The sequence below is a fragment of the Patella vulgata genome, chromosome 5 (assembly GCF_932274485.2).
Source record: "Patella vulgata chromosome 5, xgPatVulg1.2, whole genome shotgun sequence".
NCBI lineage: Eukaryota > Metazoa > Mollusca > Gastropoda > Patellidae > Patella > Patella vulgata.
The window spans coordinates 65,125,621-65,269,799 of NC_065883.2; the positions used below are offsets into that span (position 1 = coordinate 65,125,621).

At 38.5% G+C, this 144,179-nt stretch overlaps 1 protein-coding gene across 1 annotated transcript; it reads right to left on the minus strand.

Annotated features, from left to right (window-relative positions):
• Positions 1-21,387: 21,387 nt before the first annotated feature.
• LOC126820438 (mesotocin receptor) lies at positions 21,388-87,185 on the minus strand. The gene is made up of 2 exons (XM_050548420.2): positions 86,746-87,185; positions 21,388-23,184 (listed from the first exon to the last, which is right to left on the minus strand). Exon 2 carries the CDS (start codon positions 22,905-22,907, stop codon positions 21,525-21,527), a length of 1,383 nt encoding a protein of 460 aa, XP_050404377.1. The 5' UTR covers positions 22,908-23,184; positions 86,746-87,185; the 3' UTR covers positions 21,388-21,524.
• Positions 87,186-144,179: the final 56,994 nt, after the last annotated feature.

Here is a 144,179-nt window from a genome sequence, read left to right on the forward strand (position 1 = left end):
AAATTGCTAGTGATTGTTATCCATTTATTTGTTTTTGTGTTATTTCTATGTTTTCTATCACTATATGCCTTACAAACAAGAGATGGATACATGCTGAAACGTTGCACCATTTAAATTGCTAGTGATTGTTATCCATTTATTTGTTTTTGTGTTATTTCAATGTTTTCTATTACTATATGCCTTATAAACAAAACATCATCGATATTTTCTCAGGTTTCTGTTAATCTAACAAAGTGCTAGTGCACGAAATAATACAAAAGGTTTATTTATGTATGGTTCTTTGGTTCTTAGCTTGCCCTAAGATTTCCAATCATCAGATAAGCTTAAGCTTGAAAGTATTAGAATCCATAGAGGCATTATGGGTTTGAAATTAGTTTCATATGTTTTCAATATGTAATTAGGGTTTTGAATCGATATGTCTGGAGTGTCAATCAGGAAACAGGCGTGTTAGCCCAGGATCATGATAGGAATGGTAAATGTCTGATTTACTTAATACCACTTCAGACATATGATATAATTTCATGATACTGAAGATTAAATCTGTACATTTCCCGCATAATATGAACATTTCACACGGGCAAATTAACGTACTTTAAATTTTCCAGTGGTAAAATTCACATAATTTTCTCATGGATTTGTGATTTTGGATTTATGGACTTGGAATTTACCCTTTAGGATGGATAGGATTGGAGCCGCGGGGGCTCAGTGGGTAAGACGGTGTTCATCAGGATTTCTGGCGTGGCCCTATACTTGTAAGTGGTGTAGGAAGAAGGACCTGGCAAGGGACAACGTATGATGGTTCGAAAGGGACATAAAACAGCGGTCCCGTGTATACATACATTGGCGTGGGCACTAAACAGTAAGAGGTGAAACACCATTTCATTTCGCCTGTTCGGGATTAATGTCTACCCTAGGTCTGAAATTTTGTGTATAAGGCAAGATCAAGCTGAGAGTGACCCAATAATTCCGGTTTCACGAAACTCCCATAAGGAAGCGTCGCAAGCCTCTACCATATTATTGTGTCCTGTATAAATCAAATTGTTTGTCGCCTTATAATATATAATTATCTTAGTGGATAGTGGAACACAAGAGGTTGGAATTCGAAATAAGAGTAGGCCGTAGCGTTCACAACATACTGCAGGGTTTATGTCGTAAGCCCGTCGTCATTAGCCCAGGGCGTTGAACCAACCACATTTTATTTCATTTTAATTATTGGTTATAGCGTATTTCGGGAGCCACGGTGGCTAGGTGGTTAAGACTCTGGCTCGCTAGTCTGGAGGTCGGGTGTTCGATCCCTGCATTGGCCGAGAAAGTTCATCTGGATTTTCCGACTTGGTTTCCCCTTGTCAGTGGTGCAGAACGGAGGGCCTGACAAGGACAGCTGTCTAGTCCTTCGGATGCGACGAAAAAATTGTTGTCCTGTGTATACATTGGAATGCACGTAAAAGATCCCTTGGCAGTTGGAATTCGATATAAGAGTAGGCGATAGTGCTGCTGCCCGGGCAAAAATTCCTCTCGTAGCACACTGTATGGCGTATGCCCGTCTCCATTAGCCCATTATAGGAGCAGAACAGTAGGACGTTAAACCCCATTTTTGTTATAGCGTATTTCGACGTAAATGACATAAACTTCCCTATTTCAGGGTTGAGTTTCATTAAAATTGCAACCAAATGAATGAAATATCATTCTTTGTGGTAACCTATATTTAGCCCATCTGAAGATATAGTTGCTTCTGCGCATGTTTAAAGCAGGTCCGCAGTTTTAAATGTGTTTTAAAGTTAAGAAAATTGTTGTTTTGGAGCTGCAGACAATATAAATTTTATTGCTAATACAGTGCGGTCTTTATGAGAACATATGCCATAAAACACCGCCCGAAAAAATATCTGGATCCAAATTTCCATGACGGGTTTCAAATTTATAATAGATTAAATTATCTATACATCTTAGCTGGCTTATATTAGTAATAAATTCAACAAGCCTTTATAGACATATTAAGAAACAACCACGGTTCAAGAAATCGCGACCAAAAATCGATGATGCCTTATACATGAATGTTTCTTAGAGAATCAAAACTGATGCAGATTCTTTATATTTATTCTTTATTTTTTATTCACTATGTGATATTAACATAGTTTCAAAGAAGTCCAACCCCTAGTACACAAACAGTCTCGACCAAAGAAGAATCGATGATGCATTATACATACATGTTCCTTTGAGAATGGAAACTGTTGCATATTTTTTATTCACTATGTGATATTAACATAGTTTCAAAGAAGTCCAACCCCTAGTACACAAACAGTCTCGACCAAAGAAGAATCGATGATGCATTATACATACATGTTCCTTTGAGAATGGAAACTGTTGCATATTCTTTATATTTCTTTCATTATGTATAGTACTGAGACTGTTTCGACGATGCTTGATCCGTAGTGCACAAAGGTTTCTCTTTACAAATTAACATGGTTGTGACGTTATGGAGACAATTGTCATCCTCAGTGTACACAAATAAAGCAGTACACGTGCTTAGAATGGTTTGTTTTCGATCCAATGACTTTCTTAGGTCTATTCACTCGATCTATTATAGCTTATCAGCAGTGACTGAAAATTACCATAAGAATTACAGATTTTGCGTTGAGGGAAAAAAGCACAAACAAATAAGAGCGTACTGAATGAACCGGAAAACGACCATGACGTCGTTACCACCATTTTAAAACATCGAAGTTCGGCCATATGCCAGGATTGGTGCCGATCGTACACGAATTGAGAGAGAGAGAGCGAGATGGAAGGACCTGGAGAAAACCCACGGGGTTGGACAGGCGATTGTCACGTACCAGCAGTGTTGGGTGGAATTCGAAACAAACTCACTTGTTTTACAGACCTTGTGATCTATATGGCACTCGTTAGACAATGCCCCCCACCCTCCCCCGCCACGTGGTATATTGACATGGACCTTTGAGAGAACATCTTAAACACTTAATACTCCGATGATTCGTAATTAGATTTTATTTATTTATTGTATATCATCATTACTGTTGATTGAACTAATGTAAACTAGTCACGCCATCGTAAACAACTGTTGAGAGCTCTGATACAACAACATATTATTAGGGGAATTTATCAGATATGGATAGGTCACTTGTTGTTCGATTTTGTCAAATTACATGAATTTATTTATTATTTGGCCAACCAATTGATTGTGCTTGCCTGTCACATCAATGTGTTGCGGAAGCGGACTTTAAAAGGCCAGACTAATTGAGTTCGTGTTTCGAACCAGAATATCAGCTCTATTAATCGACACTAATTACCTTCAATGTTTCAACTTGACAAGAAATCGTCTCTACAACCTCATGGGTTTTCTGTCGGTCCTCCCACTGCTAAAAAACACAACCCTACGCGCAAGCAAAGTATTGAAATAAAATAATAAATTGAACCATATGTTAGTCCCGAAATTACCTAGTCTGTATCGAGCATACGTTAAACTCCCTCTCTCTGTCTCACACCGTCTCCCTCTCTCTCTCTGTAACTCAGTGATTCACAACCAGTGTGCCGCGAAATTTTGAACGGCACACCAAGAAAATGCGAAAAGCCACTTGATCCCATTTGAGTATTCACTGGTACGTTCATAGCTGTGTTTTTCATTATTTAGTTTGAGTCATTCTATGTTTCTATGACTAGTCTGTGTCTACGGTTGTATGCCGTCTATGACTTGCCATGTTTTTATTTTGCAAAATTCAAAGATTTTTCATTATTATTTAGCCAGGTGTGCCGCTAATTTTTTTTATGTGTTCCATGGTGCCGTTGCCAAAAAAGGTTGAAAACCATTGCTGTAACATCAACCAAACCCTGAAAGTACCCAGAAACTAATCAACTCCTTCTTGGTGGAATGTTCAAAAGATGAGTTTTATTTGATAAATTATAAGCATTTACTCAAAGAGTTCAGAGCACTCGTGTTGTAATATCGATTCAAATTGATCCCAGTTTGGTGTTTAGATGCAGTAAATCAAAACTATGTTTCTTTTCAGATAAGGTCCTCTAATTTCTCGTGTGCTGAAAATAGCCTGAACTTTTTCTGTTCTGGAATGACATTTTACTTGAGAAAAGACATCTGTATCACCCTTACCCAATCTCTTGATATTCAATTCAAGAGTCCTTCGTAGATTGCTGTATTGTAGCTAGTAAAAAGAAGGAAAGTCGGGTCACATACTGTCTGCCGATTTAATTTTATTTACTTAAAGGCTTCAGTCCACATAAATAGACTCATTCATGGTTTGACATTTGCTCTTCGGTCACCAGTACAGCTTGTTAAGACCAAGATTCACCAACCTTACATGGTTTGTCACTTCTCATTCTACCTAGAGCGAGTCTACAAACAGCTTACGACTTTCACAGACAGCTAATGTTCCTTTCAAGGACAGTGCCACAGAATATCTACTGTAAGGACTGGATCTCCGCCGACAGCTATTATATAGCTTATTTTGTATCTACCATTATGAAGAAAGATATTTAGCTCTTATTATTGTCACTGTTTAATGATAAGAACAGCTGTCTAGTCGTTCGGGTGGGGCGAAAATCGAGGTGACGTGTACGCATTGGCGTGCAGGTAAAAGATCCCTTGGCATTTTGGATTCGATATTGTATAGCGTTTGCCAGTCTTCATTAGCCCAGTCGGAGCAGAACAGCAGGACGTTAAACCCCATTTCATTTCCTTTTCACCATTTAATGAACATATAAATCTAAAACTACACCATGTTGAAACAAACATCTTATTTGAGGTTTGGGGATCAGATAATACACCAAACTATTGTCTAATGAATGGGAACTGACCCCGCCCCATTTATGGCTAATGCATATTTATAATGAATTCTGCTTTCAGGAACACAAAAGAAACACCAATTATAAAGTAGCCAAAAGTCTAAACTATACCTTCCGACACACTGCTGACATAAAACCTATCAATGATAAGGGAAGTATCAACAAAAATAAAACTGAAATTTATCCCCCTGAATTAATATTAAATAAAGAATATTCTGGCACAATAGCTGCATCTGTTCTTGACATGGATATTAGTATAAATAACAGTAAATTTAATGTCGGTATTTTCGACAAAACTGACAAATTTGGCTTTGAAGTTGTAAAATACCCGTTACTTTATTTTACTCACGCTACCTTTTATAATGTGTTGACACTGTGTAACGATAAAGAAATATTTCTTTCTAGAATATACACAATTACGCATTTTAAAAGAAATTTCAAAAGTTCCATTTCTGCCTAAGTATATAGTTGATTACATTCTGTGCAATGATATAATTAAAAAAATAATTATCTGTTCCTTGATTGTAACAAATTCAAGCGGTTTCCGGATTTATATCTGGATTATCGCCCTTATTATACACTTTTCTATAGTTCCATTTCTTCAATATACCCAGTTTGCATTTCTTATAGGTGTATTACTTATTGTATATTGTGCAACTACACAGTTGAAGAATACCTAACTGTCCTGAATTATCAGTTTTAACCCTTTTAGCGGATCTATTCATTTCATCTGAGGTGGGTGGGGGCGAATGGTTAGCACGTGCGCGCTGTATCATAAAGTCTGTCATGGAGTCAACAGGCGTGGTTTCAAATCCCCGATAGTACGTGGCAAGGAGTAGGGTCGCCTGTCCAACCTCCGGTTTCCTCCCACTGCTAAAGACCCCTACGCGCAAGCGAATTGTTGAAATAAAATTGAACCGTGTGTTAGTCTCGAAATGACCTAGTTTGTGTCGAGTGGACGTTAAACCCCATCTCTCTCTCTCTCTCTCTTATCTGATGTGTACGTACCTTTGTTGTTTGTGATGTCTGTATCTTGTCCAGGGATTTGTCTTGTATATTTCTTTGTGTGTTGTGCACCCCCTGCACTTATAAATTAATTACTACTGGTTTGGGTCCAAATCGAGGGAGGTGAGGTTCTTCCTTGTAGGCCAATCTATTTTGTCTTCGTGTGACAAGGCGTCACGGATAGGTTATTCGAAACCTGGAGATTCTTTCAAGGAATCCAAATAATCTGTTCGTTTTCCAAAAACAATCTAAAGAATAATCGTATAAATCAGTTTGTGAAATATGACGATTTTCTGTAAACCTTCCAGCATAGCCATGGATGGTTTTGTGCTCCCGTGGTCCAAAGTACTCAGATTGTAAATTGATTATATTTATTAAAAGTGTGTACGAATAATAAGCCACAAGAGCCCTTTAAAAGTCAATTCAGGTTTGTTAAATCTGCAGACAGAACGGTAATTATCTTGTATTACGTTTCAAACTGAATCTAACCTATTATTTTCATAAAAAAGGGAGAAATAATTGAAAAAAAATGTCATGATCCAACTCGTGTAAAGAGTACATTAAAGATACATCCTCACGAAACTATTTGTAGTCTACTTATTTCCCATAACTATTTTGGTATACATATATATGGAAAGTAGAGACACCCAATCTTATTAGAACAATACTGGATTCCCTGCAAAAACACCCATAGGGCGTCCACAGGACAAAATTGAACGGGGGTCACTAACTGGTATAGTCTGTCACCCGGAATGACGCGTGGAGCGTTTCTTTTGTGTTGATCTAATAGTTAACGGTTGTGACAATATTACGAGACTTAAACGTCCAATAGACCCTGCAATTAAACAGCGACACCGACATTAGCAGAGGATAACTCAAGAATTTATGTTGGCTTCGATATTTATGGTAAATATATGAACGGCGACTGATGACAAATACGAGCTATAAAATAGGTTCCTCCTCAATCAAGTCGCATGACAAACAATGATTCTTGAAATAGATTCTTCCGACATGGAGCTGGTTTTTTTTTTTTATTTAGGTTCCGATATTTATGGTAAATGCACAACGACTCACGTCAATTACAGCGACTAACGACATACACAATCTAAAAATAGATTCTTGCGGCATGGGGTAGTTTTTGTCGGATTAAAATGTTTTGAGAGGTGTGTGAAGCGAACTTTTGAAAGATAAATCAGTTTTATGTGATTTTTGTCCAAATATATAATCAAACCACACAGTGTGTACGCGCGGAGGAATCTTTAAGATATCTATCTATATGTGCACGTCACCATAACGTACTAAACGTTTATGTAAGATAGCCACTTAAGATCTATAACGTTATTATTCGAAAACCTGTCAAATATCATTATGGATGATTAGCTTTTGATAAGTGGTGGAAATGTCAATATTGTACAGAATAAATCTTGAGGGGTAATCGAGTACAATGACTCCATTAAACGGAAGCTAAAATCAAGACAATAAGCCTCCCGAAATATATCTAAATACCGGATACTATGTGTATATTTATATCAATTAACAAGACTTGATATGCAATGTAGGCTACACTGAGATTTTTTTTTATAAAAACCTACACAATGTCCCCAAAATTACGTCCAGTTTAACGCAATACTGGATTTCATTTATATGCAGACAGTTACAGTTTTCTGGAGCAAATTTCAAAGCTTTTCGGAAAGCTTTTACCTGTTAAATATTCCTCTATCTCGTTTTTAGAGATACCCACGAGTAATTTTCATTGCAAAATTGAAAGATAAAAAGATTGTTAAATTTCTGTCCGATTTGGCATACAATCTACTTTTAACATCCCCCGGGTGATTCCATACTCAAATCACGTCAAATGGAAAGCTGGGGTTTTACCCGCCGGTAAAAAATCCCCTAAGCGTTAATTCTTCTATGACAGTGTTACTGTTCCGCAAAGTCAAGAATTTTTTTTCTCTTCTGAAAATTCAGATTACTACTAGTTACAGGGTGCTATATCTGTTACAGGGTGGCTAAGTAAATGGGCATGCCACATCTAGTTTTTCCTCTCGTGTTCGGTTGAACTGTCCCTGAAAAGTGGGACTTTAAACAAAAATCGGCGAGAACACTGGATCAGACAATAGTATAATACACAACAGTGTCATCTGAATATTAGTGAGAGGGGGATAGAAATGGGGACTAACACATGGTTCAATCCTATTTTGCCTGCGCGTAGGGGTCTTTAGCAGTGGGCGGAAACCACGAGACCCGTGGAAAGCCCACGAGGTTGGACATGCGACCCTTGTCGTTGTTACGCACAGGTGGGGGGGGGATCGAAACTACTTGACTCAATGACATACCTTATGACGCAACGCACACGCGTTAACCATTCGACCACCTACGCCCCCCCCCCCCCCCACATCAGTGATAGATACGTATTAATAAATAAAAAGCCTTACAGGCAACGGAATTAATGAAATGAAAAATTACCATATCGTCTGCGCAACTGCTCATATCCCAAACTATTGAAATATGCTAGCCTTTGGGGTCCTTTCATTATTTAATGTAACTCAATATGTCGGATATCAAGTAATAAAGGTAAAGAAGTCATGTATCGTGATATTAGGCAAATGACATCAAATATATTACCACTTCCATGATTTAGATTTGTTGTCGCCTCTTCCATAGTTGAAAGATGCAACTTGATAAATTGACTTGATTGTATATGATTGGACGCGTATTTCAATATTGGAAGCGTGACTATCTGAATTATTATTTCAAGACAAGATTCATTAAAGGTAACAATGTTTTCAAGTTAAGAGAGAGAGAGATGGGGTTTAACGTCCACTCGACACAAACTAGGTCATTTCGGGACTAACATATGGTTTAATTTTATTTACATAATTCGCTAGCGCGTAGGGGTCTTTAGCAGTGGGAGGAAACCGGAGGACCCGGAAAAAACACACGAGGTTGGACAGGCGACTCTACTCCTTGCCACGTACAACCGGGGATTCGAAACCACGCCAGTGGACTCAATGACAGACTTTATGATACAGCGCGCGCACGCTAACCATTCAGCCATCCACCCCACCCCACCCCACCCCCCTTCAAGTTAAGAGTGTAACAGACTCAATGATAAAAAGATATATTAACATAGGATGATGTTTGTTCACACATTATATCGGTTTTTGTCTTTTCAGAAAACTTTCAACAACTTGGAGATAGGCACCAACGATATGTTAGAAATTACCTTGTTGAGCTAACTTAGTTTGGGTTCGAACGGTGATATGAGAAAAAAAACAAACCATAATATAAATATCGGTACGTGTCATATTCTTCTAATCCTTTGAAGGGTAGTTTGGAATAGTTACTATAGAGCAGAGATGGTCAACCTGTGACGTATTGGATGATTAGAAGATGTCACATTGCATCCCTGAGCAAATACAGTAAAGCCTAGCCTACAACCCGCAGTAGATTTTGGTAGCTCGCAGACCAGCCGCAAGAAACCGGGTGAAAATTGTGTATGTGCAGGACCAAAAGTCTCACCAGCCTGCGATCTTCTACGATGCAGAACACACGCAAGCGGTGCGTAAGCTTCACACTCGGGTTTACGAAAAAATTTCCCCCGTAGCAGCACGTACGGCGGGTTGTAACCTAAGCTTTAGCCTACGGGGAGGGGAGGGGACGGGAGGGGTGGATAAGACGCTGGATCGCTAGCATGGGAGTCGGTTGTTCGATCCCTGCATTGGCCGAGAAAGTTCATCCAGGTTTTCAGGCGTGATTCCCCTTTGTCAGTGATGCAGGACGGTGGGCATGACGAGGACAGCTGTCTAGTCGTTCGGATGGTGCGAAAAATCGAGGTCTCGTGTACACATTGGCGTGCACGTAAAAGATCCCTTGACAGTTGGAATTCGATATAAGAGTGGGTCGTAGTGCCGCTGTCCGGGCAAAATTTCCCTCATAGCACACTGTATGGCGTATGCCCGTCTTCATTAACCCTGTTCGGAGCAGAACAGTAGGACGTTAAACCCCATTTCATTTCATTGCTTTATCCTACCCATTATTCTTAGCGATCTTATTATTTCGTGCACATTTTTTAACAAATGTTATCCTCTTCCACAATAATCTGTTTTCAGTTAAAATAATGGTTAGTGAATCAAACTAGGAAAGTTGGACCTGTGTTCATTGAATTAGTAGACGATGGTGCATCGTATGTTGCATCTGAATTCGTTCGTGTTTTATGGTAATACTTAGTGTTCAAAGTATGTTCTACACGCGCTAATTAATAATTCCCTCGAGCCAATAAACTGAATATTGAAGACGAATCAAAATATCTTTTTTTTAATGACATCATTACTCTTGTGTAACATTGCAAACCTCACAGGCAAAACACGTAGCTATAAAACCACTGTAAAGGTGAATGAGGAAATGTCACAGCTAAATGACATTCTTATTGAATTTCTCAACATTCACATCGATTTCTTGTCGAAGCATAGAAAATCGTTGACACATTGCAACTGGCCTGCATTAGGAAATAATTTTCAGACATGAAATCCACCAAGCGTCGCTAAATTCGACGAGACACGTCACACAGCTTCAATCAAACGCGTTCTTTCATGTTGGACATACTTTTATGCTTTCAATTATTTCGTCTTTCTGTCTCTTGTAAGCCCATCGTCTGTGAGTGTTTTCCCGCCATTCGATATGATACTTCAATCTGTAGCAAACCAAATAATAGGTTGCGTTATAACCAAAAAAGTAACACTAGCCCAACCAAGCGGAATAATCGTCCCAATCATGTAGCATTCTCGTGTCTTAAATTCAAGCCCGGAAATAATTGCGCAAAGAATAATACAAAAAAAAAGGAACTTGGTCAGACATGAAACTAACTTAGTAGAAATGTGATTATTGCAAAATTCTATCTCGTTATATATTTTGATAGGAAACTGTGGGGTGGTAAATGAAAAAGGAAATGTTTTACTATTTAATAAAATGTATTGAGACCAATTTTATTAATCGCCAAATCTCCAATCATTTCCCGTCCCTGTCAAACAAGCCACTTAATGGCACGCAACTTCATGTAAATCAAACACATAGTCGATTTCTCAACAAGCTCTTAAGATGAACGGGGGCTTCTATGAATTGGGATGAAATAATTATTTTATAAGATTTCGCAGTAGTACATAATTACAAATACAGCTAGAAGTCCTATAAATATATAGATCTAACTGTGAAACACCGTGTTGGAGAGATTATATTCAGCATCATGATTCCTGCCCATGAAGACAAGATTTATATCCCCGCACTTTGATGTCAAATATTCAATTTTGAAATAAACTTTAGATTGGGAGCCACGGTAACTAAGTGAGTAAGAAGTTGGTTAGCTAACCTGGAGGTCTCGTGTTCGATCCCTGTGTTGGCCGAAAGAGTTCATATGGATTTTCCGGCGTGTCAGTGGTGCAGAACAGAGGGCATGGCAAGGGACGACGGGTAGTCGTTTGGATTGGACGAACAACGTAAAAGAAAACCCCGACAGTTAGAAGTAAGAGTCTACCATAGCGCCACTGTTCGAAAGCGATTTCCCCCATAGCACACTGTATCGCGTATGTCCAATCGGAGCAGAATGTTAAACCCCATTTCATTTCCTGTCTGGATTCACTCTAAATGTTTGTATTTACACTGTATAGTGTTTGTGGTTTATTGAGCAGTTTTTCTACATGATCTATAAAGTTTAATAATTTTATTTCTAATTTAAGACCAGAGACACCTACGGCACAGTTGTATGTTGTTTTACTACTTCATAGTCTTCGGAGTGTTTCAATTTCAGAAATGTATTCATTGACATCGCAGCATATGTGGTATGCACACACACCCTTCACCCGTTGGAATTGTTCAATTAATGTGTTTTCGATTCTTTTGTGGTGTAGCGTTGAATGAACAACTCTGGTGATGTGTGTCGGATTCTATTGTATCGTTTGTATATCAGGATATACATTGTATTGCAAACCAACAAATTATTCTGAGGTGACCCTTATGATTAAAAAAAAGGCATTACTAATAAAACTAAAAACATTTAAAAAAAACATAACACAAATTTATGGAATATAATCACTAGCAACTTTAATAGTGCAAATTTTCAACAAGTGTCCTCTTGTCGTTATCAAGCACAGGGTAAAAACGATAATATGATACAAAAACCTAGGAGTAAGCATTTAAGTATAAAAATTTAGAAGAAGCCACAAAGACAAGAAATACTATTCTGTTTAAATATAAAAATCAAAGACAAAAAGTTTTGTTGTGTTTTTTCAATGTTAGTCCTATCACTAAATGCCTTATAAACAATATAAAAACATTTATATTTGACTATGCGATTAAATCTGAATTGTTTAAATATGATGTCTACAAAATTTGAAATAAGCCGGGAAAAGCATATTTCGAATTCCGACTATCAAGGGCCGTTTACGTGCAAGCCAACTTGTACACGAGACATCCGTTCTTCATACCATCTGAACAACTAGACAGCGTTCTTTGCCAGTCTCCCCATTCTGTCCCACAGTCAAGGTGAAACCTTCTCGAACCCTGGAACTCGTTGATACTCCGTGACTCCAAAATGGGACAGACTATGTCAATCCAAGCTCTAAGCTTCCTAGTTTTATCAATCGTATGAATTTTGCAGCGGTTTTCAATATTAACGAATGTTACGCTTGGGTTTTCTTTTGGGTTAGTTATTATACAAAATTGATTACATTTATGTTCTTTGCGAATGGTGTACGTCCATTTAAGTAAATAACTTTACTCCAAGATCTTCTAGAATGGTGCACATTCCCTTTTTTGCTCTAAGTGGTATGTCACATTAAAGCCGGACACACACCGATTCACAAAAAAATAAACCAGAAACAAGAGTGATGTAGTCAACGTTTCTTGTTTATCATCTACTATACCTGCAAATTAGCAACAGAAACCCATACTGCCAAAAATGAAACATATGAGAAACATCAAAATAACACCAGGACCGGGAAAAAATCAAAGAAATTTCATAATTGTGAACGTACATCATATTGAAGAAAATTGCACTCGTTCTTTTAATTTGCTTGAAGTAACGTCCTTCGGTCCGTATATCAAAAAAAAAAAAAAAAAAAAAAAAAAAAATCTTCCAACTCAGTATCTTTGATGGGAGTCGTCATTTTGAATGGCACATGATACTTGCGCTCTGCAATATGATTGGTTAAATGCAATTTCGTTTAGGTAAAAGCTAAACAAACAAATAACCATGTTTGTTTACAGCTTATTGTTTTGCTAAACAGTGGTTTACTAATTTTTTCGCCGCAAATTGATACGAAAAACGCCAATTACACGATTTGTTTTCAGTTTTTATTTCTTATTTGAATCAATGTGTGACTTTGGTAAACGCTAAACGATTAACAAACATATTTGTAACATGGAAGGGAAATCTTCCTTTGTTCTTTTCGTTGAATAAGCTGATTGTTTTCCCTCTAGTAGATTGGGTGGAGCTTAACTGTGCAATAACTAGACAGGTTCAATGTTATTGCACGCTTTTCCTGGTTTACACTAGTTTTAGTAGAAATCATATAGAGAAGTGGGGTGGGTTTTCTGTGCAATAACAATAAGCAATGTTGAGCAGTTGTCAATGTAACAAGTCATTTATAGCACGCTTCATTCGTTAACAGGTTCAACACCTCGGCCTTCGTCCTCTGGTTCAACCTGTTAACTCATGAAAGCTGTGCTATAAATATAACATGTTTATTGTTTAGCTAAAGAATTTTACGAAAATCACCATTTTTCTTGTGAAACGCACCATTTACTCGATTTTGTTTCCCGTCTTTATTTTTTGTCCCGACTTTAGGTAAACACTGAATAGAAACAAACATGTTTGTTTAGCGTTTATTGTTTAACTAAACGGTTGTTTACTGTTGTTGTTATTTAATCGCCGCAAATTTTGTTTTTCGTGTTTATTTGAATCAATGTGCGCCCAGCTAAGATACTAAGATCCTATAAAATGGTGTTATCGTGTTTTCAGAATATGGACAATTATATGGGATATAGATGGGCAAATCATATGGAATGGTGTCATGTTTTCAGAATATGGACAATTATATGGGATAAAGTTGGAAAGTCACAAGTTATGCTATTATCTAATCGATGACCGATCTCGTTTAATCATCATACGTTTTCATCTTTAACTAATATCATAATTGACAATAACATGATTATACCGAATCACCTGCGCCTTATACACGAGTACACTTTCCTATTAATGAAGTATGTCTGGGCGGAATACCTCGCAAAACACACGTCAGTTGACGTCGTAATTTAGCTTGGGATTAAAATCGGAAAGCTCCCACACACGCGATACTGCTCTATATCAATTTGTCAACATTACGCTTGGAAAAACAAAGTAGCAATATTCGCGCCATAAACTGCAGCATTCGAGTCGATTCCCAATAGTCAACAAGGGAGCGTACACGTAAAACAAGATCAGATTCTCCAATAATCGTACGTCAAACTATTGTTCTTGTCTAGAGATTATCATTGTCATATTGGAATGTCACCGAGATCAGGTATATTGATGAGGAAGTAAGCCTGGAGCTGCGAAGATTAATATCTTATTATTGACGACAGTATCATGAAGATGTCCTCGAATGAATCAAGATTTGTGAGGACTTCAGTATTTTCAACTGGCGTCGTCTGTTGTTTTAAAACTTAAAATTGGGTATTTTTTAACTTGATATATCACTTCAAAATATCTGACATATTATTATTGTACGACAGTATCTTGGACTTGGAGATGTCCTCGACTTAACCAAGATTTATGAGGACTTCAGTATTTTGTAATTGCTTCGTTCGTTTCTTTTTCAACTTAAAAAATGAATATTGTAAAACTTGATATATTACTTTAAATGTACCTGGGCCCTGTTTCACGAAATTTTAACTAAAGATAAAATCCAAATTTTAGTAGCTACTTCAATTTTGATTGGCTAAGTACTAAAATCAATCTAATATTATCCAATTAAATTACCAAAATTTGGATTTTATCTTAGTTAAAATTTCGTGAAACAGGCCCCTGATATTTTGTTTTCTTTGTTAACTCCAGCGACAGGCTTATGGTTTAATTGAAATAGAAGTCAATATTCTGACAAAAGGGTGTTCTAGCAATGCTGTGGTGATGTCATCTATAAGCCTTGTAACAGGGTTTTTTTATCCCCAAGGATCCCGAAACTGTAAATATAGGCCCTTTTGATTATTTTACCAACCGGAATCCAACGGTCTGTCAATTTCTTCCAAATAACTATATAATAACATCACGCATTACAATCATCAATTTTATTTACTCTTAAATTTCAGATATATAAAAAATGGCCATATTTATCTTTCTGTTTACTTGACACGTTTTAGAAATGAAAATAAATAGGCTTTAATGTCCTACTTTACTGTACCAACCGCGGTAATGTAGTGGGGATCTCGAGATGCTAATTGTAGGCCGGTCGGAGAGGTTCGGAAATTTCCGGAATGAAAATATTTGGGAATACTAACCCTAATCCAAACCCTTTTTAGAAGACTAAACTTGGATCTAATTTAACGTTTACCCCTCTTAAAGTGTTAGGGTTCGGGTTAATATTCCCCAAAACACTCATTTATAAAAAACGGCCATTTTAGGCTCCGGAAATTCCCGAATCCAAAATGGTCGCTTTATATGAATGAGTATTTGGTTGGAATACTAATCCTAACCCTAAGCCTTTTTAGAGGGGTAAAAGTTAAATTGGATCCAAGTTGGATCCAATTTACCTTTTACCCAATTCCCGAACCTCCCCAACCGGCCTACATTTAGCATCTCTCAATGTAGTGGGCTATGGAGAAAATGTTGAATGGACAACGGCGCTAAAACCTACATTAATTTCAAATTCCAAGGCTTCTTTGACATGGGGGAGAGAGAAATGAGGTTTAACGTCCACTCGACACAAACTAGGTCATTTCGGGACTAACATATGGTTTAATTTTATTTCAATAATTCGCTTGCGCGTAGGGGTCTTTAGCAGCGGGAGGAAACCGAAGGACCCGGGGAAAACCCACGAGGTTGGACAGGCGACCCTACTCCTTGTCACGGACAACCGGGGATTCGAAACCACGCCAGTTGACTCAATGACAGGCCATATGATGCAGCGCACACGTGCTAACCATTCGGCCATCCAACCCCCCTCTTTCACATGGGACCTCGGTGTTCCACCTATCCGAAAGGCAGTCTGGACGCTGATCCTTATCATGCCATCCGTCTTAACCACAGGCAAGGGGGAAATCACTCCGAAAATCAAATGCAACTTACTCGGCCAACGTAAGGACCGTCTGGTTAGTGAGTTAGCGCCCTATTCACTGAGTCACACATTGTGCAGAACAGTTGGACGTTAAACCTCAAGATTATAATTCTGTGCTTGATAGGTTAAAGTTATGCAAGTAATTTGTTGCTCATCAAGTGAGCCACGCTGGCTCAGCAGGTAAGACGTTGGCTCACTAACCTGGAGGTCGGGTCTTCGATCCCCGCATTGGCCGAGAAAGTTCATCGGTATTCCCCGGCGTGGTTCCCCCTTGTCAGTGGTGCAGGATAGAGGGAATGGCAATGGACAACGTTTGGTCGTTCGGATGTGACACGTTGGCGTGCACGTAAAAGATCCCTTGGCAGTTGGAATTATACATAAGAGTAGGCCGTAGTGCCACTGTCCTGGAAAATTTCCCTCATAGCACATTGTATGGCTATGCCCGTATTCATTAGCCCAGTCGAAACAGAACAGTAGGACGTTAAATCCCATTTCACTTCATGCTGCTCATCAAAGATTGCAACGACAGTGACAGTGAATTTTTCTGACACTGGTACCGACGTAGACGAGCAATCTTTTAAAAAGCTACTTATACCCTAGAAACAAATATAATGTGATTTTTGAAACGTTCGCGCCAGACTGTTGGAATGCCATCTGAGGATTATTTTGGAATTTTGGTATTATATCCCACTTCAGCTAATTGCTAAAATACCCCATGAGATTCATATCCGTCTGAGCTGTAGAGTGAATTTAAAAAATGGCATTTCGTCCTCTATATTTTATAGAAAATTCAATCACCATTAATGTGACAATAGCTTCGCTATTGAATTTATGCGTCGGTATGGCGTGGGGTCGGTCACTGACCAGGATGTATGAGGTTTGCTCCCAGTATTGGTTGAAATATTTCCTTTGGAGTTTCCATCCTGGTTTTCCGTTGTGCAGGATGCAGGGCATAGACATTCGGTTAGGACGTTTATCATTGGCATCACGTTAACGATCCCCTGAAATTGAAATGAGAGAGGGAGAGAGAGTTTAACGTCCACTCGACACAAACTAGGTCATATCGGGACAAAATGATAGTTCAATTTTATATCAATTATTCTCTTGGTCCTATGCGTCTTTAGCAGTGCAGTGGGAAGAAACCGGAGGACCCGGAGAAAACCCACGAGGTTGGACGGGCGGAAATAAGAGTGGGCCAAATCTCAGCTGTCAGATGACAATAAGTTTTCTCGCATAGCAAATTGCATGGCATATACATGTCATTGCATGGCATATACATGTACAAGTCTTTATCAACATGGTCGGGACAGAAGAATAAGACGGCAAACTCAATTATGTATCTTTTCCTTTTCATACTTTATACAGATATAAGCAAGCGAAATTTCATACTTTTTGTTGATCTTAATCAGATTATAAAAGTAATAACAGAATTTCTTGAATTACCACTAATTGAAATAGAAATTCAAGAAGGTATTTTTAATTTTTTTAATTTGATAGTTATAGAATTACTTACACAACCCGTGTACAATATTTCACTGGTGGTTTTAATCGCCTTAATGCTTTTACGGTTTTCTCGAATTATCAAATTAACAAATTGAGAACAGAATTTCAAGATGTTGGTTTTAAAGATACATTCCCACGTACAAACTTTGTGATTTGATGATATATTTGGACTAAAAACATATTTAAAGTAACCAATCTATCAAAAAGTTGCTTTAATTCCTTCTCAAAACTTTGTATTCGCCGGGGATACCTATAGCTATAAGTAAGCTGTTATTAGACGCAATGTCTGTCAGCTTAGCTTCTTTGTGGAAGGGTCCATTTTTCAGGATGTATTTATCATTACTTACTGTACATTTACCATACATATTGGGGCCTAAGTAAATTCTTAATTATTCCTGTCAACTTCTTTTGTACGTTGACACCCCTCAATGTTCCCCAAACCGCCTAACCATTTGATCAAGAAATAACAACCGTCCCCTCACTTAAGCTGGCAGATAACAGTCGGGTTGCCAGTTAGTGATGCCCTGACAAGTTTGCCCAGTGCTTGCCCCATGGGCGTTTTTTAGGGGGGTAATCCACTATTTTTCTATAGTAAGATTGGGTGTCTGTACTTTCCATATATATCAAATTTGACATACTTTTAATGGAAATAACCACCCGATAAATACTTTTCTGGGAAAGTATCTTTAAATGAGTATTTGATCTGATCATTATCTAACGGTTTACACTAATCGTGCATATAATATTTTGATTTACCTGAACGCTCTTAAGGCTTTGTTTACTTATTACTACGTAAGCTGTATTCTCTCTGCACTCAATTAATGTTTTGTACATCATTTACAGTTAATTTACTCTCTTGTACTGGAAACGGTCGTGTTTAGCTGGCTTGCTTATTAACATATGTTACCTTGTAATAATGTTGATGTTTAAAACAAAATTAGATCGTTGCTATTAAAGGGACAACATGCCAGAATAAAGGAGACTAATTTTTAGTGGTTATAAAATGTCATCAAATTTTGCCAAAAAAACAAAACATATTGGCCCAAAACTAAAGATCGTTGCCATTAAAGTGACAATATGCCAGAATAGACGAGAATCGTTTAAGGTTATACAATCAGGTCCTGGGTTCACTAAGCATTCTCAGACTTAAGTTAAACATACATTATGCAAGAGCTAAATCTGCCTATTGCAGGTCTTTCTTTAGGCCTGAAATGTTATCTTAATTATTAATTAGACATTAATTAACTTATCCAGACCATAATGAAGTCTCGAGGCGTTGAGCTGCGATGTTTATTGGATTAGGTTCCGATTTGCTGTTCGACTTCCATTCATAATTAAATCATGAAATGGATAATCCAGACTATGTTTTTTTTTTTTATCCTACCGACTTTAGTAATGATGATCGAGGCTAGGCCGAAAATTCAATCGCTAAACTCTCGGTTCATATAGTGGATCAATTTGACTGAAATTTTCAGTAAATTCCCTTTACAGTATCCAGTTTTTAACTATTATAGTGAGAACTGCCAGCTCTTTATCTGATCTCCCATAATGTATCTTTAAGAATTTACTCAACATTTAATCACTGTTTATGAGAAAAATCCTTGATCCAGAAAAGCAAAACTTTGCACATGGTTTCTTATTGATTTATTTGATACATTAAAAAAACAAAAGTTTTATAAAGGGCTATCGTTTCGTTAAAATAAGGCGAAAAATTGAGTAAATTCTTAACTTAGGTCTGAGAATGCCTTGTGAACTCGGGGCTAGGTTTTGTTCATATAGAACTTTTACAAAAAGCAAAACAAAACGCATTGGTGCAAATCGTATCCAAATCGATGCCAACTAACGGAAGGTTACATGTTCTATGGATTGTGTTATATATTGATTCTGCATCATTGTTAGTTGTAGTCGGGAATGAGGTAACTTTTAACCCGGAAGTTCGGTTTATTTATTTCTGGAACATGTTTTCAGAACATGTTCGTGTTATATAAAACCCCACTCTTATATACAATAGATTTCAAGCCACCATCTTGTATATTTGGGTTGAACCTGCTAACCTCGATGCCGAATTTGATTAAAATACAGATCTATATTTCGTTCCTTTTTTTCGAATTTTCGATAATCTCCACTACATAATTATAAATATCTGACCGGTTGTTGTGGGAGGTTTCGAAAGTTGCCATATATGAGAGTCTTTTGACCCTATGATGTCAGACATTTGATTAACTCGCTGCAACAGACCGCTCCATTAACTAATCACTCACATCAACCAAACACGGGATTTTACTACTCTCCCAGATGCTAGTTTGGTAAAGAAAAGTAAAACGAAATTTTAAACTTTAATTAAAACGAAACGAAATAGTATCTGTGTTTCAATCAGATTGCTCTAAGTCAATAGCAAACCTTTTTAGTTTTAATCGTCTAAATTACTATCTAAATTACACTTTCAGTTCTTATTTTACCTTTAATGCAAATGTTTTTTTGTATTGGCCTTCTGTTTTGCTTCTTATGTAACGATGAATTCAGTTAGACCAAAAATCGACCAAAGCCAACGGAAGTTATGTTTTGAAGGTTGTGTTCTAATGATATTGTAGCTCGTTTTAAAATATATTTGAGTTGTACCTGCTAACACCGATGGTATTACTTATTATCTCAATCGTCTAAATTACTTTAATTATTTATTTGCTTTGAATGAAGGTGCATTTTTTTCATTTGCTTTCATTCATGTCGTTTTTTTAATAGTGAATTTCTTGGAGTGAGGTTTTCTCAATCTAATTAGGGAAAATCGTACTTAAAAAATTTCATCACTTCAACTAAGAAAATAAATTTAATGAAAATTGAATAATATGTTCGAAACAACTTTAGATTCGCCTAATTTGAGAACAACGAAACACTGATTTACTTAGGACAAGGGGGGGGGGGGCGGGGTTGAATGGTTAGCTCGTGTGCGCTGTATCATAAAGTCTGTCATTGAGTCAACTGGTGTTGTTTTGAATCACCGGTTGTACGTGACAAGAAGTAGGGTCGCCTGTCCAACCTCGTGGGTTTTCTCCGGGCCCTCCGGTTTACTCCCATTGCTAAAGACCCCTACGCGTAAGCGAATTATGGAAATACAATTGAACCATATGTTAGTCCCGAAATGACATAGTTTGTGTCGAGTGGACGTTAAACCCCATTTCCCTCTCCCTCCCTCACTTAGAACAAGGTAATGTTCACGGGCGTTTGTTGAACTTTTGAAAACAACTAAAATAGTTTACAACTCGCAAATTGTTACTCAAAATTATGTCTATTTTGTCGATGTGCCATAAAATGAAATGAAATGAAATGAAATGAAATGAAATGGGGTTTAACGTCCTACTGTTCTGCTCCTAACCTGGGCTATTGAAGACGGGCATACGCCATACAGTGTGCTATGAGGGAAATTTTGCCCGGACAGCGGCACTACGGCCTACTCTTATATCGAATTCCAACTGCCAAGGGATCTTTTACGTGCACGCCAATGTGTACCCGGGATCTCGGTTTTTCGTCCCATCCGAACGACTAGACAGCTTTCCTTGTCAGCCCCTCCGTCCTGCATGATGTGCCATAAAACTTAAATGCAATATAATTCGAAAATACCCAGAAAAAATATGCATACCATGGCTCCTGCAAGACACCCATCACCACATAAAGCTACACGAATCAACAACAACGGTGTTACAGGGCAGAAAGTAACCTCGCGACAAAAGGACATCAGTAGTATCGCGAATGAATAAGACGAATAATCCATATCATTAAATATAAGAATGAGTTTTATTTTTAATCATCCACATTTTTTTTTTTTTTTTTTTTTTTTTGGTTGAAAATTTTGTAGATTAAAGATCCGAGTCAAGAAATTTGTTTTGGTTCTGTACATGTTACATATTATACACTACTAAGACATTGTGTTTGACAGCCATCGTGTCTTCCAAACCACTGTACACAACGCGCAGAACGCCTGTCTCCAGTCCTCAGTGTGATCACATCATGCTCGCTTTCCGCGTTATCGAGAAGCGACAATTCTTGTTGATTACTGTGATTGTTCTGATGGCCCGTTTTAGCACGTTTGCCATGACGATCCAAATAAAAAGGAAAATTTTCATCGGTTGGGCAATTACCTTTCGCATGAGAAACTGTTTTCCGATAGCTACCAGCGCTTCCATTTAATAGGCGATTTTTCTCATAAGTTTTTTTCACTTGTTTATTGCAACACGAAAATCGTTTTACGGCCCTTCTGACGTGACGCCGTCTTAGTGTAAACAAGCCATAAAGAATTGGATTAAGAGCACTGTGGGTCATAAAGATACTCTCCGCTACAGCCAAAGGCTTCTTTAGTTTAACTGCATAATTACTATAAATTCGGATAAGAGTAATGATAAAATAAGGCGTAAGGCAAACTAGATATCCAATTATAACAGTTAAGGTGAGAATAACAGCACGACGTTTGGCTGCCGTCACAAGTCCTCGGCGAACGGAAATTCTCGGTGATTTAGAAGGTTCATCCTCTGAAAGAGTTTCCGACTGGCGATGATGACTCTGTCCGCGCGACCAGACAACGGAAATTATATTGATGTAACAATAAAGCATAACAGATGATGGTATAACAAGGATATACAAGGTCATGTAGGTAAAATAGATTTTTCTTTGCCATTCCGCTGTATACCCATGACTTAAACATGCACGACGTGGAGTTCCATCAAATTTAGTTCCCTTTTCCACTTGAACGAATATTAACAATTGTGGTGACGCAAATATAAAGGCCATTACCCAAGCCAATAACACTTTACGACCAATCCGCGGTCGACTAGCAAGAGCTTGAAGAGGTCGAACTATCACTTGATATCTATCAATGCTCATTGCCATTAGGAGAAATGTAGCACTTGAGAAAGTAACAATTTGTAGATAGACCGACACTTTACATAGAACAGGTCCCAGTATCCATTCATCAAAAGCCAAAAACAATATCTCAGTCGTGTTAGTGAAACAGGCAACGGCTAGATCCCCTATGGCCAAATTAAGGAGGAATATATTGACACGTTTAATCCGACGGGAATGCTTGCACAAGATGGTTAGAATTAAAGTGGTGTTTCCCAGAATGGTGCAGATCATGATGAACGACACCACGGCTACCCGTTCAGCTGTCTCACTGTTCCATACATGACTCGAACTGCTTTTACTGGTATTGTAATGGTCGTCATTTTGCACATAGAAGTCAGATTCAGAAAGATTAAAAATTAAACCCGGCTCTCTTTTGATTTCCATGGCCATGATTGACAAGACTTCGTTGTGAATCTTAGCATGATGTTAGTTCAGCCGCTGTATTGGTGACACAGTCTGGAACAAATACATACTTTAGCTAATCACCTTGTTAACACAGCAAGGCGAATAAATACACACCTATATTTCTTTTGACAAAACATACTCCTATTTAGAATTCTTTATGTTGATAAAATCACTCCAATCTTATTATTTCAAACCGTTCCATTAAAGCTTAGTACTTTATCTTCAATTCATAATGCCAGGTAGAAGAAATGCCTTCAGCAATCTGTAAAATATAATGGACGATTCTTTAAATTAAGAAGTTTACAAAAATAAAAAAAATATAACTATAGTAAAAAGTTTATTTTGTGAGGAAACCTTTTTAGAATGGATTAGTCATACACATAGCTAGTATGTATCGAAACACACTGGCCATTTACATTAAAGGAGTTAAATCGCTAATATTTGGGATTTAGAAATTGACATAAATGGGTCGATACGCATATAATAATGTAATAGGAACGTACATAAACTGATTTACATTCAATCGTTTTCGTTTTTACTCTAATTTCAAATCAGTTATGTTCAATCGAATGGCAATCGCTAACGTCTGGTTATTCCAGTCTACACCGATAGTATTTATTGCACACGCTCTCCAGATAAGAATATGGGGTCACCTTGTGACATGGCTCGTGGAATATGTCTAGCCTCGTTCTTTGCGTCCTTTGTTACAAATGGCGCTGAAACGCATTATGGTACACGATTCGTGCACCAATGGTAAAATGTTTGTCTTAAATATTGGATATCAGAAGCCCATCTTTTCCCAGTAAGACCACAACATCAATGTTGATTTAAATTGGCAAATAATTCCTGTTTTCAATGTCGAAACCTTTGGGTGATATTGAGCTAGAGACTTGGTCACTTTAATAACCAGTATATTTATAATGTGCTCAATAATCGATCCATTTATGCATGCTACATTTACGAAGTCTCTCGTCAATTAAAAAACACATAGAATAATTTTTAATCTTGATATGAGATTAACAGAACTCTCAGGATAAGAGAGTTTAAACAAATGCGTTTTCAGTTGTGACTTACTGGCAACTTCTATCAAAGACCAGTTGCAGCAGCGCTGAAACTTATCATCAAATTCTTTTAGTTTTGTTTTAGGAACAGCACGTACATTTTGGTTATGCGATCTTGGGGTACTTTCAACGCAGAAACTGGTTTCTGTTAATATCACACTAGGTTTGGACAAATATACTCGTATTGTGCTTGAGCATATTTGTTAAAAGGTCGCTCTTATATATGCTAAAATATAACCGAGTGATTGTATTCCTTAAATTCCGACATGGTTTCCCCTTGTCAGTGGTGCAGGACGGAGGGCCACACAAGAACAGCTGTTTAGTCATTCGGATGATACGAAAAACCGAGGTCCCGTGTATACTTTGGCGTCCACGTAAAAGATCCCTTGGCCATTGGAATTCTATATAGTGCCGCTGCCCGGGCAAAATTTCCCTCATAGCACACTGTATGGCGTATGCACGTCTTCATTAGTCCAGTCGTAGCAGAACAGTAGGACGTTAAACCCCATTTCATGTATTCCGTAAAACTGGTGTTTGAATGTAAATATCTCATCGCTGAATGTAAAATAAACCCCGTGATTGTATTCCGTAAAAATGGTGTTTGAATGTTAATATCTCATCGCTGAATGTATAATAAACCCAGTAATTGTATTCCGTAAAAATGGCGTTTGAGTGTTAATATATAGGGATTGTATTCCGTATAAATGGTTTATTACTCATCACTAAATGCCACTCAAAGATAATATTATTTTAGAACATTTTCAAATACAAAATGTTTGTCACGTATAACATCAATATCCGTGTGTTCAGTCGATTTCTTTTCTGATTTATTGCTGAAAGGACTGTCACCTCTCTCAAACCTATAAACATATTAACACAAAATGAGTTTTTTTATTATTATTAACGAGGAAGATCGCTAGCTCACTAAGTTCTAAGAGATTCGACTGTTGGTGCAGACAAAAGGCCCTGATACGGAAAAGCGTCTGCGGAAATGCCGTTATCCGTGCATAATTTCCGTCATAGATCACAGTATGGCGAATGGCAATCTTCATTAGCCCAGTTGGAGTATGACGTTAAACCCCATTTCATTTCTATTTACATCTACGATTTTACGTGGCTAAGCGAGTAAGACGCTGGCTCGCTAGCCTGGAGGCTGCGGGTTCGCTACCGGCGTTGGCCGAGAAAGAACATAGACATTTTCCGGGCCTCCCCTTGTCAGTGGCGCAGGACGGAGATCCTGACAAGGACAGCTGTCTAGTTGTTCAGTTGGGATGAAAACCAGATTTTCCACGTACACATTGGCAGGCACGTAAAAGATCGCTTGGCAGTTATAATTCGATATAAGAATAGGCCGTAGCGCCGCTGTCCGAACAAAATTTCCCTCATAGCACACTGTATGGCCAATGCTCGTCTTCATTAGCCCAGTCTGAGCAGAACAGTAGGACGTTAACTCCATTTCATTTCATTTTGTAATGTCAATGGGGATAAGACCCTAAGTTTATCTGTGAACATATGTTTTAGCATGTAAGAGAAGGAATTCGATGAAAAGTCGGTGGAATCCAGAAAATGTCTCTCCCAGTTCGTAGATACTTAAGTAACGAAAACCCAAGCACTAGCCTACATAAAGTAAAGATATAAATAGATACAAGGAAATTCCTTACTGGGTCTAATTAAAATTCCCGATATTATAACAGAAAACGAACTAGCCAGGTGTCACAGATAACGACAGAAGAATGGCGGTATGTTCTACCCTTTTAACTAAAGGTAGATTTTCTAAATTAAAGGGAGGGGGGAGCTGAATGGTTAGCGCGTGCGCTTTATATCATAAGGTCTGTCATTGAGTCAACTAGTGTGGCTTGGATTTCCATTTTGTACGTGACAAGGAGTATGATCGCCTGTCCAACCTCGTGGGTTTTCTACGGGTGGACGTTACCCCCACCCCCCTCTCTCTGGTGTTACATATATATATATATACAAAGTATTCGATAGCCGCTCATCTAACCCTCCTAGTTAGACCCTCATAGTTATCCGACAACAAGGAAACTACGTTAAGGCCAGGTTCCAATTCTCGCCACAGTGTCGTACGGTGCGTTACGATACGATACGTGCAGATACGTGCAGATACGTGTCGATACGATCAACACGATTGCCACGACTGACCTTAATATATGATACGACCTTACAGGATCACCACGATTACTCTACGACTGAAACTACGATTGCAATCGTAGCACATATCGTGATAGTGGGAACATAGCACAAGGGAGCTAAACTTGTAACTCAATACTTCCACTGCCTTTAATAATGTTATGGCTTACAATTGTTTAATAAGATTTTTGCTGTTGTTGGCCAGGATCAATCTGAATGTGACACTTCTGATATATCTGTGTTTTAATGCCACGTATATTAAGATTTTTATAATATACAGTTTTCATAAACAAATAAACAAATAACTTGTTTTTACGTCTACAGACTCAGTAAAGAAATCCCTAGTGCCAATCTTTAAATTAAATCAGGGAAGGCCTTTTTGTTAGCGGCCATCATTTGTGTGATCAAACTATCTGTAATATCATTTTCTGGTCATTGTTATAAATCTGTTAATAAAAACAAATTGAGTACTTTTTGTGTTAGAGACCAACCCTCGTTTGATCAAACACCAGATTCTATGTGACCACCTCCCACATCAATTGGGGATCACGGTGGGTAAGGCGCTGGCTCGCTAGCCTGGAGGTCGGGTGTTCGATCCCTGCATTGGCCGAGAAAGTTCATCCAGATTTTCACGTAAAAGATCCCTTGACAGTTGGAATTCGATATAAGAGTAGGCCGTAGTGCCGCTGTCCGGGCAAAATTACCCTCATAGCACACTGTATGGCGTATGCCCGTCTTCATTAGCCCAGTTCGGAGCAAAACAGTAGGACGTTAAACCCCATTTCATTTCATTTCCCACATCAATTCCTACTTATTGTAAATCTGTTAACAAAAACGAACAGGGCATTTTCTTGTTAGCGATCAAATCTTGTTTGATCAAACACCAGCTGCTATGACTACCCCTAAATGCAATTCCTGACCATTGTAAATCTGTTAATGAAAGTCGAAGGAGGTATCTCCCCCCCCCCCCTCCTCGTGATTTCTATAATCGATAAAGCACTCTAGATCAATAAAGGAAAATCAAAAACATACTTTATTAAATAAATAAACACGAAATAATAGAAGACTTAGATAACTTGTTCAAAAGGACTGAATAAAAACGTCATATCCTATTTCTTTAGCTTATTTCTAATTTTAGATAGTGATGTTTGTTAAACAGATAACATTAAATTCGTATTAACTGATAAACTTGATCTTGTTGCTATGGGTTTTTTTTATTAACGATAAGCCGATAGTGTAATTAAGTATTTGGTTACTAATATTGAATGTCCTACATAATATTATATTCAGGAAACCATGTTGATAAAATCCTTTATTTTATTTGAATGAGTTTATTACCATAAACAAAGAGTTTCGGTGGGTTCGTTTTACCCAAAAGAGTAGTGTCAAAACGACTAAATGCGTGTTTTTGATCGAGATGGATTGTTACATTGACCAAAGAGTCTCGGGGGGGGGGGGTTCGTTTTACCCAAAAGAATATTGTCAAAACGACCAAATGCTTCTTTTTGATCGAGATAGATTGCTTCGTTAACAATCAGAAATGTACGTCCATTTACTGGCCTACAATGCCTCTTGTTAAATCCGGCCCTGGTGTCTTGTTGCTAACAATCTTACCCCCCCTTGTTCATGAGTTAATAATATCCAGCTTCAACAACATCTCCATAGACCCTACGAGTTGGCAAAGTACCTCTCAGAATAGAATTAAAATGTCAAGAATTAACAATCAAGAGTACTCACACATGTATATTCTGACAGACGTTAATTAACCATTTAATGCCCGTGGCTCGCTGTTTTACGAACAATGGTATATTGCATGGGCAGCTTGATAAAATCGAAGATATTATGAACTGATTTTACAGGCAGAGCCGAATTATGGTTGGATCGGACCTTCTCTCGTAATTCAAACAGAATGATGACCAACCAATTTGATTAAAACACAGATCCTATTTCGTTTCGTTTTTTATAGTTCAAAATTTCGTTTTATTGAGCTTTACTACAAAAGGGTCTGGAGAAGTTGTTATATAACCTGCGTTCTGGTTGATGTGAGGGATTACCTAATGAAATGGTCTGTTGCAGCGAGTTCTTGCCGTGCGATGCACGGAACGGTGGGTATCCCACTAGAAACATCAACGCTGATTGACTAATCTGACGTCATAGGTCAAAAGCCACTCGTATGACCCCTGGTCAGATCTTCGTGTAGTAAAGGCCATCGAAAGTATAAAAATCCGAAACGCAATATAGATTTGTATTTTAATTAGATTGATGACCAACAACCTGGCGTCTTAATTTGGTGACTTTTGTAAAAATATAAAAATTATGAACTTTATCCGTCCAAGCTAAGATGTTATTTTTCATAAATGTATTAATATTAAGATGAATTAAAGAAATAATAGTAAATGTCGATGATTTTCGCGGATTCAGGAAACTGTAGCATTAAATAAGATCCCAATTACAAAGAGGGGGGGGGGGGGTAACGTCCACTCGACACAAGCTAGATCATTTCAGGTCAATTTATTTCATTAATTCGCTTGCGCATATAGGGGTCTATAGCTATAGCTGCAAAACGAAGAACCAAGAGAATAGAAACCACGCCGCTTGACTTAAGAACGGACCCTATGGTTCCATGTGCACGCGTTAACCCAACCTACCAGTACAACATAAAGTTATCCTACACACGGCATTGTTGACAACCGGCATCCCTCTCTCATCTGTTTTATCTAGATACGAAATATGATATCTCGTGTACAGATAGCATTATTTTTTCTGTTAAATAATTACATCCCAGGTATCGCAGACTGAACCGGCTACTCTCGTATATTACATACTATATTATATATGTAATATATTATAGATATCACGACAAAATATTCGATAGCCGCTCATCTTAATCCCCAGGCTAAACAGGAAACGGACCGTGTAAAATATATACAGGGACCTATCCGACACCAAGGAAACTACGTTAAGGCCAGGTTCTAATTCTCGTCACAGTGTCGTGCGATGCGTTACGATAGGATTGTCCCTATTGAGTCCACGATCTGCTACGTGCAGATACGTTCGGATACGTTTCGATACGGTCAACACGATTGCCACGACTGACTTTAATATATGATAAGACCTTATAGGATCACCACGATTACTCCACGACTGAAACCACGATTTCAGCACATATCGCGATAGTGGGAACATAGCACAAGGGAGCTAAACTTCTTACTCAATATCAGGGGCGTGCTGGCAGGGAGTTTAGGAGGACAGTGTCCTCCCAGGCCCCCATTAAACAATAAGTCCACCCGTATAAGCGGGCCCCCCTGAGAGCTCTAATTTTCACGCGGAATCCCCTCCAAAAATTGAGAGTGGAGAGTGCACACGCGAAAAATCATACATACACAACGATTAGTAAAATATATTATGCTGACGTGCAAATGTCTGTCACCTTGAAATGGTCTTTGATACATGTATTCATGCCTCGATATGTATAAGATGCAACTTATTATTTGGATAGAAATATATTGTATTAGCATTATATTAAGCCTCTTCCATACATGCTAGGTATTAGTATCCTACGCATCCTGGCTAAAAATCTGTTTTTTTAGAGCACGGGAACAGTGCCTGCAAAGCTAGCCTAGTTGGGGGCGTGGCATTTTGGGGCGTGTCTGTTAGGGGTAATCCACCGCACAAACTGTCTGGCAGTGGTCATTCATGACTCCTATGGTGGTAATGAACAACTCCAAAGCTGTTTTAGGTGGTACGGATTTCAGCTTATCTAGCCTAGCTTTGGTCTAAATAATTATTAGATAACTCTTGTCAGGGATACTCCACCACTACAAATGTCTGACAATTACATAGCTCTGTCAGGGGTACCCCACCACTAGTAATGCCTGTCAGAGTGTTTTTGTAATACCTGACGATGTACGGTACACTGCAGTAAGATTTTCGTGTGGTACACTTTTGAGCTAATCTAGCCTAGTTGGGGATCATGGCATTTAGGGCGTGGAATACCACACCCACCACCAGAAATTCGGCAGACTTACATTCTGATGATACCAGATATACAAACATTGATACCATATAGGAGAAAATTGGTATACTTTTCAGCTAGGTTGACCCCCTGGGCTCCCGGTCTAGACGTCTAGTCTATGGACACACTGGTTTCGTGTGCCATTTATAATGAACAAAGAAATGTATACCCCAGAAAACAATGTGCAAGTAATTAAAAATGGCCTATTTACATTTGTTGTCAATTTCACCAACATAATCGATTAGAAATTACAATAAAATTTACAAATTGAATGTAAATCGCTTTATATACAATTATATTACATCAACATGCGCTTTTAAATATAGATTGTCGACTATTTTAATGTTCCAAAGAATAAAGAATTATCCCCTTTAAGACTTCTGAGAGTAATTAAAGAGCTTGTTGGATGTATAGCGTACGATAATGTGGTTTTGGCAACAAATTTACATTTCTAGCTATTTTATTTCCAATCTGTGGTTTCTATTTGTAATTCATCAGTAAAGTAAATATAAGTTTATATGATGATATATCCTGATTAGAAATCGAGCTAAAGGTATTTAATAAAATCTTCTTTTTGTGTAGCTACTTAACACTGGGACCAAATCATTTATTACTAACATTCGACATTTTTTCTAGAAAGATACATACAACCGTCTAGTCAAAGCTTGAAGATATTTCAACGTTATCTGTATAAAGCAGATTTATTGTAGATAATCTGGACGAATAAATATCGATCAGCAATGCCAGAAAACCCCCGAAGCTTAAAAATGTCTAATTATGAGAGATCTCGCCTCTAAACATTATTATGTTTCGCGACATCATTCTTTACGGGATCTCTCTGACTGCTATCATATCTTACTCTTTACCATTGTAGAGTAATCAAATTTTGTGGTCAACATAAAAATGTTGCTGCAGGCAACTGAAGTAAAGAACAGACATGCCTTTTATCCCCACGAAGATATATTTGATTAAAACATCCTGATGATCTTTAAGAGTGAGTGCATGGCTAGTTCACCCGTTAAACATCGTATAGCAATATGGAAATGTGAATTAGAGGACTTTCACTTACATTCCATATAGGGCTATGTATTGCAATCCAACACCGTGTTGCAGTATATTGCGACACAACCAGGTGAATTGTGAAACGTATTATAATATATTGTTAAACATGCATTATGCAAGAGCTAAATCTGCCTATTGCAGGTCTTTCTTTAGGCCTGAAATGTTTTCTAAAATATTAATTAGACATTAATTAACTGATCCAGGCCTTAATCAACTCTCGATGGCATCAGATTTATCCGATATTAAATAGATTAGAATGGTTCAGCGATACTTTGATTTAATCAACCAGTACGGTGGTTGAAATTATTGCACACGTCTGTCAAACCTTCAAAGGCTAATATCGTCGCTTGCAATAGAGTAATTTGAATGAAATTTTCAAATTATTCCTTTTACATTTTACATTTCAAACTATTATAGCAAGAATGACTAGTTCTTTATCTAAATTTTACATAATGTATCTTTAAGTTGTTTCCTAATGAAAAAAGCCATCAATGTGCATTTAATTATGGACTTTTTAAACAACATTTTGAATTTCGGATCGTAAGTGTTCTCGTAAAATAAATGCGAGACTAAAATGCCAGTACAGTGGCAAAAAATGTCTAAAATCGTCAATATATTACATAAATAAATTCTACTGGTCCACATTACCAAGGAATTTTTTTTAAATAGATTGTTCAGTTTATTAATAGGAGATGACTACTGATTTCCGGAAATTACTACCCCATATTACTTCCCTTTGTTTACGAGGCCACTGTTATGCCAGTGTAGGACTTGGATTTAGGATTTCAAGTGTTACTCAGCGTGTTTCTAAATGATGCAAGATTTTCAACGATTTTCTATACAATTTATTCCAGTGTTAACATCATAGATTCCCCGTTTATCTGATCCAATATACGATAATCCATTTAATACAAATTAATCCGACATGTTCGTCGATCCAGCACATTTTCTTAGTCAAATCAAAATCAAATAAAAGTATACTCCATACTTTTGTTTCATCATTTATTTGTAACGTTTTTACGGGATACCTGATTGGTCGTGTGAATGAACAAATGTTGCCAATTTGCTACGGTAGTTTTACTGTTAGAGCTATCCCTGGTGTCTAATAAAATATCATTCTGATTAAAATACAGATCTACTACTTGAAGATCTGACCGGTTGTAACGCAAGAACGCGTCAGAAGTCATACGAGCGGCTTTTGGCCCTATGACGTCATATAATTGATTAACCAGTTAGCGTTGCTGTTTCTAGTGGGTTACCCACAGTTCCGTGAACCTCACGCCAAAAACTCGCCGTTTCATTGGCTAATCCTCACGTCATCCAGAAATCGGGTAAATAATAACTCTTCCAGATCGTAGTGTAGTAAAGGCAAGTAAAACGAAATTTTGAACTATAAAAAATGAAACGAAATAGGATCTGTATTTTGATCAGATGGATAAAATACCTAAAAATAACTCAATCATGATCAAACTTCACTTAAATTGGGTCAAAGCGCTTGAACCACTGTCCTCTAAAACTAGAGAATAATAGTGTAATGTTCATATGAGTAATCTGTATTTGAAAAGTGCTATTTTTCACAAATTCGATCCTTCTGCTTAAATTATGCAAATTAAGTAATTGGCATTTTTTTGTGCAAAAATATGCATTTTTGACCGAATTAAGTATTTTGGTGAAGGTTGAAACATGATTGACTTATTTTTAGCTATATTAGACAGCAGGGTTAGGTCTAACAATAATCTATGGTGGCATGTCTTATAATCAACGATATATCTTTGTCGAATTACTTACTTTTAGCATTGTTTGATTTGTAAAGTGCAGAAAGGTAGGATTTCATGATAAAATATAGAGTAATCACATTCAATTTGCCGAAAAGATAATTTGACCACATTAACCAAAAGAACTAGACTAGTACAGATTAATTAAATACGCAGTTCGATTCCAAGAAATTGTATGAAATGAAAATGAAATGGAGTTTAAAGTCCAACTATTCTGTCCCGAACTGGGCTAATGAAGACGGGCATACGCCATACAGTGGGCTGTGAGGGAAATTTTGCCCGGACACCGGCACTATCGAATTCCAACTGTCAAAGGATTTTTTTCATGCACGCGAATGTGTACACGGGACCTCGGTTTTTCTGAACGACTAGACAGCTGTCCTTGTCAGGCCTCCCGTTCTGCATCACTGACAAGGGGGGACCACGCCGGAAAATCTGGATGCACTTTATCGGCCAATCCAGGGATCGAAAACCCCACCTCCAGGCCAGTGAACCAGCGTCTTACCCACTTAGTCACCGTGACCCCCAGAAATGAAAAGAAATTATATTATTAGGTTGAACGTCATACTTTTCTGCACAGACTGGACTAATGATGACAGGCATATGCCATGCAGTTTGGAACGCTAATAGCAGACTTTATGGTGCCGAAAATTAGTTGGTGTTGCTACGTTGTTGTGCAAAATATTTCACGAAATAAGAACAAATTGGTTAGCGTTGGCAGAGTTGTTATTGTTTGGGATAAAGCAGTTTTTCTCTTTATTTTTAGAGCAAAAGACTTATTTTGTCTAATTAGTAAAATAATATGTAAATGATCCAACATAATAATTGTGTAGCAATAATATTTTCAGTAAGCTGATAGTGAAAAACGTCAATCAGTCAGGGAGTAATTGGTAGCTAGTCGGATGTGGACACTGTGCTTGACAAGGCAGATACTGGATGTGGGCGTGGTCTGCCCATCGTTTTGTACGCCGTAAGCAATCGCCATGTTTGTTCTCCAAATTTTTAATGTGAATATTTCTGTAGTTTTGTTATCGGAGTTCAGCTTTAAGGAAAGCGACAAAGTGAAAGAGTTCAACAACAGTTTGACATCACAAACGGTATCTTTTGTTTGATTACCTGATTTGAAATAGCTTTTACCCAACGGTATATTAAATGAATAAATAGTAGTCAATGCCGGCGAGACAGAACATATTTTAATTGCCTGGTAGGTGATGAAAATAGAGTAAAGGAATTGTTAACTCCCTGTTATTAAAAGTCTATCACTATTTCCATACATTTATCTTATATTATGCCTTTAGGCTATATTACCACGGCCACTAGAGAATATAAGATTTATAAAATATTAATTGGAGCTATCTTTATATTTTATAATAGATGAGAGATATTAAAATGCATGACGCAGACCAACAAATTGCTATTGAAGATAATCAATTAAACTTGATGATCCCCATTAGCAAGTATATGCAATCTGATTAAAATCCAGATCTATATTTTGTTTCGTTTTTTTTTTTATACTTTCCATGGCCTACACTACATGAAGATCTGACAAGTTACAGTGATAGGTCACGTCAGGGGTCAAAAGACCGACTTTTGACCTATGACGTCAGACATTTGATTAACCAATCAGCATTGATGTTACTAGTGGATTACCCACAGTTCCGGTCAAACACTCGATTCGACAGACCATTTGATTGGCTGACCCCTCATTTCAAGCAGAACACGAGTTAAATAACAAGTCTTCCAGATCCAAGTGTAGTAAAGACAAGTAAAACGAAATTTTGAACTATAAAAACGAAACGAAATGGGATCTGTGTTTTAACCAGATTGCAAGTATATGCATCTTATATAACGCATGAAGCACGTTCTGGGAGACGTGATGCCACTTCTTCATTTGACCACATTAAAGCCACAAATATTAATTGGGGTTTATGCAGTGTAACTTTGTTATCAGTTGCAAAGTTTATTTTCCTTAATCAAAATATATATTTTGCGTTATTTATGAAATGCAATTGCTAGCCTGTGAAATAGGTGTCGGAGTGGTACGTTAAGTAACTTAGATCTTCTACTTCGGATGTACTACGAATAACGGGACTAACATGTCAAGATCATTTCAATCAATCGCATGCACGTAGAAGTGGGGGGAACCGGAGGACCCGGAAAACCCTCGAGGCTGGACAGGCGACCCTTCTTCTTGTCACGCACAAGCGGGGGATCGAAACCGCGCCACTTGACTCAATGACAGACCCCATGATGTAACGCACACGCGTTAACCATTGCCCCCCCCCTCTGTTTACAAGAACGAACAACATCGGTATTAAAATATAATTCAGAAATTATATGTTATTAATTTTAAGCCACGTTTTCGACGATTTCTCATTTTGGATATAATGTGGCACCTGATGAATTCTTTTCCCATTATAAAACCATAAATCTCAAATCTGAATTAGACTCAACAAGGAAACTCCTGATGTCTATTTGTCAGATAGAAAGAGACTAATTGGTCGAGAAATTGGCATTTCCCGGTCTTCTTATTGTTTTGCGTCCACAACCAACCGCCAAGGGAGTATAGCTATAAGTTAGTCCGATATCTAAGTATAACTATATTGTCAAATAAGACACAGAATTGTTTGCCTTTGTCTTGTTGATTAAATTCTGATATTCTTTATGTCAGAATTTTATCTTTTATTTTAAACTTTGGATGGCCGAATGGTTAGCACGTGCGCGCTGTATCATAAGACCTGTCATTGTTGAGTCAACTGCCGTGGTTTCGAATCCCCGGTTGTACGTGACAAGGAGGAGGGTCGCCTGTCCAACCTCGTGGGTCTTCTCCGGGTCCTCCGGTTTCCTCCCACAGCTAAAGACCCCTACGCGCAAGCGAATTATTGAAATAAAATTAAACCATATGTTAGCCCCGAAATGACCTAGTTTGTGTCGAGTGGACGTTAAACCCCATCTCTCTCTCTCTCTCTCTCTCTCTCTCTCTCTTTTAAACTACCTTTCTTTTATATTCCCAATTGGGCGCCATGGTTGCTCACTGGGTAGGATGTTGGCTTGCTAAAGGCCCGGTCCCACTGCACTTACGGATGCAAAGAGGATGTAAAACGGGGAAAAAACGTACCCTCCGTTTGAAAACGCCATGCATCCGTTGTGTACTCATTGCATACGTGTTTCATACGCTCTATCCATCGAGCATCCGTTCACTTTGATTTCATCCGCGCAAAAAGTTTTGAGCTGCACAAAACTTTTATAACGGATGAACTTTCTGCCGTGTACGATGTAAATGCGCGACATATACGAGCACCAAACGTTCCATGTTCGTTATCATCCGTTAAACGTCCACTGTATCCTCTCTGCATCCTCTGGGCATCCTCGCAACTCACATCCGCTCCAGCTGAAAACGGAAGGAGGAAGGAAAGATAAGGTACAAAGAACGGCTATACATCGTTAGTAGCAAGGAAATAGAAAGGATGTGAGCGTATGCATCTCGTATATAAAGTTTTCAAAACGGACAAAGCGTTTGTATCTGGTATATTGAAGTATGTCTTGAGTTTGCCTAACCCCTTCGAAGCTGTCATCCACTCCCATCCGCTTTCATCCGCTAGGCTTCCGATGGACATCAATTTAACATCCCCGCTACATACTTCCCACGTTCGTTCTTTTCCGTTCTGTTTTCGCAAATTTTCGTCAATTTTGTCCATTTCTGGAGCGGATGAAAACGGATGGAGCCACCCCCGAAAGTTTGCTCGTCCGCTGTGTCCTTTTTGCATACGTTTTGTGTCCATCGGCCACTGGGACCGGGCCTTAACCTGGAGGTCTCGTCATCTATATCTGCGTTGTCTAACAAAGGTCATCGCGATTTTCCTGCGCGGTTCCCACTTGTCAGTGGTGTAGGACGGAGAGCCTGGCAAGGGACAACGTATAGTCGTTCGGATGGGACGAAAAACCGAGGTCCCGTGTACACATTGGACGTAAAAAAACCCTTGGCATTTTCAATTCGATATAAGAGTACGCCATTGTGCCGCTGCCCGGGCAAAATATCCCCCATAGCACACTGTATGTCGTATGCCTGTCGTCATTAGCCGAGTTTTGGAGCAGACCAGTAGGACCTTAAACCCCATTTCATTTCATTTCTTTATATCCAAAGATTTAAGCACATCCATAAGCTTCACTACTTTGTTCCAAGATAACAATAAACGATAAAAGGTATGTGGGTGTTTTCAACACTGGTTTAATGACATTTTAAAGTACCTTTCACTCATCTTGGGAGTTCGTCAGAAATAATGACATTGTCATATACATTGTCATTCTCTCTCTCTCTCCCTCTCTCTCTCTCTCTCTCTTAAAGAATTTAAAGTACAAATATATATGTATATATATATATACATAAATAAATAAAAAAAATCCGTCCAGATAAAAAATTCTCCACTTTACTTCATTCTGACATACATTAAATCATATAAGCTAGCTGTCTGCCTTCTATGGGCGTCTTCAGATATTAATAATGTATATATATATACTTGTACTTTAAATTCTTTAAGAGAGAGAGAGAGAGCGAGTGAGAGAGAGAGAGAGAGAGGCAACATGAGAACCTTAAAGGGGCCAATTCTCCATTCTTTGGAACATTAAAATAATCAACAGTCGATCTAAAAGTATATCTTAAACATACATTATGCAAGAGCTAAATCTGTCTATTACAGGTCTTTCTTTAGGCCTGAAATGTTATCTAAATTATTAATTAGACATTAATTAACTTATCCAGACCATAATCAACTCTAGATGGCATCACTAGCCTGCGATCTTAAGTGGATTGTGAGCCGATTTACTGCATAACTTTCCTTCTCGATTAAACGATTAAATGGATAATCGAGACTATGCTCTTTATCTTACTGACTTTAGTAATGATGAACGAGGCTAGGCAGAAATTTCATTCTCTTAGTTCCCGGTTCATAGTGGATCAATTTGAATGAAATTTTCAGCAAATTGCCTTTACGTTATGTAGTTTTTAATTATTATAGTGAGAACTGCCAACTCTTTAATGTAACATGATTGTATATAAAGCGATTTACATTCAATTTGTAAATTTTATTGTAATTTCCAATCAAGCTGTGTTAGTGAAATTGAACGACATTCGTTTGTGCCTACTAGTCCATTTTTTTTAAATATATTGTTTGTAAATAGGACATTTTTAATTACCTCCGCATTGTTTTCTGGAGTATGCTTTTCTTTGTTCATTACAAATGGCACACGAAACCAGTATGTCCATAGAGTACACGTCGTCATCATTTTAAAATGTTCACTGTGTCTTAAATGTTGGATATTAGGATCCTATCTTTTCACGGTAAGACATCAATATTAATTGAAATAGACTAATACTGAATTTTAATTCCTATTTTAAATTAAGAATATTATGGATAATATTGAGTTAGAGGTTTAGCTCCTTTAAGGTTCGATAAACAAGTAATAAAATAGAAATGGAGGGGGGGGTAACGTCCTACTTTTCTGCACAAAAATAGATTAAAGGGGGACAATGGAGATGCCACTATGATGTCAAATGGAATACGATGGACTGTGATTTATTTATTTATTTATTTGTGTTATATGCTTGAAAACGACTTGTGAAATCTTGTTGAAACGTCGCAGTGAAATAAACCATAGTAATTGTTATCCATAAATAGTGTGTTATTCGGAATGTGATTTAATATAAACAGTATTTATTCAGATTAACTGTATCCAATCATAAATGGAATAATATAAATAAACGGATACAGTATTAAACAATGTCATGATTATATAAAACTGCTTCCAGAATAAGATGAAACGAATATAATATTAATGAGCTGGTAATGCGATTTGGAAAGAAATTTAATAGATTGAAGGAGCCAAGTCTTTAACTCAATATCACCCACAGTCTTCGACATTGCAAACACGACTTATTGGTCAGTTTAAATCAACATTGATGTTGTTCTCTTAACGAGAAAGGTTGGGCTTCTGATATCCAATATTTAAGACTAAATGAAAATTTTAAAATTGGTACACGAATCGTGTTCCAGAATGCTTTCGAGCACCAGTACTATGAAGCAACTCGGTGAAAGAAGCTAAACATTATTATCTCATGTAGGAGAATACTAGCGGTGTAGACTGGAATAACTAGACCCCAAAGACTGCCATTCAATTCAGATTCTTCGCGTAATTCGGCAAAAATAACTTAGTAGAAATTACAGTTTATATACATTCATGTTTCATTATTATATGCGTTTCGATCCATTTGTGTCTATTTATAGGTGCCCAAGAATAGCGATTTATCTCCTTTAAAACCCTTAACATTTAAATGTATAAATATTTATGGGAAATGTAAAAATTTATTAAATATACTGCTTTTAAAGGTTAGAATAAATGTTAAATAGTTTATTACTGTTATCTATTTATTATAAACTGACATTACTGTGTTCTAAATATACACATTATAATGTAGTAGGTAATATAGTCATTATAAAGCAATCTACATACGTTCTTATGCAATGCTATTCATAGTTAAAAAAATATCAAATAAGATATGTCATTGAACCAATAATCACGGTTTCAATCCCCAAGCTTTGTAGTGAAAAGGAGTACAGATGCTTGTCCAACCTCATCGGTTTTTTTCTGGATCCTCCTGTTTCCTCCCACTGCTAACCTCTACGCGCGAACGAACTGTTGAAATAACATTACGTGGTGGCTCATTGAGTACGACGCTGGCCCCTTAACCAGGTCACGGGTTCGTTCCAGGGGTTTCCACTTGTTAGTAGAGCAGGAGGGGGGACCTGGCAGAGAATAGTGTCCAGTCGTTCGGATGATACGAAAACCGAGGTCCTGTGTACACATAGGCGAGTACGTAAAAGAACCCTAAACAGTTGCAATTCGCAATAAGAGTTATCCGTAATTCCGCTGTCCGTTAAAATTCCCTTCCTAGCACACTCTATGGTGCTGAAAAGTGAGACGTTAAAACCCATTTAATTTGGTGATTAAATAAAGCCACCACAGTATGTCAATTACGCTAGCAGACATGGCATACACAGCTGTGACTTAGACGAGTCGCTTTTGTCGTTGCTTATTCAGCTTGGAGATTGTCTGTTCCAGATTTAAATTCGTTCTTGGTCAGCTTGTTCTTGTAAGAACTCTGTCAATTTGTTCTATACTGAGTGCAAGCACTCGATAAATTTAATAAAACATTACAAATTTTGTAGACCAGAAAAACACCTGTAATTCTATTTTCAATTCTACATAATGTAAGTATAGAAAAAACATCCTTTATCTAATAATTATGGGATTCACGGCGGCTCAGTGAGTATGCGCTTGATCAGTAAGAGGTTCGATCCCGGTGTTGGCCGAGAAGGTTCAGTGGCGCCGTTCGGATTGTACGAAAAACTTATGTAGACCAGTGTATAGTGAAAGAGAGAGAGAGATATGGAGTTTAACGTCCACTCGACACAAACTAGGTCATTTCGGGACTAACATATGGTTAAATTTTATTTACATAATTCACTTGCGCGTAGGGGTCTTTAGCAGTGGGAGGAAACCGGAGGACCCGGAAAAAACCCATGAGGTTGGACAGGCGACCCTACTCTTTGTCACGTACAACCGGGGATTCGAAACCACGCCAGTTGACTCAATGACAGGCCGTATGATTCAGCACGCACGTGCTAACCATTCGGCCACCCAACCCCCACACCAGTGTATAAATTCGCGTGAACGTAAAAGAACTCTTGGGGGTTAGAATATGCCGACGAGTAGGCAGAAACACTATTCCGTTACAAGTTTCCATCTTAACCCCCTGCATGGCGTCTGTTCGTCGCTATTGTCCGGTTGATGCAGAGAAGTAAGACGTCAGGCCCCACCTAAGGTCTTGGGCTAGCTCCGAATGTTTGCCGAGAAAGTTCCTTGAGATTTCCCGGCGTGATCTTCCCTTGTCAGTGGTGCAGGACGGAGGATTTTAAGGATAGTGTCTAGTCGTTGGGATGGGATGAAAAACCGAGGTTCAGTATACACATTGGCGTGCACGTAAACGATCCCTTGACACATTGTATGGCGTAAGACCGTCGTCATTATCCTAGTCGGCGCAGAGAAGCAGGGTGTTAAACCCCATTTAATTTTTAAAAATTTATTTGGAGGTCTTGCTGTCTGCAATCTAAAGCTACTTATTTTTTCTTGACGTTGCTCAGTGCCTTTTTTTCTGATTTTATTCATAGCCAAGATTGTTATGCCCCAAACGTAAATTATTTCTTAATTGATTATATCGATTTTCATTATTTGTGCTTGGTCGCACTCCCGTAGCCATAATAGATGTAAAGTTGTATATAAGCCATTTGCTCGTTTTTAATAACCATAAACCATATTACGTCGGTAGGTTTTGTATTAATCTGGACGCCCTCTACACATGGATATCAGATTAAGGAGGTCATGTTTATGAGAGTTCCTAGATTGCTTTACCTCTATTAACTAGAACAAAAAAGAAGATTTGATATACAAAGCTACAGCAAAAAAGATGCTTTGATATACAACGCTACAGAAAAAACGATGCTGTGATATACAAAAATACACCAAAATAGATGCTTTGATATACAAAACTACAGCAAGAAAGATTTTATGATATACAAAACAAGAACAAAATAGATACGACATGGAAATTGTTAACTGTGTTAATTCATCATTGGAAATGAAATGTTCTGCTCCTAACCTGGGCTAATGAAGACGGACATACGCCATACTGTGTGCTATGAGGGAAATTTTGCCCGGGCAGCGGCGTTACGGCCTACTCTTATATCGAATTCCAACTGCCAAGGGATCTTTTACGTGCATTCCAATGTACACACGGGACCTCGGTTTTTCGTATCATCCGAAGGACTAGACAGTTGTCCTTGTCAGGCCCTCCGTCCTGCATCACTGACAAGGGGGAAACCACGCCGGAAAATCTGGATGAACTTTCTCGGCCAATGCAGGGATCGAACACCCGACCTCCAGGCTAGCGAGCCAGCGTCTTACCCACTTAGCCACGTGATCCCCCATCATTGGAAGAAGTGTTATCCGGTGTTCTATGAGACATGTTTGAATCATTCTGAAGCATTTTATTTCGATTGTTAACTAAACAACACCATAAAAATTGTTATGTGTCCGATTCAAAATAGCGTACAGGGTAGGAGCTGTATAAGCTAAATTCCGATTGGCAGTGCATACCTCTTGCGTATCCTTTGTATAACGGTTCCCTGGGGATTGTCGCTTAAGTGAAATTAAATTTCTGTTAACAGGACATTGTTCATACATGAATTCTACTTTATACGACCATATAATACAATATATTATTTACGTTGACGTGAGTCATCGTGTGTTTAGAATTTAAAACAAAGATGGCCTCAATAGTCTCAATCAATAAGAGATTTCGAAATGACCTTAATAGTTTTTTGATCAGGTCTGTAAATGAAATAAAATGGGGTTGAACGCTTTACTTTCCTGCATCAATCAGGGCAGATTTTTTAAAGGAATCTGAATAGTTTGGCAAAGTAAAGTTCGGGGAGCTTGTCTCGACAAACCATAGTGAACGCCATGTTTGTTACAAGTGATATGATTACTATCTCTCAAACAGTGACACAGTTCGCGATTTTCAGTGGACATCATTGGTATTGCCTCACTTTACAGAGCAGTGACGCATGCTTTTTTCAGCTGTGGGGCATTGCTAACTATACTAAAAGAATGCCCTGGTACATATCGGGCTAATGTAGACGATTGTTGTGTGAAATGTGGGTTATTCAGGGCCTTAACTAGCTCAGAGCAACGAGTGGGTGGGGCTGGAAGTGTTCCCAGGGGTGTTGTAAATTTGACGGACAATGGATATCTATGATCGACAATTTTTTCACGGGTGTGTGTGTGTGGGGGGGGGGGGCTGGCGAAACTTGTCCCCCTGCGCCCCCGACCAAAGTTACGGGCCTGGGGTTATTTTGCTCTAACAGAGGAGATTCAACCTACTAATCATCGAATTCCATCTGGAGTTGGGTGGCCGAATGGTTACCATAGGGTCTGTCATTGAGTCAAGTGGCGTGGTTTCGATTACCCGCTTGTACGTGACAAGGAGTAGGGTCGCCTGTCCAACCTTGTGGGGTTTCCCCCACTGCTTAAGACCCTACACACTAAAGAATAATTGAAATAAAGTTGAACCATATGTTAGTCCCGAAATGATCTACTTTGTGTCGAGTGGACATTAAACCCCATCTCTCACTCTCTCTCTCATCTGCCAAGACTTCGTTTATGTGCGCTCCAATATGTACACGGGACCTCGGTATTTTGTCCCATTCGAACGACTAGACTCGCGAAAACCGGGGGACTTTCCTCGACCAACACCTCGATCAAACCCCGGGACCTCCTAATTAGTGAACAACCGCCTTTCACCCACTAAGCCACTGTTCGATTCTCCAGATAAGTCTTCCTGATTGGAGAACTACAAAGAGATTTCTCATTAGCAAAACAAGCATCAATATTGGTAACACAAATTTGTATGACAGAAAAGCAATTTGTGTTACGAATATATTGGCTTTGATGTCGAGACAAATATGAAAACACATCGCGGAAACACTCTACAGAAAAATGTTATTCATAGTCTCATCAATCAAGATAATTGTTGGTCGGTTCGGTACCCTATTTTAGATAAAGGGCGTATAGCTTTATTTTTTGGAACTTTCAAATGGACGAAAATTAGGCTAAAAGCACGTATTTATTTTATATTGTAATTTCTCATTAGTTATGCTCGCTAAAATACGTGAACAATCAAACTTGAACAGCAGTCGTTTACACCTGCTCAGTCCATTCTACGCGTTTTTGTTGTTTGCGAATCAGCTATCACCAATTACTTCTGCGTTGTCTTGTAGATATGTTTTTCTTTGTTCATTACAAATGGCACCGAAACCATGTGGTACACGACACGTGTACCGATTTTTTAAAATGTCCACTGTGTCTTAAATATTGGATATAAGGATCCAATATTTTTACCGGTAAGATAACGTCCATTTTCAATGAAATAAACTAATATTGATGTCTAATTTGTACTTTTCATTTCAAATATTATACAAACAAGACCTACTGGTCAATTTAAATCAACATTGATGTTGTTAACTTACCGTGAAAAGATTGGCTTCTGATATCCAATATTTAATAAGACATAATGAAAAGGTTAAAATTGGCACACGAATCGCGTACCAGAATGCTTTCCAACGCCATTTGTAATGAAGCGACTCGACGAACGAGGCTAAACACATCCCACAGGAGAATACTACTCGTGTAGACTGGAATACCCAGACACCAAAGACTGCCATTCAGTTTGGACACTGATTAGAAATTACAGTAAAAACAGAAAAGATTGAATGTAAATCAGTTTATATACATTCATATTACATTATTATATGTGCCAATTTGTGCCCATTTCTAGATGCCAATGGATAGAGAATTAGTTCCTTTAAGTGTCTTTAACAAAAAAAGACCTAAAGCAATTCTCAACAGACCTGATAAGTAAAACGGAAAAGTGTCAGAACAAATACGAAATACAGCCCCAAATCGAAAGGTTGCACCACTAATAAACAGTTGGCTGTTTGAAAACTTTATTGATAAATTGCTTCTCAGAAAAAGACCAAAATAGGTTACGTAATTGATGCCTTTTCGCTCGAGGTCCACGCACAAATCACAACACTATATATGGATATTTAAAGAAAAAGCGTACGTTTTTATCTTACCGTTTCTGTATTTGGGTATCGCTCGTAATACTTGAATTCTTTTTTCTATGAAAAGCTAACACCCGTCTTGTAAGTTGGGCGTGAGGTCTGGGGAATTACCCGAGAATTCTATAAAACCAGAATCCCCGAGACAACATTTCTGCCCATTTAGACGCAATACATGTATAAGATTACAGGGAAGTGAGGCCAAAGCGGCGATAATGCTTCGCATGTTTGTTTGTTCGATGTTATTTTGACGAGGGGGATCACGTGGCTAAGTGGGTAAGACGCTGGTCGCTAGCCTGGAGGTCGGGTGTTCGATCCCTACCTTGGCCGAGAAAGTTCATCCAGATTTTCCGGCATGGTTCCCCCTTGTCAGGGATGCAGGACGGAGGGCCTGACAAGGGCAGCTGTCTAGTCCTTCGGATGAGACGAAAAACCGAGGTCCCGTGTATACATTGGAATGCACGTAAAAGATCCCTTGACTGTTGGAATTCGATATAAGAGTAGGCGATAGAGTCCAACATAGGAGCAGAACAGTAGGACGTTAAACCCCATTTCATTTCCTTTTTTTTATTTTGACGAGAGTAAGAAATAAAACAATTGATCTGCACGAGCAGGAAATGGCCCAGACCCGCTCTGGACATATAACGTGACAAATTAGTGTAGTAATAAGCGGACTTCATCAGGGAAAGGTACAACAATAAACAGCGTTACTATGTGCTTGGTTAACAATGAAGGGTTTTTAAGCAACCAATCGATTACTGTGTAACAAATCGACACGATATTAACCAGAGCCATAAAGCTGTTTATATTAAAGTACAGGTTAGTGTTTAACGTCCGCTTCCACAGAAGGTGATATCGCAGACATGCGAGTGTCAGGAGTAAACCCACGAGGTTGAGAAGGCGCCCCTTTCTCCAAGCCACATACGCTCGCACCAGGGATCGAACCCACAGCCGCAAGCCAGAGGTGACCGGCCAGCTAGAGGTCAAAACGCGGCACTCTAGACCACCAGGCCATCCAAACCCCCCATATAGGCTATTAAATACAACACCGCTTTTGAACTAATCAGGAATTAAAGGGACAATAACACTCTTGCTGGCTTGACAGCTCCAGAAAATAAAAAATAGCCTTATTCTAAGTACTAGATGTGTTAGTGTCCTACCTGTTGTGTAAATTATCCATTAAATCCTATTTTACTTGTCCAGAGGGTTCACAAATATTTTTAAATCCAAGTCACATTTGAAAAGCTTTATGTCAGGCTTTTCAAATCATTTAGTTGAATTTTTCCAATTTGTTAAACTAAGTGTGTTAAGATGAAATTTGTATCATCAATTAATTGGAATATTGTAAAATAGTACAATTTGTTGACCAGAATAAAGATTGGGACATATTATTCAGTTACAACAAGAGTGGTATTGAGCCTTTAAGACAAAACGAATCAAGCTATTGGACTGGTCAGCAGAGTACAGGCGTACTAGGCATACAGTAGTTATACATGTACTTTACCTTTTATTGACACCTACGTATGAAACCACCCACACAGAAGGTGCCAAGCACAATAATAAAAGACCAAGATACGTTTGTAGCCCGAAGCACAAAATAATATATTTTCATATTATTGCATTAACAAAATTACTAAGATAACATTTATGGCAGCATTACCCGTGTTTTGTCAGTAACGTTTGTTGTTTTTAGATTCTTAACAAAGTACATGTACTTCCTACCTGAAGCAGTATGTATTTTAGTTCTATTTGAACATTTGAGAAACTAATAAAGAAAAGGGAAAAATGTGGTTTAACGTCCCAGGGTGGTGGCGGGGAAGGATGGTTAGCGGGGTCTTAGACAGTGGCGCTTCCTCCTGCGACTCTTTATCGAGTTCCAACTCTCACTGGTTTATTTACTTACACGACCTCGGTTTTCCATCCCTTCCGAACGACTTGACACTGTTATTTTTCAAGGCGGCTGCCCTCTCCCCCGATCTGCACCACTGACAAGGAGAAGCCAAGCTGCGAAACACAGGGACGATTCCCGGACCTTCTGGTTCATGCATTACTCACGTAGCAACCGAGAATAATTAAACCCAAAAGCACCAGTACAAGGGCCCTCATTAGCCATGTCAACGTAAACCACGTGAAATAAAGAAATGAATCTATACGTTTATATTAAGATTTATTTTAACATAACTAACAATTAAATTATCGTTATCGCCATGTTTACCCAATAAAAAGCCATTCTTACTTACTTTAATTGGCGTTGTTCGGTTTTTCTCAGACAAATCCCAACCAATTAACTGGTCTGGTATATTTAAGTTCAGACACAGAGCAACGGGTTGAGAACTTGACAGACCGACTTGATAGTCTATGAATATTGCTTAAAATAATCGTTAATACCTTTCTGAAATAAAGTTTCATTAATTTTTCTAATTGCTCATGACGTTTTTAATTATTTCGAATAAAGAAGAATTATATGAAAAAAGATGATATTTAAATTAAATCTTAAACATTTTTGGTTTCAATCTGTTGTCAAATTATAATCTTAACCAGTCAATGAAAACCTGCACGAACTGAGATCTTATAATTAAACATTCTTCGAGATATTACAGTTAAAAAAACGGTTATGCCATTTAATGAAAAGTTACACGCGTCTAGAAGTGGGCGGGACCGCCCCTGGCTTCCAAAACGTCACACGTGTCTAGACGCGGGCGGGTATACCCCTTACATCTAAAAGGGCATTACGCCGGCGTTACATTCATCACACGGGGCGATCTAGTGGGAGATCTGATTCAGCTCATCCTTAAATGCTACGCATCTTTCATGAAGGCCCTGGGCGTATGTTGTTGTGTCCGCATACGTCTACCAAGAGTGTATCATAGATGTTCTATTGCGCAGAGGTAAGGGAAAACCAGGGACCTAGGAATGTTCGTCCTAGAATAAAAGCAAACGCAAAGGACGTGGGTAGCATTATGCGGACAGATAATAGGCACCTGTGATATTTTCTTGGTAAATACGTAGACCATAAAGAAATGCCCTGCCATAGCCGTCACGTGTCATCACCACTGCTGGTTGATGAGACCACCAACCCGTTGTCTGTCTGGAGTCCAACAGAAACCGAGACAAATAGAAAAACATCATATTACAATTTAGGCACAAAATCAATTCCAATATTCCATAATGCGAGCAGGAGATGTCTGACTGAATTCTATCAATACTTGTCCACTGTCCACAGTGACATTAGGCCTCACCAATTTGTATTACTGTTCTTAGTGAACACCTATTAAAACGTCTGCCCGTAAATTTAATCAGGAAAAAAACTAATCATTTCTTCTTCTCAAAAGCTTTTAGTTCCAACTATGTAAGTTTTGAAAAATTTTAAAAAACATCGGATTCAAGAATTTGGTGTGTTTTGTATTGATCAACACCTTATGCCAGGTCCCCACTGTCGTGGGATGCGTTACGATAGGATTGCCATGTTAATGAGTTTACGGTCGGGTACGTGCAGATACGTTCGGATACGTTTCAATGCGGTCAAGACGATTGCTACGACTGACCTCAATATATAATAAGACCTGATAGGATCACCACGATTACTCCACGATTAAAACCACGATTTCAATCGTTGGACGAATCGTGATAGTGCGAACCTAGCGTAACATTAAAGAATTAAACATTATATTGGTTTGCCCTTTCTACTAGCACCAGGATAAAATAACGCGGATTAACTGCTATACAGTTATTTAATGTTAGTTTAAATAGTGCTATTAAGCTGGTATAACCCTTGCCATTTATAGATAAATAAAATAAAATAATAATAAAAGAAACTAACACGGAAGTAACTGGAAATAAACTTAACAAAAAGATCTTCTTTTACAAAATAATTAACACATTCTTACAATACCCTTTTCATAGCAACTTTGACGTATTAATTTTACACATCCAGAACTTTCTTTTCAATTGTATCTATAAAAATATCCAACACGGAAGTATGTAAGAATATACAAAACAAAATAATTCTCATTAAAAAATAATCACCACTTTAATTATAAGTAATTTACTAACCTTACAGAACTTTCTTTTAAATGTTATGCTCCGGGGGGAATTAACAACCTATATTAATTTGTATTCAATAAAAATATAATCTTCGGAAAAAATCAACTTCAGTAATAAAGTGGAAATACCCATATAACAAAAGAATTACTTAATATACTTTAAATGTGGATCATTAAAATATAATCTCCAAAGGAATGGACTTCAGTAATTCAGCGGAAAAAAGCTATACATGAGTGAGAAATGAAATGAAATGGGGTTTAACGTCCTACTGTTTTGCTCCTATACTGGGCTAATGAAGACGGGCATACGTCATACAGTGTGCTATGAGGGAAATTTTGCCCGGGCAGCGGCACTATCGTCTACTCATCCGAAGGACTAGACAGCTGTCCTTGTCAGGCCCTCCGTCCTGCATCACTGACAAGGGGGAACCACGCCGGAAAATCTGGATGAACTTTCTCGGCCAATGCAGGGATCGAACACCCGACCTCCAGGCTAGCGAGCCAGCGTCTTACCCACTTAGCCACGTGATCCCCTACATGAGTGAGAACTTTATATAGATAATTCGATTAGACTTCGGATATGTGATCTGGTCACGAGTTCACAAAGCATTCCCTGACTTAAGTTAAGAATTTACTCAACTTTCTATCCTTGTTTATAAGAAATATCTTTGATCCAGAAACACAAAACTTTGCACATAGTTTATTATTGACATTGTATTTGATACATTAATTCAACAAAAGTTTTATAAAGGGCTATCTTTTCGTTAAAATAAGAAAATTCTTAAGTTTGTGAACTCGGGGCCTGAATTCAGGGGGAAGATTGGAGGGGGTGGGGTTCCACCAAATGTGCAGATTATTATTTTTAGACTGATGCGTGCAGTTAATGCTCTATAAGTAAAATAGCAAAAAGGAAAGTTTGCACTGATTGTTTCAGTTCACCTTGCAAATAGTAAGAAGTTTATTTTTGTCGGCTCTGCTGGTTTTTTCATATGGATTGAAACAACACAGTGTCCTTAATAACCAGGTCTTCAAGATTTACGAGTATGACAAAGACAAAAACAGCCGCACTTCAAAACTTTATACGTTTTATTAACACCGTCCAAAATAAAACTCAGTTTATATTCCAGACAATAATCGTATCACAAATACAAAAGAACACTTCAACCTAATCAGAATTAAGAGTATGGGGAAATATAAAAACTGTAAATGAGCATTTTATCTGGACTTCGAGTGCCAACTAATGACTCCCGATATTTAATGAACCAGAAAACCTCCTATAACTAGATACAAATTCTGATTGCATCTCAATAAGAAAATAAAAACAGTTTTCTTCATATAGAAGCTATTCAGTAAAACGATTAAGCCATCCTTTATCACCCCTCATAAATCCAAAGTGCGATACGATTTATTGACCACCATTTAAGTGAAAACTGTTATGGAAGAAGCCATCTTGATCGATCAGATTCAATCTTGGAACAATAACTATTGCAAATAAATTTCGATTTTGTCATTTTCTGATTCTTCTCCCATAAATATATATCGACATTTTATAGACTTAGAAGTTGCTGAAATTAACGATTATGGATTTGATTTGCCGGCAATTGGAAATCATTAAATCTCTTCGGCAGACGTCGTGAAATCTAACGGCCATCTTAGATCATGCGTTTTAAAGACGTTAAAATGACATTTCCATTATAAACAGACACGCCTTCCCTCAAGGGCTATTTTCTTTATTTAAGTACACACACTGCTAACTCGTAAGTTCTGGAAAACAAAGGTAAATCATTGGTCTATTTTCACTTGGTTATTAAGAAGCGAGATTATCTAATGTTTTTCGTCCAGACGCTGCCAATAAAATTATGTCTTCTTCTCAAATTAATTTCGCCTCGGAATATAAGTTTGGTCTATATCGCAAGCCTTTATAATGCTTTCGACGGCGTAATTAATGATATTGTAGACGAACGATGGGGCGGGTGACCCTTCTGAAAAATCGATTTTTATGTAATTTAATTCCTAGACGCAGATCTGGCAAGGTGCATCTTACTGTACTGAGAATCCTGGATGAAAAGAACCCTCTATTACATCTTGCAATATTCTCGCATGGATCCATTCAAGGTGAAAATGTGTCATGGACTTTTATGGGGTAATTATTAGTGATTACCTGTTGGCGTTGGGGGAAGTGGAAAATCTCTATTTGTTTAAAAACTTAAAGTCTGGGATAGACTCTGAATACAAAGCGATGTTTTTTCAAAAACTATTTTGTAATAACCCAGAATGAAAAAAAACGAAAAAAAGATATGTCGAACAGTATTAATCTGGGGAAAAAAATATGTCGAACAGTATTAATCTGGGACAGGCTGCGCATCATAATGCTCTAGTTAATCTCTGATTGAGTAAACTATCGCGAAATGACCTAGAAGGAAACAGAGCTTCATGAAAAGTCAACTTGGCCGTGTATATGGCATATAAAGAATAACTTCTTTGGTTTGTAGATTATGTTTTTTTTGTGTAGGGGGTGGCACAGTTAGTAAGACGCGGGATTGCTCACCAGGACATCTCGGTTTCGCTTCCGGCGTTCACTGAGAACGTTCCTCGGGATTTTTCCCGCGAAGTTTCCCTATGTCAGTTGTGCAATACGGAATTAAGAGTAGACCGTCTTAGTGCACCTGTCCGCGTGAAATTTCCCGCATATCACACTGTATGGCGTCTTCATTAGCCCAGTTCGGGGCAGAATAGTAGGACGTTAAACCCCATTTCATTTCATTTTCTGTCGTGTAGGATTTATATTTCTATCATAAGTTCTGTCGTCTAAAAACTTTTGCACGAAACTGGGTATACCCACTTGTTTTATATCATCAGATATGAGGAGCACACATTGGTTACAGATTGTGCATTAAGGGGTCCAGATAATTGCCATATTCAAGAGTTACAATGCTTTCTGGTTCCCGTTGTCGTGGTCGCCCAGTGAATAACTCGAAATAATTACATATCTGTTCCCAATGTGGCCTAACATCAACAAAAGTTAAGATTTTGTTTGAAAAAATACACACTCATGGAAGAGGGGAAATTGGGGTAGTAAATTACATGGAAGAATACTGATTTGGATGACCGGCTGGCTTAATGCGTGCGCGTTAGATCATAAGGTCTTTCATTGAGTCAATGGGCGTGGTTTCGATTCGCCTCTTGTACGTGATAAAAACATGCATCGACGGTCCAACCTCGTGGGTTTTCTCCGGGTTCCCCGGTTTCCTCCCACTACTAAAGGCCCCTACGAGCAAGCGAATTATCCCTATCTCTCCCTCGCTAACACGATTGTAGTAATATTGAGGTCCTTCAAACAATCTATTTTGTCGGTCAACAATAATATTTTCATCGATTATTTAAAGTCAGTGGGTCCTAATCAATCGTAATTAATTACAGTATCGGTTAATCGAGGGTCGCAACGTTGCTTATTCCGTGTCGGATTACAGTCAATTTTGTGTATTACCGCCTGCTCTCAAACATAATATACACATTGCTGCCATTACCATGTTGGAGCTATAAGTATCTAAAATGGGGTTTAACGTTCCACTGTTCTGCACCAACTGAGGGTAATTTTGCCCAGACAGCGGCGTTTCTGACTACCCTTCTTCGAATTCCAACTGTCAAGTTGTCGTTCACGTGCACGCCAACGTGTACACTGGGGCCATGTTTTTTCGTGCCACCCGAACGACTAGACACCGTTGCTTGCCAGGCCATTATGGTTATTGAGCCAGCGCCTGGTTTAAGTAGCATCTGTGGTCCCTGTATATTTACCTAAAAGTAAAACTCGGATCATATCATCCCAATATTAACAACAAACCGATATATCAGAATTCACATTCTTCAAGAGAGAGAAAATTGAATCTAAATATATAGTGATCGTTTTACATGTGCAAATAGTTATTATAGAAAGGAAAGAGCAAACAACGAGCGAAATAAAATGTAATTTATGGGTTTATTACGTGTAAATTCCTCTCTACAAAATTACCGGAACAAAATCTTGTACAATCGTATATTCATAAAGCAATGGTTCCGACCATTATCAGCTCAATAACTGTTGATGCACTAACTATGGCAAATATGTGTTTCTAAAATAGAGAGAGAGAGAGAGGGAGAGAGTTTAACGCCCACTCGACACAGTTTAGGTCATTCCGGGACATGCACATGGTTCAATTTTATTTGAATAATTCACATGCGCGTGTGGTCTTTAGCAGTGGGAGGAAACCGGAGGAACCGGTGAAAACCCACGAGGTTAGACAGGTGACCCTACTCCTTGTCACGCTCAAACAGGGAATGGAAAACACACCAGTTGACTCAATGACAGACCTTATGATACAGCCCGCACGCGCTAACCATTCGACCACCCAATCTCGGTTTCAAAAATAAGTTATTTCCCCAGGGGCCAGTTTCTGTGACGACCATATGTAGGCTGCAAACACCCTAAAATAACTGTCAACGCTCTATCTGTAAGCACCGACTGTGCGGTAAGAGAAATTTTGCCCAGACAGCGGCGCTACTCTTACTTCTAATTTAAACTGTCATGGATTATTTTACGTGCATGCAAACAAGGCACATCGCTAGAAACTGTAATATTCAAGCCCTCCGGCCTGCAGCACTGACAAGGCGAAACCACACCGGAAAAGTCCGAGGAACTTTCTTAGAAAACGCCGAGACCTCCTGGTTAGTGATCCGAAATCTGACCGCGGCATCCTATATCGAAATTAAGTCTTCCCTTATTTTCATATACATTTCTTATGCATAAAACTTCCTGTAACATGAACGGGAAATCTTCCTTTGTTCTTTTCGTTGAATAAGCAGATTGTTTTCCCTCTAGGAGATGGGTGGAGCTTAACCGTGCAATAACTAGACATGTTCAATGTTATTGCACAGTTTTGCTGGTTTACACTAGTTTTAGTGGGATGGGTTTTCTGTGCAATAACACTAAGCATGTTGAGCAGTTGTCAATGTTACAAGTCATTTATAGCACGCTTCATTCGTTAACAGGTTTAACCCTCGGCCTTCGGCCTCAAGTTAAACGTGTTAACTCATGAAAGCCGTGCTATAAATATAACGTAATTCTACTTTTAAATTTACTTTGAAATGGCGATTTCAATTTCATTTCGAGTGAGTGGCAAGTAGAACTTTCAATACAATTAACGTAAGGCTGTAGCTGTGGACGAATGGTTAACGCGTGCGCGTTACATCGTAACGGCTGTCATTGAGTCAAGTTGCATGGTTTCGTCGGATCTCCGCTTGTACGTGACAAGGAGTAGGGTCGCCCGGCTACTCTCGTGGATTTTCTCTGGTTTCCTCCCATTGCTAAAGACCCCTAAGCGCAAGCGAATTAATTAAATAAAATTTAGCCGTATTAGTCCCGAAATGACCAAGTTTGTGTCGAGTGGACAATAGAGACTTTTGGCAAACGTAAATTCCTGGTCCGCATCGCGTATCCGTAACGATTTTGCGTGTGACGTCATCAATGCGTGTGTATTTCTCATACGTGATACGGCACACGGATGCGGCAGCACGTATCGAACAGCTTTCATACGGAAAAGGTCCGTATAACATCGTCGTCTTTTTACCGTATGTTTTGCTACTTTTCGACGCTGAAATATTGTGCCGTAGCGTTTTTATGAATATATGTGTATCCTAGAACACGAAGGTGTATATTTGACGTGATTTTAACCATGGCAAAGACGACTTCACTCCCTTCAGGAATTTGTAGGCTAAGTACTTGACTAGTACTGATGTTGATCTTGGTAGATAACTGCCATTATGCTGTAATAGAACTACGCTCAGCTCAGCTACCCATACGTACGCGGCGCGAAAATCTGCCAAAACTCTAAAACTAAATTAACGCAACGTATCAGGTGACGATACGAATACGTTATACGGATGGGAAAAATTCCATTTGCCAAAAGTCTCTATTAAACTCTCTGTACGTGTACGTAAAAGATCCCTTGACAGTTGGAATTTGATATAAAAGTAGGCAGTAGTGCCGATGTCCGGGCAAAATTTCCCTCATAGCACACTGTATGGCGTATGCCCTTCTTCATTAGCCCAGTTCGGAGCAGAACAGTAGGATATTAAACCGCGTTTCATTCCATTTCAGGTCATTTCTCTCTCTTTCGCAACCAATTACCGTTTACTTACTAACATCTAACATAAATACTTATAAGTGTAAACAGGGGGGTTGGATGGCTGAATGGTTAGCACGTGCGCGCTGTACCATAAAGTCTGTCATTGAGTCAACTGGCGTGGTTTCGAATCCCCGGTTGTACGTGGCAAGGAGTAGGGTCGCCTGTCCAACCTCGTGGGTTTTCTCCGGGTCCTCCGGTTTCCTCCCACTGCTAAAGACCCCTACGCGTAAGCGAATTATTGAAATAAAATTAAACCATATGTTAGTCCCGAAATGACCTAGTTTGTGTCGAGTGGACGTTAAACCCCATTTCTCTCTCTCTCTCTCTATATATATATATATATATATGTTTGTGTAAACAACGGGTGAATAGTGCACATTACCCTGGTGGCTACCTTACGCGTTAAAGTGCTTGTTTAAATATATCTGTAGTCTAACTAATGAAGTTCTGTTAGGAAAGAATCTACATTAACCAACCTGCTCACGAACACGTCAGCTACTATACGATATAGACAAGAAACGACGAAGATAAGTTGATAATATGCTGTGATCTATTCTTGTTGATCACTAATAGATATTGACTATAAGGCTTAATGAGGGATAATTTCAAAATTACTAAGTAATTATGTTAGCGCGCCGACCTAGTCCTTAACTTTTATAATCATTATGGCTAACATCATGCCTCCGGACCCGAGCATCACAATATCAACCAAGATAAGCTGTTAGTTTTTCTTTTAGAGCTTTTTTTTTTCACTGGAAGTAAATGGCTATTAGATTGGATTTGTTTTTGGAATTGAAGTTTCAAAGTAAATGGGGATCACGTGGCTAAGTGGCTCGCTAGTCTGGAGGTCGGGTGTTCGATCCCTGCATTGGCCGAGAAAGTTTAACCCGATTTTCCGGCGTGGTTTGCCCCTGTCTAGTCGTTCGGATGGGACGAAAAACCGAGGTCCCGTGTACACATTGGCGTGCACGTAAAAGATCCCTTGGCAGTTGGAATTCGATATTAGAGTAGGCCGTAGCGCCGCAGCCCGGCAAAATTTCCCTCATAGCACACTGTATGGCGTATGCCCGTCTTTATTAGCCCAGGTTAGGCGCAGAACAGTAGGACGTTAAACCCCATTTCATTTCATTTCATTTCAAAGTAAATGTAAAACTGTATGTAAAAAAATAAGAAAAGTGTTGAAATAAGGAAAAACCATTTTTGATATAATAGATATACTTGTAACATGTATATACTTGTATATTAAATTAGGCACAGGGCCTGACAAGGACGATGTCTAGTCGTTCGGAAGGGACGAAAAACCTGGTTCCGTGTATACATTGGTTCACATGTAAAAAAAAAACCTTTACAGTTGGAATTCGAAAAAAGAGTCGGTCTTAGCGCCGCTTCCCGGGAAATTCACCTCATACCACACTGTAAGGACGATGTCTAGTCGTTCGGATGGGGCGTAAAAAAGTGGTTCCGTGTACAAATTGGTGCGCATATAAAAGAACCCTTTACAGTTAGAATTCGAAAAAAGAGACGGCCGTAGCGCCGCTGTCCGGGAAAAATTCCCTTTATTGCTCACTGTAAGGCGTATGCCCGTCTTCATTAGCTCAGTCGTTGCATAAAGGTAAGAAGTTAAACCCCCATTTCATTTCATTTTCGATACAATCAATAAACATGGCGGATATTAAACTCCGTTTCGTTTATTTTCTATATAAAATTGTTGTGGCTGTAATCTGTGCACGTTCCATGTGTTAACGTTTATTACTGTATTGATTAATTACATGTTTTTGTATTGTGTATATTAAGTGACATTCGTTTCGGGCCATGGAGACAGGGAGAGACAGAGAAAGATTAACGTCCACTCGACACAAGCTAGGTCATTTCGGGACTAACGTCCACTCGACACAAACTAGGTCATTTCGGGACTAACATCCACTCGACACAAAATAGGTCATTTCGGGACTAACATATGGTTCCTTTTTTTCAATAATTCGCTTTTGCGTATTGGTCTACAGCAGTTCGGGGAACCCGAGGACCCGGGGAAAACCTACGAGGTTGGACAGATGGCCCTACTTCTTGTTGCGTACAACCGGGGAATCGAAACCAATGACAGTACCTGCTAACCATTCGGTCACCCAAACCCACCGCGTCGGGTCATGAAAGTACTTAAAGATCATTATATGAGCAAGTGTTGTGGTCAGGTTTGGCCGTCAGGAAAATGTAGTGGGTAGATTCTGAAATCGTTTCTAACTTAATTACATTCAATGATCAAAAAGAGTTGAACAATAACACGTGACTGTATAGTCTAGCTACAACATGAAATGGGCGTTGTTGGATCAACATTGATTTCACATTCGATTATACATTCACGATTTTACTCGCAAAATGGAGAGAAAATCGGTAAAAAAGTTTTTAAATAGAGACCTAATCATCTGCCAGTAGCAAAATAAATGCGTGAACTTGAAATGATTGATTTCCATACCTCTTGACGCCTAGAACCGACCGAATTAATGATATGTTTTTCCAGTTAAAAGTTTTTACCTCGAGATAAAATTTGCAAGGGATTATTACAATACAATAAAACTCTTCTAAATTACAGATAGACGAGTTAGCTTGTACTATAGGAACCCATCTTCATTAATAAGTCCAATAATGATCCCACGAACCCATCCACCTCCATTATACGTTTACTAATGATTCCATTCAGGTATTTTCTAGAACAACTCTTGGATTTCTTTTTTTATAATGCCACACACGCCTTCACAAATTATGATTGGATAAAGATACATTATGGGAGATTCGATAACGAGTTAGCAGTTCTCACTAAAATAGCTAAAAACTCTTTGATTTCTTTTTTTTATAATGCCACACACGCTTTCACAAATTATGATTGGTTAAAAATACATTATGGGAGATTCGATAACGAGTTGGCAGTTCTCACTATAATAGTTAAAAACTAGATAATGTAAAGGCAATTTGCTGAAAATTTTTCATTCAAATTGATCCACTATGAACCGAGAAGTAAGTGGTTGAAATTTCCGGCTAGCCTTGATCATCATTACTAAAGTCAGTACCATAAACAGCATAGTCTCGATTATCCATTTAATCGTTAAATCGCGAAGGAAAGTTATGCAGTAAATCGGCCTACAATCCACTAAAGATTGCAGGTCTTTCTTTAGGCCTGAAATGTTTTCTAAATTATTAATTAGACATTAATTAACTTATCCAGGCCATAATTAACTCTCGATGGCATCGGATTTCTCCGATATTAAACAGTTCAGTCATATTTTGATTAAACTAAAACTGGAGGAGCGAGACTTAGCTTCGAACGACCAGTACGGTGGTTGAAATTATTGCACACGTCTTGTTAAACCTTCAAAGGTTAATATCTTCGCTCGCAATAGAGTAATTTGAATGAAATTTTCAAATTATTCATTTTACATTATCTATTTTCGAACCATTATTGCAAGAATGGCTAGCTCTTTATCTAAATCTTACATAATGTATCTTTAACACAACACAGTTTTTTTTGGAATAAAATGTTGCGCTTGATAACGATAAAAGGATACTTGCCGAAACGTCGTGCTTTTAGAATAAAACTTGTGATTGTATCCCATAAAAACTGTTTTCTGTTAAGGTGTTTCCCGATTGCTAAATGACACTTAAAGATTATGTTTCGATTATGTTCTGCTTCAGTTTGGTTTGAATTTATTAATTGACGTGTTGTAGAATGTAAAAACATCAGAAATCTTAATTTATTAATAAGTCAACGGTGTTGGTTCCACGGACAGGTCGAGGCTCTGGATTTAAATAGCTCTATGTATAGCTAAAGGTATGGTAATAAATATTTTTCGAGTGGAAAATTATGAGTTCAACCTATTAAACCTATGTATTAAAATTAACCCCAAGTTGATTTCAACAAATTAAATACGAAACTAACATTTGACATCGATTTTGGACATAAAAATATTTTAAATAATAACTATTGTTCAACCTGTCCAATTCCATCGCCCCCCTCCCCCAACCCACACCCCACCCCGATGTTTTAAAATTAACCCCAAGTTGATTTCAACACATTAAATACGAAACTAACATTTGACATCGATTTTGGACATAAAAATATTTTAAATAATAACTATTGTTCAACCTGTCCAATTCATCGCCCCCCTCCCCCAACCCACACCCCACCCCGATGTTTTAAAATTAACCCCAAGTTGATTTCAACAAATTAAATACGAAACTAACATTTGACATCGATTTTAGACATAAAAATATTTTAAATGTCGCTGTCTTCAGCAAAGTTAAGTGCTAAATTAATTAGTTTAGGAAAAATATATACGACCGATTAATTGACATTCCTTGTGTCTGGAATGGTCACAAAAACAGCATTTTTTCTTTTGATAATAAAGTTCAGATCGGATTAGACACGAAAATGATTTTCCATCACAGACTGAGTAATAAAGTCTCTCCAGCAGTTGATGAACACGCGTTTTCCCTTCGGTATATAAATAACTGTTAATGTGTTAAAAGACCCATTATGCTAGAGCAAAATCTCCCTATTGCTGGTACTTTCTCTGGCTTCAAATGTTTTAGATTATTATTGAGACATTATTCACTTGACAAGCCTATAATCAACTTTCTACACCATTGGATGGCTTAGATATTGAATGGATTAGACGAGCCGCACCATATAATCGGTTGACGTTAAAATGGACGTCGCTCAATAAAGGGACTAACAATCAAGACTTCGTTTGTTATCAAGGCAAAATTTGAAACACCCATAACTACGCCCAGAATAAAAATAAATTTTCAATTTATTCATTTTTCATTATCTATGAACTATTATGGCAAGAACAGCTAGCCCATTATCTAATCGGATGGGACTAAAATCCGAGGTACTGTGTACACATTGACGTGCACGTAAAATATCCCTTGGCAGTTGTAATTCGATATAAGAGTAGGACGTAGCGCCGCTGTCCGGGCAAAATTTCCCTCAAAGCACACTGTATGGTGTATGCCCGTCTTCATTAGCCCAGCAAGAGCAGAACAGCAGGACTTTAAACCCCATTTCATTTCACTTCCCCTTCACCATTAGCCCAGTCGGAGCAGAAAATAAGACGTTAAACTATATTTAATTTTGTATTGTCCGTAAGGAAAATCTTGAAAGAAAACGTTTTTTTTTTTTACAGAAGCTTAAAACTACAAGTATAGGAGAAATGGTTTACTGTGAAACCTTCAACCCTCATCAGTCTTGACTGTCACTGGCCAGATTAAATTGCACCCTTTTTTGATGCACATTTTCATTAAATTCCCACGAATGTCTCTGAACTTTTATTACTACCTTATATCACGATTTAAAAAAAAATAGGTAAAATATGGACTAACTCTTAACGACTTTGATCAGCCGTAGTCATTTGTTTCTTCTTTAGCAGACGATGATTACATCGTTCAGCCGTTGGGCAACTATATACTGGGAGCCCACATTTTATCAACCTTTTAAATCCCAACGGTAATATTACATACAGTCGAGATAATGGAACGATTTAATGGCCAAAGAATTACACATTAAAACCCCGTGAAATGTTACTGTTTTTAGGTTGCGGTAATAGCTTCCGTGGACGACTGGATTAATATTTGTTAATTGGACAGACTGGAAATACGCTATTTAAGCCTTTTAGATTATTTCGTAGAAGCAAAAGAAAATGGTCGCTGTTTGTTGAGGAAATTGGTTAATTTTCGGAAATAATGTTGCTGCTGATTTATTTATTGCTAGTACTGATGTTTCTTCCGTGTTATTTGTGATAGAAGGATTTTGTGATTTACTTTCTAGAATGAGTTTAATTATTTTATCGAGACAAAGAAAGAATTGCCGATTGCTACAATTTTTTTGAGATGTATTAACAGTTCTGTGTGGCATCGCATGGCTTCCTGTGGCTGATTTCATAAAATAAGAGAATTATGTAGTTGAATAGAAAGGTTTAATTGAATGAATAACTCCTCAACAGCAAATAAATGGGCAAACAAGACATTAATACAAATCGGACAGCACAAACTATAAGAAAAATGTAAAGATAATCGGCTAATACAGTTTAAAACTACACAGTAAAAATATAAATTGGCAACATGAATAAAATTGTACATCACAAATTTGAGAGGGGTTGACTAGTCCGTCGCTATAATAAATGCTATAAATATAGGTATCAATAAACCTAACCCTATTATATCTAATAATAGATATCGGTGGGCGAATGAACCCTAACCCTAAACCAACCCTAAACCTAATAATAGACATCGGTGGACTAATGAACCCGCGGACTAGTGAGAGAGAGAGAAATGGGGTTTAACGTCCACTCGACACAAACTAGGTCATTTCGGGACTAACATATGTTTTTGTTGTTTTTTAAATTTTATTTCAATAATTCGCTTGCGCTTAGGAGTCTTTAGCAGTGGGGGGAAACCGGAGGACCCGGAGAAAACCCACGAGGTTGGACAGGCGACCCTACTCCTTGCCACGTACAACCGGGGATTCGAAACCACGCCAGTCGACTCAATGACAGACTCTATGATACAGCGCGCGCACGCTAACCATTCAGCCATCCAACCCCCCGCGGACTAGTGAGCATTCCCCAACAAATTTAAGAAAAATGTATAAAGAATATCGCGAATATAGTTTTAAAGACTACCGTAAAAATAAACATGTTGATAAATGAAATGGGGTTTAACATCCTAATGAAGACGGGCATACACCATACAGTGTACTATGAGGGAAATCGTGCCCGGACAGCGGCACTACGGCCTACTCTTATATCGAATTCCAACAGTCAAAGGATCTTTTACGTGCAAGTCACAAAATGTGAACAAAATTGTACGTTAAATGCAATAGGGTTTAAATTAAGAGTCTTACTTTTGTGCACCGACATGGGCTATTGAAGACTGGCATGGGAATAGTGTTTTGCGCTGACCGTGGTGCTAACACCTACACTTACTTCAATTTCCAAGTGTCGGGGAATCCTTTAATACTATTACCATTTAATTAACCAATCAGCATTGGTGATACAAATGACCCTTTGATACCGCTCAAAAGTATCTACTAGAATTTCGCGCAGATCTCCCGCAAAACTCGTTTACAGAGGTCATTTCATTAACTAATCCGTAACATTAAACACATCCGGAGGCAGACCACCATAAATTTCCCCATTGACTTCAATGTTAATTCTGGCCTCTTTGCCCACCTCCAACTTTTCCCCAAATTTTCGTTGGGCTGAATGCATTTCACTACAGACAGAGGAAGAAATGGTCATGTCTTTGCACTAAAATTTGTATGAGGTTGACCACCAAAATCTTGAGATACACAAACTTGAAGAAGCATTCTAAAAACATGTAACTATAGCCGTACATATCACCGTAGCCAACCTGATAACCCCGTTAATCTACCGCCTCAAAATCATGAATAGTTACCAAAACCTGGCCGAAAATGTTAATTCGAACCCCCTTCGTCCACTCTAGACCCAAAAATCAACAACCAGCGGCTGCCAGGTAGGATACGCCAACATTTTCGAGAGATGGATAGAGAACAAGCTAAAAAGAAAGTGATTTTTCCTACAATCAAGGGGCATAATTCAGGAAATTATAATTCGATATGCGCAAATATCGAAAGGAACCAAGATCTTTGGGTTATAAACTTACATTTTAAGTTTCAAGAAAATCGGATAAAAATTGTGACCTCTATAGGGCCCACAACCTTGATATACCATATTTTTTCGCTATTTGAGAACGAGAGGCGGCCATTTTTGGGACGATTTTCACGAAATTCAAACGCAGCTGTCCTTAGGGTGTAACGGTGATATACTAAAACGGTTTTTTTTTTAAATCGGATAAAAATTATGACCTCTATAGGGTCCACAAGCTAAAAACGCGATTTTTCGTACAATCAGGGACCATAATTCAGGAAGCTACCTTCCGATATGAGCGAATATCGAAAGGAACCAAGATCGTTGAGTTATAAATTTACATTTCAAGTTTCAACAAAATCGGATTAAAATTGTGACCTCCATGGGGTCCACAACCTTGATATACCATATTTTTACGCTATTTGAGAACGAAGGGCGGCCATTTTGTCTGTCAGTTTTGGGACGATTTTCACGAAATTCAAACTCAGCCGTCCTTAGGGTGTAACGGTGATATAATGATACGTTTTTTAAATCGGATAAAAATTATGACCTCTATAGGGTCCACAAGCTAAAAACGCGATTTTTCGTACCATCAGGGACCATAATTCTGGAAGTTACCTTCCGATATGAGCGAATATCGAAAGGAACCAAGATCTTTGAGTTATAAATTTACATTTCAAGTTTCAACAAAATCGGATTAAAATTGTGACCTCCATGGGGTCCACAACCTTGATATACCATATTTTTACGCTATTTGAGAACGAAGGGCGGCCATTTTGTCTGTTAGTTTTGGGGCGATTTTCACGAAATTCAAACTCAGCCGTCCTTAGGGTGTAACGGTGATATAATGATACGTTTTTTAAATCGGATAAAAATTATGACCTCTATAGGGTCCACAAGCTAAAAACGCGATTTTTCGTACAATCAGAGGCCATAATTCAGGAAGTTACGGTCCGATATGCGCGAATATCGAAAGGAACCGAGATCTTTGGGTTATAAACTTACATTTCAAGTTTCAACAAAATCGGATAAAAATTGTGACCTCCATAGGATCCATAACCTTGATATACCATATTTTTACGCTATTTGAGAACGAAGGGCTGCCATTTTGTCTGTCAGTTTTGGGCCGATTTTCACGAAATTCGAACTCAGCCGTCCCTATGGTGTAACGGTGATATAATAATACGTTTTTTTTTTAAATCGAATAAAAATTATGACCGTATGACCTCTATAGGGTCCACAAGCTAAAAACGCGATTTTTCGTACAATCAGGGGCCATAATTCAGGAAGCTACGGTCCAATATGCGCGAATATCGAAAGGATCCGAGATCTCTGGGTTATAAACTTACATTTCAAGTTTCAACAAAATCGGATAAAAGATAAACCTATATTTCAAGTTTCGTCAAAATCGGATAAGAATTGTGACCTGTAGAGTGTCCACAAACAATTGTGGACGGACGGACGTCCGGACGGACAGGGGCGACGACAATATACGTCCACATGAAAATGTGGGCGTATAAAAATGGTCATGCAAAAGGGGAGAAAGGAGACAGAGAGAGAATTGCTATAAATAGACGAACTACAATTTGTGGTACCGAGATGGTGAAATTTAATGGTTGTCTGCCTCCATTCTACTCCGAGATTTCGGTGATATCACGGGGAATCACGTGGCTAAGTGGGTAAGACGCTGGCTCGCTAGCCTGGAGGTCGGGTGTTTGATCCCTGCATTGGCCGAGAAAGTTCATCCAGATTTTCTGGCGTGGTTCCCCCTTGTCAGTGATGCAGGACGGAGGGCCTGACATGGATAGCTGTCTAGTCGTTCGGATGGGACGAAAACCCGAGGTCCCGTGTACACATTGGTGTGCACGTAAAAGATCCCTTGACAGTTGGAATTCGATATAAGAGTAGGCCGTAGTGCTGCTGTCCGGGCAAAATTTCCCTCATAGCACACTGTATGGCGTATGCCCGTCTTCATTAGCCAAGTTTGGAGCAGAACAGTAGGACGTTAAACCCCATTTCATTTCATTTCATTTTCGGTGATATCACGTAGACGAGGGTATAGTTCGTTCTAATAGTGCATGGTGTTTTACCTAGGGTGCGTGGTTATTTTCCGCCTCTCCTAGTTGTATGCCTGTTTAGGTGGACGAGGACGTTATCTGTTTTAAAGGCAGTTCTATCCAAAAGACAAATAAAACAAAATTTAAAATGAAAAGAAAGGCTAGACATAGGATCTGTATTTTAATCAGAATAGGATGCCGCGGAGATCTGGAAGAATTTGAAACTCCTTTCCGGTTTGGGTCAAATATCTCTTCATAAAAGTGTCACCAGATTATATATTTTCATACCTTTATATCGATCGTTCAATCAGTTATCGGTTATATTCAACAGGTGATCAATCAGCCCAGGCTGTGATCAAATATAAAGGTAGTTATAAGGCAGGTTGGATGAATAGGACTCATTAAGACCTGGCTTTTAATATCATTACCACTGCATTCATTCTAGAGATTAACCATTGCACTTAATATTGATAGATCATCCTGGGCACTTATTTGATCAAATCAATAGAAATCTTTTTTCATAAAGAGGGAATATTTTCGTCTATATGAATGTCTAATAACCTTCTAGTCCTATATACAATGTAACAACTAGATTATGTACTTTTGTAAAAGGCTTGGACGTTAGTGGGTATCGTACACTATGCTGTGAATTTTACGAAACATGTACGGGCGTACTATGTGAATTTAGAACTGGCCATGACGTCATTGCAGACATCTTGAAATTAACCCCGTATCCACCAATCGATGCGCAATTGTTTAAATATCAAGCATGCCACGTTTCTTGTCGGTTTACTCGAATTGGCGGAATCATGGGCTATTTTTAAAGAACGTCACCCCAGCGAAAAGATTATCAAATGTTATCTTAAGTAATTTGGGCAGCTTTTCAACTGAAGTAACGAACACCCTTATTGGTAGTAACAACCGATTTTTTATGACATGACGTGGTGGTTGACATTAAACATGCATTATGTAAGATTTAGATAAAGAGCTGACACTTCTCGCTATAACAGTTAAAAAATAGATAAGGGAATATTATATGTTGGAAATTTCTTCGATTGCAGAACAGTGAGTGTAGTCGCGATTGTCATTGCTGCCGTTGTTACAGTAATAAACAAAGTCTCGATTATTTTAAATTAAATCATTAACCGCAAATCTTATTCAAATCTGTTGAAAATCTAGATCATCCGATGGCATTGCGAGTTGATTACGGCCTTGGCAAGTTAATAAATGTCTAATTAATAATCTATATAACATTTAAGTCCTAAACAAAGACATCCAATAGGCAGATTTAGCTCTAGAATAATGCCCCTTTCAGAGTCATGAACTGTTTCCATACACCTGGTTTTGTGGGCGACGCTCTTATAATAAAGCCCTATTTCAAGTACAACCGACATAAAAACAGGTATGTTCATAGAATGACGGACAGCCACGTCACAATTCCAAACTGGTAGCGATGACGTCATGGTCGTTTCCTGGGTGGGGGGGGGGCTGGGTAATTTTTTCCCAGAAAGTGACGTTTTCGTCTACACTTTCTTCGAAGTTCATTCAACTAATGTAAGTCAATAATCGCATTCACTTTTCACGACAAAGGTTAGATTGACTGTAAAACCCTTAAGCTCAAAATATAAACTGGCTGTAACAAAATGCACTCATTAATTGTTGGACTGGGATCCATTTGTTGCCGAACCGAAATAAATAGTTCAGCTATGGATTACAGTGAGCTATTTCAATTGAAACCGATACCACTTTGAAGGGAAAAAATTGTTAGCGCAAATTGTTTCCGCAGCACGCTGTGAGCGTTAATCAATTTGTCCAAAATATAATATTTCATGCCCGGCCCTTTTACATTATCAAGTAATGACACTGATATAAAATTGATAGGACATTATATACACGTAAAAACAAACAACAAAAAAACCAACAAGTTAGACTATGCCACTAATACCTTGAAGGAGACCTAACGTAGTTAATGTAAAATCATTATGGAGATGATCAAGGTTTAGATATCGCGACAAAAAACCTGATTAACGCGCCAAACATTTGATAGTGGACCGCATATACATTCCTTGATAATACCAACTTTTTCAAGTCGTGATAAAAAGGAATAAAGTATATAATAACATTCAGTATAATACAAACCACTTTTACATGGAAACTAGAGCATCATATTTTATAGTGCATAAGGATTAAGCATGCCAACATGATTACCAAAGTGTTAAGTTACATGGAAAGGTTATAGCCCCAGTTTTCATGTTATAGCTGAACTTACTGATCTTGTGAAATGAAATGAAATGGGGTTTAACTTCATACTGTTCTGCTCCGACGGGGCTAATGAAGACGGACATGCGCCATGCAGTGTGCTATGAGGGCAGTTACAACCTACTCTTATATCGAATTCCTACTGCCAATGGATCTTTTTAAGTGCACGCCAATGAGTACACGGGGCCTTGGCTTTTCGTACCATTCGAACGACTAGACAGCTGCCCTTTTTAGGCCCTCCGTCCTGTACCACTGACAAGTGAAAATCACACCGGAAAATCCTAATGAACTTTCACGGCCAACACGCTCGAGCGAACCCGCGAACTACAGACTAGCGAGCCAGCGTCTTACTTACTGAGCCATAGTGGCCCCCAAATGATCTTGTATGTTGATAAAGCAATGTAATGGGGTTTAAAACCTTACTTATTCTGAACTAACCGGCATTTACGCGTACGCCAACGTGTATACCGGACCTGGCTTTTTCGTTCCATCCGAATGACTGGACACTGCTCCTTGCCAGACACTCCTTCCTACACAACTGACAAATGACAAACACAGAGAAATCCCACTGATCCTTCCAGACCATGGTTAGTGAGCAAACGAATCATCTAAATATTTTTTTTAGGATACTTGATCATTTGGCTTTATTATTAGGGAAACTCCCATCCTTTTCTCGTACGCTGATTTAATAGATCACACAATTATATCGATTTTGTTTGCTTCGCTAAAATCAGGCTATTCACAATTTCTAATACTTGTTTATACAAAGATACCCAAATTACCGCGAGGTATTTGACCAAATGGGTGAACCCAACTAAAACCCTATACGCATGAGTTAAAATGTAATAAATCCGTCCAATATTCACCGAGAAAAAAAAATACATATAAAAAAACATCACCTCACATGAATTTTGCATCATATCATTAAAAGTTTCTAGCCAAGCAGGAATATACACGCAGTACGATCGTTTCCTCTGTTTTTGTTAAGTCCGCCATTGGTATTAATGTGACAGGCACACTACTATTTATTCCCGATTACGGATGGGTAATGGTATTAGTATTGAATACCTTTGAATCCAATTGTAACCGGGTTTTGGCATTATATTTATTTTTAGCTTTTAACGGTACTAAATATCATTTGATTATAGCATGCAAACATTCTATTTCTGGTGATGGGAATTATTGATGATATATTTCCGTCCCATTTCTGTGGGAATGTAGAATTACTGGACGAAAAATCCCGTTGATTTGTGTTTTGAATGAGATGGAAAAAAAGATAGCCCCTCGTGGAATTTAACAATCACTGTAGATAATGGTAATCAGATAATCGATTACTGATCGATACAAATGGCTTTAACAATAAGCTGGAAAAGCTTGGATCAAAATCATTGCGATGCATGATAATTATCAGCAGCACTGAAGTCATTCAAGACGAGTAAACCACTCCCTTTTCTTCAACTAGTATTGATAATTTCTCCATACATAGCAGCCTACTATACAATTAGACTGAGAATAGTCTAAAGAATGAGACAAAAGGAATGTTGTTACTAGTATCTTGGTGCTTGTGTATTAAAGAAATAAGAAACCGCAAAAGCATTGTTAAAACGACTTCCGTGCCAAGTACGCAAAACAATAATAGATACATAAATGAATATATTTATGCTGATTTAGTAAATCCAGTCTGCATTGCATGCCTGTTCTGTATATCGGACAAATATATTTGTTAAGGTCAGCTCAGGGTCTGTCTAGGTCGCTGAGATGTAAATAAGGTTAGGTAGGACACGTGATTGTTGGCGAGATTGTAGGTTAGGGTTATGGTAAGCATTGGGCTAGGTCCAGGGTTAGGTTTAGTTGAATGGCTAGATCTCGACAATTGATTGGCTTCAGACCGGAAGTACTACAATGGCATTGTTTTTAATTTCGATCATCTGGATCATGCATTAATACGATAATCAGACTATTATTCCTCTCCTTAAATTAGGTCAAAAAACGATACACATAGATTTTGTGAGATCAATAGCACATACATAACAGTATGTGGCATAGTAGGGTACGAATCAAAGACAGTTTGATCTTATGTGTGTTGCTATGTCGCACGCTGTTTGACAAATAACGGATATTTTAAAATATTGAACCTGAAAATCAAATCATTGTTACTAGTCAGTCATTGAATTTATAATAAAATTGATTTGGCAGTGTATATATATTATTGAATAGATAGAAGAGTAATTGCAGTTCCGGTCGTCATGGAAATAACCTGCAGGGGTCATTTCCGTTGATTTCGTCTATGGGGCCTAGCTTTCGTAGATATCCTTGATATTTTAACATGTTGAGACAAAAAGGTACCGCAACCCATGATTTCCGTTCATTTCGTGCAAGGGACCTAGCATTTGCACGATATTCCCGACATTGTAATACACATTTTGGTAGCCGCAGTGTTACTCGGATTGATTATTTTCACATTTTTTTTAGATGGTCTCTGTTTTTACCAAATTGAAACTTATTGTAAATACTCGGCTTTAACGGATAAATCAAATACTATTTTATAGAAATCCGCGAAAAGAATTATGCGTGAACAGTATGCGGCCTTACGAATTTGAATCAGTCATGGTAGTTGACATTAAAGTAGTGCAAGGTGGTCCATACTCTGCCCCTTGCGGGACACCAGACTTTACCACAAGAAATGAGTTGAGTGAATAAAGCGATAGATATAAGACTTAGATGTATTTACCAATGTATTTGTTTGGGACGCCAAGGGCTGCTTGGTGTTTTTGTTTTTCTTCTTAGGAAGCGTCACTCTTCGAAAAAAGCCTAAGGCTTCGCCAATTCAATTCAAGTCAACACGAAGCGTTGCAAGCTTGTTCCATGGACAATTGCGCATGGAGTTTTTATGACGTTACTATTCCAAGATGGATTTGATGACGTCATGCGGGGATCACGTGGCTAAGTGGGTAAGGCGCTGGCTCGCTAGCCTGGAGGTCGGGTGTTCGATCCCTGCATTGGCCGAGAAAGTTCATCCAGATTTTCCGGCGTGGTTCCCCCTTGTCAGTGATGCAGGACGGAGGGCCTGACAAGGACAGCTGTCTAGTCCTTCGGATGAGACGAAAAACCGAGGTCCCGTGTATATATTGGAATGCACGTAAAAGATCCCCTGGCAGTTGAAATTCGATATAAGAGTAGGCGATAGTGCCGCTGCCCGGGCAAAATTTCCCTCATAGCACACTGTATGGCGTATGCCCGTCTTCATTAGACCAGGTTAGGAGCAGAACAGCAGGACGTTAAACCCCATTTCATGAGGTCATGCTCATTTCTTGGTCTATATACCATGACTTCCTGAATTATGGCCCTTGATTGTACGAAAAATCGCGTTTTAAGCTTGTGGTCACAATTTTTACCTTTGTTTAGCTTGTTCTCTATCCATCGCTTGAAAAATGTGGGCGTATCCTGCCTGGAAGCCGTTGGTTTGACCTTGTATTAATCATGATCCCCTATTGTTTAAATTGCTTGTTCTTAATTAAACCTCGACTCATTCCCAGATATATTCCGTGTAATTGGTGACTGGAAGAAGACTTTAATGTGATTTCCTGTTATAATTATAAACCACGACGAACTCATTACTGTATTGTATTTCCTTGTCCAAGGGAAGCTGTGGGCAGTTTACCCTGAGTGTAATGTGACCAATACATAATCACCATATTGATTGCCTTATGACTTTGAGATTAGTTGACGCTTTTGATGTACCCTTTACAGTCGATAGGTCAACAATATGCAAGGAGAAATAATCATTTAATCTACGTGTATTTATACATTCTATTGGTTCGTTATTTCAGGTCGTATACATGTTGGGGATGGCTGAATGGTTAGCGTGCGCGCGCTGTATCATAAAGCCTGTCATTGAGTCGACTGGCGTGGTTTCGAATCCCCGGTTGTACGTGGCAAAGAGTATGGTCGCCTGTCCAACCTCGTGGGTTTTCTCCGGGGCCTCCGGTTTCCTCCCACTGCTAAAGACCCCTACGCGCAAGCGAATTATGTAAATAAAATTAAACCATATGTTAGTCCCGAAATGACCTAGTTTGTGTCGAGTGGACGTTAAACCCCATTTCTCTCTCCCTAGTACACATGTTACAAGGAAATGGATCTTCGTGAGTAGCTGCTGTCATTCTAATAAAAGTTCATTGTCAATGTAAAATAATTACTAGTAATTAAATAGTAATGCAAAGGTATCCCATCTAACTATAACTTGGCTTAAGATAATTTGTTAGTCTTAATTAATTTGATGTTTTGATTGTTATAAATTGGGCGTTATAATAAAGCTATTTCACACACACAATATACTATAAATGGGTGGCTGTTTTTCATTTTTGATCATTATTATACCTCTACTTCTTAATGTCATCCCAGGATATTATGTTAAAATTCACCAACAGGTTAAACTACGTTTAGAACAAAACTTTCTTTTCCAGACGCTATTAGATATGAAACAGATTAGTATTCGAACACCTTTCTTTCTCTGTGATCTAATTTCAAAAACAATAAAAACTTATTGGATATATTTATATATACATATATACATTGTTAATGATAAAAATTGTATATGGTTCAGCATACTATATCAATGACCATATATGTATATATACTATTCAAAAAAAGTAGGGGATATTTGATTTTTAAGTGTTATTAAAGTCACCTAATGAAACTGACGAAGAGACAAATGACAAAATGAAATGAAGTTCACATTCATCGATTTATTCCAAATGATCGTTAGACTAAGTAAGGCACAGACTGACCATTATAAGGGTAAAATGATACCCGGGGTCAAACAGCAAAGTTACCACAGCATCACAACCAAGTCAGTAACGGGTAAATCCTCCTCTGTTTGCCAAACAAGCATTGATCCGACGTGGCATACTCCTAATGAGACGTCTTAGGTCATTTTGGTCCAGATTGTCCCATTCCTGTTGCAACGCAGCAGCAAGTTCTTGGACATTGGCAGGACGTTGTTGACGTTGACGTAACCTCTGTCCAAGCATGTCCCAGACATGCTCGATGGGGGAGAGGTCGGGACTCAGTGCTGGCCAAGGTAATGTGGTGATGTTCTGTTGGAGGTAACCTGTAACGATCCTGGCCCTGTGACATCTTGCGTTGTCATCCTGGAAGATGAAACGGCGGCTATGACGTCGTGCGAACGGCACAACATGGACTGCCAAGATGTTGTCCCGGTAGTACTGGCCTGTAACACGCCCTGCAACAACAAGTAAAGCCGTTCTTCCAGCACCAGTGATGCCTCCCCACACCATAACAGAACCACCCCCAAATCGATCATGTCTGATGACGTTAACGTCTTGGAAGCGCTCGTTTCGACGACGCCACACCCTCCTACGTCTGTCCAAAAAATCAACAGTGAACCTTGACTCATCTGAAAACATCACATTGCTCCAGCGTCGATTATCCCAGTGTTGACGATCCCTACACCAACGACGTCTTGCCTGAATGTGATGATCACTCAAACAAGGGATCACGCGAGGACGTCGGGCGCCAAGGTGACCCCAATGCAGTCGATTCCGAATCGTCTGGCCACTCACTCTCACACCAGTGTCTGTTTGAAGACGAGCGCTGATCTGATTTGCTGTGATGACACGATTTCTCAAGGCCAAGGTACGGATAAATCGATCCTGGGCTTGAGTTGTCGCCCTTGGTCGACCTGAGCGTGGTCTGTCCTGTACAGATTGTGTATCACGGTATCTGGACCATAGCCTGCTTATGACAGGCTGAGAAACATTCATCGTCCGCGCCACAACCGCCTGTGTTGTGCCGATCTGTAGCATGCCAAGGGCACGTAACCTTTCATTTTGGGTAAGCCGACGCATATCAAAATTTGTTTTCTGGTCACTAAAACAATTAAACTGATGTTTCCACCCTGGAATTCAATGCCACAATGACTGTAACATTCAAAGTCAGAGTCGTGCAAATCTTGGGTTGGACCCCCATGATGATCCCAAGCATCACCTGCATTCCATGCGGTAGCTATTGGTGCGTTTGGGCGTCACATGTAACTGGAAATGTTTCTTCTGTTAGGTTCTATAGTGACTTTTTTCGTAGTCATTTTCATATTTTAGTATTATGCCCCCAAAATCAAATATCCCCTACTTTTTTTGAATAGTATATTTGTATTGATCTATCCGTATCTATATGATATATGAATATTGCAGATTGTATATATTATAATACTGACTTTTAATATGTATTTGTATGAATTTTTAATAAACTGCCCCAATTATGCGACTCAGCGTATCACAACATTAAATACGCTCCAACTTAAATCCAAACACTCAAAAGCATTTCTTTATGGCGATTCCAACGAAAGTAACTAGTACAACCAAGTCATTAAGTCAAGTTCACAAGCTTTTTAAACTAATTAAACTCTTTGAATAGTTAAGAATTGGCAGGCGATAGTGATTAATGTTAAATGATGATGATGAATTATTTAATTATTTATTTATTTGTCTATGTAAATATGTAAGATATACTTGTAAATTTTAGTAATTGTATTGAAATGTATAATTTACATGGAGACGAATTTATATAAGTTTCGACTGGATTACATCAGTGTTGTAAATACTCCTGTGGTACATGAAATAAAAATATTGTTTAAACCAACTATTTAAAGAAAAGCGAGCTTTATCAAGTTCCAGGGCTAAGAAATAGCACTTTTGAGGTAAATGGACCAAAATCAGAAAAACGACACCCGTTAATACCCCCAAAGAATGCCCCTGTCCAATACCGCTCGCAAAGTTTGCAACGCAAACGGCCTAGAAATAAGACTTCCACGAGAAGCGAAGAGGAAACGCGGGTGGTGCTTTGTCCCGATGGTGTGCTCAACACCACGATGTAAACACTCGTCTTAAAAAGAGTATTAATAACCATCCAAAAGTTACATTGACTATAATAAATGGGACAGTCGGATTAACACTCGATTTGCTATATGAAGTTGTCAGGCAGTCATGGTTGCTAAGTGGGTAGGACGCTGGCTCGCTAGCCTGGAGGTCGCGTGTTCGATCCCTGCATTGGCCGAGAAAGTTCATCGGGATATTCCAACGTGGTTTCTCCTTGTCAGTGGTGTAGGACGGAGGGCGTGACAAAACCGAGGTCCCGTGTATACACTGACGTGCACACAAAAGATCCCTTGGCAGTTGGAATTCCCCGGGAAAAATCTACCGCATAGCACAATGTATGGCGTATGCCAATCTTCATTAGCCCAGTCGGAGCCCAACAGTAGGACGTTGAACCCCATTTAATTTCATGAAGTTGTCAACAGGTGTATAACCACGTGCAGAGGAAGGAGAAAATTAATCTGCTTTTTACACGACAGGCAACGCAAACTATAGCTAATTGGGCACTCATTGAATACATTCCTCGTGCTGACCTTTGATCTTTGCTAGAAGTATTCAGGTGCTCAAGCCGAACTTCCTATTTAAAGTGCTGCAAAAGTATGTCTGTCAATTACAGAATGTATAAAATCCACGTCATTAATAAGTTTTTCAAATTAGAATTCCAAGGGCACTATTCAGTGTTATGTCATGTTTAAAAAAAATCATCAATTATATTCTACGCGAGTTACGAAATAAATATACGTACTTAAAATACAATAAATATTATCTTGAAAGTTTCAGACTGTCAAATAATGTCTTTAATCATGTAACATGGCATTGGGCAATATGGATTAGGTTGGCTTAATGCCAGAACGTAATCACGTGTAGTAAAGTATTTGTCGATGTGAAGTTGATCAGAAAAGGGCTGACTATTCATAAATAGAGAATAAGAGAGTCGTGGGAATTATATATCGGAAACATATCAATCGTGGCGAGTGGTTGATGAGTTTTAATACGGACTGTAGTAGTTTGATACATCCTAGATAAGATCCTTGATAACCAACCGCTAAGCCAAGGGATTTGTGCTTATCACTTCTTAAAGCATTGTACACCTGTCTAATTGCTGGAATTATCACGCCATCTTTCTCCACTTTGCATTAACAGGCAACTAAAGAGTTGTTTGGGTATTTTTTTCCTTTTTTTTCTAACAATATTTATTCAATCAATATTTATATACATAAATTAATTATGGGTTCTGAAAACAAGCCGGAGCTTATACAAATCTTTAAATGCATCATTTGATATCATTAATTAGAAGTCCGCTCCTAATTAATCAGAAATCCTATATAGAACATTCATATTTCGTTTCGTTTATATTTGTTCTAGGCATATTGCGATTCGTTTATATTTCCTAATGCAAATTTAATGTTGTTTCCTTGCCACTGCCACGGTACAAACGATAACACCTTGAACTACATCATTTTAAATCAATAAATTAAAGCTCACCCTTAATAAACAAGAAATAACATCCACATTTCTTAGAGATATTTCCTAATGAATATTTAAGCATGTTTTGCTTGCTATTGGCAAACAGTTACCGTTTTTCTGTTAATATTGTGTATTTAGAATATTTTGATATAGTTCTTGCTTCGTACGAGAAACATATGTTGTTTGTTTTTATACGCCCACATTTTCATGTGATTATGGCCCCTGTATACGAAAAATCACGTTTTTAGCTTGTGGACACTATAGAGGTCACAATTTTTATCCGATTTTGTTGAAACTTGAAATGTAAGTTGATAACCCAAAGATCTCGGTTCCTTTCGATATTCGCGCATATCGGACTGTAACTTCCTGAATTATGGCCCCTAATTGTACGAAAAATCACGTTTTTAGCTTGTGGACCCTATAGAGGTCATAATTTTTATCCAATTTAAAAAAAAATGTATTATTATATCACTGTTACACCCTAAGGACGACTGAAGTGGAATTTCGTGAAAATCAACCCAAAATTGACAGACAAAATGGCCGCCGCTTGTTCTCAAATAGCGTAAAAATATGGTATATCAAGTTTGTGGACCCTATAGAGGTCACAATTTTTATCCGATTTTGTTGAAACTTGAAATGTAAGTTTATTACACAAAGATCTCAGTTCCTTTCGATATTCGCGCATATTGAATTGTAATTTCCTGAATTATGGCCCTTGATAGTAGGAAAAATCACTTTCTTGTTAACTTTTCTCTATCCATCTCTCAAAAATGTGGGCGTATCCTGCCTGGCAGCCGCTGGTTTATTCTGATAAATAGGTGATAAATTATAAAACCAACTATCAAACATATTAAAGGTAACCTGTGCTCACATTCTGATTTACGGCTTAATTAAAATAGCAGGTAATAAAATGTAAATACCGCGAAATATCCTTCAGAGAGAATTCTCTTAAGACATATCACAACTGACCGAAGATATTCAGCCAACCATACCGTAATCTACTTCAAGGTTTTCACATATTTCCATATCATCATGGCTGACTGATTTATATCCCATGGAAGTCTCTAGTGTTCATTTAAACAGATAATTTAAAATCCAATCAATTTAATCTACCCAATGTACTGTAGATTGGTTTTGAGCATCAGGCGATTTATTTGATGCTAATGGTTCAAATTGTTCATATGACAGATTTGGATCTCACATCCGTCTTCGTTAACCCAGTTCCGACGTGGTTTCCCCTTGTTAGTGGTGCAGAACGGAGGGCCTGGCGAAGACAGCTGTCTAGTCCTTCGGATGAGACTAAAAACTGAGGTCCCTGGTATATATTGGAATGTACGTAAAAGATCCCCTGGCAGTTGGAATTCGATATAAGAGTATAGGCGATAGTGCCGTTGCCCAGACAAAATTTCCCTCATAGCACACTGTAAGGCGTATGTCCGTCTTCATTAGCCCAGTATAGGAGCAGATACGTTAAACCCCATTTCAATTCATTTCATTTCGTTAACCTAGTCGGAGCAGAACAGTATAGGACGTTAAAAACTCCATTTCATTTCATTTTCATCTCGCATTAACTTCCGTTAGTTCCTGAAGTTTTATGTCCACTTCCGCCAAGGCTTGATACAGCTTTTTGTGGGTAAGACTCAATGTCTTTGCAGGGAAGCGCCCAATCTCACATGCACTTTAGTTGTTTTTATATCCCTTGGTGTTGACACCACACGGTGCCTAGTTCTCTTCGCTTCGTGTAAAATATAATGAAATAGGGTTTACCGTCCTACTATACTACATCGACTGGTCTAATGAAGACGGGCACACGCCATACAGTGCGCTAAGCGGTCAAATTTTGCCCGGACAGCGGCACTACGGCCTACTCTTATTTCGAATTGTCAAGGGTTCTGTAACGTGAACGCCAATGTGTACACAGGACCTCGGGGTTTCGTTCCATCTCAACGATTAGACATTGTCAGACGCATCACCTCCTTGTTAGCGAGACAGCGTCGTATTGAGTCAATGCGGCCCCCTCTTCTTGTGAACACTTGGTTTGTGAATGTAATCAACCGTTCATGACCGCAGTTTGACCGAAAGATCGTTAGAAAACACGTGTTTTTACAACAGGGAGTCGAACTTATTATTACAATATGCCAGTATACATGTATATTGCGTTATGCACACACACACACACACACAGAGTGGGGGGAAGGGGTAGAGTCCACTCGACATAAACTAGGTCATTTCGGGACTAACATATGGTTCAACTTTATTTCAATAATTCGCTTGCACGTATGGGTCTTTAGCAGTGAGAGAGAGGAAAACGGATGACCTGGAGAAAACCCAAGAGGTTGGACAGGCGACCCTACTCTTTGTCACGTACAAACGGGGTATTGAAACCACGCCAGTTGACTCAATGATAGACCTTATGATACAGCGCGCAAGCGCTAACAATTCGGCCATGGAACCCAACGGCACACAGAGAACTATATACTTTGAGAATATAATAAAAAATCGGTATACTATTTCTTAATGGTGTTCTAATCTGTTTTACCTCTTTCATACACAAAAAGGCTACATAAACATTTTCGATTTAGGAATTAAAATGTCGGTCAATTAGCTTCGCAAGGCCGTCGGAAACTTGGGGGAGGTGGAAGATGTGCGAGTACGGATAATCCAAGCCTTCGATAAATAAAATAAATATTTTTAGTAAATAGGTTATTGTCTGCTATAGCGACATATTTCTTTGCTGAAACGCAAGAGGGTTTTATCTCTTCTAAATTATATAATCATGAATGCGCCAGGCAATAACTAATATATTCAAAAATACTTTCCGGTGATGCATTACATGATAACTGTAATTTCGTATAAATTGACTTTCACCCCCCCCCCCACACACCACAACCACCAACTAAATAGAGTTAAGTACGATCCAAGTTTGATCTGTTTTCCATGCCAGGTTAATTTCGACATTTGACAGCCCACCACTAGCACCCTTTGCACGTACCATCGGATAATTGAAACCCAAAACCACGCCAGTCGGATCAATGACAGACCTTATGATATAAAGCGCACGCCTTAGATCATTTGGTCACCCAATCTCCCGTATTATATGAAATTACCATCATCTTGTAATGATTAGCCAAGCATCAATGCTGTTAATCAGTATGAGAAAGCTCGTTGAATAACAATGCCATTGCATGTCCTATTGATATCTGCTTTATATCAGGCTATTCTCCGATTACCAAGTGTTCCCAAATGGTTAAAAGTATTTCACCAAAAATCGGTTGCCCAACACGCAATAATGTTCTCGTCATTGTTATAAAACCGTAAAAGGATATAGCCAGGAAATAAAATATTCTGAATATAATGGGGTCGTGGATGTTTGCTTCTCCACTGAGAGAGTGTTAACGCCCACTAGACACAAACTATGTCATTTCCTGACTAACATATGAACAGAGAGAGAGAGATGGGGTTTAATGTCCACTCGACACAAAGTAGGTCATTTCGGGACTAACATATGGTTAAATTTTATTTCAATAATTCGCTTGCGCATAGGGGTCTTTAGCAGTGGGAGGAAACCGAAGGACCCGGAGAAAACCCACGAGGTTGGGCAGGCGACCCTACTCCTTGTCACGTAAAACCGGGGATTCGAAACCACGCCAGTTGACTCAATGACAAGCTTTATGATACAGCGCGCACGTGGAGGCTGAACAGACGACCCTACTCCTTGTCACGTATAGGGGTGAAGTCAAAACCACATTATTTGCCTCAATGACATACCTCAGTTAGTTTAAACAATATTTTATTCATTTGAAAAGGATTGAACAACAGGCAAAGCCTATATAAGTTCTTTTCCAGGGATACAGAAAATAATAAACGATAAATATAACATATACATAAAAAAAGATTAAATATAATAAATTGTAGAAACCGAACACATATACAGTTTCATGTGGAAATGATATATACGATGCAATTATTTGATATTATATAACAATAGTATGTAAAAGCGAATCAAAACCTTTGGGTACTTTTAATAAAATAATGGACTGGTTTGCCCGTATGGAAATCCCCACCACCACCCCGCCGCTCCCACCCAGCTATTCTGCACAGACAACTATGTACTTTAAGAGTAGATCTGTGTCCTAACTGACCGCCACATTGTACTATTTTGTTACGCGGTCTTATCCGCTTTACTTCTTTACAAGACTAAATAAATATTTTTAATAAAGCACGCCACATACACTCACCCAAAATGACTAAGTATGTTGGGTCAGCAGGTGTTCAGGAAGGAAAAGGCATAATCTATCTCATGCACGACTCATTGGAGCTATAGTATTACTTTGTAGCCAAATTTATGCTTACTTTATATATGCTAAACAATGTTTTCCTTCATCAGTGCGACTCGGTCTCTCCGTGTTTCAGACAACACAAATCAATCAATGAGCAATACTCGTCAAATACTAATTTGTCACACATAATTGGTTTTGTGTAATTGTAATAGAGAATTTATAAACCAGACAAATTTATAGTTCATTTTATTACATCCATGATGGACATATTTTAAATAAGTAACAAAACATTATTAACCGATGGTTAAACATTAATCGTTTAATAAAATAGTTATGGTAACGGTTATATCAAACATGAACCTACGTCATACGTTTTGTTTACGACTTACTTAAAGTAAAGGAGGGTTGGGTGACCATGAGGTAGGTCTGTCATTGAGTCAAGTGTCGTGGTTTTGATCCCACGCTTGTGTTTGACAAGGAGTAGATTCGCCTGCCTAACCTCGTCGGTTTACCTCGGGTCCTCCGATTACCTCCCACTGCTAAAAGTCTCTACCCGCAAGCGCATTATTGAAATAAAATTGTACAATGTTAGTTTTCGAAGTGATCTAGGTTGAGTTGAGTAACCACATGTTGAGTTACTCCCCCCCCCCCCTCTCTCTCTCGTCATTATTGCCATTTTTAAGAGAAATGGAGTTTAACTACTTATCTACACCAACCGATACAATGAAGAAGGCGCCGTGCAGTGTGCTCTCAGGGCAATTTTACATAGAGACGTCTCCGCATACTTATCGTCGAAATTGTTCCTCCACTACCATGCAGGAATAATCCCGGGATCTTACAAAATTAAAAACGAGCATTCTTGTGTAGTAATCTACACCATGCCTTTCCAATCAATCACGCGACGACATGTTTTAATGTTCAGATTTAATTAAGACTGTGAATTCAATCTTCAAAGATAGGTAAGAGTCAAGTCTGCCCTTTGACTTCAAATGTTATAAAAACTATTATTTAATCATTTATTAACCATATCAAGCCCATAATCAACACTCTTTTAATGAGATTAGAGAACACTTCGGCAATTTAATGATTTAATTTTAAAATAATGAAGCGTGACTAAATCTCGAATAACAAGTACCTATGTCACGATAATAAAGAATTAATGCACACATCTTCTTAAAACTACAAATAGTGATCATTTCGCTCATAATAAAGCAATTGGAATGACATTTTTAATCTATTCATTTTTCATTATCTTTTTTTGAACTATTATAGCAATAAAATTTCAGCTCTGTATCTAAATCTAACATAATACAACTTTACGAACCGCTCTTATTAATTAAATATCCTTAAATATTTATGTTACACAGTAGAAGAAAACAGTACCTAAAAACATTATTAATATATATATAAGAAATATATAATAAAATCGATCCAATATAAAAAAAATAGCTTATTATATGAAAAAAATATAATATTTAATAAATTCGACCCAACATTAAAAAACATGATATAATAAAATAACCTTCTTATATAAAAACATATATAATATGAAAAAATCGACTGATTATTTTCTTGTGTTAAGTACCTCCGTTCTTAATGTGGTATTTGTTTACTAAAGTACAGCGTACTGGCATTCTAAAGTACATCTCTTAAAGTAGCTAACCCACTAACTCAACATTGGCCATAATATTTGTAATTAAAAACATTAAAGATACATGATGGGAGATAAGATAAAGAGATGGCAGTTCTCGCTATAATAGTTACAAAACTAGATAGTGTAAAGGTAATTTGCTGAAAATTTCAGTCAGATTGATCCACTATGAGCCGAGAAAGAAGCGGGTGAAATTTTTGCATAGTCTCGGTCATCATTACTAAAATCATTTATATAAACAGCATAGTCTCGATTATCCACTTTTTCTGATTTAATTATCAACGGCCGTTAGCGGCATATAGAAATCTAATCCAGCCAACATCGAAGGCTAGCCTTGACATCGAGAGTTTATTATGGTCTGGATAAGTTAATTAATGTCTAATTAATAATTTAGATAACATTTCAGGCCTAAAGAAAGACCTGCAATAGACAGATTTAGCTCTTGCATAATGTATCTTTAAAGGAGCTAACCCTCTAACTCAATATTTGCCATAATATTTGTAATTAAGAACATTAATAAGAATTCAATATTTGTTCATCTCAATCAGTATTGATACTGTTACCTTGTCGTGAATATATGGGGCCCTGATATCCAATATTTCAGAAACAATGAACATTTTATAATCACTATACGAGTCGTGTATTCTATGGTTTTGGGTGTCATTTGTAATGAACAAAGAAAACATGTCCTATAAGACAATGCGGAAGCGATTAGTAATAGATGATTCATTACGATTAACGACGACATTACCATTAAAAAAACATGTAGAATGGACTAAGCAGTCGTCAACGACTTTTGTTAATCTGAACTGTTCTCGTATTTCATCGAACATGATTGATCAGTAAGTTTTAAAAGATGGGGTTTATATACGTTCATATTGTACTTATATATATGCATTTAGACCATTTCCGTCTATTTAAAGGTTCCAAGGAATAGAGTTATACGCCCTTTAAAGTCCGATAATTAATATGTTTAGAAAAGGGACGCAGATGTGTCTATTTTAATGAGTGCACTATGGTAACAGAAATACATTTACGCCAGAAGATGTTTCAAGTAGGTGCAACTACAATTCTGTTGAAAATATGCCTTAATATTAGGCAATATCACACTTCTTAATAGTAGAAGAATAAGAGAGCGGATGTGCTCATACAGTTTCTCCTTCTTAACGAAAAAATATCACGTTTTTTAAAAACGAAATGTGTTTGCACGATGGAGGGTTTTCTAGAACACCTGATGACACTTTTATTTCAGAAGATCAAGTAAGTAACATTTCTACTATTCTCTTGTATTTTATAAGCTCCAATATGAACTTGTACGAGAGAGAGAGAGAGAGAGAGATAGATAGAAACCGGATTGAGAAACCGGATTTAACGTCCACTCGACACAAACCAGGTCACTTCGGGACTAACACATGGTTCAACTTTATTTCAACAATTCGCTTGCGCCTAGGGGTCTTTAGCTAAGTTTTAAGGAAGCCACGGGGTTCTTTGGTTTGATCACGGTATTGACCGAGAAAATTCCTCAGGATTTGTTATATTAGTTTCCCCTTGTCAGTGGTGCAGGTAGGAGGGCGTGACAAAGAAAAGTGTATAACCCTTGGGATTGAACGTAGAATGACGTGCACGTAAAAGAATTCGAAATATATAAGTGCATGACGTGTTTCCGTCTTCATTAGCCCAGTTTATACAGAAAAGTAGGACGTTAAACCCTATTTTATTTTGAATGTCTAGAAATAGATACTATAATAGATCATGTTGATGCTATCTATTTTGTATCCACGCCTCTTTATCTCATGTATATCTTTTTTTCTTGACCGTCCGGCCAAAACACCTGTAAACAACTGCGATAAAGATAATATAAACATTCTTAAAAACAAACTATTTTGGTTTTACTCGTTAAACTCGTGTTATATATACCCTCTCATTCAATAGAGTTCATGACCTCGGGTCATTTTCTACCCTCTTCTGAGAAACACATCATTTAATCAAGAAGAGTTACTCGATTCATGGATCATCCCGACGCTTAGAAATAGTCGAGATTAAGTGCACGAATCCCCAGTAATCTATGAAAGGCCGACCAGTCACTCGACGTCAACTTATTAAACCCATGATTTGTTTAACGCGGTAATGTGAGGACATTAAACCCAGGTTGGACGAATTATTTGTTTTGTACATTGCCCTCTATTCAATAAACCCATAGAATTAACCAAGAAATGTCAGAGTGTGAAGATGACAGAAATAGCTATATGAGTATTTTATTTACCTTCAATAGTATAATATAGGCTTTTGTTATTGATGGTGGTTTAGTATAATTTGTTATGCCCGCCTCCTATCAATGAGTTGTCAGAATAGAGCATGCCTTAAGGTGACAGACTGGTTAAAGATAATCCCAGACTTATAATTAATAACAAAATAATTTAATTTGACACAAATGTGAAATGAAATGAAATGAAAGGGGATTTAGTGCTAATGAAGACGGGCATACGCTATGTAGTGTACTATGAGGGAAAGTTTGCCCGGACAGCGGCGCTAAAGGAGACGACGACTTGAAACACAGTCAAACATAAACATATTAAACCAGAATTTATTTAAATTGGTCAATTCTACCATACGCTATAGCCATGGTAGGTATAATAGGTCCTATGAATTTAGGCGTCTATAATATTTGAAATACATATGTGAACATCGACGTCAAGGGAGTATTGTGTTTGACGATTTTAAATCAAAACAACACTTGTCTGCCCGTATTGTTTAATTATTCTCTCACGCATGGTGCCTGTTTAATGTGTGATATTTTTATGCAAATAGAATAGATAATGGTTGTGTCCAAATTTTAATTCTGGACCGGAGAACGATATACATTCATTCATATCGAAATGGGATTCGTCTCGTCCAGTTTATTTCCGTAGCATATTCCAAGATGCTTTTAAGATATGTTCACACATCAAGTTATTTTAACTAAGACCGTAAACTTCGCTACGTTGACATGTGACCGGAAGTACTAATGGAAAAGACTGACTTCTACTACCAGTAGGCGGTTACGCCGTTTCCATCTCATATCTCAATGTTTGACAGCCATCTACTATTTTATACTATTTTCTTATTTTAGATGAATTAGCTTCTCCGGTTTCATGCAAACAACTTTAGACTGGTTTCTGTCGAGAAATATCAATCTGCCCGCTAGAATTATTGTCCACGAATTAAGATTGTGTTCATAGCTAATTGGACAATTGGCAGACGATTATTTAATCTCGCCATTTGTCTGGAGTCGACACCTACACGGACATAACGTGTTCTCATAGAAGCATATGAAATGAACACATGGATGGGTTTTGACGTGTTATAAAATGCCTTGATCAATTTTGAGTTAGATATATATGATTGACTTCTAATGAATAATTTTATCAGTGCAGAAATGTTGTCTGTTCAACAGAGGCAAAAGAAGTTCCAATTCCGTTTTTTTTTCTCTCCAAAGAAATTGATACGAAATGAATGAATGGCTTTATGAAATGAAATGGTGTTTAACGTCCTACTGTTCTGCTCCGACTGGGCTAATATAGACCAGCATACGCCATACAGTGTGCCGAGAGGGGAATTTTCCCGGGTAGCGGCAGTATGGTCTACTTTTATACCAAATTCCAACTATCAAAGGATATTTTACGTGCACACCAATGTATACATGGGGCCTCGGTTATTCGTCCTATAATAATAATAATAATAATAATGAGTCTTATAATGCGCTAAAATCCACATCACGATAGGGAAATGCTCTAAGCGCTGACCACACACCAAACACACTACAACACAAAATGCACATGATAATGTCATATTTAAATATAACGTTTGAAAAGATTCGAACGACTAGACAACTGTCCTTGTCAAACCCCCCGTCCTGCACCAATAACAAGGGGAAACCGCGCCGGAAAATCCCGATGAACTTTCTTGGCCAATGCAGGGATCGAACACGCGACCTCCAGGCTAGCGAGCCAGCGTCTTACGAATGACTTTATATTCCATCAATATATTCAGAGAGAAATATCATCAATTAGTCTTTCCTGCCCATAAATGAACTCTAGTTCTAAAAAACAAATGGAATGAAATGGGGTTTAACATCCTACTGTTCGGATAAATTCTAAAAACAAAGTATGTTTTAATAAATGGTTTTGCAATAAAACGGCTCATTTTGGATAACCTTTGATGCATAAAATGATCGCAATTATGAAAAGAACTACAATGATTAAACGAACACCTTTCATCCTTTTGTTGACATGTAAACATATATAGGAACAAAAAAAAGCTAAAAGTCAAAATGTAAACCGTCTTTTTACAGATTTACCTTCACCAACTCATCTTAAGCTTAAGCATTCTCAGGCTTTCAATGACAACGGTACCTGTACCCCAAATGTGCACTATTTGTATTAACACTATGGTTATTTAGTATTTCTCATATCTTTTTTTTTATCAACACTATGGTTATTCTGTATTTCTCATATTATTAGTTATTATAAACACTATTTACTATTTCTCATATTATTTGTTACTAACACTATGGCTTTTTACTATTTCTTTTTCTTATATTATTTATCAACACTATGGCTAGTTACTATTTTTATTACCATGTTATATCAACACTATGGCCTTTTACTATTTATTATATTATTTGTTATCAACACTATGGCTAATTACTACTTTTATTACTATGTTTTATCAACACTATGGCTTTTTACTATTTTTCATATTATTTGTTATCAACATTATAGTTAATTATTATTTCTATTATTATTTGTCATCAACACTACGGTTAATTACTATTTGTTATGTTTTATCAACACTATTTCTAGTATTATGTGTTATCAACACCAATCATAGTAACGTATTTCTGTAACATCATTCAATATTCCTTACATTTTTGAACAAGTATTCAAAGTTAAATGAAATGAGGTTTAACATCATACTTTTCTGCACCGACATGACTAATGAAGACTGCAAAGGTTAGCATTACTGCTCCTTTTCTTACTATGTTTCAGTATACACTTAAACTCATCATGACACCAACATGACGTAGTTGGTGCAGCTCAAAGACAAATCAAATTAAAAAGATTCAGTATTTTTGGTTGTTTTTTTTCTAAAAAAAAAAGAAAGCATCCCATTGGTCGAAATGACAATAAAATATTGGAGGAAATTTTTTTTTATTGAAATGTAATATGATATGAACACATTTTTATTTGTTCATGGATCCATGAAAAGACTGCGGCAAACAATATGTAACCCTCTTAACATCATTAAAATAATCGGATATCAGTGATTGATTTTATTAAATATAATTTTCCGTTAAAGAACCCCTGGCAGTTGGAATTTGATATAAGAGTAGGCTGTAGCACTGCGGTCCGGGCTAGATTTTCCTCGTTGCACACTGTATAACGTATGTCCGTCATAATTAGCCCAGACGGAGCAGAGCAGTAGTACGTTTAACTCCATTATATTTATTCATTATAAATTTATGACACGTGCTTTCCGCACCAATAGCCACATATTATGCATAATGGTAAAATCAATCTTACCTGTTTACTAGTTTCCCAATTTTGTTGAGTTTCCTTCAATATATTTAATACTATTAGTTAGTTATATCCAGATATATATTTAAATATATATAAAGTTCTAAAGTTATATATCCAAGTAATTCAAAACTATTCTCCGCTCAACTTTACGTAAGCTCCAGTGAAATAAAAGAAATCCGAGAACAGAGTGAAAAAAATGAAATAAATATCCAGTTATGCACAGCGGTGGTAAAAAAAGAAATCTCCAAAAAAAATTTCAAACTTTAAAGCAAATATTCCAATACTCGTTTCCTAGCAAAATTCGTCGCTGCAACATGAAACATTCTCCTAAAAAAACTTTAAAACTTTAAAGCAGATATTCCAATAAGCTTGTTCTCTGCAAGATGCGTGGCTTCTACTTGCTTTAGCGCCGCTGCATCAATCGACGAAGAGTAAGCTGGAAATGTACACACAATACGACAGCACATTAACGGTAGTTCTATCGGATTGAGTGCGATCTATACCACCGCAAAGAAAACGCGTCAACAGTCTCGTTAGAGTGAAAATGGACTTTGATAATAACGTGAATGAGTGACTTATTAATAAATTTTAATATAGTGCCGATAACGGATCGATTCCTATTAGTAGGATTATAATGTACAAAGTTTACATACATGTATTCATAAACTTTTTAATCACAGGTTTTTACAGTTTTCGTAGTAGAATAAGTAGAAAACTTATCATTACTCGCGTTGTTAAGTAGGTGTGTATATAGCTATCAGCGGTGCTCACACCGTCGATCGCTATGTCCGCCAATTGCGATTAAAATATAATAATATCCCTCACGTTAACATGAAACGCGTTTAGCTTCTTAACTTGGCTTAATGGTCCAAGGCGTGCGCTTTGGATAATAAGGTCGGTTATTGAGTCAAGTGGCGTGGTTTCGATTACCAGCTTGTACGTGACAGGGTGTAGTGTCGCCTGTCCAACCTCGTGGGATATCTGGGGGTCATTCCGATTTCCTCCCACTGCTAAAGACTCCTACGCACAGACGAATTATTGAAATTAAATTGAACCATGTGTTCGTAACGAAATGACATAGACTGTGTCTAGTGGGCGTTAAACCCCATTTCTCTCTCCCTTAACAGACAGAATCTTTTATATGTGTTTGATTTATGACCAGACATTTCATTCCAGATATTCATGTTTTTCAGAACTATGTATCCAAAGATAAGGGAGCCAGGTGGTGAAGTGGGTAAGGCCCTGGCTCAATCAGCAGGAGGTCCGGAGTTCGATCCCGGTATTGGCCGAGAGAATACCTCGAGATTTTCCAGCGTGGGTTTCTCCTTGGAAGTGGTGCAGACCTCGGGCCTGGCAAGGAACAGCGTCTAGTCGTTCGGATTAGGCAAAAATCCGTTTCCATGATTCGAAATAAGAATAAGCCGTATCGTCGCCGTTCGGATAACATTTATCGCATATCATTAAACGAGGGTCACGGTGGCCTGTTAGCCTGGAGGTTGGGTGTTCGATCCCTGCATTGGTCGAGAAAGTTCATTCGGATTTTCCGGCGTGGTTCCCCCTTGTCCGTGATGTAGGACGGAGGGTCTGACAAGGACAGATGTCTAGTCGTTCGGATGGGATGAAAAAAGGAGGTCCAGAGTACACATTGGCATGCACGTAAAAGATCTCTTGACAATTGGAATTCGATATAAGAGTAGGCCGCAGTGCCTCTGTCCGAGCAAAATTTCCCTCATAGCACACTGTATGCGTATGCCCGTCTTCATAAGCCCTGTTCGGAGCAGAACAGTAGGACGTTAAACCCCATTTCATTTGATTTCATATCATTAAACCCCATTTCATTACATCCCAGCATAATCACAAACGGGGACCCCACCCCTTCTAGACTTTAGCTAGATCACACGACTCTCAATAACTAATACGGTTAATTTGCATATGTGTTTATACCAGCATTGCATTGTTAGAAATCATCAGGACTGTTGCTCGTCCCGAAGACCACCGTGTCACAAATTGCACGTAATCAGTAATGCCATCCGTTGCAAGTAAATGGTTAACAAATGAAAGTCTGTCTCAATAGCGAGCATCAGGATTATCAAGCATACCACAATGGACAAGTAAACCCGGCAAATTGCTTTAATGAGAGCAAACTGACCTTCCTGTTTCGATTCCTATTTATAAAAGCTTTCATTTTGTTTCTAAAGTATCATGAGGATATTCATGTTATTTATTTTTGAAATGTCTAGGGATGAAACATTGACTTTCCTTAAAGATCAATTTCAGCGAAAGGATTAATCTTCACTTCAAAACTTCGCGGGGAACCAAAAAAAAAAAGAAAAAGAAATCTAACACGTTAACAACCTAGGGATGAAACATTGACTTTACATAAAGATAAATTTCAGCGAAGGGATTAATCTACAAAACTTCGCGGGGAATCAAAAAAAGAAGAAATCTACCACGTTAACAACCAAAAAAATAAAAAGAAAAAATCCAACATGTTAACAGTTTACATCTGAAATTACACACACTTGAACTAGTTCGTCTTTTGAAAGGCTGTTATAGCAATCCTATAAATTAAGTCACTTTTCTTAATGTGTAAGCGGAAAATGCTCATTGTTTGATCATTTATTGGTCGTAATCAAAGGTCTTTGTACGCAATATTAGCCCTTTGTGTCATCCATGCGACTAGTGATTATCGCATTATGTCCTCGATGTGATTATTGTAACGATTTCTGGAAATAGAAACTTAGCGTCGTGGACATCAATAAAAGGGAAATTGTTAGCTAACTGAGCCTCTCAGATAATTTTGATGTGGTGGGCGTTCGTTCCTTCCTTCCTGGAATTTTATGTCCACTTGCACCGAAGATGATATCGTAGACAAGTTTTTCCTGAGAAACTTGCCAGAGGAAGTCACAAAATAGGCTTGATCCACCTTTTTTGTTTTTGGTAAGACATAATGTCAATGCAGGGAAGCGCCCAAGGTGAATTTCATCCAAAGGAGAGACTCAGTGTGTAAGAAAAGAAAGAATGACGAGCGTGCTCAAGTGGTGGGCTAGAAAAAAGAAGTATATATAGACCCGTGAACGATATCCAACACTATTTTGTTTTCATAAAAATCAAGTTGTAGAGGTCATCTCGTAGTTACATTAAAGAGGGATCAACGCCCCAAAGCGAAAGGCTTATATATATATATATATATATATATATATATATATATATAATCGAAACAACGCCACTTGACTCAATGAAGACCTTGTGATCTAAAACACAACTGTTACGTTGAACTCATCGGTCGGGTCATCGCCTCAAAGCTAAGGAATTATACACCCATATAGTCTTGGTCGTACGGAGGGCCTGGGTCTGCCCATGCGTAACCAGGACTTTTATTTTTTGTGGCTGATTATCCAGTAAATACGCCAAGTCAAGTAGGAGTTGTGCCCCTTCGCAAAATAAATCCCATAATTCATGCAATATTATACACAAACATCAATTAAAAGAACATAGATATGGTCCATGATAAGAACAATTTTACAATAAAAACTTCAGGAGTGTTCGATATTGAATTGGTAATGCAAAAGGATTTTCTGAAATGGCAATTCTAAAATTAATTTCACGGGCGTCGACATCTTGTTTTAGGACTAGTTACCTCCCCTTGACTTTGTTCATGATATGTAAAATGCCGGATAATCTAGCCAATGACCTCCAATTCTCAAGTGTTGAGAACCCATCCAGACTAATATTCGTAGAATATTTGACTGATTGACAGAGACTATTATATACCACACCTCATGTCCGTCATCAGCAAACCTTTCACATTTCCAAATATGTTCATAGGGTTTGAATAAAATGTTATCAAAACGTTGCTCTGCGATAATTTAATGAGGCCTATATCAGAATTTAAGCCAAAAGGTGCGCTATGGTGGGCATTTTGCCCGAACAGCCGCACTTCGGCCTACTCTTATATCGAAGCCAAATGACAAGGGTTCTTTTACATGCACGTTAATGAGCACACGGGGCGTCAGGTTTTTCGTCCCATCCGAACGACTATCCGTTGTCCCTGGTCAGGCCCTCTGTCCTGCACCAGGGCCCTGTTTCTCGAAATCTTAACTAAAGATAAAATCCAAATTTTAGTAGATACTTCAGTTTTGATTGGCTAAGCACTAAAATCAATCTAATATTATCCAATCAAATTACTAAAACTTGGATTTTATCTTAGTTAAAATTTCGTGAAACAGGCCCCAGAATCTTTAAACAGATAGTAGAACATCTAGGCCTGTTCACTGACGTGTATGATGTTGTTACAATGGCGTATTTAACAAAACCTATTTACTCTCATAAAAAAATAAGGTCAGCTCGTTACAAACCCTATTATAATAAAATTCCATTAACCATCGCAAGCTTCATCATTAGCCATAGTAAGCTTCATTACGAAAGAGTATTCTTAGAAATGTTGCGAGCTACCATTTCCGACCAACAACTACCACAAACTGAGTTAGTAAATTAGATTAGATACGGTGTAGGTGACTAGGTATATTTTATATTATTAAAGTGTATCTGTGTAAGAATAAACGAAATAAAATTGGGGTTTAACGTCATATTTTTCTGCATCGACCGTGCTAATGAAGACGGACATATACGCCATGCTGTGTGGGGGGTTGGATGGCTGAATGGTTAGCGTGCGCGCGCGCTGTATCATAAAGTCTGTCAATGAGTCGACTGGCGTGGTTTCGAATCCCCGGTTGTACGTGGCAAGGAGTAGGGTCGCCTGTCCAACCTCGTGGGTTTTCTCCGGGTCCTCCGGTTTCCTCCCACAGCTAAAGACCCCTACGCGCAAGCGAATTATGTAAATAAAATTAAACCATATGTTAGTCCCGAAATGACCTAGTTTGTGTCGAGTGAATGTTAAACCCCATTTCTCTCTCTCTCTCGCCATGCTGTGTGCTAGGAGAAATAAAACATGCTACTGTTTTACACTGATCGAGATGATGAAGACAAGATGTGTGCAATTCGAGGGACATTTTTCACATGTCAAGGGTTCGTTTACGTGTACGCCAACGCGTGACCTTGGTTTTTTGCCTCATCCGATCGACTATACGCTGTCCCTTGCCCCACTGACTAGGGGAAACCACGCCGGAAAAATCCCGAGGAACATTACCGGGGGCGATTCCGAGACCTCCGTTCCCACATTATCAAAGAGTATCTATATATGCCAGAATAAATAAACTACCATAAAATTTACCTGTAATAACGCCATCGTAATTATTCTCCTAATTGAAACCGATGAACTTCCGTCATCCGAGCACATATTTTATCATCAGCTCATCGATCACTACTCTCCGTCCAGTAAATTCAATTTATATTATAGTCCTGGCCGTCACAGCCAGTCAACCTTATTACCTTTATGTAGGTAGTGGGTTTGAGTAATTTATATGAACGAGGTCCGTATCCGGGATAAATTGAAGCAGTAAAACTCCCGGCAAGTTTTGTTAATGTGAATTTGTATTTCTCATCTGAGCAAATAATGTGAGCTGCCTAAATTTCCCAAATGAAGCAGTTCTGGGTATACCTTATCTCGTGCAACATACCAGTACTTACTTAAAATTTTTCGTTTTTTTATAGTTTAAAATTTCGTTTTACTCGTATTTACTACACTAGGATCTGGAATAGTTGTTATATTACCCGCGTTCTGGTTGAAGTGAGGGATTAGCCAATGTAACGGTCTGTTACCGTTGATTGATTAATCAATGTCTGACGTCATTGGTCAAAAGCCGCACGTTCGACCCCTGATACAACCTTCCAGCACAACCGGCCAGATCGTCATGTAGTGTAGGCCATCGAATGTATATATATATATTAAAAAAAACGAAATATAGATCTGTATGTTAATCAGATTAAAATTTTTCCATTGTAGTGAATGTTGGGGAATCATAAGAAAAGTGGTTGTAATAAATGGCAGATTGCTAAAAATCAATATCAGGAATTGACATTGTAAGTCCCTATATCAACACTCAAATTTAACAAGCGGTTGCCATGCAAGATGCGCCCACATTTTGCAAGAGATGGACAGAGAACAAGCTCAAAAAAGAAGTAATTTTTCGTACAATCAAGGGCCATAATTCAGGAAGTTACGATCCGATATGCATGAATATTGACAGGAACCAAGATCTTCGGGTTATAAACATGTATTTCAAGTTTCATCAAAATCGGGTCAAAATTGTGTCCTCTCTCTAGAGGGTCCAAAACCTTGATATACCATATATTTACAATATTTGCGTACGAGGGGCAGCCATTTTGTCCAGCAGTTTTGGACTGATTTGTACCAAGGATGTGACAGTGATATATTCAAACGGTTTTTTTTTAAATCGGATAAACATTGGGACATCTAGAGGGATCACATCCTAAAATCTCGACTTTTTGTACAATCAAGGGCCATAATTCAGGAAGTTACGATCCAATATGCGCGAATATCGGAAGGAACCAAGATCTTTGGGTTATAAATATGTATTTCAAGTTTCATCAAAATCGGATCAAAATTGTGGCCTCTAGAGGATCCACAACCTTGGTATACACTATTTGCGTGCAGGAGGCGGCCATTTTGTCCGGCAGTTTTGGTCCGATTGCCACGAAATTCGAACTCAGCCATCATAATTGTGTAGCGGTGATATATTCGAACGTTTTGTTTAAATCAGTTAATAATTGTGACCTCTAGAGGGACCACATGCTAAAAACACGATTTTTCGTACAATCCGGGGCCATAATTCAGGAAGTTACGATCCGATGTGCGCGAATATCGAAAGCAACCACGATCTTTGGGTTATAAACATGCATTTCAAGTTTCATCAAAATCGGCACAAAATTGTGAATTCCAGAGGGTCCACAACCTTAATATACCAGATGTTTACACTATTTGCGTACAAGGGGCGGCCATTTTGTCTAGCAGTTTTGGTCCGATTTTCACGAAATTTGAACTCAACCTTCATTACGGTGTAACGGTGATACATTCAAACGGTGTTTTAAATCGAATAATAATTGTGACCTCTAGAGCGACCCCAAGCTATAAACGCCATTTTTCGTACAATCAGGGGCCATAATTCAAGAAGTTGGGATCCGATATGCACGAATATCGAAAGCAACCAAGATCTGTGGGTTATTAACATGCATTTCAAGTTTCATCAAAATCGGATTAAAATTGTGACTTCTACAGGATCCACAACATTGATATACCATATTTTTACGCTATTTGACTACGAGGCGTGGTCATTTTGTTTGTCAGCTTTGGTCCGATTTCCACGAAATTCGAACTCAGCCATCATAATGGTGTAACGGTGATATATCCGAACGTTTTTTTTTTTTTTTTAAATCGGATAAGAATTATGACCGCTATAGGGTCCACAAGCTAAAAACGCGATTTTTCGTACAATCAGGGGCCGTAATTCAGGAAGTTACGATTCGATATGCACCAATATCGAAAGGAACCGAGATCGTTTGGTTATAAACCTACATTTTAAGTTCCATCAAAATCAGAAGAAAATTGTGACCTCTAGAGGGTCCACAATCTTGATATACCATATCCTTACGCTATTTGAGAACGAGGGGCGGCCATTTTGTGTGTCAGTTTTGGATTGATTTTCACGAAAATTCGAACTCAACCAACCTTAGGGTATAACGGTGATATATTAAAACGTTTTTTTTTTTAAATCGGATAAAAAAATATGACCTCTAGAGGGTCCACAAGCTAAAAACGCGGTTTTTCGTACAATCAGGGGCCATAATTCAGGAAGTTACGGTTCGATATGTGCGAATATCGAAAGGAAGTGAGGTCTTTAGGTTATCAACTTACATTTCAAGTTTCAACAAAGTCAGTCAGTTTTGGGCCGATTTTCACGAAATCCTTAAGGTGTAACGGTGATATACTAAAACGTATAGGGGTCACAAGCCAAAAACGTGATTTTTCGTACAATCAGGGGCCATAATTCAGAAAGTTATGGTCCGATATGCGCGAATACCGAAAGGAACTGAGATCTTTGGGTTATAAACATATATTTCAAGTTTAAACCAAATCAGATAAAAATTGTGACCTGTACAGTTTTCTCAAGCCAAAAACGTGATTTTTCGTACAATCAAGGGGCATAATCCATGAAGTTACTGTCCGATACATGCCGATATCGAAAGGAACCGAGATCTTCGGGTGATAAACCTATATTTCAAGTTTCGTTGAAATCGGATAAAAATTGTGACTTCTAGAGTGATCACAAACAATTGTGGGCAACGACAATATACGTCCACATGAAAATGTGGGCGTATAAATAAGACAACATATCTTCAATGTATTTTAAACTAACCCGAAGGTAATGAAAGATAGGCACCCTTTGCTCATCAATCTGTTATTGGATAAGAACTGAACTGAATCTGTACTTTATGCAATTAGATAGTGGTGAGATATTATTAATGATCTTCCCAATTTATCTCTCGTGCTGTAATTAGTAGGGCTTACGTCGTATTAGATACACATTAATAGGTCCATAGAGGTCATATATAATTGTAGTACGTTTATGTGATTTTCTGTACACGGGCTAAACGAGCGGTAGTATTCGGTAGTATTAAAGACTATAAATCATTTGGTTTAATTACTAAAGATTGAAAATCGGCAATGGTTGCCAGATAGAGAGTTTTTGACATGTTTTAATTATAATGTTACCGCTGAAAATGTACCGCTGATTTAACTGGAACTCCTGCCGAGGCGCTGCAGTTGAAATGCGATTTTTGGTATGATTGTAGAAGCCATGGACATACAAAAAATAAACAAGACCCCAAGTACGTCTTAAGCATTTCACTTTACAGTGAAAGGTTGGTAGAAGGATAAAAATCAAAAGTCTGCAATATGAATTGTCAGATATCCTCTCGCAGTCTCACACAACAACTTTTGGTCTTCGAAGGAATTATTAGTGAGCAGAAATTCGGTCGTGTATATGTTATCACTCGTCGCTTCAGTCAATTATATAGAGCGGTGACTCGTGTTTTCCTTTGGCGTTCGTCACTTCCGATACGGGAAACCTGTATTACTCAGCTATCGTAGCAATGATCTCTGTGTTAAAAGTATATTTAGAATGTGTTTAACCAGCTCTAACACATATGTGATAATGACTGGCACCAATATTGTCCTTTAACAAGCACATTTTATACCCCGTGTTTGCACCATAAAGGGGGGTTGCGTGGCTGAATGGTTAGCACGTGCGCGCTGTACCATAAAAGTCTGTCATTAAGTTAACTATGGCGTGGTTCGATTCCCCGGTTGTACGTGACAAGGAGTAGGGTCGCCTGTCCAACCACGTGGGTTTCTACGGGTCCTCCGGTTTCCTCCCACTACTAAAGACCCCTACGCGCGAATTAAGGAAATAAAATTGAACTATATGTTAGTCCCGAAATAACCTTGTTTGTGTCGAGTGGACGTTAAACCCCATATCTCTCTCTCTCTTTTGCACCATAAAATCGTGGTTGTCAACATTTTCATTCCGTCGAATTCAATTTATTGTGTTTCCGAGAATTGATCTGTGCTACGTTTATACATCTTTCTCTTATGTTACCACCGTGTTCTAATCTTGTTACATTCAGAACTGAATAATAAAAAAATATCTCGGAAACGATATTTATAATCATCCATTTTGAAAAGTGGTGCGTGTTTGTTTCGTCTTACTGCATTCGTTTGACACGAAACGGGTCCCGTGTATATATTGGAATGCACGTAAAAGATCCCCTGGCAGTTGGAATTCGATGTAAGAGTAGGCGGTAGTGCCGCTGCCCGGGCAAAATTTCCCTCATAGCACACTGTATGGCGTATGCCCGTCTTCATTAGCCCAGTATAGGAGCAGAACCGTAGGACGTTAAACCCCATTTCATTTCATTTCTTCTGTAATCGAGCGAGTAGCGAAACATCAATGTAGTAAAAATATTTGTAAGGATGTCCACATTAGATCAATTAAAATAAAGCATAACCATGGCGTGTTTTGTCAATATCGCCCAAAGTATTGTAAAAAGATATGTTATGTGTATGCATAATCTACACATTATATCCCAAATTTATAGGATTTAATAAAAAATTATGGATAAGTGAAATTGACAAAATACGCCCTTGTCGGTGATTACTAGAACCGGCAATTTGTGTGTGTGTGTGTGCGAGAGAGAGAGAGAGAGAGAGAGAGAGAGAGAGAGAGAGAGATGGTGTTTAACGTGCACTCGACACAAACTAGGTCATTTCGAGACCAACATAAGGTTCAATTTTATCTCAATAATTCGCTTCCGCGTGGGGGTCTTTAGCAGTGGGAGGAAATCGAAGGACCCGGACAAAAGCGAACGAGGTTGGAAGGCGACCCCAGGGAATCGAAACCACGCCAGTTGACTCAATGACAGACCATATGATACAGCGCGCACGCGCTAACCATTCGACCCCACCACGCCCCCCCCCCCGACAATTTGTAATCAATGAGAACGGTAACACCGGATTATGGTGTTCGTGTCTTGTATTTCGAAATATAGCAGGAAAACCTCTTTCATAAAACATTAAAAATAACCATTGATCAGTAAGGGCAATCATCAGGGATAAAAAAATAAACTCAAGTGAAACAAATTCCTAAAATAGCTGTATTAGATTTTTTTAAAGGTAAAAACCTCCCACGGCAATTCACAAAAAAATTTGACAACAATATGAATGTGATAACATAGAATCGATTATTTTCGTTAATTGGCTATATAAAATTGATTTAACGGTTCATCAATAGTGAAATAGTTAGACGTGTTTTTACCTACTTGCGTAGATTATTAATAAACAATGATTACGATGAATTAGGAGACGATGAATCATATAGAAATAACTTATGTTTTTTTTTTTATCAATGGAGATTTTACTTATTTCTTTCAAAGACAATTTCTTTTTTTTTTCTGTTAATAACTACAATCTGAATAAAAACAAAACTCTTTGCAATATATGTAGGGTATTTAATGTAGGGTTCGTTTTGAAGGCTTAGAACAGTACGTCCTAATTTACTATCGCCTGTTCAACCTCGTGGGTTTTCTCCGGGTTCTCCGATTTCCTTCCACTGCTAAAGACCCCTATGCGCAAGCGAATTATTGAAATAAAATTGGAGCATGTGTTAATCCCGAAATGACCTAGTTTGTGTCGAGTGGACGTTAAACCTCTCTCTCTCTCTCTCTCTCTCTCTCTCTCCTAATTTACTAGAACGAAATTAAATGTATTCTGGTTGCTGACGAAGCCTTCAGTTTTCAATCAAAAAAGCGCATTTTTAGCATTTAACGTTGATCTCGCGTACCAATTAAGATATAGACAGAACAGGCGCGAGAATGTGGTATGTGAGGGTTTAATCAAGAACAGAAAGTAGTCATCGTTTTAACCAGAAGCTGAAGGTTGAACACTAAGAAATGAAATCGGGACAAATTCAGCGTTTGAGACAAGGTTTGGAAGCTATTATGTTAGGGATAGCAAGATTACTGACAGCATTATGGTCACTCAGACCAAACGTCGCCGACGGAGTGGGGCGGAATGAGAAGAAATATGCAATGTGGTTGATGTTCTAACATAGTTTGGTAACCCTTTTTATTCTTTAGTTTACGTCGATAATTGATGAATTAGTAAAACATCCACAAGCAAAAATCTAGAAACACCGGAATATACACTTGAAAGCACTATTTTACAATCAGTTTTTCAAAACGTTCCTCGTGTCATGGTGGACAAACCATGCCCCTCCCACACACACGCACTAGTAGTAAGGCTTTGTTATGTCATTTGCTGTTAACCAGTTTATTTCGTGTTGTTTTTTAAAGATAAAAACAACTAATCCGCAACCATTAACATTAGAAGAACAGACGCCCATAAGCACTTTACTATTCAGACACTATTAATCTCTTCGATTCATTAGAATTTATGAATATAGTTGTAAGAACTTGATGCGTGATTCTTAAGACTTCCACAGTTTTTGAGATATTTATAATGACAGATATGTCGACCAATGTCACCATCTTATGATCTAGTGTGACATGAAGACGGAAAGAAATCCAACTCAAGAATTATGGAAATGACTGGACCACATTTGAGATTTGAAACCAATATGATTAGGCACGTATTAATTAGACCTTTCGCAGAAAGCAGGTCACCCGTAATCCAATTCTTGTGGATATGATCAAAGACAATGCCATACTTTTATGAATGCCCCTGATTAATCTGGTTTGAAGACACAAAATTTTTGTTCCCTTCAGTAACAATAGCTAGACAGCTCTCGAATCAACATTTGAAACATTCTAGAAATCTCCCATACCAACCTAAATTAAAAATACCACAAGTGAAACAATTGATGAAAGGAACTGTCTTGTAGAACAAATTGGATTTCTTCAATCAGAACATGGCCCACCTGTTGGCTTGAGACATATTGTAAATAATTTTTAGTGTTGATTATCACGTTCGTCACTTTTTCAAATGTTTAGTGAAGATTTGGTAATCGGAATAATTAATACCAAGTTTCGTAACTGTGACTGGGTGCAGAGAGAGAGAGAGAGAGAGAGAGAGGAATGGGGTTTAACTTCCACTCGACACAAACTAGGTCATTTCGGGACTAACATATGGTTTTAATTTTATTTCAATAATTCGCTTGCGCGTAGGGGTCTTTAGCAGTGGGAGGAAACCAGAGGACCCAGAGAAAACCCACGAGGTTGGACAGGCGACCCTACTCCTTGTCACGTACAACCGGGGATTCGAAACCACGACAGTTGACTCAATGACAGGCCTTATGATACAGCACGCACGTGCTAACCATTCGGCCATCCAACCCCCCGAATGGGTACAGTAACCTAAAACTGAGAAAATGTCATTAAACGTTACAATAGACCAATGTTGATTTGTGATTGGGGGGCGGCAAGGGTTAGCGCGTGCGCGTTGTACCATAAGGTCGGTCAATGAGTCAAGTGGATACCCCTGTTCTACGTGACAAGGAGTAAGGTCGCCTGGCCGACCTCGTTGGTTTTCTCTGGATCCTTTGATTCCTCACACTGCTAATGACCCCATACACGCAAGCGAATTATTGCAATAAATTTGAACCATGTTAGTCTCTCTCGATTAATTAGTAGAACAAGAGAGCAAATGCATTTTGTAAGATTAGATTTTGGATTTCCCCAAAAATGTTACAGAAAAATGTGCGCCTTCCCGCTTTCTGTTCATAACGTAGTTGATGTTGTATAGAAAGTTAAGCTCCCGTCTGAAACCATGATATGATTTCATTAACCAAGTTTGAATCTAATGAATGTAATTATGATGCTTCCCCGGTGTAATATAAGGAGACTGGTCAAGTTTCCATACAATGTTTCTATTTAGTCGAAAACATTAAACAGGCATTATACAAGAGCTAAATCCGCCTATTGTAGGTCTTTCTTTATGTCTTAAATCCTTATATAAATGATTAATTAGACATTAATTAACTTACCAAGACCATAATCAACTCTCGGTGCCATCGGATGCTGGAGATTTTTAACGGATTTAAATATGATTGATAGTTAATGATTTAATTTAAAAATGAGTAATCGAGACTTTGTTTATTATTTTAACAACAGTAGCAATGACAATCAAGACTACCTTGAAATTTGACTAAAATTGTTAACATGTTCCCATTCACTATCTATTTTAACTATTATAGCGCGAACAGTCAGCTCTTTATCAAATCTTACATAATGTTCCTTTAATTTAAATGTATTTTAACAAGGTCTGTAGTTTATAGAACTCTCGGGGTAAACTAAATTCTCTCTGATTAGCAAAATAACCCAAAGGAAAAACCGACGTGTTTGAGAACCCTATTCCTTTTCACGTAAAAGATTGGAATCGACCTCCACGCCATCATATTATAGCTGTGCAACACAAAACAAAATATACCGAAGATGACATTGGAAGAATGTTCGTATTCCTTAAAGATACATTAGTTAAGAGTTTAAAGATACATTATGGGAGATTAGATAACGAGTTGACAGTTCTCACTATAATAGTTAAAAAAAAGATAGTTTAAAGGCAATTTTCTGAGAATTTCAGTCAAATTGATCCACTATGAACCGAGAAATAAGCAATCGAAAGTTCCGCATAGCCTCGGTCATCATTACTAAAGTCGGTACGACAAAAATCATAGTCTCGATTATCCATTTAATCGTTAAATCGAGAAGGAAAGTTATGCAGCAAATCGGATCATAATCCAACAATTATCGCAGGCTAGCGTTGACATCGAGAGTTGATTATTGTCTGGATATGTTAAATAATGTCTAATTAATAGTTTATATAACATTTCATGCCTAAAGAAAGAACTATAATAGGCAGATTTAGCTCTTGCATAATGTATGTTTAATAAAGAGTTGGTCATTCTTGCTATAATAATTCAAAAATAGATGATGACAAAAGAAAATATTGAAAATTTCATACAAATTACTTCATTCTCAGCAAAGTTATTATTGTTTGTAGTTTTGACAAGACGCGTGCACAGTGGTAACCAGGGCACTGGTATAATCGGGACTAAACCTCGCTTTCTCATTTTTAAATTAAATTTTTAAATGGCAAACCGTTTTAATCTAGTTAAAATCTCGAGTATTCGATGCCATCGAGAGTCGATTATAGTCTGGTTTTGTTAATAAATGTCTCATTAATAGTTTATATAACATTTCAGGCCTAAAGAAAGCCCTCCAATAGGCAGATTTAGCTCTTGCATAGTGTATGTTAAATGAATTGAAGAATAGTTTTTCCAGAGCGTAATTGGTATTTCTATGGGTATGCATTGAGAGAATGTCCTTAATAAGACGGAGTATAAGTTTTTCAGGGTGTAATTGGTATTCCTATGGGTACCTAGAGTGCTCCTGCTCCTTTGTTTGCTGATCTATTTCGTCATTCGTATGGATAACAGAAAGCATGCAAACAAATGTTCAGTTTCAGCCATAGTTTTATAGATCATGATTGTCCCTGAATAATCGTATATCCTCATGAATCGGAGATAAAAGATACATCAGTTTTATTTGGAATTGCTGGACGGAAAGTCCACATTCCAGTTGGATGATTTGCGATGATGGTCGTCATCGTTAAATGGGGTTATAATTTATCTTTGTCTTCTATCATCGTAGATCTGTTTCATCAACAATGTTTTCCTATATATACACGGTTGTACCAGACAGATTATGCTTACCCTTTTTTTGAAACACTCAGATATTTCTGTTTTGCATTAGAGTGGCATTTACTTTAGCATATTCTCCCGTGAGATCCACAAACTATTATACTAAATTATATACAGGCTTTGAATTAAATTACCCATTAGGATCAATGCTAGTATATATTCAATTGTATTCCGATATATTTTAATATTTTAGACGCAATATACATATATGATGGACAAAGTGAAATAAGATAGATATTCACTATTTAGTTCTATATGCAAATATACTTCTCAAGATAAAACACATTTGCAGCCTGATATAAAGAAATTTAATCTTTGAGTATTGTGAATAAATACAAATACCCTTAATCATAAAGGAGAATCGAGAAATAAAATAGAAAAAGGTCTTACTGTTCTGCTCCGAATGGGCTAATGAAGACGGACATTCGCCATACAGTGTGCTATGAGGGAAAGTTTGCCCGGATGGCCTACTCTTATATCGAATTCCAACTGCCAGGGGATCTTTTACGTCCACGGTTTTTCGTCCCGTCCGAACAAGTTGAGAGCTGTCCTTGTCAGGCCGTCCGTCCCACACCACTAACCACATGAGACCACGCCAGGAAATCCCGATGAACTTTCTTGGCCAATGCAGGGATCGAACACGCGACCTCCTGGATAGCAAAGCTGGCGCCTTTTTATTTCTTGTAAATATGTTTATTCAATAAATATATAATCATAATACACTGTACATACATTTTAATCATGGAACAGCACAAAACATTCTTAGTTAATTAAAAGCATTATTTTTGTTTATTTGATTTTATTTATTTAAGTTTTAAAAACAAGAAAAAGGAAAAGACAAGAAATAAATTCCTGAATCAAAATACAGAACCATTCACACATTAACACTTACCCACTTAGCCACCGTGGCTCCCCGATCTACACAATAAAAAGGGGTAATATAAAGGTAGACAATATTATTCAACCCCGCACAACTATAAATTCATATAAACAGGCCCAATGAGTTGACAATAAACAAGCGTCAAGGAAAAAAGATCTTTGATGATAGTGTCACATTAACATTAGCTATCCCAGTTATCAGGAGTTGTCGAATCTAGAAAATTCTTTGAATACAGATAAAAAAATCTTTTAGCTGTAGTCAGTAATTTTGATACAAAAGTTCAAACCAAAACAAACGCTAAAAATCTACTGTTGGTTGGACAATTGAAACATCCCGTGTAACACTATAAATACTAAACTTTTGTTTGCGTCAATATGTAATATATCCATGTAGGACACTGCATTGTCTATATCGCCCGTTTATTTAAATCTTTAACTTGTAAATTTAGATCGAGACCAACTACTAAATTTACTTCATTTAGTGAAAGGAAGTCATCAGTACCCAATTTTTGTTCAAATTTCTTTAAGGAGACCTTGTATTAAATTTTAGAACTATATAAAATCAGGTCCGTATCTAGCGAGTACAGTGGGGGCGGGGGCAAGAGGAACAGCTGTATCCCATGGAAAACATCGGCGGGCCTAATGGTGCCTTTACCCATTGGGGAAATAATCGGTTCCCCCATTGGGGGCAAAGGCGCCCTGCCCATTGGGCGCAATACGAAGTCAAAGAACAACGTGACCCCCCCCCCACCTGAAAATGAACAGTAAGTAGACACGCATCTCCAATTTCTTCAGAGATGTAAATTACGAATTCAGTGGCTTTCACTTTATAACTATATATTTGTTTCGGTGGGTTATCTTTTTACGACGAAGGGGTACTGTTGGCCATTTTTTTTATTATTGTTTTTTTTAACACTGTTCAATCTCTCGACATACTGTTCAATGTCACCTATATATTACTAAGTTGAAGGTAAGACGCAAGATCATGCCTGACACAGTAACAGTTGAATACAACTAACCTAATTCTTTCAATAACCCGCAATTTGCTTTCATAAACACTTTTGGTTACTTATGCTGTTCCATAGGATAATCAGATTTCTTATCTGAGGCTGATCAATACAGGAATCTGGTTCCATCAATCCCATGGCAGTTGTGAATATCCTACCTAATTGAACTTATTGACCGTTACTAAAGGAGTAGCATTGACAAATCTCTTACATCAAATTGTCCAAAAAATAAGTATTGGAAATAAGTGATTCGCCCGAAACCATCTTATATTTGGTATTTTTAATACGCTCACGCTATGTATTGTTGTTACCTTAGTCCATTCGTCCATCAGATCCCAGTTCTTGGCATACATTTTAAATATCGAGGAGTTTACTCCCTGGGTGCGATACGGGAATTAGGTCAAGGTGTTGTTTAAATTACTGATTAGGAAATGAAATGAAATGTGGTTTAACGTCCAACTGTTCTACTCCGACTGGGCTAACGAAGGCGGTCCATAACCCAAACGAAATGAAATGAAATGAAATGGGGTTTAACGTCCTACTGTTTTGCTCCGAACTGGGCTAATGAAGACGGGCATACGCCATACAGTGTGCTATGAGGTAAATTATGCTCGGACAGTGGCGCTACGGCCTACTCTTATATCGAATTCCAGCTCTTAAGGGTTCTTTTACGTGCATGCCAATGTGTACACGGGACCTTGGTTTTTCGTCCCATCCGAACGACTATACGTTGTCCCTTGTCAGACCCCACTTCCCGTCCTACACCACTGACAAGGAAAAAACCACCACGACGGAAAATCCCAATGAACCTTCTTGTTTTGCGGCCAACGCAGGGATTGAACATGGGACCTCCAGGTTAGCGAGTCAACGACATAGATACGCTTTTAAGTCAGCGGTGAGCTCTGAAACCATAATATATCTGATTGTGTTAGTCAGATTGCACAGGACCCCCCCCCCCCCAGCCCTAGTGAGACTGGTCATCACTGTTCAGACCAGCACCTGCAGCCAGCAATGGGATTTCCAGATTTTAGTTTCTGTTTGATGAGGCCGCGACGAAGACTCTGGGGATTACACCAAACCACTAATGCATGCGGCACTCTGATAATTACCCTTTGCTCCAATGTATGCCCCCCCCCCTCGACAAAATCCTGGATCCGGGCCTGTTTTAATAGTATTTGTAAAGTATTAAACCAAACAGTGTACTTTATTTATTACACGAGAGCCGTGGTGGCCCAGAGAGAAAGACGCACCCTTAGGGCAGGGGTACGCTGTGGGTGTTGGCCGAGAAAGGTCATCGGGATTTTCCTACTTTTTTTTCTCTTACCAGTGGTGCAGGACCTAGGTCCTGGCAAGTAAAAGCAAGCGTCTAGTCGTTTGGATGGTACGATAAACCCCGTTCCCGTGTACACGTTGGTGTGCACTTGAAAGAACCGTTGAAGCCAGAGTAAAGCGTAGTGCCGCAATCCATGGCGTATGCTCGTCTACATTAGAACAGTCGGTTCAGAATAGTAGGCGATAAACCCGATTCCATTTCATTTTGTGTGTTTATTCAATAATTACAAATTTTAAGATGTGTGTTTTAATAGTTCAAGTTATTTATCAGTAGAACCAAATTTGTTGGGGCGTTTTGTCTGGGGATATCTGTTGAAAACATAAATAATATTTATAATCCGATATATGGCATCCAGTATACTTTTTAACTATGAAACCATAGGGAACATAAACTTAGATACCTGTCACAATGATCTATCGGATATCACCTTCGGATATCACCTGCTGCTATTGAAATGGGCTTTCATATTAATCAGAAATGAGAAAAGCCAGAGATATGTCAAGAATTGTGTTGCGTTCCTTTTCAGAGAATTTCTAAGAATTGATATGCATCATGTCACGAAATATCGTACTTCAACATTACGATGTTTGATTCCACACGATCAATCGACTTGACTAGTCGTATTTTGATCAAAGGTGCATTTTCCTATTATTTATGGTTCAAAGTAATCAATAAGGGTGTCAATATGCATTTTATCCCCTCCTTTCAAGGTAGTAATGGTATTTATTTATAAAACTTCTATTTACACCGATACATTATGCAAGAGTTAAATCTGTCAATTGCAGGTCTTTTTTAGGGCTGAAATGTTATCTAAATTATTAATTAGGCATTAATGAACTTATCCAGACCATAATCAACTCTCGATGGCATCGCTAGCCTGGGATATTTACTGGATTATGACCCCATTTGCTGCCCGACTTACATCCATAATTTGATCATGAAATGGATGACCATGTTTATTTTTATCGTACAGACTTTAGTAATGATGATCGAGACAAGGCCGAAATTTCAATCGCGTAATACTCGGTTTATAGTGCATCAATTTGACTGAAATTTTCAGCAGATTGCCTTTACATTATATAGTTTTTAACTATTATAGTGAGAACTGCAAGCTCTTTATCTTACCTCCCATAATCTATATTTAAAGAAATTAAAAATTTATATTTTGCCTTGTGTGTATAATGGATTATAACTGTGTACCAAAATAGTACACCATTGTTTTGTATGGAGGTCATTCATAACAGGGACTTATTTTCAAAGTACATGTACATGTAATAGTTCTCTATGTGACGAATGGCCACATCGCTGCTAGAAGCCGAGGGACGATCCGTTAAATCACACCATTAATGCAGTCAGCAATTTTCTGAAGGCATATAACCATAACCAAGACATCCCTTTAAAAATGGATTTACTACGACGCAATGTCAACGCCTTCTACCAGGGATCGGTTCTGAAGACAAAAATACAGTGGATATTGTTGGGAATAATGATATGTTGTTTTCATTGAAGTCGGATATGACAGGCAATTATAGAAGGTTAAATATTGCATGCACAGAAGCCAATGCAAAGGATCAACACACAAATCAAAAATCGGACAACCGAGTTCGATATTTCATTTAAAAGGAAAAGTGGATTGGTCTTGTCAATTCGGTAGACGCCGGGGAAGAAAACGTATCGATTTAGAGTTATAGATGAATAATAATGAAGTTAGTACAATACATTGTCAAGAAAACACAAAATCGAATGTAATCGAGCGTACAGATTTTTGTCATCTAATGTTATGTTGATCATCTTAAACTTTCAATGATTTCTGTATTCTGAACCATTGCTTAAAGATGCATTATGTAACAATTAGATAAAGTGTTTATCGTTCTTTCTAGGTCAAATATAGCGAGAGAGAGAGAGAGAAATGGGGTTTAACGTCCACTCGACGTTTTCTCCGGGTCCTCCGGTTTCCTCCCGCTGCTAAAGACCCCTACGCGCAAGCGAATTATTAAAATAAAATTAAAACATATGTTAGTCCCGAAATGTTTGTGTCGAGTGGACGTTAAACCCCATTTCTCTCTCTCTATTTAAAATCGGGGCCCTCCAATCCCCAGAGAGTTCATTATTGGCTGGTCAAGTTGATCTATTGCTATATAGTTGATTATGGGCTTGTCATGTAAATAAATGTCTAAATGATAATTTATATAACATTCGAAGCAACAAAAGAAAAAAAAAAGAAAAAAAGGGACTTTAAATAGATTTAGATCTAACAAAATGAATTTTTAATGATATAGTCCGGCAGAATTATGGCTAAACCTGGAAATTGTCCAAGACGACCGCCACATTAAATAATCCCTTATAGCTCCCATAGTATACTATTCAAAAAAAGTAGGGGATATTTGATTTTGGGGGCATAATACTAAAATATGCAAATGACTACGAAAAAAGTCACTATAGAACCTAACAGAAGAAACATTTCCAGTTACATGTGACGCCCAAACGCACCAATAGCTACCGCATGGAATGCAGGTGATGCTTGGGATCATCATGGGGGTCCAACCCAAGATTTGCACGACCCTGACTTTGAATGTTACAGTCATTGTGGCATTGAATTCCAGGGTGGAAACATCAGTTTAATTGTTTTAGTGACCAGAAAACAAATTTTGATATGCGTCGGCTTACCCAAAATGAAAGGTTACGTGCCCTTGGCATGCTACAGATCGGCACAACACAGGCGGTTGTGGCGCGGACGATGAATGTTTCTCAGTCTGTCATAAGCAGGCTATAGTCCAGATACCGTGATACACAATCTGTACAGGACAGACCACGCTCAGGTCGACCAAGGGCGACAACTCAAGCCCAGGATCGATTTATCCGTACCTTGGCCTTGAGAAATCGTGTCATCACAGCAAATCAGATCAGCGCTCGTCTTCAAACAGACACTGGTGTGAGAGTGAGTGGCCAGACGATTCGGAATCGACTGCATAGGGGTCACCTTCGCGCCCGACGTCCTCGCGTGATCCCTTGTTTGAGAGATCATCACATTCAGGCAAGACGTCGTTGGTGTAGGGATCGTCAACACTGGGATAATCGACGCTGGAGCAATGTGATATTTTCAGATGAGTCAAGGTTCACTGTTGATTTTTTGGACAGACGTAGGAGGGTGTGGCGTCGTCGAAACGAGCGCTTCCAAGACGTTAACGTCATCAGACATGATCAATTTGCGATGGTTCTGTTATGGTGTGGGGAGGCATCACTGTTGCTGGAAGAACGGCTTTACATGTTGTTGCAGGGCGTGTTACAGGCCAGTACTACCGGGACAACATCTTGGCAGTCCATGTTGTGCCGTTCGCACGACGTCATGGCCGCCGTTTCATCTTCCAGGATGACAACGCAAGATGTCACAGGGCCAGGATCGTTACAGGTTACCTCCAACAACAGAACATCACCACATTACCTTGGCCAGCACTGAGTCCCGACCTCTCCCCCATCGAGCATGTCTGGGACATGCTTGGACAGAGGTTACGTCAACGTCAACAACGTCCTGCCAATGTCCAAGAACTTGCTGCTGCGTTGCAACAGGAATGGGACAATCTGGACCAAAATGACCTTAGACGTCTCATTAGGAGTATGCCACGTCGGATCAATGCTTGTTTGGCAAACAGAGGAGGATTTACCCATTACTGACTTGGTTGTGATGCTGTGGTAACTTTGCTGTTTGACCCCGGGTATCATTTTACCCTTATAATGGCCAGTCTGTGCCTTACATAGTCTAACGATCATTTGGAATAAATCGATGAATGTGAACTTCATTTCATTTTGTCATTTGTTTCTTCGTCAGTTTCATTAGGTGACTTTAATAACACTTAAAAATCAAATATCCCCTACTTTTTTTGAATAGTATATTTATTCTAGGATGATAATTTTGGTGTCTAACCGCATGTTTCTGGGGCCAAGGAATACACTGAAATCATTTATTATGTTGTAGGGTGATTTGATGATAGTAAAATCAAACATGCCAGACAATATGGCCCTTAAACACGTTAGCTGCGGTTGGTGGTGATTATTTCACCGAACCAAACTAAATCTAGAGACAAACTATATATATTTCTGGACATAGGAGCGTATGCGTGATAGGATAACACCACATACAACACTATCAGGGGTTCCAGGGCCACATGGGTCGGTCCTGAAAAGGGAGACACAAGCTGATTGTTGAACATTTAAAAAAATTCTACCCGCAAAACAGGAACATAACTTCCACAAAACTAGGTAATATCCAGTCGTGTTTCTGGCTGCAACCTGTGACAGCACAAGCGCAAAATATTGTATATTCCAAGCCATCTCTAGTGCAGCTACAAACACACGTAATACACGAGCTGTCACTCTTGCATCCACATCTGATGATCGAGCCACATGGCAGACTCTGGAGCAAGGTTACGGGTTGTAATGTTTTCAAAATAGTGTCCTTCTCCCAGCAATACAGTTCCGTATCAAGTTCCGGTGGATTCCGATCTTCCAGTGAACGCCACACAATAGCTTGGTGATAAGCTCTTTTAAGGTCTGTCATTGAGTCAAGTGGTGTGGTCTCGATTTCTCGCTTGTACATGACAAAGAGTAGGGTCGCCTGTCCAACCTCGTGGGTTTTCTCCGGGTCCTCCCACTACTAAAGACCCCTAAGCACAGGTGAATTATTTAAATAAAATTGAATACCTTAGTCCTGAAATGACCTAGTTTTGGTCTTGTGGACGTTAATCCTCGTTTCTATCTATCTAAAGGCTGGAAGAAAGAATATGTATTCCACAATAAAAAGCCTTCAAATACTTCGATAAACTCGATCTTTAATGACACCATTATTAACTTTTCATTAATACGAGAGGTTACTGTGGAAGATTTACCGTTTTAACAGAACTATAACATTAACTAGTGTAACCATGCGTCATTCATTCAAATATCAAGGACAATTTAAGTGGTTACAAAGAAAAACTATAATGTTCGAATAAAATATCGAACATGACCCATATATATGATCCAGTTGAAGTTAATGTCTTTCTTTTGTTTGTGAGATTTGAATGTGAGAAATGGTAGGTTCCCTCAGTGTGTCAAGTTAAAGAATGTGAGAGATTCTGGTTTAAAGAAGGCACTTCAGATAAACAATCTTGAACTGAAACCCTTTGATTTACAGATCGACATTCTCCAGATCCAGACAATAGTGACGGGTCTCGTTTTAAAATGCCAATTAAGACTGGCTGGCCAACTACTTATTGTTCTCGTACTGTGTCGCCTAATTTAAGATTTAAGTTAACATCCAGAGACAACGAAGCTGTTGTGAAAGGGTGTGTGTTTATATCTCTGAAGAATAGTATGAGAGAGAGGGAGAGAGAGAGAGAGAAATTGGCTGTCCACACGACTCAAACTAGGTCATTTCGGGACTAACACATGGTTCAATTTTATTTCAATAATTCGCTTGCGCGTCGGGATAGGAGGAAACCAGTGGACCCGGAGAAAACCAATGAGGTTGGACATGCGACTCTAACCCTTGTCACATACAACCCGGGAACTCAATGAGAGAGAGAGAGAGAGAGAGAGAGAGAGAGAAATGGGGTTTAACGTCTATTCAACACAAATTAGGTCATTTCGGGACTAACACATGGTTCAATTTTATTTCAATAATTAGCTTGCGCGTAAGGGTCTTTAGCAGTGGGAGGAAACCGGAAGACCCGGAGAAAACCCACAAGGTTGGACAGGCGACCCTACGGCTTGTAACGTACAACCGGGGATTCGAAACCACGCCAGTTGACTCAATGACAGGCCTTATGATACAGCACGCACGTGCTAACCATTCGGCCATCCAACCCCCCGACTCAATGACAGACCTTATTATACAGAGCACACATGCTAAACATTCGGTCACCCACCCCCTTCCAAAAAATGTGTATAGAATGTGTATAGAATAAGGGCTGAGTTTTCGCTAAATTTAAAACGATTTAGCCCCAGTTGAGAACGACTGCGTGTGTTTATATCTCTACAGAAAAGTTGAAAATCAACAGCAATAGTTCATAAAATATGTTCTGCATTTTACCGTGTTATGGATTGTATATACAATAAGGATTGATAAGTATAATTTGTGTGATTCTGATAACCTTTACAGATTTATGCCCTACATTTTAAGAATAGGTAAAGGAAGCAATGGCGGCGGCGTTCAGTAAAGTGTTGACAGCAGTAATTGTAGATGCGCGCTAACGATGTCCAATAGATGATGATGATGTGAGAGTACCTATGTGTCAATCTCCACAGAACTTCCGAATGTATATATGTATTAAGGAAAGTAGCAGACCAACAAGCAAGGAGCTGTAATTATCTTGGCGAGAAGTGAAGTGTTTTTCTGGCACCAGCAATTAAATAATAGAATGCTTTAACTCTAAAGAAATAAAATGTAAATACCACGTCCTACTGCTGCAACTAGTACATCACTCATTGAGACATTTACTGAAATCCTAATTACATGAAAAGTCAATAAATATCCTATTTTAAACTATACCCAAATGTACATTTAATGAAGCTGCATATCAATACTTACATAATGCTAATCGCTGATATCAATACGTTATACAGATTATCAAATATAATTCCCTAGCTAGACGACTAATCATTTGATCGTTATTGAGTAATTATCGGGTAATAACCTACCCGAATTCACAATTATTTGAAGCTGTTGAAATGTACACAGAGTTGTTCAGATCCGGTGTAAAAAAAACAAAACATGTTGTGATCATTATGCCTTTCTCTCTGTGTGTGTGTAGGTGTGTGTGTGTGTGTGTGTGTGTGCAAATGTGATTTCGGACCCATTGCAGAGAATAATGAGTTAACTTTATTGCGTTTTTCGTCCTGAGTGTGCAGAATGTTCAACGCGTGCGCGATGGATCTGAAGGTTTAACATTGAGCCAAGCGGCGCAGTTTCGATTCCCCGTCCCCGCCTGTACGTGACAAGGAGTAGGGTTGTCTGTCCAACCTCATGGGTTTTCTCCGGGTGCCCCGGTTTCCCCCCACAGCTAAAGACCTATACACGCAAGCGAATTATTGAAATAATATTGAACCATACGTTAGTTCTCAAACGTCCACTGAACACAATCTACATCATTCACGGGGGTCTTTAGCAGTGGGGAGGGGGAACCAGAAGACCAACAAGTGACTCAAATACAAAGTTATTTCCTTACCATTCATCGAGGTCCTTTAAAGTGTTAATTGTTATGTAGAGATAGTATTGTCACGTACATAGTAAAGCGCTTCAAAAATAGATACTAACACAGAAAACTTCTTTTAAAGGGGTCCTTATAAGTCGATTGTTGTCATGTCTGTCGTTATTTTCGGATTCCTTGCTGCTCGCGAGTTCGTTAACGGAACCCCAAGTACTTGAAGGGCATTGTATACCCCTTATTACATGTGATGAAGAGACACTTTAAAAAGAAATCCATTTGTAATTTGCTAACAAATGAACTGAAATGATAAGGGGTTTAGCTTCCTGCTGTTCTTCTCCGAACTGGGCTAATGAAGACGGGCATACGCCATACAGTGTGCTATGAGGGAAATTTTGCCCAGGCAGCGGCACTACGGCCTACTCTTATATCGAATTCCACCTGTTAAGGGATCTTTTACGTGCACGCCAATTTGTACACGGGTCCTCGGTTTTTCGTGCCATCCGAACGACTAGACAGCTGTCCTTGCCAGGCCCTCCGTTCTGCATCACTGAGAAGGGGGAAATCTGGATGAACTTTATCGGCCAATGCAGGGATCGAACACCCGACCTCCAGGCTAGCGAGCCAGCGTCTTAACCGACTTAGCCACCTCGACCCCCAATTTGCTAACAAACAGGCATGTAGATATATGGAATTTTTTTTTAACGTCCGACTTTTCTGTTACATCCGGGATCACGAAGTCGGGCATATGTCATGCAGTGTGCGATGAGAGACATTTTGCCATTGCAGCGGCGCTACGACCAACTCCTTGACTTACACTACAGTGTGTACATGGGACCCGGGGGCTAAGTGGGAGGGGCGCAATGACGAGCTTTGCGTCATGGTTTTGAGTTTTTGCACCCTATCGCAAATGGCAAAACAATCACTCGGTTTCATAGCGGTTTTCAACAGTATAATCATAATCGTATTGCTCTGCTCAACCAGTGTCAAACATATACCGTGGGCCAATATGCTATAAATCCACTGTAGCATGTTCCACACAGCCTAACATTAATCGCCCCCGCACACACATAAATAGTGGGGGTTTTGGACGACCCGGACGTGATCTTCCTCTTGCAAAATCATGGGTCACCACGCCCCTGCATGGAATCTCGGATTTTCGTCCCACCAGAACGTCTATACCGTCCTGAAGCATGAACAAAGGGAAGAGACGACTGGAAATGCTGATTTTTACGCAATCTTGGGTTTCATCTCTACGATTTCGTCCAAAATTATTGGTTTTGTTGGTTGTGTTTGTTTAATTCATAGAAGCCTCTGATAAAATCCGTAACTAATTTATAGACAATACTATCTCTTTTCATGCATTACCTTGAAACGACAGTGGGGATCACGTGGCTAAGTAGGTAAGACGCTGGCTCGCTAGCCTGGAGGTCGGGTGTTCGATCCCTGCATTGGCCGAGAAAGTTCATTCAGATTTTCCGGCGTGGTTTCCCCTTGTCAGTGATGCAGGATGGAGGGCCGGACAAGGACAGCTGTCTAGTCGTTCGGATGGGACAAAAAACCGAGGCCCCGTGTACACATTGGCGTGCACGTAAAAGATCCCTTGGCAGTTGGAATTCGATATAAGAGTAGGCCATAGCGCCGCTGCCCGGGCAAAATTTCCCTCATAGCACACTGTATGGCGTATGCCCGTCTTCATTAGCCCAGGTTAGGAGCAGAACAGTAGGACGTTAAACTCCATTTCATTTCATTTCGTTGGTGATAAGATGCCAATGCCCTGTCAACAAGTTTCTTGTCTGTTTTCAAAAGAAGCTAACCGTGAACAGATAGCGTAAGTTTCGTATGTAGGGAAAGTTACTAATAAAATGGTAGAGTAAATGTTGAAGTTGGGTTCAAGGTTCAATTATTATAGGTTCTGTCAGTTATTTGAGTACAACTGTTTAATTACAGGTAGGAATAAACATGTCAGATTATTGCCTGTTTTGTCGATGGTAAATGTGGTTTTAATTCTCCACATGCCAGGTAGTAATTACCACATGTCAAAAAGAGTAAGTGTCTATTTATCTTGCAACAACTAATTAATGTGCTTATATATTTCACTTAACAGTTACATGTACATATAGATGAGTAGATCAAAAGGATTTGCTGTAGAGATCAGAAGGTATAGTTAGTTCACGGTGAAAGTGCGACCAAAAGTGATACTAACTGAAAATCTAACTAAAAGTGGTTCAATACAAACGAAAATAAAAAGGATGAGGACACAATGTAAACGTTCAACCAAGAAAGTGATAGAAGGGGGCTAAGAAAGTGATTCCATATAAAAGCACAACTAAAAGCGATCATATATAAAAGTGCACCAAGAAAGTTATTTTATACAAGGGGTTAAACGATGATCCTATATCATCATCATGGCCTTGCTTCGCGAACGAAGAACGATCATTGGGGTGGACCACGTCGGCTGCATGCACGCACATGGCTGGCAAGCCCAATGCGGGATTGGTACGTGGCCACAGACAGGTGCCGAGTGCCTTTTTAAATAAGTGTCTTTGTATCTCTTTTCCGGCACCCCTCTGTCTCGGTGACCGGTGGAGAGCTTGCCATACAGAGTGATCTTAGGCAGTCGGTGGCCCTATACCCTGAAGACGTGGCCTGCCCAGCGTAGTTGAGAATGTAGCAGCTTGGCCTCTATGTTGGTGATCTCTGTCTGCTCCAGGACTTCGACATTGGTGAAGAAATCAGACCAAAGTGATCCAGTATAAAAAGGAACCAAAAACAAGTGATCATATTTAAAAGGGAACGCTATATAAATAGGGACCAAACGGGGAGTCCATAAAAATGTTCAAAGTAATCCAATATAAAATGGTAACAATACAGTGGTCCAATATAAAAGGGTAACAATACAGTGGTCCAATATAAAACGGTAACAATACAGTGGTCCAATATAAAATGGTAACAATACAATGGTCCAATATAAAACAAAACCAAGAAAGTGGTTCTATATAAAAGAAACCAAGAATGTCATTCCATATAAAAGGGTAACAATACAGTGGTCCAATATAAAACAGAACCAAGAAAGTGGTTCTATATGAAATAAACCAAGAAAGTCATCCCATATAAAATGGTAACAATACAGTGGTCCAATATAAAACAGAACCAAGAAAGTCATCCCATATAAAAGGGAACTTAAGAACAGATTCTGTATAAAAGGTAGCAATAGATGCAAAAGTGCAAAAAAGTGAAAGAGATTTTATATAAAAGAGAACCAAACAGTCTTTATAAACGGGCAACATAAAGTGTTAGCTATTAAATCGGTTGCTGGCACGGAATATAACACTGTAATATGTAATGAATCCTAATAAATAAATAATGTACGTTATATATCCCAAGACAAATATTGTATTAAACAAAAGGTAAAATCAATAGTGATTATAATGCGCTTTATTCCACACCACGCACATGCTCAAATCACGACACAATTATTACCCTAGTCTCTAGGATACGGAGGTATACCACCAATTACACCCGCACCCCTAGCCCAACATATCTGTAATCATGAATGTAGCGTCTTCTATTTATATAGTCTTTTCCTCTGGCTCTGTTTGCTCCTCTTTTGTATGGCCGTTTTTGTTGAATCGATCCCTGCATTGGCCGAGAAAGTACATTCAGATTTTCCGGCGTTGTTTCCCCATGTCAGTGATGCAGGATGGAGGGCCTGACAAGGACAGCTGTCTAGTCGTTCGGATGGGACGAAAAACCGAGGTCCCGTGTACACATTGACGTGCACGTAAAAGATCCACTGGCAGATGGAATTCGATATAAGAGTAGGTCGTAGTGCCGCTGCCCGGGCAAAAATTCCCTTATAGCACACTGTATGGCGTATGCCCGTCTTCATTAGCCCAGGTTAGGAGCAGAACAGTAGGACGTTAAACCCCATTTCATTTCATTTCATTTCATATTTTGTGTCAAGAACCTGCAACCGTTTGGTCAAAAATCATCATCTCCTGGAAGTAGACACCCGATGTCGATTTATGTGGCGTTTACTTACACATGTTCGTTTAATTGGTACAGAAATCGCTACCCGTCTCCCTGATAATTTTCTTAAAGGGCCAATCCCGATAATACTTTCGAGAATAAAACTGCTTAATTTTGTGTTAAAATCCCCTACAATCCTCTACCTTAGGGCCGAGCAACTAACTCAATATATGGGATACGTTTTCAAACAACTTAAGCCTGTCCGTTTTCATCTGGAAATGGAGATCGGTGTCCCAAGCTGTATAATGCGGTGTCTGGATAAAACCAGACTTTTATTTGATGAAAATAACGTGTAGGTGAAATTTACCTTTCGTTATCATGTACGGCACATAGGTCATTCACTGTATAGACCTCTAAATAAACAGGAATAGATTACCAGGTCATCCAACGAAGAAATTGACCCGAAATCTGAAAAGGGTTATGTGTCTGGATAAGCGGTTTTGACGTTCACGTCCAAACGACTCAATATTTTTAGCTGAAATTTTGAGACAAGGTAAATACACCACTCCTCTATATTTTGGCGCTTAAATTTCATACATACTCGGACATTTATTTTTGAGACTCTGTTCAAATCGGGATAGTCACTTTAGGGCTCGTGTATGGTGACATTGGAGAGGCAGAACTTCCAACATGAAAAATAACTGCAATTAATCTCATGTACTATCATATTCAAACTAAACTAACCCTAGGCTCCTCTAATTATAGCCGACTTTCACCAAGCATTGTTCAAGAGCGTCTGGTAAATGTTTGGAAACAACTATAACCCATAATGACCATGACTCGTACGGAATCTTATCTATAACTGGAATGGATGGACTGATATGTCTCAAATGTTGCATGCAGTATACTTATTTCCATAGGCCTAACACCTCTTTAAATTCCAACTCACACACGTTTAAATTAACACTTTTTGTAACTAGTGCCGTGGGAGTTCAGCATTTTCAACTTTACGACTCTTAACCACTTGGGTGGTGGGGCTAACACGTGAGCTTGAGATCACAAGGTCTGTCATTAAATCAGATGGCGTGGTTTCAATCTCCCACTTGTACAAGGAGTAGGGTTACCTCTCCAACCTTTTGGTTTATTCCGGGTCCGCTGGCTCCCCCAAAGCAAACGACTCTTACGCACAAACGAATTATTAATATAAAATTGAACCACATGTTAGTAGAGCGGACGTTAAGCCCCATTTTCCTCCCGGTCTCTCGCATCAACTGAACTAAGACTAGTAATTATTTCCTATGATTTCAAAATACATGTAATAGGATACCCCATGTGTTTTAATTTACAATTTCTGCCAGGTTTTAGTGCATATCCGTGGTTGTGATTTGTAAGAATCAGTAAGTAAACAGATTGGAATTCGGCATATCACCTACAAAAGTGAGGCCGCAGCAGAATTAGGAAATCACCTACCAAAATGACGGTACGGCATATGGATAACTATGACGAGACCCTACTTCAAGATTTTTGTTAGGTGATTGTGACACGTTTGAATTCGGGTGGATATACATATTAAAGTCATCGGAATGTCCAGAAATATTTACAAGCCAAGAAATGTCACCGGTACAACACTTAAGTCAACTTCAAATTCGGGTTTTCTACTTAAATATTTAGGGATCAGCCAAACATATGCGAGCGGATTTCATCAGGTTTACTGTCGGATGAATTGAGATTTGGAATTTGTCAAGTTCCGTGAGATACTTTCTATTCAAATTATATCTCACCACTAGCATTCACCATTTTGATTTAATGAATGTGATAACATGACAATACCATGGTATCTTCAAGTTGAGTTGTTAGTGTTTACAAATAGTCGGGCAACGTTTAAGAGTTGAAACGATTCCCTTTGTGTAGAGCTCGGTTGTAACCTTATCGAAAGCAGTGATTGATTACGGAAGCCATCCGTAATGTTGTTAACAATGATCACTGGAAATAAGAGACTTTAATAATAATCATTAGCCAATAAGTTTGGTGAATTGACACTGGTATGATACAGAATAAACACAATAATAGTTCAGACGACTAATGATTCCTAAGAAAGGTCAGATCATGTCTGAGACCTCAAGAAACATGTCCAATCAGGTCATGAAGATAAAAGCTAGGTTTATATCATGGTCTGTTATATATAACATTAGTCTCTACCGACGGCGAAGTCCAGCGTACTTATGGAGTATTATTGGCTATGTTTAATTATATGTTATATATCACAGCAGTCGCTGCCAACGGCGAAGTCAAGCGAACCTATGGTTTATTGGCCATAAATAAATACAAGGACGGGTCCGTTTACACCCAGAAGGTCAGGTCTCTCATCCAAAATTTCAAAAGCCCCCTCTTGTCCTAAATACGAAATATTTACTCAAATTTGGTCAATTAGAATCACAAATCACCCTCTTCCGGATAGTCAAATAAAACAAAGAGAAAATATCGAGCTGGTCCCCATTCCTTGGCCTGCACCTGGCTTACGAAGAAAGTGCAACACTAATCTTTAAAAACATGGACAGCTGGTGATCATAATAGTGACATGTAGCCATTAGAAACATAACAATACTAACACTGTGTAATGAAACACAAATCCGGCACACCACAACTGTGGTAAAAAAAAACCCTGAATTTCAATTAAACCATTCGGAATATTGGTTACTTTTTAGATGACTCGAGAGAACATCATTGTTAGTTTTGTTGGCCCGTCATAGTTCAAGCTGTGACATTCGCCATATTGAAATTCCAGAACCTTGAAGGTTTTGCCTAGGTGAAGCTGGCCTCAGATTATCTACTTATAATTACAGAGATACTTCTTCCCACTGTACAACACCGCCATCTTAGCCCATGGGTACAACAACACGCCATCTTCAGCATTAGTTTGTCTGGCCAAGATAAGTCTATTATACAAACCGTGAATGAGCGGATAAAAACGAAAGGGAATCTTTCCAAACGGTGATGGATAGGATGACTTGAGTCACGCTGGTAAATGTTCGGTCCTAGACCAATTAACACTTAAGAAGGATTTGGACACAATGAAAGGTATTTGTTCACAGTTGTGCCTTCACAACATTCGGGTAGATTACAAACAACTAAGAGATTAAGATTGATGAAAATATGACCGTTGCAGAGAAATGTGTTCTTTGAAAGGGGTTTATTACTAAGTCGCAAACTTTCTACAAAAGTGAAAGTCATGACATCAGTGGTATACCGAACAACCAATAATAGATCGTAGTCAGTTACAATTTCATAGAGTATTTGTAGTTTCACTTAAATAGATATAATGCAAGTCATAGATGGAGCTGGCTATTCTTGCTATAATAGTTCAAAAACATAAAAAATATTGAAAATGTCAGTCAAATTTGAAGTTTTGACAGAATGCAGAGTAGATTGTTTATTATCGTAGCAACGATACTGGACCATTTAAGCCTCGATTATCCATTTTATCCTTCAACACTCAAATGGTGTTGTAATCTACTTAAAATCCGGAACGTTGTTCATGTTAATAAATGTTAAAATAATAATTAATATAACATTTGAAGACAGAACAGAGACCTACAAAAGGCAGATTTAGTTCTTACATAACACATTTTAAAGTTGAATAATGTGAGAGTTAAAGGACAATATTGGTGTCAGCCAATTCTTTTTTTGAATTGTCAGATATCCTCTCACCCCGTCTCATATAAAAACTTTTCATCTTCAACTGAATTATCAGTGAAATGAAATTCGATCGCGTGTCTGTTATCGCTCGTTAATTCAATCAGTTATATAGGACAGCTCGTGTTTGTCATGTTTGGCGTCACTTCCCGTTTCTTCACGTGCTTGTTACACATCTCCCGTAGCAATGATCTCTGTGTTAAAATTATATTTGGAATGTATTTAACCAGTTCTATCACATATGTAATGACTGACACCAATATTGTCCTTTAAATTTACCTATTGCAGTTCAAGACGGAAGATTATCAAGCATTGATGTTCTTAATTAAATCTTAAATAATTAATCAGATTAACGTAGTTCAAGGGTCGGGTGTTCGATCCCTGCATTGGCCGAGAGAGTTCATCACGATTTTCCGGCGTGGTTTCCCCCTTGTCAGTGATTCAGGACGGAGGGCCTGACAAGGACAGCTGTCTAGTCGTTCGGATGAGATGAAAAACCGAGGTCCCGTGTACACATTGGCGTGCACGTAAAAGATCCCTTAGTAGTTGGAATTCGATATAAGAGTAGGCCGTAGCGCCGCTGCCCGGGCAAAATGTCCCCAATAGCACACTGTATGGCGTATGCCCGTCTTCATTAGCCCAGGTTAGGAGCAGAACAGTAGGACGTTAAACCCATTTCATTTCATTTCATTTACGTAGTTCAAGCCATGTGACATTTGACATTGTAGCGAAAAATGCAAATGACGTTATCGTTACTCTGATTATGGAAAATTGAAAAATGTTGTTGTTATTGATACACAAAGACCCTCAAAGCGCTAATTAATGCCTCTGTAGTATACACGACCTCACTTAAACATCCCCAACGTAACCATCTTGTGAATTGATAATGGTAAATCGACAATAATTGTTTTTACTAATAGGCGAAGACTTAGAAAGCGCTAACTAATGCCCTTTAAAGTTGTGCTTCTCTTATGTGGGTGTTGTACTATTAGATCCATAGGGAGATGTAACATACATAAAAAGCATTCGTAAACATCAACAACTTGTTTTGATACTCTCGTTTCTTCCTAAATTGTTATTGGTACAATGCTAGTAATTATTAACCTCAGAAGCCATAACGTGTAGGCTAATGGGTTTTTATTTATTCGCTACAAAGCTGTTACTCATTTTTGGATCGAAAAAAAGCAAGACTTTCCACCTTGAAACAGCCTCTTAAATAATAGGGCTGGTGAATATCACTTACTGCTATAATTACATGTATATGTTTAATTTGAACATAGAAATTGACAAATAAGTGTCGCAACGCATATAATAATGTATTACGAATGTATATGAACTGATTTACATTAAATCGTTTCCGATTTTACTCTTAATTTCAAATCCGTTATGTTCGACGAAATACGCTAGAAGTTTCAATCGAATGGCAGCCTCTAGTTATTCCAGTCTACACCGATAGTATCTATTGCGCATGCTCTCCAGATAAGAATATGTGGTCACCAATTGACATGACTTGTGGAATATGTCTAGCCTCGTTCTTCGAGTCTCTTGTTACAAATGGCACTTGAACGCGTACCTTTGGTAAAATGTTTATTTTGTCTTAAATATTGGATATCGGAAGCCCATCTTTTCCCGGTAAGATCACAACATCTATGTTGATTTAAATTGACAAATAATTCGTGTTTTCAATGCCGAAGACTTCGGATGCTATTGAGTTAGAGACTTGGCTACTTTAAGGAATAGAACACGGAATGGGGTTTAACGTCTGGTTGGCACAAAATAATTAAGTCAATTAGAAACTAATATATGGTAATTTTCACTTCATTGGTTACGTGGTTAATGTGACGGGGTTAGGGGAGGGGGTAGGACAGTCCACTCGTCTTCGAATTACACCTGCCAAGATCAATGTGTGCGATCAATGTGTGTACGGATGAGGCTCTGGTTTACGACATACCCAAACGACTCGGCACATCGAGCATGATAAAACCTTCAGTATTTTGTCGATCCACGGTGGGAGACATGTCTTTTAAGACAACTGTTAGTATATCTTGATTAAAATAGCAAAAGCAGAGGAAGAATAATCATGAGTACACAAAAGTTTTCGCAAAATATTCGGCGACATAGGAGATCATTTTTTTCTGGAATTCTTTATTGTTTTTTGAACGGTATTAGCTAGTGTAACCCTGACTATGAAATGAAATGGGGTGTAACATCCCACTTTTCTGCACCGACTAGGATACTGAAGACGGGGCATATACGCCATGCGGTGTGCTATTAGGGAAAGTTTATCCGAAAAGGGGCGCCACGGCCTATTCTTATTTCGAATTCCAACAGCCGAGGGTTCTCTTACGTGCCCGCCGATGTGTACATAGGACTTCGGTTTTTCTTCCCATCCGAAAGGCTACGCCCTTTTTTTTCTAATCACCCTGAGGGACAGACAGGCGCTTACCATTACTGACACGGTCTGTGTTACAAATGCCGAAAATGAGATTTAGAAATCAGTCAGCAGAGGCAATAGGTCAGCTTCTTAACTGAAATCTATTTAAGGATGTAAAGGTCAGTCTTGTTAAACAGCTGTCTTACCGCCATCCAATATTTGTACGTGTCAATCGGCTTGCGGTAGATCGAACAACAATTGCCGGTTTCCCTGATAGGACAGGAATTGATCTGAACAAATATTAAGAATTTCCACCTTATGCTAACTCGACTTGATTGATTCTTTTCAGGATTCTTTTCAGGATCTCCATTTAAATCACTATATGGAAAGCAACTATTGACATTGATCGTTTTAAAAGTGGATTACGAACGACATATGGTGTTTTCTCCCGTATGTTATGTGTTACATTACATCCTTCTTGCAACTGAATTACGATTTTCCCTCCAGGTTTCAAATACATCACCCAATCTTTATCAGATAAAAATTCAAACCCGGAGTTATACATTCGTGGGACATGTAGTATATACTCCGCGACTACCAGGCCCCGAGTTCACAGAGCATTCGCTGATTTAAGTTAAGAATTTACTCAAACTTGTTCGGCTTATTTCATTTTTGTTGTTTTAATGTATCAAATACATCAATAAGAAACTATGTGCAAATATTTCTGGGTCAAAGACAGCGATTGAACGTTGAGTAAATTACTAACTTAAGTCTGAGAATGCTTTGTGAACCCGAGGGGCCCGGTCTATGGTGGATCGAAACCGCGGTGCCTCAGTGACCAAGTCTCGGGTTCGTCCCCGGTGTCAAGTAAGTTCCCCGGGATTTCCTCTTGTCCTCGGCGTAGGGCCTGGCAAGGAAAGTGTCTAGTCGGGGGGGGGGGGGGTACCGTATATACATAGATCCCTTGACAGATGGCGTTCGGTATAAGAGTAGGCTGTAGCACCGCTGTCCGATAGTATTTTTATCATAACACATTATTGCGTATGCCCCTCGTCTTCAGTAACCCAGTGGGTGAAGAAAAGTAGGACATTAAACTCCATTTCATTTCTTTGATGAGTTTACACTAGGAGATGTTATCAGACATTTTGTAATCTTATCAGTTTTGTGATTTAATCTGGACTGAAATTGTCGAAGTACATATTTACACTGAGAACAACTGTTACCAGCTCCCATCTTCAGCGTATGGTTATATAGTTTAGTGAACAAATCAGGCCACTTGAGTAGATCCACACGATTTACCGACAACACATCGACAGTTTAAACCTGGCATACAATTTCTGCTGTGATTCTAATCTGACCGGAGTCACGTGGCTATTACTGATGATAACAACAGATTATACATTATGCCCAAAAGACAGATCTACGCGCTTTACAAATCCACAGTGGAGTGGTCCAGCACAGACATTTGGTAAAACGATGGGTTTACAAAATTGTCTTAAAAACCACGGAATGTTCCGTTTTCCCAATTATGCGCTTGAAGATTATAGCAGATGGTTGCACCATGAACCAGTGGCGAATGATTTCCCTTAGAGTATGGTACATGCTGAATTTGTAGATGATCCAAGGTGTGTGTGTATGTGTGTGTGTGTATGAAATAGCTTTATTTAACGTCCGCTTCCACCGAGGTGATATCGCAAACAAGATGATTTAAGGTTAGGTCTTAAGACTGTTTATAGATTCAAAAAATGTTCTTTCGTGGACATAGGCGCTGAAGACAGATTTCTACTAGAGTAGAATCATAGCATCGATGGGTAGTCAACGAAGGGCAACTAGCTTTTCAGTGATCATGTGCTACCTCTGAACTTAAAGTTTTTAATTTTTTAAATAAAGATAGATGATATTTAAAGAATTTCAGCTTGGAGGTTGGATGGTCGAATGGTTAGCGCGTGCGGAAGCGAATTATTGAAATAAAATTGAACCATGTTAGTCCCGAAATGACCTATTGTTTCGAGTGAACGTTAAACCTTTTTCTTCCTCTCTCTAGTTTCAATTTTCAGCTTGCTAATTGTCATCCTCGGGCAAACATCATCCCGGAGAAGGAGAAACATTGAAAGATTCAGTGTCATCCACGTGACACGGATAATAAACATCAGTCCGGAGAAGGAGAAACATTGAAAGATTCAGTGCCACCCACGTGACACGGATAATAAACATGAGTAACATCTGTGAATTTATAATCCATAACACTGTGATTCGGAATTACGGGTACTGGGCGTGGGGGATATAATGAACAACAACAGCCCCAGCACACTGTGCCTTCGGGAACTCCAACGGAACTAGAACCAATGTACCATGCAGAGGATTGACCGACTCGTGTTGCTGACATATGATTTTAACCACAATAGGACATGCACAGTGCTGCCAATCAATATTGCCAGTCTACTGAAACGAATTGGCGTACACAAGGACGAACCTTATCCCACCCTTTTTTTTTGAAAAGTCGATGTCAATACTATGTTCAGCGTTTTAAAAGGACTGAAAATCTTCTTGGAATACTATTATTATGGAGGTATCAAGTAATTTAAAACGAGATAAATGTTGGCTAGAAATGTGGTCAGTGTGTAGCCGGTAATTCAATAAATTGCGGCGATGGGGCGTGACTAAACTATCGTTGTCTGCTATACGTACACACTGGTTATGTTTCCCCCGAAGAGTAATTAATTGCTTCGTTATTGGAAATAGTTCAAGTTCATCAATTGTAAGCTATACGTGCAGTACTTACAGGTGATTTACGTGCACGAAAATAAGTACACGGACTAACCTTTGTATTTCGTGCCGTACAAACCACTAGAAGCTGTCAACTCCCACGGGCCAACACACTATCCTAAAAAGTGGAAATATACCACTTGATGAAAACCCTTATCCTATTTCGTTTCGTGTCTTATAGTTCGAGTTTTTGCTCACGACACTAAAAACAGTTCTCAAATACTTGACCGGTGCGCACTGAATTCTGGTATAATTCTGGGCGAATAACAAAGTCGATAAAAATATGTAGGTAGATGCACCACCGACAGTGACGGCTGCAATGTTTTTATTTTCGTTTGGTACCCCATTAAACCTAGTTTTCAAAAACTTACACGAACAACTTAGTTCTATACTATCTTCAAATAAATAAACAGTACAATGTAAACAAACAAACCACTAATATCGGTTTGTATTGAAAGAAGAGCGCCCACCACCAATGTATTTGTGTAGACAGATATTCGATAATTAGATTATAATGAATGTGTGTTCCGGTCAGTTCAAAACATGAGTAAGACGTTGGATCGCTAACCAGGAGGTGTCGTGTTGGCCGAGAAAGTTCATCGGGACTTTTCGGCGTGGTTTCCCCTAGCATTGGTGCAGGAAGAAAAACATAGTCGCTAGGATGGTCCGAAAATCGAAGGTCCCGTGTACACGTTGGCTTGCACATAAAAACACCCTTGGAATTCGAAATAAGAGCAGGCCTGAGTGCTACAGTCCAGTCAACATTTCCCCCATACCACACTGTATAGAGTATGCCCGTCTTCATTAGCCCAGTCGGCGCAGAACAGTAGGTAGGACGTTAAACCTCATTTTATTTTGGTAAAAGTGCTAATCAGTTAGAATTATTTTTGGTATCGTGCCACAATTGTGATTTAATAATGGTCCAGCGCAAGTAATATATTGATACTGCACGATGGGAGTTAGTCCGAATGCTGTTTCAATATAATACGCAATGTTATAAGCTCGAGACCATTAAACGACTTAAATACAGGCACTATTCTGCACTTGTTTTCAAAGAAACACGTCACGCTTTTCCGACATTTCATCTAGCATAAATAATGTACGATTGGCAAGTTGATCGTACATTATTTGAAACAATGGAATGCCAACATGAAAGGATGACGTCACACCTGTATTTTAAAATAGAAATTTTAGTTCTTTTATACAGATATGGAAGTTGGTAACCTGCCCCCGCTATTCTGTTATCCTGTCATTCGTATTATGCAACCATTTAGCATACAGATGAATGCTGATTGTAGCATTTTGTCAGATGGTTCATTGGAATACAATTGACGTCAAATCAAGGGGTGGCGGATGACCTGACGCTCACGTATGTGATCCTAAGATCTGTCATTGCATTAGATGACGTAGTTTCGCTGTCAGACTTGTAAACTCAATCCCACCCCCTTCTGCAGATTTCTCTGGCTGCTGAAGTTACAAGTTTGAATTTAGAATACGTTGCCTACCCCCGCTTCGCTCTATTTGACGTCAAACCAAATCAGTTGATGTTTGCAAACATAACAGTTAGAATATCAGACTTCCACAGACCATAAAAGAATATTATCATGTCTCATATCTAATATCTTATTAAGAATGTTAAACGAAAAATTCCTATGCACTTATTTCGCTCGATGGAATATTTTTAAGTTAAAGGAGAGAAAGCGAGGGGAATGGGGTTTAACGTCCGCTCGACATAAACTAGGTCATTTCGGGACTAACACATTGTTCAGTTTTATTTCAATAATTCGCTCGAGCGTAGGGGTCTTTAGCAGTGCAATGGGAGGAAACCGGAGGACCCGGAGAAAACCCACGAGGTTGGACATCGCGCCTCTACTCCTTTCACGTTCAACCGGAGAATCGAAACCACGCCAGTTGACTCAATAACAGACCGTATGATATAGCACGCCGGTGCTACCTATTCGGTCTTTATCTTACCGAGAAAAATTGGGCTTTCGATATCCATGTTTTAAGACCAAATGGAAATTTTAAATTTCCCACGCGAATCGTGTTCTAGAATGCTTTCGAGTGCCAGTTGTATGAAGCGACTTGGTGAACGAGGCTAAACATATCCCATGTGGGAGAATATTACCGATGTAGACTTGAATAACCAGACGCGCGTATTTCGCCGTACATAACTGATTAGAAATTAGAGTAAAACAGAAAGGATTGAATGTAAATCAGTTTATATACAGTACATTCATATTACGCTATTATATGTCCATTTCTAGGTGCCAAAGCATAGTGATTTAGCTCCTTTAACTGGCTGTTACTTGTCTTTCTCACCCGGTTTATAAATCAAACAATGTATCTTAGTGATACCGCTAATCATATCGTGAAAGTCAGATCCTGAACACGTTAATGTTATTGTCATTACTGGTAGACATAATGTTCGACATGACTTCATGTGTAGTATATAACAACTGATATACTTTTCAGATTCTAGACTCCTCTAAGGCGAAACAACTTGTGGGGCTTGCATTGTCTAGTTTCTAGCTTAATGAATGGGTAACGGTCTTGAAATTAATACAAAATTTCAGTGTTAGAATTGATCTAGAAAAAATAACACCAGGATCGAGTTATGGGGCTAAGGAAAAGAGAGAAAGGGTTTAGGGCCGGCGATTTTTGCTTTAAAACATTCACGACTGGTGATCATGGACGTTTCTCAAACAATGGTAGACACACATGCTGCACTTATTTATTAGATTGCAGACATACTCGATACTTGTAAGCGCGACTGTTACTCCAACAGGGATAACCTCACAACGTAAAAGACTAACACTGTAATTATTTATTAGCGAATGAAACAAACATCCGAACACCAGACATATCAATCATTATATTAACACTCATAGATTGTACTTACCTGGATAGTGGATAAGGTCATAATACTCCAGGTTACTACGGTTTTCATTTCAGGTCTTTGGCTGGTGAGCGAGTGAAAGAGAGAGAGAGAAAGGGGGGGGGGGGGGTAAGGACTAACACATGGTTTAATTTCAGGGGTTATTAGCAGTGGGGGGATCCGGAGGAAACCCACGAGATTGGCCAGGCGATCCTACAAGAAGGGAATCATAACCACGCCTCTTCACGCTATGTCAGCTATTATGATCGTTAAACTAATTAACGATCATAATAGCTGACATTAAACTAATCAGTTACCCCCCCCCCCCCACACCTTTACTGGTTACATCATCAATCTGTAGACGTCTTTTCGTGGTCTTATCAAAATATTCTGGAGAAAAATCAGTCAGTATTCATAATATTTATTGAGCTGATATCAATGCTTTGATCCCTCTAGTACAGACTGGTCATAAGCTTAACCACTTCACATAGCTTTTAATTAGAAATATTCAGCAATCTACAGATACTCATATTAAAATATCGATGGGTTCAATGCTCAGTCTTCTGAATTTAATCTGATAAAGAAGTATAATTAATTGCATTTTGATTGCTGTATTTCCATTAAAGGGACAATAACACTCTTGCTGGCTTGATAGCTCCAGAAAATAAAAATTGCCTTATTCTAAGTACTAGATGTGTTAGTGTCCTACCTGTTGTGTAAATTATCCATTAAATCCTATTTTACTTGTCCAGAGGGTTCAAAAATATTTTTAAATCCAAGTCACATTTGAAAAGCTTTACGTCAGGCTTTTCAAATCATTTAGTTGAAGTTTTCCATTTTTTTAAATTAGGTGTGTTAAGATGAAATTTGTATCATCAATTAATTGGAATATTGTAAAATAGTACCATTCGTTGACCAGAATAAAGATTGGGACATATTCAGTTACAACAAGAGTGGTATTGAGCCTTTAAACGACATAAAATGATGTTTGCATCGTCTGAAACGTGAATAGTTCAATCCCTTGTTGAGGCCCTAGACTCTAGTATTTAATCTAAATAAAATGGAGTTTAACTTTTGACTTTTTTTGCAGAAAGCAGACTGGCTAAAAGAGGCATATGCCACTCAGTGTTCATTATCTAGTCTACGTATTTTAACTTAATTCCGGATTATCCCGGACAGTTTCTGCAATTGACGTATATTACCCCCCCCCCCCCAAAAAAAAACCCCAGTCCCAGTCCGAAATCCGTGTCCAAATGGGTCAAATTGTCAAAGATCCTAAAAGGCCGCAAGTTTTGACTGGAAAATGTCAAATTTTATCCAATTGTCATAATATGATCGAGTTCGGTATTAGAATAATCGTTTCGGGGTAGCTAAATTCATCTCCATAAACATTTTGGTGATTAGATATACCGCAGAGTCAATATTGGGGAATATTTGCAGATGGCGGAATTCGAATTTTACGGCCACTCTCCGCTCACTGTGAACGCGGCGTTTTGGGCATTTTTGTCACTAACCTCGAAAATTGAGCCAATTTAAATCGAAAATTCGGCGAATTAAATTTACAAATTGATGAGACACAGGTGGATCCCGATATACAGTGATCCATTTGATAATGAACTGCCCATAGTCGTTCAAAAAATAACGGAAATATTACGGTATTGGACTCCTTAAGAAGGTGGCTAAGCTGGGGTGTTTTCGAGCTCGGTGATGAATACCACGTGGATTGTCGCAAATTACTGCCATCAAACTAATATTGAAAAAAGGTGGGCTGAGTTCTAGAAGGTTCGTGGTTTTTGCTTACCGTAGGACAGAATAAGAAATGGTGTATAGTTTCAATACGTATACGTCAATATCTTGACTAAGTAATTAATGAAGGACACCAACCTCACTACATTAATGTCCAGTCGTCATTTGCTCTCTTTGTTGCAACTTCTACTGTTTCCTGTTGTAACAACGGTCACCGATTTTGATCTCCTATAATGTATGTAGGCGTATAGGGGTCATTAGCGTGAAAGATATCGCGATATTAATAAGGTAATGTCTACATATTGTGATCATTGAGATAATTTTTATCCCTCAAAGGACAATTCTTGCCGAGTTAATTTTACCAACGCGCTATGTTGCATGTCGCCATTTCATGTTAAATCTTCGCGTTAAGATATTGCTACTCTGAAGTTTTGTGAACATATTCCATTTATGACCATTATATATGTCGGCATATACTACGTCGAAATGGATATGTTGACAATGCTTCAGAACAACAATATATTAACTCAAACGTGTGCCTTTAAACCGAAATTTTGACACACAATTTGGTGCGTTGATTCAATTACCTCACAAAAAGGTGTCTTGTTAGGGTCAAAATCATCTCAACGATCACAATATGTTGACATATTACCTTATTAATATCGCGATATATTTCGCCATAATGGACCATCTAATAATCCTACCTTCAGACCATGTAAAATTTGGAATCGGGGACTGTCTAGACCTCAATACAGGCTTTTCTACTTCAATAGCTTTACAACATTTTGCAATATTAGTTGAATGACAGTAAAAAACAAAAATTCGCAATTGTTAGGCTTTTTTGTGATTATATTCGTCTAGACCGACCAAAAAACAGTAGTTTTTCTAATGCAACAACTCCCCAACCTTATACTATCTTGCCTGTACAGTAACTGCTATGGGGGGGTTTAACTTTAATAAACGTGCACGGGTTTTCAGAATCCTACCATGATTACTATGATTCTTCATGTCGGATTTTCTCGGTACAGAATACGATGTGCTGCATTATTCTGACACTATCCAGAAATCGCAATTAGAATATGATTCAATACTACATAAAACTGGTGTGTTCCCTTTCCTGTCTTCATTAGCCGAATTGCCGCGGAGACGATATAGAACGTTAAACTCATTTAATTTCATTTCCATATATACCAGTACATCGGGACTTCAGTTTTGACGTTTCTGGCTATCAATTTCAAATTAACTCTTCAGTTACTCACCCATTTAAACCATGCATAATCCAGTTCAATTCATAATGGAGGATCGCCCCCGGTGTTGATCTCGTGATTTTCCGACGTGGCTTACCCTGGTCAATGCTTCAGGACGGAGGGCCTAACAATTAACAGTGTCTATTAGTTCGGATGGGACGAAAACCCGAGGTCCCGTGTATACATACGCGTGCACGAAAAATAACCCTTGATGGATGGAATTCGAAATAAAAGTGAGGCAGACAGTGCCCCTGCCTGGGCTAAATTTCCTTCATAGTATACTGTATGGCATTGTACGGTGCAGAAAGTAGGACCCCATTTCATTTCATAGTGCAGGTATGTGCCGATATCAAATAGAAAGAAAAGAATATGACTACATTTTTATTATAGCAGATGGCTCATCACAGTAAAAATTAAAAAAAAAAATACATTATTCCTTCGATATAGACTGGAAATATTTCTCGTCAATTGGAACTCGAATGAAGATGTTAATTTAGACCTGTTTCTTCTGAAAGCCGAAGTTTGCGGCCACTCCATTTCCTTATACAAATATGAAGTGACACCTTACAATCATGCATCCGAATATATGCTGGTTATTCAAACATCTAATATTTCATACACTTACAACAGTTATTGAACGATAAATTACTAACATAAAATATGGCTTTAAACATTGCCACGCTATTCGCAGTGGTCTCCCTTGAAGCACTATGTTTTTCAATGGAGAATTTGATCTGCTGGGTCCCAACCTACGGTAATTTCTATCATAGGAGCCTTTGTGATCTTGATATATTTCACTACTGATTTCAGACTTAACAGTATCTCGAGATATTAATGTATATCTCACAATCTGATTAAAATACAGATCTATATTTCGTTTCGTTTTTTATACTTTCGATGGCCTACGCTACATGAAGATTTGACCGGTTGTAGTGGAAGGTCGCATCAGGCAATACGAGCGACTTTTGGCCCTAACGAAATTTTGAACTATAAAAAACGAAAAGAAATAGGATCTGTGTTTTAATCAGATTGTGTATCTCAATATCCCTGTATATTAAATTGGGAATTATGCGTATCATCGAATTCCAAATGTCATGGGTCTTTTACGTGAACTCAAACATGGTTTCTCGGTTTTTCGTCCCATCTGAACGACTAGACACCGTTCCTGACAAGGAGAGGGAAACTGCGCTGAGGTAGTTCCGAGAACCTTTCTTGGAGGCGTACCTGGAAAATTTGGTTTCAATATATTACCCCTTTTAAAAACTACTGCCAAAGGGGTCGGAATCAGGTATTATTATTATTATTATTAAAGATACATTATGGGAGATTAGATAAAGTGCTGGCAGTTCTCACTATAATAGTTAAAAACTAGATACCGTAAAGGGAATTTGCTGAAAGTTTCAGTCAAATTGATCCACTATGAACCAAGATTTTATCGATTGAATTTCCGGCCTAGCCTCGGTCATCACTACTAAAGTCGGTAGGATTCATCATTACTAAAGTCGGTAGGATAAAAAAAACATAGTCTCGATTATCCATTTCATGATTTAATTATGAATGCAAGTCGAACAGCAAATCGGAACCTAATCCAATAAATTACGCAGGCTAGTGATGCCATCGAGAGTTGTTTATGGTCTGGATAAGTTAATTAATGTCTAATTAATAATTAGATAACATTTAAGGCCTAAAGAAAGACCTGCAATAGGCAGATTTAGCTCTTGCATAATGTATGTTTAAGGAATTGACAGTTCATAATGTCCGCATCCCTCCATTTCAGATTGCATCGTACAGCTTTAATTTCCGACAATAAAAACGCTTAGTAAATATGTATTACCTATGTGAACAGTACTGGGTCAGTGGTACTTGATAGTTTGGTGTAAATTATTATATTTTGTTCAATGTCACACCAGGACATATCTTTCAGATTTTCGTCTAAAATGTATATATACTAAGCAGCAAAAGAAACGTCAGGTTGGTGTTTTACTCTGAATAGACGCATTGCATAAACCTTGCCAAATGTATTTTTGTATATTTGTGACCACATCTCCAACTTTACCTGCGCAATAAGGCTCCTTCCCAAACATAGAATTGAACCCAAGAAATGTTCTCAAAAACGCAACCTGACTTCTGAGATGGTAATGTGTTCTCCATGATTTTCAGGTAACTCATGCTGCACGTGACCAACCCTATAAAATGCACTGCCATACCTGGACCCTGTTTCACAAAAACTTTAATCTCCTTAAAATCGTCTTAAACTAAAATTCCATCATAACTTAAGATAGATGCGTTTCACAAAACGATTTTAAGCATTTTAGATAAAATCCACTAAAATAATATTGTAAGTTAAAATTGTATCTTAACTTAAAATAGTGGCGTTCTACAAAACTATTTTAGGGACAATTTTAACTAAAATCAATTTTAACTCAGGACAGCCGTCACCCTCTCCTAACTTAAAATCACGACACTATTTTATATATTACCAAATGATTCAAATATAAATTATACTATTTTAAAATAATTAATAGACAAAAAAACCCTAAAAATGTCTATAAAAAAAGTTTTTTTGTAGGCCTACAGTTGAAATGAGAGAGAGCAATTGATTGTTTAAAATGAGAGAGAGAGAGAGAGAGAGAGGGGGGGGGCATTTCGGGGACTAACACATGGTTAAATCTGATTTTGAAATCGCACTGGGTTTTTTTTGCTGTTTGGTATATGTTATGGAGAAAAGCATTTAGTTATAGGTGGTCTGAAACAATTAATGTTTCTGGAGTAGCCCCCCTTCCTCTGTTATCGTCAATTCAGCCACGGACTGGTAAGATCTATTATATTAAGGTCACCTCCAGGTTTCGTCAAGATCACGAGATGTAAACAGGGCTAGGACACGTAATTGTTGCCCAGGGATAGGTCTAGGCTTAGGGTTAGCTTTAAAGTAGCTAAGTCTCTAACTCAATATCATCCAAAATCTTCAACATTGAAAACACGAATTATTTGTCATATATAATCAACATTCATGTTGTGATCTTACAGGAAAAAGATGGGCTTTTGATATCCAATATTTAAGACAAAATAAACATTTTACCATTGGTACACGAATCGTGTACCATAATGCGCTTCACCCCCAGTTGTATCAAGAGACTCGAGGGACGAGGCTAGACACATTGCACCAAATCAAACGGCGTATGTAGACAGGAATAACCAGACACTAGAAATTTGCACTCGCTTGAGACTGCTGGCTTATTTCGCCGAACATAACTGATTTGAAATTGGAATAAAAACGGAAACCATTGAATATAAATCAGTTTATATACATTCATACAACAGTATAATATGCGTTGCGACCTACTTTTGTCAATTTCTAGGTCCAAAATGTTAGCGATTTAGCTCCATTAAGAGATAAAACCTCAGAGAAGCATAAGGCGAGAGTCACAAACAGGCATGGCGTAAAAGTACATCATAAAAAGTCCATATTGTGTCCTTGTATTGCCAGCTGTCATGTTTATGCTCTAAAGATCCTTCGGTGTCAAGTTCCGATAACCGTAATAAACATTTATAGGTAATAAATCTAAATATTTACTTTTTTAAGTCAAGTAATGTTTATTTATAGTCGATAAATCTCTAGTAAGCTTTTAAAATCGACTTACACCAAAATAAAACATTAATAATACATTCTACAGACAAACATAAAAAAAACACAAAGCACTACATTTATAGCACAAAAATAATTTATAAAAAAAGAAGATCAACGCATATAAAAAGCACAAATTACTGAGAGAGAGAGAGAGAGAGAGAGTAAACTTAAACATGGTATATTAAAAAGCAGATGATTAACAATATTATGTACATATACATTAAAGTTAATGCTCAATGGGCATTTAGCTCTCCGCTTATGGCAAGATAAAAGCACATTTAATGTTAATAAGCTGTCGAAAAAGGATGGTCCTTTAATTGCTTCTAAAACAGCCAAGTGATTATAAATTCTTTATGGCCAAGAGGGTTCGGAATTCCATGGGTTTGGCATAGTGTATGTGAAGCATCTATAATCGATTGTCTTAAGCCTATAGTTGGGTAGCACACGACGTAGTTCGTATTGAGACTGAAGATTTTATTTATTTATTTTTTTTTGAGGGCGGGGGGGGGGGGGGCATAATAAACACACAATGAGGATATGTACTCTTGTGCTTCACCTTTCTAACATTTGTAGGCTATGCACAGAAGTTAGAACTAAATTCTGCTTTCAACTGGAAGCCAATGTAAATCCCTTAACAATGGTGTGACATGGCAATTTTCACTAGATTGGCACACAATTCTAGCCCCAGTACTTTGTACAAGTTGTAATTCGTGTATATAAAGCTGTTGTTTATGCCAAAGAGGAGGCTATTGCTATTGGATAAGAATTAAGATCGAACAAGCCCATGTGCTGCATTTTTAGTGATCGAATTGCGGATTTGACGTATGGACCTCAAATGAAAGAACACGTCTTATTTCTTCTTGCGGAGTACTGAATCAAGGTAAATACCAAGATCTTTCAGGATATCAACCAATTTATGTTCAGAAGTTGTTGTTTGGTGCCACATAACGTGACTTCTGTCTTTTCACCCTTCAGCTTCAGCATGTTATTTGTCATCCAAGATTTTGCATCAATTGTACAATTCGTTATTTTATTGGATTAAACATGTGTGCACTAGAACCTGTCTAATATTTGTGTGTCGTCTACATAGCAATGCTACAGAAGAATGTGTTTGTTTGGAATATTGACGAAGCTTACAGTATACAAACCAAACAACACAGGTTCAAGCACGGAACCGTGGGGTACTCCATTAACTCAACTGAATCAGATAACGTGTTGTGTATATGTACAGATTGCGAGCGATCAATAAGGTATGCTTGAAAACAACTCAAATCATTTTCTGGTATTCCGAATTCACCATATAATTTCTGGAGGAGTACAGATGGATCGATGGTGTCTAATGCGTTAAATAAATCCAGCATTACAAGGCAGCGGCAATCACCATCAACAACCGCCGATACGATGTCATTTACAACCTTTAACAGGGCAGTCTCGGTGGAATTGAAAGTTATCCAGTAAAGAGTAATAATTTAGATGATCTTTGAATCTTTTGTGGACCGCTTTCTCTTAACCTTTAGAAACGAACGATCAGTTTGAAACATGTCTGAGGGGTGTTTTTTTTTATGGTTTTTAGGGTCCAAAGTAGTTTTCTTAAGTACTTGTTTGACGACTACCGATTTGTAAATCTGGGGGAAAATCCCCGACCTGCGACTATTGTTGACAATGTGAGTGATGATAGGCAGAACAGCATCCAAAAACTTAATTACAAGTGACGTAGGCAACGGATCGGATAAGCATGTTGGTGGTTTAGAAGAGCGAATCTTTTCACTCTTAGTAGTTCTTATCTAACCTTAGGTATTTCTGTTTGGTTTCGATATCTAAAATTATATTTATTATTTTTACTAATTATCATTCCATGTCGATAAACTGGTGTATATTTATTTATAATTATATATGTTACAGTCAATGTCTACAATCAGGCAATGTGTATAATGCCTTTGTAACCCTAACCCAACCCTTACCCTAACCCGGCAATGTACACATTGACTGGTATATTTCAGGCATTGTACGCATTGCCTGATTGTAGATATTGACTGTCACATATATACTTTTCAGGGTAAACATCGTATCCTTCTCACTTTTAGTGTTGGCAAGTACTGCTTTTGTCATTGTAAATAAACAGTAGAGCCCTTTCTTGTACAAGTATATATTCTAGTTTATTTTCTTTATTTACCCCACAAAAATGTCACACCAGAGGGCAGTAATCTAAATATAAAAGAATAATAAATTGTAAGTTTGTCAAGCCCGTTCAAATATATTCCAATTCTTTTAAGAGCATTCAGTTGTTATGGTGTTTTCATACAAATATTTGAAATCTGTGAATTAAAATTTAACATAAAATCAAAAATAACTTTTTTTCATGTTGATTTTTGTTTTCCACCGATTGCTATTGCCTGAAATTTTACTGGGTTGGCTTGCATTTGAGTTTCACTAAAGAATTGTGTGAGTATTTTACTATCATCTTACAATGTTTGTATAACATTTCCTATATTACTATAAGAAAATGAAAGGGTGTTATCATCTGCATAATTGTACAGCTGGCTTTTTTCAATAAAAGTAAAAATATCATTTAAAATATGTTAAAAAAAAGACAGGGCCAAGTATTGACCCTTGGGTTACACCCGTGTAGATTTCCAAGAAAGAACTACAAACTGATTCAATTTTTACTGTTTTCTTTTACTGAAGTAAGCCATAGCTCTTTAATTTAAGTGAAATGAAATGAAATGGGGTTTAACGTCCTACTGTTCTCCGAACTGAGTTAATGAAGACGGGCATACGCCACACAGTGTGCTATGAGGGAAATTTTGCCCGGACAGCGGCACTACGGCCTACTCTTATATCGAATTCCAACTGTCAAGGGATCATTTATGTGTACACGGGACCTCGGTTTTTCGTCCTATCCGAACGACTAGACAGATGTCCTTGTCAGGCCCTCCGTCCTGCATCACTGACAAGGGGGAACCACGCCGGAAAATCTGGATGAACTTTCTCGGCCAATGCAGGGATCGAACTACCGACCTCCAGGCTAGCGAGCCAGCGTCTTACCCACTTAGCCACGTGATCCACTTTTTAATTTAAGTAACAAAAAGTCATGTTATGATCACTTATGAAATAAGTGCCAAGGGCTTTGGTATTAATTTAGCATTCACGTGATCCACTTTTTAATTTAAGTAACAAAAAGTCATGTTATGATCACTTATGAAATAAGTGCCAAGGGCTTTGGTATTAATTTAGCATTCAACCCTATCTCCAACTTCATGTAAACCGAACAGCCCATTTATTTTCATTGTGTCGATGATGCTTTAGATACTAATGTTGCTTAGATGGATTAAATTGATAAAATAAAAATCCCTGTGTGGACCTTGAACAACCGTCAGAATTGTTCAAATCAGTCCTTTAAATTTATTGTTAGGGGTAGCGCAAAGTGTCAGATGGGACGAAACCCCAGGGTAAATAGGTGTGATCACCAATAATTTGTAAATATACTCTTCAAAAAATGAAACGCACAGCCCATTTTTGATTATTTGTTTTAAATGTAGGGTCACTAATTGTGACTGGTCATACGTTTTGCCGAAATTTGTTTTCGCTTGATTGCACCAAGCCACATGAGTTGAACAACTTCCCAAGTTTTTCGCATGAAACTCATATCTAAGACCTTTAAAATCACGGGGTTCTCGGTTTCCAAACCAGCTGCACATGTAAACACTCAATGAGTCAAGTGATGCCACATCTGAACGAAGACCAACGCAACAACGCTATTGGTCGGTTACAAGCAGGTGAATACCAGACAGATGTAGCCAGGATGCTGAATGTTTCCCCGAGTACTATTTCTCGCCTTTGGGATAGGTGCCAACAGCGAAGTTCAACACGTGACTGCCCAAATTCAGGCCAAACAAGAGTGACCCCACCTGCCCTGGGTCGTCACATCCGTGTACGTTATTTGCGGAAAAAGTGCATAACAGTTACCTCAACTGCAGCAGCAATTCCTGGACGGCGTAGGATCTCAGACCAGACACTCCATGGACGCCTACGTGAAACCGTATTACGAGCCAAATGTCCCGTTAGATCTGTTGTTTTGAAATACGCCGAAACCGTCAATTCCGACTTCAATGGGTTCAGATACACAGGGTATGGCCTCAGGGTTTATTTCCACGAAGGCGTAGTTATTGACCGTATGGATTAATATGGATTAAAAACGTAACAATGGTGTTATAGATTATGATAAGAATTTACACTTTCATAATCCCCAATGTTACAAATAAAACCAACATTTTAGCATCATTTTTGGCACATGACTTTAAGAAATAAAAACATAACTATACTATAACAAAAATTAATTGAATTTCGCCAAATAAGACATCCTGTCTAAATACTCGACTAAAGTGAATTCCTCTTCTTCGTGTCTTTCTTTTAATTCATGGAGCTGGCTTTGTATTTGAGCATATTTATATCTCTTCCTTGGTGGTTTCTGTCCCTCGGTATACTGAACGATTCTAATCTCATTAATATTTTGTTCTTGATGTAAATAGACTATAGGTTTGAGTCGAGATTACTCGCTTTCAGTTTACTCTGTTTTTGCGATAACCAATTATGTGAGAAATACCATACTGACATTCGGTTTTTAAAAGTTGTACGCGAACTAAATGCGTTTGTTAGATACTGACAGAGCAGCCCCGAGTCGAACAATCGCCGCCCGAGCTGTCTTCGTCAGCTAGTTTCACAATATCGTGCAATAGGTGTATTAATGTGATTTTTAGGTTTAACCCCGCAAACAATGCCAAAATAGTGTTTTCACTGCTTACAGAAAACTGAAATTTAAAAAAAAAAAATTTTTTTATGACGGTGACCCTCCCACACACTCCCTATCGAGCTGCCGCTCGGTCTGCGCAGCCTCATGCCTGGCACATACTGTCAACATTGTATATTTTTCCGTTTCCGCCCTCCCCCCCCCCCCCACAATATATATTTCACGGCTACGTTGCGACGGTACCAGCATACCCAGTTGTTGACACCCATTACATCACTCCTGTCTAACAAATCATAAAGCTGTGGTGTTACGGTGGCGGCATAGTATTTCACTGTAACACCACAGCCACTCTAACCATTCATAATACATCTAACTATCCCTTTACAGCACTTCACTCCCTACACATTTCCCCTCGTCCTACTTTCCCAAACGTCAACAACACATCTCATACATCCAGTTCGCTGATTAACCCTTGTACCACGTCTACTGGATGTAAAAATGTGATCATTTTAAAAACATTCGGATAGGCTTTTTCAACTAGCTTCTTGATCCTTGAATGCCCCCCTTCAGAGTGTTGTTGGTTCTGTGTCATAGTGGTTCCACTGATGAGTAGCAACTTCACCCTCGAACCAGGGCTTGCCACGAGCAAATTGGAGGCGAGTAGATGACTACTCACGCAAATATAGACTTGCGCGAGTGAGGCGAGTACATGTATTTACTCACGCAGAATGATGTGCGTGAGTAGCCATTTAAATTTCATGTGCCTAATGGCAATGCTCTTGTCACTTCGATGGAAGCGGACGTTGAATAAAGCTATTTCACACATATATGGCAATACATACTCTTTTATTTCCTAATAGTTCATGATATCTGACGAAACTTTTCCTTTAGTAGACAAAGATTTTAAAAAGTTACTATTTCTAGCACACAATTTACAAAAGACATGGCTGACAACCGCTTTTTGTTTTATGTGGTCGAATTCTTCTTTATATCAAAACGAATTCTGTAATTCGTCTTCCCATGACAAGAACCTTGCAAGGGAAACTGAGTTTCCTTTTGCCATCGTTGGCGTGCTGAGGGGATTCGGGTAAAGCTTAGAAAGGTAAAAGAACAGGCAAAACAATTTCAATCCCATCAATTTGCAGAAAAGATGCGGGATCGAAAGAATTGCTATAGAAACGACAACATCCGCTCAATTTTTGATTATCCAGACACGGCAAAGGGCATCGGCTTAAAAAACGCCTGGCAGTACGCGTCTCAAAGTATTTTTAGTAACAACAGGTGGCACTGGAAAGACACGCCGCGTGCGCAATAGTGCATCAATATGAAGGCATACAAATTGTTTACGGCTTTTTTTATTACGATATTCCATTATTTCTGATTAAATTATTTTTTATATTTGTGCAAGTACTTAATCACTCGCGTAAATTTGGTTTTACGCGAGCGTAGCGTGCGCGCGAGTAATTACTCGCTTCTCGTGGCAAGCCCTGCGAACCATTGATTTGTTACGTAGTCGGCCAATTAAGTTATTTTTGGATTGGCTGGCATTTCTGTTATAATGTGAAGGTAGGCATCTTCAACCTGCAAGTAAAATAGGCTTGGTAAATAAATTGGATAACAAATACGAATGTGAAGACCAAAGTGGTCAAAACGTTCCACGTCTACTCCAATAAGAGAAGTCGAAGGCCAATACACCAAGACATAATATAATACACCTACCCTTTCTACTGGTACCAACGATAGAGCTGCAAACCTCCGTACACCTTCTGTATTTCTTCATCTTCTCTATATTGCACTTGTAGACCGACATTCTGTGTTCGTCTCCAAAAACACTGGGTAAAATTATGTATTTGGGAATATTTCCAACACTGCTTCCTTGGCTGCTAATTCAAAATCCATCTAAAAAATATAATATGGTAATATAATCAATCTGCAAAAATTTTAATCATTAGTTGCCAATTGGTGAATAAAATTCAGTGTGAACACAAATTCATAAAACCTTTAACACCGTTAATTGGGTCCTAGTAACATGTCCCTCTTCGAACGAAAGCCGACAAGTCGATATCTGCGCCTTCGTGGGAAGGATTAATTTTGGTCACGCTCTGTAACTGCACCGTCGCGGGAATACACCGGCCACAGCAACGCTGGAGAACAGTTTGGTTCAGTAACGAGTCGCGATTCCTGTTGCGACGAGGCGATGGTAGAGCGAAGGTATACCTACGACGACATGTCACTATGCCTTTCTTTTTTTTGAAGAGTATATGTATAATTATGTAAATACATGTGTCTATATCTGACAGGGAGAGGCTATGATGCCTGTTCTCCAAACCCTATTCGGGTACAAATCTGAATGAACATAATATTTATAAAAAAGGGAAAAAGATCCCAGGGACTACCCGTGTTCTCGTTGACATGCATGTATAAAGCCACTTGACCGCTGATTGGCCGAAAATTCGAGGTCACGCCTACACATTATCGTGCGGGTAAAAGATCAATTGGCAGTTGGAATTCGATATATACTATTCAAAAAAAGTTGTGGATATTTGATTTTTAAGTGTTATTAAAGTCACCTAATGAAACTGACGAAGAAACAAATGACAAAATGAAATTAAGTTCACATTCATCGATTTATTCCAAATGATCGTTAGACTAAGTAAGGCACAGACTGACCATTATAAGGGTAAAATGATACCCGGGGTCAAACAGCAAAGTTACCACAGCATCACAACCAAGTCAGTAACGGGTAAATCCTCCTCTGTTTGCCAAACAAGCATTGATCCGACGTGGCATACTCCTAATGAGACGTCTAAGGTCATTTTGGTCCACATTGTCCCATTTCTGTTGCAACGCAGCAGCAAGTTCTTGGACATTGGCAGGACGTTATTGACGTTGACGTAACCTCTGTCCAAGCATGTCCCAGACATGCTCGATGGGGGAGAGGTCGGGACTCAGTGCTGGCCAAGGTAATGTGGTGATGTTCTGTTGTTGGAGGTAACCTGTAACGATCCTGGCCCTGTGACATCTTGCGTTGTCATCCTGGAAGATGAAACGGCGGCCATGACGTCGTGCGAACGGCACAACATGGACTGCCAAGATGTTGTCCCGGTAGTACTGGCCTGTAACACGCCCTGCAACAACATGTAAAGCCGTTCTTCCAGCAACTGTGATGCCTCCCCACACCATAACTGAACCACCCCCAAATCGATCATGTCTGATGACGTTAACGTCTTGGAAGCGCTCGTTTCGACGACGCCACACCCTCCTGCGTCTGTCCAAAAAATCAACAGTGAACCTTGACTCCTCTGAAAACATCACATTGCTCCAGCGTCGATTATCCCAGTGTTGACGATCCCTACACCAACGACGTCTTGCCTGAATGTGATGATCTCTCAAACAAGGGATCACGCGAGGACGTCGGGCGCGAAGGTGACCCCTATGCAGTCGATTCCGAATCGTCTGGCCACTCACTCTCACACCAGTGTCTGTTTGAAGACGAGCGCTGATCTGATTTGCTGTGATGACACGATTTCTCATGGCCAAGGTACGGATAAATCGATCCTGGGCTTGAGTTGTCGCCCTTGGTCGACCTGAGCGTGGTCTGTCCTGTACAGATTGTGTATCACGGTATCTGGACCATAGCCTGCTTATGACAGACTGAGAAACATTCATCGTCCGCGCCACAACCGCCTGTGTTGTGCCGATCTGTAGCATGCCAAGGGCACGTAACCTTTCATTTTGGGTAAGCCGACGCATATCAAAATTTGTTTTCTGGTCACTAAAACAATTAAACTGATGTTTCCACCCTGGAATTCAATGCCACAATGACTGTAACATGATGATCCCAAGCATCACCTGCATTCCATGCGGTAGCTATTGGTGCGTTTGGGCGTCACATGTAACTGGAAATGTTTCTTCTGTTAGGTTCTATAGTGACTTTTTTCGTAGTCATTTGCATATTTTAGTATTATGCCCCCAAAATCAAATATCCCCTACTTTTTTTGAATAGTATAAGTGGGCCGTAGCGCCGCTGTCCGGGTACAATTTCCCTCATAGCCCACTGTATGGCGTATGCCCGTCTTCGTCAGCCCAGTCCAAGCTGAACTGTAAGACGTGAAACCCCATTTCATTTCAGCCGACATTTTCCTCCCTACTGTATTAGTATGAAAATGACTGGCTTATTACGTCAAGGAGATTTAAACTGCTTTACTTTTCTATTGTAAAAATAAAAAGTGTTGGCATTTATAACCCCATAATCAGAGTTTATATGAACATATACCCAAATAGTACTTTGCTCTATACTAATATTTGTGCCTGTCAAAATGACTGACGTATGACGTAAAAGAGATTTTAAACTCCATTACTTTTTCTGTTGTAAAAATAAAAAGTGTTGGCATTTATAACCTCGTGACAAAAAAGTAATTTCATAAGTTCATATACACTAATAATACTTTGCTCCATACTAATATTTGTGACTGTTTTTTTGTCTGTTCGGGATCACGGTGGCTAAGTGGGTAAGACGCTGGCTCGCTAGCCTGGAGGTCGGGTGTTTATTCCCTGCATTGGCCGAGGAAGTTCAACGAGATTTTCCGGCGTGGTTCTCGTTTGTCAGTGATGCAGGACGAAGAGCCTGACAAGGACAGCTGTCTAGTCGTTCCGATAGGACAAAAAACCGAGGTCCTGTGTACACATTGGCGTGCACGTAAATGATCCCTTGACAGTTGGAATTCGATATAAGAGTAGGCCGCATAGTGCCGTTCTCGGCGCACAGTTTCCCTCATAGCACACTGTATGG

Bases quoted from the DNA above. Each gene is read 5' to 3' on its own strand.
- LOC126820438 (XM_050548420.2), bottom strand. From the start codon at position 22,907: ATGGCCATGGAAATCAAAAGAGAGCCGGGTTTAATTTTTAATCTTTCT.